Here is a 143,611-nt window from a genome sequence, read left to right as displayed (position 1 = left end):
TTGGGGAAGTTCTCCTGGATGATATCCTGAAGAGTGTTTTCCAACTTGGTTCCATTTTCCCCCTCACTTTCAGGCACCCCAATCAGACATAGATTTGGTCTTTTTACATAATCCCATACTTCTTGCAGGCTTTGTTCATTTCTTTTTCTTCTTTTTTCTTTTGGTTTCTCTTCTCGCTTCATTTCATTCATTTGATCCTCAATCGCTGATACTCTTTCTTCCAGTTGATCGAGTCGGTTACTGAAGCTTGTGCATTTGTCACGTATTTCTCATATCATGGTTTTCATCTCTTTCATTTCGTTTATTACCTTCTCTGCAATAATTACTCTAGCCATCAATTCTTCCACTTTTTTTTCAAGATTTTTAGTTTCTTTTCACTGGGTACGTAATTCCTCCTTTAGCTCTGAGAAGTTTGATGGACTGAAGCCTTCTTCTCTCATCTCGTCAAAGTCCTTCTCCATCAAGCTTTGATCCGTTGCTGGCGATGAGCTGCACTCCTTTGCAGGGGGAGATGCGCTTTTATTTTTTGAATTTCCAGCTTTTCTGCCCTGCTTTTTGCCCATCTTTGTGGTTTTATCTGCCGCTGGTCTTTGATGATGATGGTGATGTACTGATGGGGTTTTGGTGTAGGTGTCCTTCCTGTTTGATAGTTTTCCTTCTAACAGTCAGGACCCTCAGCTGTAGGTCTGTTGGTGATTGCTTGAGGTCCACTCCAGACCCTGTTTGCCTGAGTGTCAGCAGCAGAGGCTGCAGAAGATAGAATATTGCTGCACAGCGAGTGTACCTGTCTGATTCTTGCTTTGGAGGCTTCCTCTCAGGGGTGTACTCCACCCTGTGAGGTGTGGGGTGTCTGACTGCCCCTAGTGGGGGATGTCTCCCAGTTAGGCTACTCAGGGGTCAGGGACCCACTTGAGCAGGCAGTCTGTCCCTTCTCAGATCTCAACCTCCGTGTTGGGAGATCCACTGCTCTCTTCAAAGCTGTCAGACAGAGTTGTTTGCGTCTGCAGAAGTTTCTGCTGCTTTTGGCTTTTGTTGTTGTTTACTGTGCCCTGTCCCCAGAGGTGGAGTCTACAGAGACAGGCAGGTTTCCTTGAGCTGCTGTGAGCTCCACCCAGTTCGAGCTTCCCAGTGGCTTTGTTTACCTACTTAAGCCTCAGCAATGGTGTGCGCCCCTCCCCCAGCCTCGCTTCTGCCTTGCCGGTAGATCGCAGACTGCTGTGCTAGCAATGAGGGAGGCTCCGTGGGCGTTGGACCCTCCCGGCCAGGTGTGGGATATAATCTCCTGGTGTGCCTGTTTGCTTAAAGCGCAGTATTGGGGTGGGAGTTACCCGATTTTCCAGGTGTGTGTCTCAGTTCCCCTGGCTAGGAAAAGGGATTCTCTTTCCCCTTGCGCTTCCCAGGTGAGGCAATGCCTCGCCCTGCTTCAGCTCTCCCTGGTCACGCTGCAGCAGCTGACCAGCACCCATTGTCCGGCACTCCCTTGTGAGATTAACCCAGTACCTCAGTTGAAAATGCAGAAATCACCGGTCTTCTGTGTCACTCGCGCTGGGAGTTGGAGACTGGAGCTGTTCCTATTTATCCATCTTGCTCTGCCTCCAACACTCTACTTCAGTTTTTAATAAATATGGAATTGAACCTTTATATTTCCTTTGCATTTTCAGTTCACCTTCCAGAATACTCAATTTTACTTCTTTTTTCCTTAGAAAATAATTATTATATTCTATGGGAATCTTTCCTTCTCTTTTCTTTTGTATTCAGTATACATAAACCATAATCACTGTGCCTGAGAGTATTAAACTTCTTATGTCACTCTATTTATAAATGTCAACATTTTAGGACCCTCTCAAACAAGATATATTTCTTCTAGAACTAACAGTTTTAGACCTGTAGAAAAGGGAAGAATATAATTTGTAAATATTTATAGATGAGTGTGTGAATTACTTCTTCCAAGATAAATTAAAAATCCATTTATTTGGTAAATGACCTCTAAGATATAGTTCCTTATTATCATAATTTAGACTGTAGCATGTCTATTCAATGCATTCACTTCTCAGAGGGCTTTGAATAATAGCATACTCCAATTCAGAGTTTGAGGAACTAGGCATATAGAGATGAATACAACCATATTCCATGTGTTTATAACCAGTTTCTAAACTCCTGGCTAGTTTTCTGCTTGTAATTTCAATATATATACAAATTAGAAATAAAATGCAATCTTATACTCTTGTCCAGACTTCCCATGAAGATATCTACAAGGTCAGACCTTTTCCCATGGTCCACCTGTAAGTCATTTCAATAGCAGGGATGCTCATTTGCCCACATGAACTTTCTGAATATTGAACAATTCACAGCTTTATGTGGCTATGGAACAGAATAGCTGGACCTGACTGTCCCTGAATAATGCTGTTGTATTATAGAAAAAGTAAAATTTAAAGACCATGTATATTTTGTTTTCAGTAACAGTATGGGCATATTTATTGACCAGCATGTTATTATCAAATCCCAAGGAATGTTTTGTTTTGTTAGAATATCTAAACCAATGTGACTCTATGATGTTGGTAAATATTTTTATTTTTTTTTGCTCAGTAACAAACATAACTTAAAAGTGCGATTTTATAAAGTACTTTGCTTTAAAATTATTTGTATTAACATTATTATTTGTGTATTATTTTCTAAATTTTGGAAAACGTTTGTAATATATGGAAAATAATATTGTCTTTTCCTAATGTGTCCTATGAGGGATTGAGGGTTGCTGGTTTGGAAATATGCTCCTTAGAGGAGAGAGAGAGGGAGAGGGAGAGAGAAAAGGCAGGAAAATAATCCACGGCTAAATTATCCTAGAAACAAACACACATCAGAAGTAGAGCTGGAAGACAGCATAATCAAACTTCTCAGAAATCCGGAAAATATTTAAAAGTTTACTCTTTTAAAACTGATTTCTGCCTTTGTTACAAAAGAAGCAGTATTGGAAACATATGCCTATGCCCAGTGAATATGACTCTTCATACATATCATATTGTAATAAATTCCCAAAACAACATTCAGAGTCAGAGTGAAATTATTGTTTTTATTTCTCAGGGAATCATTTGAGTCTAACAGATGAAATGCATTGTCTAATATTCAATGATAGTGAAGAATAATAGATTTTAATTTGAAATATATTAGTAGTTTGCTATGTAACTCAGAAATATGAAGTCTGAATCTTCTATTTTTAAAAATAGAAAGTAGTATATTTAATAAAATATGCTTATACTGTATTGTAAAATAATTCAGTCATGATATAATTGTAGTTCACAGAAAATCATAATTGTAGGATTTGTCATATATGACTGTGAAAATAATTTGTGTAATCTAGGAAATAAGACATTTCAGAAAATGGGTTACCTTGCCTCCTGAAAAATGTGTACAACTAAAATCTGAGAATAAGTAAAATTTAAGAAGGAGACTATACCAATACTTTACTAATTATATTCTTTGAGACAATAGTTTCACTGAAGATGTTATAGAAAATAAATTTTATAAACAAGTTTGGAAATCACTATGTAAACTAATTTTTGTAGATTTCAGTATTTCAGGATTTCACGGTACATTTTGTATAGCAATTAAATTTTTAATCTTCATAAAGAGATTTCTACATAAAATTTCTTATATTTTTTGCGGGATCATCTCCTGAGATAAATATTTTGACTAACCATTGTTTATCATTTTTGTAGCTATATTAGATTAGACAATTGTTCTTGTGTTTTAGGATCAAAAGTTGAAAAACCATCACATTTTATTACAGCACAAGAAAACAAAAAATGATCTTTTTGTCTTAAATATTTTAACAAATTAATTCTATATATGTAACTCAGCATTGTATATTTTATTGCAAATAAGAATGACATAATATAAGCAATAATTAGAAATTACTTTTATTGTAAAACCTGATCATAGCAGATACACCCCAAAAGATAACCATTTTAATTCTCAATTATTTTCAATATTAATGACTAATCTAATTATTAATAATGTTTTAACATGGCAGTTCATTCATTACTGTTGAAATTTTATTATAAATATCTCTGTTCTATATTTCTAATAAGCATTTGCTATTTGTTAAGTACAAAATCAACTTTCTCAAACATTGCTAATATATGAATAGTCTCAATAGTAATATAAACATTAGCAAATTAATATTAATAAATTAATATTAACAATATTAATAAAAAACAAATATCCTAATCCAAAAAAAAAAAAATGAAGCCTCCTTCTGGACATTTCAGTTTTTTTCCTTTTCCTTCATTATAATTTCTTTACATTTTTATCTTCTTCTGATACAGATGAATATTACAGTACAAATGCTGTATTTATAATGAAATACATTAACTGTGCAGAATGTAAAAGAAGGTGTTAACAATTAGGACTAGCTATAAAATAGATCTAAATTGAAGTTAATTTATTTATGCATTTTTTCAGGTCTCTTACTATTAATGAAATTAAGTCATTTTTTGAATTTCTCTTGGCTTACCATGAACTTAATAAAGATGAGCAGAATGGTATTGTATGGAAACTGCTCGTGTGGGGTTTGAAAATGCTGCTGCTCAGAGACAGTGGTGATACAGTTTGGACTTGATTGGATCTTTTGGCTTTCAGTCCACTTTCTTCTCCACCTCATCATTTCATTATTGAAGTTGGATAAAATACTTGACTTTTCTATTTACTGTGCCTCTCTAATTTTTTTTTCCCTCATTTCAACTTGTGATTGTTTACTACCTTTGACTTCAGATGATGACTCTGTTTCTTTATATCATCTAGAACAATCTCAAAAGGTCCTTCTATTCTCCCAAGTCCTAAATATTGAACTTTCCAAGTTCTATTCTTAGGTCATTTTTTAAAATGTTATATTCTATTCAGAGGTTGTTTCATTAACAAGTATAATTTTAACCAGTACCCTGGGTAAAAAGTTGGCTTTTAAGCCAGGAATAGCTGGGTTTGAATATTTAACTTCACTTCTAGCTACGTGACTGGGCAAGATGCTCGATTACCTTCCACCTAGTCCTCTCCTTCCTTGCATATCAATGAATAAATAAAGGAAAGTTTGCTAATTGTAGTAATTGCCTGCTAAATTATCTGTCCAGCAACTTCTCTTCTATACTATGAAATTTCCCCCATTTCCCCACTTCATCATCTCAATATCTCAGTTGAAAGTATCAACACCTTCCCTGTTACAAAAGTCACATAAGAAAATTACATGAGTATTTGTCTAGCCAGCTCTTCTCCAGACAGAATGAAGACTCCACTGCTGATCCTTCTGATATGCGGCTTCTGGCAATTGATCATTGCTCTGCAATTCTTTACATTACTGAAATTCTCATTTCTGCAAAGCAAAATGTAACGCAACTTTGTCAAAACAGTTTCTAAAAATTCAAAACATACAGATATTAATGTCTGGGCTAGCAGACTATGCATAATTATCTCATGCATAATTACAATTTTTTTTGATAGTTTATAGTGCTAAAATGTAAATGCAAAATTTTAAAATATTTAGTAAAGAGAAATATTCCTATAGTAATTCAGAGAAGTGAATATGTGTAGCCACAGTTAGTGCTGCCTTTTCTGACTATCTAAGCTGCCCAACAGTCTTGAAAGCTCAGAAAAATGATTTTTACCAAGTCAGCAAGAGCAGCTTTATCTTTCTGAAGCAATCTGAAAAGTAAGAGTTATAGCGTTCTTTAAATAATTCAGAGAACTTGAAATTCAAGTCAGAAGTGCAAATATAAAAATCTGAAATGAAATGTCATAAAGCTTTTCATTTGCATTCTTGGTTTGGACAATTCATGAATGACTAGGTTGGTCTATGGCATTGTAATTTACAACTTTGCAGTGGCACAGAATTTAATTATACACATGATGGAAGTCACATGGAGGAGAGACATTTATTTGGGATATGATCCCAGCTTGCAACACAGCATCAAGAGTTCAGTGCAGTTTCCATCAACTTCATTTGTGTCTGCTCCTTTAATAAGAGCTCACCTAAATTTTTCATTTATAGTTTGTATGTATAGAATTTGGAACTTGGAAACTCAGGAAGAGGCTTATAAATTTTCAGTTTCTATAAAGATAAGAATTAAATAAACCTCTCTCCAAAAATAAACAAATATTCTAACCAGATCACTACAACACAATAGTTTCAAATGAAGCTGTAATGTGGTAACTCCTATAAACAGAAGACTATATATTTTTGTATAATAATATTAGTTATAAAACATATAAGAAGAACAAAAATAAGGATATAAAAGCTTTTGGAATATTTTTCTCTGGCCTTAGTACTGAAAATTAAATACTCTATCAAAAATGGTTTTTGGTGTGTCTCAGTATATATAAATATTGAGATCCCCAGAATGATGTTCATCAAATATAAATAACAGTTATTTCTGGGTGATGTAATGTTGGGTGACTTAAAATATTTTCCTTTGTATAATTATTTTCTTTGATTTGAAAATGGCAATGCACTGTATTTAAATTATAGATGATTAAATATGAATTTGGTTCTAATGCCTTTAAAATATTCTACTAGACTTCTAACAGTGATTAATTTTTATGAAGTTTTTAAAATTTTTTTATTATACTTTCAGTTCTAGGGTACGTGTGCACAATGTGCACGTTTGTTACATAGGTATACCTGTGCGATGTTGGTGTGCTGCACCCATTAACTTGTCATTTACATTAGGTATATCTCCTAATGCTATCCCTCCCCCCTCCCCCATCTCCACTATAGGCCCCAGTGTGTGATGTTCCTCTTCCCAGGTCCAAGTGATCTCATTGTTCAATTCCCACCTATGAGTGAGAACATGCGGTGTTTGGTTTTCTATTCTTGTGACAGTTTGATGAGAATGATGGTTTCCAGCTGCATCCGTGTCCCTACAAAAGACACAAACTCATCCTTTTTTGTGGCTGCATAGTATTCCATGGTGTATATGTGCCAAATTTTCTTAATCCAGTCTGTCACTGATGGACATTTAGGTTGATTCCAAGTCTTTGCTCTTGTGAATAGTGCCACAATAAACATACGTATGCATGTGTCTTTATAGCAGCATGATTTATAATCCTTTGGGTATATACCCAGTAATGGGATGGCTGGGTCAAATGGTATTTCTAGTTCTAGATCCTTGAGGAATTACCACACTGTCTTCCACAATGTTTGAACTAGTTTACAGAACCACCAACAGTGTAAAAGTGTTCCTATTTCTCCACATCCTCTCCAGCACCTGTTGTTTCCTGATTTTTTAATGATTGCCATTCTAACTGGTGTGAGATGGTGCCTCATTGTGATTTTCATTTGCATTTTTCTGATGGCCAGTGATGATGAGCATTTTTTCATGTGTCTGTTGGCTGTATGAATGTCTTCTTTAGAGAAGTGTCTGTTTATGTCCTTTGCCCACTTTTTGATATGGTTGTTTCTTTTTTTCTTGTAAAATTGTTTGAGTGCTTCATAGGTTCTGGATATCAGCCCTTTGTGAGATGAGTAGATTGCAAAAATTTTCTCCCATTCTGTAGGTTGCCTGTTCACTCTGATGGTAGTTTCTTTTGCTGTGCAGAAGCTCTTTAGTTTAGTTAGATCCCATTTGTCAATTTTGACTTTTGTTGCTGTTGCTTTTGGTGTTTTAGACATGAAGTCCTTGCCCATGCCTATGTCCTGAATGGTATTACCTAGGTTTTCTTCTAGGGTTTTTATGGCGTTAGGTCTAACATTTAAGTCTCTAATCCATCTTGAATTAATTTTCATATAAGGAGTAAGGAAAGGATCCAGTTTCAGCTTTCTACATATGGCTAGCCAATTTTCCCAGTACCATTTATAAAATAGGGAATCCTTTCCCCATTTCTTGTTTCTCTCAGGTTTGTGAAAGATCAGATGGTTGTAGATGTGTGATATTATTTTTGAGGGCTCTGTTCTGTTCCATTGGTCTATATCTCTGTTTTGGTACCAGTCTCAAGCTGTTTTGGTTACTGTAGCCTTGTAGTATAGTTGAAAGTCAGGTAGCGTGATGCCTCCAGCTTTGTTCTTTTGGCTTAGGATTGTCTTGGCAATGTGGGGTCTTTTTTGGTCCCATATGAAATGTAAAGCAGTTTTTTTCCAATTCTGTGAAGAAAGTCATTGGTAGCTTAATTTGCATGGCATTAAATCTATAAATTACCTTGGGCAGTATGGCTATTTTCACAATATTGATTCTTCCTATCCATGAGCATGGTATGTTCTTCCATTTGTTTGTGTCCTCTTTTATTTCCCTGAGCGCTGGTTTGTAGTTCTCCTTGAAGAGGTCCTTTACTTCCCTTGTAAGTTGGATTCCTAGGTATTTTATTCTCTTTGAAGCTATTGTGAATGGGAGTTCATTCATGATTTGGCTGTCTGTTTGTCTGTTACTGGTGTATAAGAATGCTTGTGATTTTTGCACATTGATTTTTGTATCCTGAGACTTTGCTGAAGTTGCTTATCAGCTTAAGGAGATTTTGGGCTGAGACGATGGGGTTTTCTAAATATACAATCATGTCATCTGCAAACAGGGACAATTTGACTTCTTCTTTTCCTAACTGAATACCCTTTATTTATATCTCTTGCCTGATTGCCCTAACCAGAACTTCCAACACTATGTTGAATAGGAGTGGTGAGAGAGGGCATCCCTGTCTTGTGCCCGTTTTCAAAGGGAATGCTTCCAGTTTTTGCCCATTCAGTATGATATTGGCTGTGGGTTTGTCATAAATAACTCTTATTATTTTGAGATACGTTGCATCAATGCCGAATTTATGAAAGTTTTTAGCACGGACTGTTGAATTTTGTCAAAGGCTTGTTCTGCATCTATTCAGATAATCATGCGGTTTTTGTCTTTGGTTCTGTTTATATGCTGGATTACGTTTACTGATTTGCATATGTTGAACCAGCCTTGCATCCCAGGGATGAAGCCCACTTGATCATGGTGGATAAGCTTTTTGATGTGCTGCTGGATTTGGTTTGCCAGTATTTTATTGAGAATTTTTGCATTGATGTTTATCAGGGATATTGGTCTAAAATTCTCTTCTTTTTTTGTGTCTCTGCCAGGCTTTGGTATCAGGATGATGTTGGCCTCATAAAATGAGTTAGAGAGTATTCCCTCTTTTTCTATTGATTGGAATAGTTTCAGAAGGAATGGTACCAGTTCCTCCTTGTACCTCTGGTAGGATTTGGTTGTGAATCCATCTGGTCCTGGACTTTTTTTGGTTGGTAGGCTATTAATTATTGCCTCAATTTCAGAGCCTGCCTCAATTTCAGAGCCTGCTATTGGTCTATTCAGGGATTCAAGTTCTTCCTAGTTTAGTCTTGGGAGAGTGTAAGAGTCCAGGAAATTATCTATTTCTTCTAGGTTTTCTAATTTTTTTTGTGTAGAGGTGTGTATAGTATTCTCTGATGGTAGTTTGTATTTCTGTGGGGTCGGTGGTGATATCCTCTTTATCATTTTTTTATCATACTCTAACCACAATAGAAATCCCAGGTTTCAAGTCAATTACATTTAATAATATTTTTTGACTGGGATTGGGGTAGGAAGAAAATATCCTTTGTGAATTATTTTTTTTTTCTATTTCTACAACATCCCCTGTTAAGATATATCTAAATTTATAATGTAATCACAGCCTTGCTTCACACCATATATTTTATATCCAGTTTTCATCTGTTGGTAGACAAATTAGTTTATATAATCAGAAACTACTTATTAAGTTTAAATTTATCATTATTGTTATTATTTCTATCTTTATTTTCTTTTTTCTTTTTTATATTTTTGTTCTTCAGAGGCAGGATGCTACTCTGTGGCCCAGGCTAGAGGGCAGTGACACGATCATATTTCACTGCAGCCTTTAACTCCCCTTGAATAACTTCGGCTGCAGGCACATGCCCCCATGCCTGGCTAACGTGTTGTTTTTTGTTTTTTGTTTTGTTTTGTTTTGTTTTCCAGAGACAATGTCTTTCTGTGCTGCCTAGGTTAGTCTCAAACTCTCCTGGGCTCAAGTGATCCTCCTGCTTCAGCCTCCTACAGTGCTAGGATTACAGGTAGGAATCACTGTGCCTGGCCTTATTATTTGTGATAGCAATTCCTAATAATACCAGTGACTTCAATTTTTTAATAATTTATGCACCAGCTTTGTATTACCTCACAGGTGAGTGTGTCTACATTTTATGACTGTAATGGTTATAGGATTCAGTAATTTGGCAAATGTATTCAAATAATAAATGATGTAATAATCAGGATTTAAGACCAGATCTACTTGACTCTTGCATGTGTTACTATTTTCATAGTATCATCTGAAATTAAAATAAAATAGTTAAGCTATGTTAATCTTTTTCTATGTATTAGACTTTATTTCAGTGAATAATTTCCTTTAATCCACACAAATATACATGGTAGATAGTTTTATTGTCAAGTTTTTAGAGATGAAAATCATTACATGTGGTGCCCAAAGTCAAACAACTAGTATTTCCAATAAGACTTGTTGATATCCAAATACCCACTCCTTCAAGGCTCTCATGAGAAGACCATTAGGATGGAAAACACTTCCCTGATTTTCTTTTTTTTTTTTTTTTTGAGACGGAGTCTTGCTCTGTCGCCCAGGCTGGAGTGCTGTGGCCGGATCTCAGCTCACTGCAAGCTCCGCCTCCCAGGTTCACGCCATTCTCCCGCCTCAGCCTCCCGAGTAGCTGGAACTACAGGCGCCAGCCACTTCGCCCGGCTAGTTTTTTTGTATTTTTTAGTGGAGACGGGGTTTCACCGTGTTAGCCAGGATGGTCTCGATCTCCTGACCTTGTGATCCACCCGTCTCGGCCTCCCAAAGTGCTGGGATTACAGGCTTGAGCCACCGCGCCCGGCCACACTTCCCTGATTTTCTTACCAAAGAGCTTACATTAGAAGAGATTATGTTTTATACAGACCTGGAATAGAAGTCACCATTCTGTAGAGAAAACTATGGGCAGGCATATGGATGTCTTCAGACATTAGACATAGAGTTTTGCTTGCAGTAATAGGATCTTTTTTCTGTAACAATTACAGACTTAATTCTAGATATATATTTTTAGTTCTTCTCCTCTAAAATATTACATAAAATTTAAAAGTTCTGTGTGTCAAAATAACAATAACAATCACCGTAACAAAAGTTCTGAGTGTAATTTCAGGTTATACTTTAAAAATCACGGTATTCATTTTCTATTGATGCTGTAATAACATGTCACAAACGTAGTACCATAAAATGCCACAAATGTTACAGTTCTGAACATCGGAAGTCAGAAATGTCACACCAGTAAAATCCAGGCGTTGGGAGAGCTGCATTCTTTCTGGAATGTCCATGGGAAAAATATTTTTTTAATTTTTCCAGCTTCTAGAAGCTCCACATATTTTTTGACTTTTCCATTCAAAGCCGAAAATGGACACTTGCATTAATTTGACACAGACCTCCTTCTGCTTTCTACTTCCGCTTATGAGAAACTCTGTGATTAGGACTTAGGACTTCATAGGTAATTCAAAATAATCTACTCTCCTCAAAGTCATTTGATTAGAAAATTTAATTTCATCTGTAACCTTAATTTTCCTTTGCTATGTGACTTAATATATTCATAGGTTCTAGGGAATAGGGCATTAACATCTTTAGAGGGCCATTATTCTGCCCAATACAATTGAATATTATAGTAGACCAAAGATTAATTAAGGTTTCAGATTAGCAACATTTAACTTGATGACTATGACTACTGTGGTCTTGTGTTTGAGCAAATATACCCAATTTGTTCAGAGAAATAATGTATTTGCTGTAGTAATTGTTGCGGTAGTAGTCATTGTGATGACAACTGTGTCAGTGTTTGGTATTTATTGGGATTTAGCTTTTATTATGAATGTAGAATTAAGTATTCAGTTTCCAAAGTTTCACTTTTATAACATTGTTTCTAACAAGGAAAATTTTGTCTTTTTAAGGAAAAGTCTATTTTAAAAGTTAACAATATTTGGAGATAAAACACATCTGAATCCCATTTTTAAGCAATTTACACCTATTAGAATGTGTTGAACTGAAAAAGCAAGCATCCAAATTTTTAGTGCATCAAATGAAAATGTTTCCTGTATCTTGATATTTCAATGCTGAAAATGCTGCTCTGGTCAACTAAATTTTACCACTTAGATGATTAATTAAATGCAGAAATCCACCAGTGGCAAGGTATCTAATACTGATTTCTGTTTTATCTATAAGGTACATCGTTGAAACTAAATAGAAACTAGGAAATGGAATGCCTCGAGAATGTCTATAAAATTAATAACCATTCTACTAAAGAAAGTATTTTCTCTTCTGCCCCTCCCAATCCATGCAAGCACATGTCTCGGCCTGAAACCAGAGTACCTGTAGCCTAGCACGTGAGATTCTAATCTCTGCTCTGCCACTTTCTCATTGTCTGAATTTAACAGTTTCCTTATCTTTAAAATAGAGGTAAAAGTATTAACTTTGTGTCATCAGGTGAATTAAATTACATGAATTAATCATCACAAATATGTATTGAGGGCTTACTTATTGATAGGTATTCTTCTATGTGTGAAGGATATGGCAGTAAGCAAATAAAACAGATTCATTGTCTCAAAAAGCTTGAATTCTTAGGGTGGGAGACAGGTAACATACCAATGTGTAATTAAAGTGTATAGTGTATCTTATGGTAATAAGTGCTAAGGAGGAACCATGGAAGGGGGATAGGGAGTGCAAAGGTGTGGTCAATGATTACCTCATTGAGAAGGAGACATGTGGCAAAGACCTGAAGGAAATGAGGGAGCTAAATACGCTGTTACCTGGAGAACAAGATGTGTTAAAGGGGAGTGAATGTGCAAACGTCTGAAGTGGAAAGAAGCATGTCATTTCTAAGAACACAAAGTAGACAAGTCTAACTGAAGCAGGGAGAGATAAAGGGAGAGTGGCAAAGGTAAATGTGGAGAAATGGGTTTGCACCAGGGCACAAAGGCCCTGGGGCTCATATTAAATGATTCCTTTTGCCCTAAAAGGAAAGGGAAGCCATCGATAGGTAAGCATGGTGGTGATATCATTTTATTTGTGTTTCTATTATAAAGCACTTCAATATATTTAAAGAGGACAGATGGAGAAGAAGCAAAAATTGAGGAAATTGAGGAAGACCGAATAATTTGTGGTCTTCTATTGTGATGCTCCAGATGAACCATAACAATAGCTTGTACAGTCATGATGGCAGAGAGATGAAGAACAGGAGATGAAGTCAAGAGAATTTAGGACCTAGAGTCAACAAGATGTGGTGACACATTAGATCTAGACAAACTACTGTCAAAGTTAACTCCCAAAACTTTGTCATGAACTACTGGGTGAGTGGTAGTGTTACATTCCAGACTAAAAACGAATGTGTGAGGAGCTAGTATGGCAATTGAAATTGAATTGGAAAGGTGGGCAAGATCATGAGATCAGTTTTTTTAATGTTTACATTTAAGGCACTTGTGAGATGTCCAAATAATTCCTGTGAAAATGGAGATGAATGCATGAGTGTGAAGACACAATAGGGATATGGCTTGTAGCTTAAACTTGTTGAAATTTAAGGTAACAGCACCCAGAGAAGCAGTGTCATTGGGATTAACCAGGCTCCATCCTGGCTGAAGAAACATTTGAAAAGTTGAAGATCTGGGCATTTACTGACTGCAGAGTTAGAATGTTTTGTCTCAGGTTAGGAGGAGGAGAAATAAAGATCTGTGAAAGGGAAAAGAATCAGGGAGCTTTTGGAAAATGTGGAATGCCTCTAAGTTCGAGTTATACATTTCTGCTCTCAACTATTCTGCATTGATTTCTGATATAATCTTACTTCCAAATTCTTAGGATTTGGCTTATTCTAACCTCTGAATATTGCTAATAAGTTTCATATCTTAACTAAATACATGACATAAACTTTAAGGGTAAACGTTACTAAATCTTAGCCTTCTAAATCATTATTTTCCAACAATTATCATATATTGTGGTTGTGACATTTTTGCATATTTTATTATACTTATGTGTTTCAAGTGTAAATTTCACCTAAGTGAGCTACCCTTTTCCCCGAACTTAATAATAAGAAATATAATAACATTTGATGATAAGTACAAACTCTGCAGTGATAATTCAATTAACTACCGTAATATATGTTTTATCTTATGGTTAATCTATTTTACTGTCTCATTTTTAAAGTAAAACGATGCTAGCAATTGGTCATTACATACTGTTAATCTTTGTATCAAAATAAAACCAATATTCCTATCTATAATAAACAGAATGTTACATAAAAGAATCTTACGATCTATTTTAATACTAAAGTGAGATGACAGATCATGAATAAAATATCATGTCATGGGGTCAAAATCTTATCCAGAAAGAGGGCAGAAACATAACTGAGAAATAAAATTTGGAAAGCTCTAGGTGGTTAAGGGAATAATTATAAGATCAAAGGACTAATAATATCAAGTCCTACATGATATATCAAGTTAAAGAAAACATATATACAGCTATCTGGAGAATTTTTATTATTATTGAAATACCTAAGAATGTGACAAAGAGATACGAGAACAAACAAGTAACAAAAGAAAAAAAAATCATTAAAAAATACATTTTGGACAATTTCTCCAAACTTTAATTGGTCCTGAAATATAAAGTACTATTTGATTTTAAAAAATAAGAAAAATAAATAAATTTTGCAAGAAAACAAAAGTTAAGAAAAAAAAATTAACAAGCAACTGCAAACTATAGTACTTGTTAATGGTGAGATACTACACATAATCTTAAGAGAGACTATGAGAGGTTTCGTTTATTGATTACTTTGCCACTTCCTTCAGTCTCTGGGATCTCAGTGGTATCTAGAAAAATAAAACATACTATGGGCTAATAAAGGAGTTTATTTCCCTTATGGTTATATTGAGAGGTGACAACGTGCTAGCAGCCCTCACTCTCGGGGCCTCCTTAGCCTCAGAGTCCACTCCGACGGTGCTTGAGGAGCCCTTTGGCCCACCACTGCACTGTGGAGCCCCCCTCTGGACTGGCCGAGGCCAGAGCCGGCTCCCTCTACTTGTGGAGAGGTGTGGAGGAACAGGCATGGGTGGGAACCGGGGCTGCCCACAGCGTTCACGGGTCAGCGTGAGTTCAGGGCAGCTGCAGGCCCTGCACTTGGAGTGGCCGGCCAGCGCCCCTGGCCCCAGACAGTGAGGGGTTTAAACCCAGGCCAGCAGCTGCAGAGGGTGTGCCTGGTCCCCCAGCACTGCTAGCCCGCCCACACTGCGCTCAAATTCTCACCAAGCCTCACCACCTCCTCGCGGGAGCCCACCATGCCGGAACCTCTCCGTGGTGGGCTACCACGTAGCCCAAAACTCCCCGAGGGGTGCTGCCCCATGCTCCACAGAACCCAGTCCCATCCACCTCCCAAGGGCTGAGGAGTGCAGGCACATGAGGCAGGACTGGCAGACAGCTCCTCCCTCAGCCCTGGTGCAGGATCCACTAGGCAAGGCCCATTGGGCTCCCGAGTTGGGTGGGGACTTGGAGAACTTTTGTGTCTAGCTAAAAGATTGTAAATACACCAATCAGCTCTCTGTGTCTAGCTCAAGGTTTGTAAACACACCAGTCAGCACTTTGTGTCAGCTCAAGGTTTGTAAATGCACCAATCAATGCTCTGTGTGTAGCTAATCTAGTGGGGAGAACTTTTATGTCTAGCTCAGGGATTGTAAATGCACCAGTCAGCACCCTGTCAAAAAGGACTAATCAGTTCTCTATAAAATGGACCAATCGGCTCTCTGTAAAATGGACCAATCAGCTCTCTGTAAAATGGACCAATCAGCAGGATGTGGGTGGGCCCAGATAAGGGAATAAAAGCAGGCTGCCGCAGCCAGCCAGCTAGCAGCAACCCACTTGGGTCTCGTTCCGGAGTGTGGAAGCTTCGTTCTTTTGCTCTTTGTAATAAATTTGTTGCTGCTGAGTCTTTGGGTGCACACCACGTTTGTGAGCTGTAACACTCACTGCAAAGGTCTGCAGTTTCTTGAGGCCAGTAAAACCACAAACCGCCTGGGAGGAATGAACAACTCCAGACATAGTGCCTTAAGGGCTGTAACACTCACCACGAAGGTCTGCAGCTTCACTCCTGAAGTCAGCGAGACCATGAACGCACCAGAAGGAAAAAATTCTGAACACGTCTGAACATCAGAAGGAACAAACTCCAGACACACCATCTTTAAGAACTGTAATATTCACCGTGGGGGTTTGCGGCTTCATTCTTGAAGGCAGTGAGACCAAGAACCCACCAATTTTGGACACAATATGACTTACATTAAATTTGAGACTTATATTTAAAATCGTAATTACCCACAGAAAGAAGTACCTCAGTCTGCTCTGTCACCTTTCAGAATGCTCAAAAGATGATGCTCAACATTCCCCACCTTGTTGAACCAAAATATCTCCCAGAGACAGTTCTTCTCTCACCCCTTTGATGTAAGTAAAACACATCAGGTAGACTAAGACACATTTTTTTTCTGAAAGAGCGTTACTGATACTAGTTTGCCCCTCTCTTATTTTCAATTTCTCCTCACCTACTATGACATTTTCAAATCTGTGCAAAAAGGAAAAAAAAAAAAGCAATTTTCTCGTTATATTTATTTATTCTACTTTTTATAAGATATTTCCCAGACAACCACTGTTTCTATTTATGTCAAATGCAAATTTGCCCTTGGGATGACCTAATAATCAGAAAAAAAGACAACAGATTTAATTTCATGGTATGAATGGGGAAAATCAGAGAAAACAGAAATGTGCACAATTTTTACATAGCTCAGGTTTAATTTCCACAAACCTGCCCCTTTATTTTTATCTTTTCATGTTGTTCTAAAGTATTTAACCTCAAATTATATGGACAGATGATTGATAGATACATAGAGTATATATTAATTTTCCAAGAAGTATCTTGCTTAATATATATAAGATAATTTTTCTAACTATGAGCCCCAGTGAAATTAATACAGTGGAGGAAAGGAAGGCCTTTAGTGCCAACAATGTGACAAAAGACAGAAAGGTGAAGCAAAAGGGAAAGAATATAAAACACAGGTCTTTCATCAATTTTCCCCTCTTTGTATGTGCCATTCCTCCATGGAGAGAGTCTGTTCCTTCAACTCCAGCTCTGTGAAATGGTTAGTTTGTAACTTTTTCTAGTTGAATCACTTCGTGACTCTTGTAGCTCTGAGTTTCTACAGAGGAAGTCCAAGCAACTCAAAATGTAGAGGGAAAACATGAGGATAAAATCTAAGACAACAGATGTAAGTAAAGACGTAATCTATTTCCAGCCAATCCAGTCTTCAAGTTGCTCCAGTGCCGACCTACATCTGACTGTCACCATACGACATACCCCCATGCAAGCTAGTGGAACCATGAAAAATAAATTGTTTTAAACCACAAAGTCTGAGAATGAGTTTTTGTTTTGTTTTGCTTTTTTTTTTTTTTTTTTTTTCTCTCTCTCTCCACAGCAACAGATGAGCAAAACAACAAATGGGACTGAAACCAAGAAATGTAGAGAGAAGATGAAACACACAAGTCACGGGTAAGCAGTGGCAAAGGTTAGAAAGGAGAAAAACCACTGGTAGTGTCTGTATAAAAATGGTAATAATAGAAAAGGAGGAGAAATGGCAGATTTAAAGCTACCAATTCTCTAATGAGCCTCCTCTTTTTTTTTCTTATATTCTCTTACTTCCTTGTGTATCTTAATTTACTTTACATACAATAAACCCACTGCCTGAGTTCAGTCTCTTGCAATCTGATCTAACAACCTAAGATGAAAAAAAGTCTATGCCCATCAAAGTTGGCTGCCAAAGCTGCTACAGTATAGAGTCTATAAATATCTACTGGAAATGCCCATATTCAAGTGTCAAGGAGACTTGAAAACAACCCTACGTCATCTCTATGTGCCCATCTCTCACTTCTTTGCAATTCATAGAGGCCCACATCTCACAGTAATCCTGAGATTGATCAGAGTTCAATGAGAGAAATGAATGAAAACGTCTTCGGTGTTTCCCTAGTTGGCTAAATTCACCAAATGTGGTGCCAGTTTGCCAGGTTACCTTTAGAAAGGCTCATAGCAAAATTATTCTTCAAGTGTGAATGAGGTATTAAAATTTTCTATTTACTCATATTAACCCTATAGTATAATTATAGAAACCTAGATTTGGGGTCTACTTTATTGTGTTATATAAGTTAATATCGGAAATTTACTGTTCAGGTGTTTGCAGTATTCTTCAACTTTCTGAATAGTCATGATGCAGTGAAAAATGTACAAAACATGTAATGAATAAAGCTTTGCAGTGGGAGGTAGTATGTTTGAAATTTATTTCTGCATGAAGTTTTGCCAAACAATAAAACAATTTTCACTGCCAAAACCAGATAAGAATTCTCAAGTAAATATGAGATTATAGTTGTATTTTAGTATTTTATAGTCCTAATGCCATTTTTATAAGAAAAAAATATTAGATACTTGAAGTATAACAAAAACATTTATTTGCATTTTAGAAATATTTTTTCTTTTATTTTCATCTGAACAGATTGATACATTTGTCATAAGTCTAAGTAAGGTGTTTTCAAAATGTAATGTGATCACAGCTTTTTATTATGCTTTTTGTGAGAAAGACATCATTGTAAGAACATTGAAGATGGAAAAAAGGAGTAAAACTTCTGTCAAAAGAAACTTAGAATCTACTGACAGATAAAATACATAAACATTTGAATAATTTTATTGAAATTAAATATACAAATATTAAATTAATTTATTGATTATGCTTTATATGGATAATTATCAAATGACAATAGTGATAATAATTGCAAAAAAATTGAATTATATTTAAGAGGTTTTAAAAGATACATAAATTGGCCAGAAAATGTGATGAAAACAGCATTCTGAAAATAAAGCCCAGGAGACAGCAGATTTAGATATATAGAGATACTTTTCAGTAAATGACTACCATGTGCCTAGTGGAGTGGAAGTTCCATGCGTGCTGTCAATAGCTCATTAAATAGGCCCCATCCTAACCCCTATTATGTAGACGAGGTAACTGAAGTTTAGAGAGCTTAAGTGAGATGGTACAGTGCTTTGGTGATATTGTTATGCCCAGACCGTTTGTTCCCCAAAGAAGACCACCAGAGTCCAGTGTCAAAGCCAAGCGGCAAGGATCTTTACTACAAGTTCGAACTTGGTCTGTCCATTCCACAGTATACAAGAGGGCCCTGAACAATGCGAGCGTTTGCTTTTTATAGCCCGAAAGTTGCAGGGGAACAAAGAAATTCTTTTGGCTCCTGCGCTTTCAGTTACCTTGAACGGCTGTCCCCTTATCGGAGACTTTCCAGGTGGTGTTTGTACTGGGCTCAGGGAGTTTGAGAGATATATGGTGGTATGTGGTGGGATGGGAGGATGGGATGTGTTTGTACTAGGCTCAGGGAGTGTTGAGCCTGGGGCTGAGGAATGTGCCCAGCTCCTTTCAATATGTGCGGTCAAGTCAGTTTTTTTTTAATGTATTAGATATATGGCCTTGGGCAACTTATTTAGCCTTCTGTTCCTTACATTCCTCATTTATAAAATGAGTAAGATGATACTGCATACCTATTAAATGTTAATGAAGACAAATTAAGATGATATTTAAAAATTATCATACCACACAGTCGTCATTTACCAGTTGGTGAAATATGGATTCAGAAACAGAAATTCTGATTTCACAGCCACTGTCCTTAACTCACTCTCACAGTTTCAAGTTGCAGAGAGCCTCACATGATGGCTCTTTCATGATGGGCTAATGGTTTTAAACTTTAACTGTGTCACAAAGAAATGAAGAACTTTTCAAGTATAGTGAGAAGTAAATGAGAAATCATGACGGTGAAGTCTGGGGACAGTTTATCTGGAGGCAGTGTTTAGGGTGGATTACAGGATGAAGGTTTGAAGTCAGGGAGTCTAATTACAAATTGTTTTCAATGATACAAACGAGGTAATGAGGGTCTTCATTATGTGATAGTTGTTGTAGAGAAAAGGAGGGACAAAATTAATAAATGCCATTGTGCAAAAAATGGATGAGGTTGGATGGACGGGGTTGAAGAAATTATAAACAAATAAAAAATAATGTCAAAATTTTCAAGGGCCAGGCATGGTGGTGCATGCCTGTAATTGCAGCACTTTGGGAGGCTGAGGTGACAGGATCACTTTAGTCCAGGAGTTCAAGACCAGCTTGGACAACATAGGGAGATCCTATCTCTGCAGAAAAATTTTAAAATAGCTGGGTGTACTGATGCTTGTCTGTACTCCTAGCTACTCAGGAGGATGAGTGGAGAGGATTGCTTGAGACCTGTAAGTCAAGGCTGCAGTGAGCTACAACTCTGTCACTGCACTCCAGCTTGAGTGACAGAGTTAGATCCTGTCTCTAAAATAATAACAATTAATAATAATAATAATAATACACGAATAAATACAAATTTCAAGCATCTGTCTATAGAATTTTGAATATGCAATGAAAGAAAGGAGGGGGAACTGTCTTGGGGGAAAGGTGAGATTAAATGTGCTCAGTGACCTGCAAACATTCTCTGATCTTAATTTTATGTCTTATAGATGTTACATGTTCAATTTCTGATTGAGTGAGTTTCAGAAAACTAAAGCACATGCCAGTCTGACCATTTGTGTAACTTAAAGAGGGTTGTGGTGGAAAAGAACATATAAATAAGTTTGCTTGAATATGTATGAAATATCCACAGTGGTATATATAAGAAGATGATACATTGCTTGTGGGATAAATGAATACTTAGTGCCAGGTGTTTCAGAGAATAATTTCACTACTATTTTTTTTTTTTTTTTTTTTTTTTTACTTTTTGAGCCATGTGACTATATTGCCATATAATACATTTTAATAATTAAAAAGTATACCTTACCTCATAGGCAGATTAAAACATGAGTTTGAAATTGAGAGTAAAAAAAGTATGGGGGTTGCTTATGTGATAGTTGTTCTCATTAGGAGGATACTTGAAACCAAAAGAATTAATAATATAATCAAGAGAGAACATGAAGCAAGAGACCAGCAGAAAACTATTAGCTGAATCTTGGAAAATGTCAAATTAATTTGGAACAAAATGACTTATAGAAAGAACATCTATCAGGATTTGATTGTATATTGTCATATGGTTTCAGAGACAAGGATATTTACATCTATTCTACGGTTATTGCTGTTAAGATAATCTTTGTCCTAGATATAAAATTTACGGTTATGGAGTGTGTTATGCTTATGTATTAACATTCTTTTTCACATAATAAGACAAGGACTTCTTCAAGAAAAAATATACAGGAACTAAATGTAAACCACCAAACATGTTTCTATTTAACTCATCTTATAAAACCCTCAAGTTTAATAACTTTTTATTAAAATATATATATAAAATATACATGTAAAAATGCATGCAAAACTACATGTAGAGCTAAGCAAAATTTTGCAAAAAGAATCCGTCTTTCTTGCTCGCTTGCTTTCTTGATTTTTGTCACTATTTATTTATTTCTTTCAACTTTTATTTTAAGTTCTGGATACAATGAACCCATCTTTAAAACTAATAATGTAATCAAGAAAAATAATGTTGCCAACACTCAGAAAGCACCTCTATGTCTCTCCAGTTACTACCTCCATGAAGGCTGTCAATCATGGCTTCTACCACAATTGGTTGGTCTTGCCTGGTTTTTTATCTCTTTATATACTTGGCATCATATTGTATGTTTGCTTTTGTATATGACTTCTTTTATGGTAAAATTTACACTTTAGGTGTGCAGTTCTGCAAGTTTTGAGAAACTCATAGAGCTGTGTAACTGTCACCAAATTAAAGATATAGAACTGTTCCATTATCTGAAAATGTTTTTCTGTGGCCTTTTATAGTAAATCACTTACCACACTCCATTCCCCTGATAACCCTGGTCTAGCTTCTGCCTCTATCATTTTGCTATTATATAATGTTTTCAGAAAGGAAATCATGAAGTTTTGGCTTTTGAATTTGGCTTCTTACACTTAGTGTAAGCCATTTGAATTTCATCCAGAATTTTACACATATCAGTAGTTCATTTCATTTATGGGTGTATAGTAGTTTATATTTTAAAATTCTAAATAGTTACTTTATTAGAGCATCTTTTATTATTATTATTGTTATTATTATTATACTTTAAGTTCTGAGATACATGTGCAGAAATTGCAGGTTTGTTACATAGGTATAAATATGCCATGGTGGTTTGCTGCACCCATCATCAACTCATCATCTACATTAGGTATTTCTCCTAATGCTATCACTCGCCTTCCTCCCAGCTCCCCGATGGGCCCCGGTATGTGATGTTCCCATCCCTGTGCCCATGTGTTCTCATTGTTCAACTCCCACTTATGAGTGAGAACGCATGGTGTTTGGTTTTCTGTTCCTGTGTTAGCTTGCTGAGAATGATGGTTTCCAGCTTCATCCATGTCCCTGAAAAACACATGAGCTCATTCTTTTTCATTGACAAATGGGATATAATTAAACTAAAGAGCTTCTGCACGGCAAAAGAATCTATCATCAGAGTGAACAGGCAACTTACGGAATGGGAGAAAAATTTTGCATTCTATCCATCTGACAAAGGGCTAATATCCAGAATCTACAAGGAGCTTAAACAAATTCACAAGAAAACAAACAAACAAAACAACCCCATCAAAAACTGGGCGAATGATATGAGCAGTCACTTTTCAAAAGAAGACTTTTATGGAGCCAACAAACATATGAAAAAAAAGCTCATCATCACTGATCATTAGAGAAATGTAAATTGAAACCACAATGAGATACCATCTCATGCCAGTTAGAATGACAATCATTATAACGTCAGGAAACAACAGATGCTGGAGAGGATGTGGAGAAATAGAAACGCTTGTACACTATTGGTGGGAGTGTACGTTAGTTCAACCTGTTGCGGAAGACAGTGGGGCGATTCCTCAAGGATCTAGAACCAGAAATACCATTTGACCCAGCAATCCCATTACTGGGTATACACCCAAAGGATTATAAATCATTCTACTATAAAGACACATGCACAGACATATTTATTGCGATACTATTCACAATGGCAAAGACTTGGAACGAATCCAAATGTCCATCAATGTTAGACTGGATAAAGAAAATGTGGCACATAATGGCTTATTTATGCATCACCTAGTTGAGAGACATTTGGGTGGTTTTTAGGTTTTGGCAATTAGGAATAAAGCTGCTATAAGATTTTACAAATATTTTTTTTCCTGTGAACACAGACTTTAAGTTAGATAAATACATGGAAATGAAATAGCTAGCCAAGATAGCAAGTGAACACTTAAATTTTAAGATTCGCAAACTCCTATCCAAGGTGGCTGTACCATTATTTCCTTCCCCTAAACAATTTTTTTTTTTTTTTTGTGAGATAGTTTTGCTGTTGTCAGCCAGGTTGGAGTGCGATGGCGCGATCTTGGCTCACTGCAACCTCCACCTCCTGGGTTCAAGCGATTCTCCAGCCTCAGCCTCCTGAGTAGCTGTTATTACAGGCACCTGACACCATTCCCGGCTAATTTTTGTATTTTTAGTAGAGACTGGGTTCTAAACACATTTTTAAAAAATTATTTACTTTGTAATTTTAATGGGTATGCAATATATGGATATATATGCTGTTCTTGAGATATTTTGATACAGGTACACAATGTGAAATAACCACAGCAGGATAAATGGTGTATTCATCACCTGAAGCATTTATCCTTTGTGTTATAAACAATCAAATTATACTCTATTAGTTATTTTGAAATGTATAATAAATTATTATTGACTTGGTCATCCTGTTGTGCTATCAAATAGCAGATATTATCTATTTTTTCTAAATATTTATTTGTACTCATTAACTATCCCCACTTCCCCTCCACCACCCATCTACCACCCTTCCCGGCCTTGGTAACCATTGTTCCTCTCTTGACTTCCATAAATTCAATTGTTTTAATTTTCAGCTCCCCAAATAAGTTAAAATATGTGAAGTTTGTCCTTCTGTGCCTGGTATATTTCACTTAATATAATGTTATTCAATTCCATCTATGCTGTTTTGAAATGACAAAATCTCATTCTTTTTTATGGCTAAGTAATACTCCATTATGTATATGTACCACATATTCTGTGTTTATTCATCTTTTGATGGACATTTGGCTTGCTTCCAAATCTTGGCTATTGTGAATAGTGCTGCAATAAACATGGGAATGCAGATATATCTTTGATTTGCTTTCTTTTGGGTACATACCTAGCAGTAGGGTTGTCAAATTGTACGATAATTCTATTTTTAGTTTTTTGAAGAAACTCCATATTGTTCTCCATACTGACTATACTAATTTACATTTACATGAATAGTGTAAGAGGGTGCCCATTTTTCACATCCTCATCTACATTTGTTGTTGTCTGTCTTACTGGGATGAGATGATATCTCATTATAGTTTGGATTTGCATTGCTTTGATGATCAGTGATTTTGAGTACATTTTCATATGCCTGTTTGCCATTTGTATGCTTTCTGAGAAATGTCTATTCAGGTCTTTTGCTCATTTTCATCAGATTATTAGATTTTTTTCCTATTGTTTGAGATTCTTATATAACCTTGCTATTAATCCCTTGTCAAATGGATAGTTTGCAAATATATTGTCCCATTCAATGAATTATCTCTTTATTGACTGTTTGCTGTGCAGAATTTTTCTAACTTGATGTGATCCCATTTGTCTATTTTTTGCTTTGATTGCCTGTGCTTGTGGGATATTGCTCAAGAAATCTATGTCCAAAGTCCTAGGGAATTTCCCCAATATTTTCTTTTCATAGTTTTATTATTTCAGGTCTTAGATTTATGTCTGTAATTCAGTTTGATTCAATTTTTCATGAATGAGATTATGTCTTTTTCAGGAACATGTATGGAGCTAGAGGCTATTATACTTAGCAAACTAATGCGGGAACAGAAAACCAAACACCGCATGTTCTCACTTCTAAGTGGGAGCTAAATGATGAGAACTCATGAATACCAAGAAGGGAATGACAGACTCTGAGGCCATCTTGAGGGTGGAAGGTGTAAGGAGGGAGGAGATGAGAGAATGAGAAAAAATAACTACTGAGTACTAAGTCTAATATCTGGATAATGAAATAATCTATGCAACAAACCCCCATGACATGAGGTTACCTAAATAACAAACCTGCACATGTACCACCGAACATAAAATAAAAGTTAAAAAAAAATACTTTGAGCTAAATGAGAATAAAGGCAAAATATAAAATTACGCTTGTGGAAGTCTGTTAAAATTATGATTAGAAGGAAATGCCTAATATTATTAAGATGGCAGTACTCCCCCTACTGAGCTAAAAATCAAAACATACTCTATCAAATCCCACCTACTATTTTTATAGAATTTTACAAGTTGATTCTCAAATTCTTAAAAAAATCAAGAGACACAGAATAGGCAAAACTATTTTGGAAAAGAAAATTATTAGTGGACTTGTACTTGCTGATTTCAAAAGTTAACCATGATGCCAGAGTAATCAAAATAATGTGGTACTGGGATAAAGGTGGACATACTGATCCATCGAATAGAATTGAGAGTTTTTAAATAAATCCATTAACTTATGGTCAATTTATATTTAAAATTGTGTTTATAATTCACACATAATAATTGTACATGTTTATGGGGTACAGAGAGATATTTCAATACATATATACATTGTATAGTGATCCAGTCAGGGTAGTTAGTATATTCATCACCTCAAACTTTTATTTCTTTGTGGCTGTAACTTTCTTTTTTTTTTTTTTTGAGACAGAGTCTGGCGCTGTCGCTCAGGCTGGAGTGCAGTGGCCGGATCTCAGCTCACTGCAAGCTCCGCCTCCCGGGTTTGCGCCATTCTCCTGCCTCAGCCTCCGGAGTAGCTGGGGCTACAGGCGCCCGCCACCTCGCCCGGCTATTTTTTTGTATTTTTTAGTAGAGACGGGGTTTCACTGTGTTAGCCAGGATGGTCTCGATCTCCTGACCTTGTGATCCGCCCGTCTCGGCCTCCCAAAGTGCTGGAATTAAAGGCTTGAGCCACCGCGCCCGGCCGTGGCTGTAACTTTCAAGATCTTCTTTTCTAGCAACCTTGAAACATGCAGTTGATTATCACTGGCTATATTCACTCTACTACCTGATAGCACACTAGAAATTATTCTTCCTATCTAATGTAACCTTGTACCTGTTGACCTATCTCCCTTCATACCCCCTTCATTTCTCCCATTCCTAGCCTCTGATAACCACTATTGTACTCTTCATTTTTATGAGATAAGCTTTTTTTTTTTTTTTTTTTTTTTTTGTATTCTCTTAATAAGTAAGATTATCAAGTACTTGTCTTTCCCTGTCTGATTTATTTTATTTAACATTATGGCCTCCAGGTTCATTCATGTTTTCACAAATGACAGGGTTTCATTCTTTTTCATAGCTGAATCATATTCCATTGCATATATATACCATCTTTTCTTAGCCACTCCTCCATTATGATCATATTGGTTGATTCATTCTCTTGATTATTGTGAATAGGGATGCCATAAACAAAGGGGTACAGATATCTTTTCAACACACTGATTTCAATGCTTTTGGATACCCAGTAGTGAAATTTTCCAAATCATTTTATAGTTCTATTTTTTAAGGACCTTCCATACTGTTTTCCATAATTGCTATACTAATTTATATTCCCACCAACAACGTAAAATGTCCCTTTATTCTGTTTCCTTGCCAGGATTTTTTTTTTTTTTTTTTTTTGTCTTTTTTATAAGAGACATTCTAACTCAGGTGAAATGATACTCTTTGTGGTTTTCATTTGCATTTTCCTGATGATTAGTGATGTTGGACATTTTGTGATATATCTGCTGGCCATTTGTATGTATTCTTCTAAGAAATGTGTATTTAGGCCTTTTGCTCATTTGTAAATTGGATTATTTGTTGTTTTTGGTATTGAGTTGTTCGAATTCTTTGTATATTTTGGACATGCACCTCTTGTTGGATGCACAGTTTGCAAATATTTTCCCTCATTCTGGGGAATATCTTTTCACTTTACTATTGCTTTCTCTGCTATAAAGATAACTTTTAATTTGATATAATTATGTTTGCCTCTTTTTGCTCCTGTTGGCTGTGCTTTGAAGGTTCTATCCAAAATTTCTCACTCAGATCAATGTCATGAAGTGTTTTTCCTATGTTTCCTTCAAGTATTTTCATAGTTCAACTCTTTAAGTCTTTAATTGAGTTCATTTTTATATATGCTGAGAGATGTGGATCTGTTTGTTTGTTTTTTTTTTTTTCTTCTGCCTGTGGCTATCCAGTGTTCCCATCACTGTTTACTGAAGAAAGTATCTTTTCCTCAATGTGTGTTCTTGGCACCTTTGCCAAAAATCAGTTGACTCTAAATGCACAAATTTATTTCTGGACTTTATTCTGGTCCATTGGTCTATGTGTATTTTTTTTTTTTTTTTTTTTTTTTTTTTTTTTTTTTTTTTTTTTTTTAGTTAGTACCATGCTGTTTTGGTTACTACAGCATTGTAGTTTATTTTGAAGTCAGGTAGTATAATGCTTCCAGCTTTATTCTTTCTGCTCAAGATTGCTTTGGTTATTCTGGGTCTTTTGTGGTTCACTACAACTTTTAGGAATGCTTTATCTATTTCTGTGATGACAGTTATTGGTATTTTGATAGGGATTGCATCAAATCTGTAGATCACTTTGGGTAGTACAAATATTTTAACGTATTTTCATATTCAATTTATAAGCATGGGTTATCTTTCCACTTATTTGTGCTTCCTCAATTTTTTCATCAATGTTTTCTGGTGTTCCTTATACATATTTTTTCCCCGCTTGAGTAAACTTATTCCCAGATATTTTTTTGTTGGTGGTGGTGATGTGATTTTTATGTGTGTGTGTGACTATTGTAAATGGGATAGTTTTCTTTTTTCAGATAGTTCACTATTGGCATATAGATATTCTACTAAATTTTGTATGTTGATTTTGTATCCTGCACCTTACCTGAATTCATTTATTAATTTTAATAGTTTTTGGTGCAGTATTTATGTGTGTGTGTGTGTATATATATATATATGTACACACACATATGATCTTGTCATCAGCAAACGGAGACAATTAGACTTCCTCCTTTCCAATTTGAATGCCCTTTATTTATTTCTCTTCTATATAAAGCAAACTAAGCTAAGGAAATTTGAATCTCTAGACTGACGTTTGTGTACTCCAAAATCCATACATTGAAAGCCTAATATCCAGTGTGATGGTATTTGGAAATGGGACTTTTGGGAGTCACTTACATCATGAAAGTGGAGTTCTTATGGTGAGGTTAGTGCTCTTATAAAAAGAGACGCGAGAGAGTTTGCTTCCTCTCTGTTTGCCATATGAGGTTACAAAAAGATAATTGTCTGTAAGCCATAAAGACTGCCACCATCAGCAATGGATCTGCTAATATCTTGATCTCAGGCATCCCAGCTTCCAGAACTGTAAGAAATAAACGTTTGTTGTTTAAGCCACCCAGTCTACGATAAATTGTTATAGTAGTGCAAGTTAAGACAATTTCCATTAGGAAAATAAAGACAAAATACACATTTTATACACTTACATATGTTTATTCTCTTTTTCTAATGAAATATACATACTAAGAAATAATTAAATCTTGTGTAATTGTTGTTACATATCTTAAATCTGCTAAACGTTGAGAAAAATATAGTATATAATTTATAATTACATAAAAATTTATTTAATTTAAAAATCATGTTTAAATTATATCTTAGCTATTTACATACATGTTTAGTAACTAGTTTACAATTGTAGCTGATGCTTAAAGAGGATAAATAGGGCTATTAGAATTTTGTTAAATATGCCTTAACATTGAATCCAAGTCACATTACTATAATAAAATTAGCATTATCATTAATGAAATAGCTTTTCGATATTATGAAAGCCATATTTTGTACAGTACAAGAACCAAGTGAAGAGGGAAAGTTGTAAGCGCTGTGAAACTTAAATCCTGGTGTTTTTTCCCATTGACAACTAAAATTGCTGGTGATCTTCATGACCAGTTGATTTCTATTGGTTCTTCTAGAGTAACATTGTTCTGGGTCAGATCAATATTTAATATCTAAAAAAGTAAAATGATAATTACTTGTTTAATCAGAACCACATTTTTCTTATTTTAATGAATGATATTTCAAAAACAAGTTTTCTAATAAATAGTATATACCTTTATTTTCTTTTATATCTTGAGAAAGTTTTACTCTAGGAAAGTTTGCAACCATTTCAGCAACAATTTCACCCAATCTACCCATTTTACCTAAGGTTAAAATAAATCTCAGAAAGGTGGAGTTGCTGTCAAAAGATACTGAAAAACCCGTAACTCTTGGTCAATTTTATTGATTTCTATGACTTTACTCTTTTCACATAATTTCTAAATATGGAGTTATTTATAACTGCACTACATGAATCTCAATGCATCCCTTTTTCAAGTATTATCCAGACATTTTCAGTCAAAGTTTAGATTTAAAAGTGTTATTTTACCTCAATCAAAAAATATTTTATGATGCTTAATTTATTGCCAATGATTCAATTTTGCATGTGTTACTTTATTTCACTGGATATAATCTGAAGTAGACTGTAGAGAGATTATTATATCTCTATCATGGAGATTATTAAGTTGCTGTAGTAAAATGATCTTCTGTCATAGTTTTATGATATGATGATTTCAGAAGACTTTACCATTGCTGCTTTTTGTCCAATGAACTGACAAGATTTTCTGTGCTTTAGCTCAGCAAGTTTGGATTCAGTCATCAAATATGCAAGAGGAGGGGAGGTGAATCCTTTACTGCCTACCACATACCAGGCCTTTTCATAAGGACTTTATAAAATTTAATCTTCCTTAAAACACAGCATATCTGGATTAATTTACCACACTTGATAAATGAATTTAAAAAGTAATAGTTAAAGAATTGAGTATTCGTTAGACAGGTTTAAAACAGATCTAAACTATTTTTTTAACTTAAATGTAGAAAGCAAAAATACACCACATAGCTTTTAATACTTTTTACAAAAATCAGTTGGACATAATTGTTGCTACAAAAATGTTTTAAAAATTATATTGCTAGAGCAATTAAATAATCTCTGTCATAAATTAAAGGGCAAGCAGGGTAGAGAAAGAAATTGATCATCCTCTCTTCCTTTCCTATGTATCTATGAAGGCTTGGAAAACAGTAATTGCTCACAAATATTGAGTTTATTTAAACACACTTAGAAGGAACTGCTCAGAGTTGTTGGTTAAAGTAAACGTATATTTCGTCATCACTGAGGTAATGAAACTCAAATATTTGTTCTCAATGCTTAAAATTCTTTGTGAATGTTTTTAAAGAGAGTAGAAAAAGTGATTTTTAATGGTTTGTTTTTACGCTACATATTTGATCAAAACGACCTTGAAATAACACCCCAAAATATTAAATTATCTTATTTGGCATTGTTTATTTACTTTATTTTTACCATAAAAGTTGTGAGCTTAATTTTCATCATTGTAATCTGTAAATAAAAAGCAAGACATTATTTAAGCCAAACCATCTTTTATTTATCTGATTGAACATTGGACCGTCCAAAAAAGTGATTTCTAATTGTGATTGATAACTATTGAGTAGTTATTTTGGGGAATTAATTTTACTTCTTTGGGGACCTAATTTCTTTGTCAGCCACATAAGACTACTGGACTAAAATCAGGTATTCTGGAATTTTATAAAGAAATCAAATTTTAAAAATAAAAATATGAGTGTAAGGCACTAAGATATTAACTTTTATTTTACTGGGGAAGGACACATTAAATATATCAAAGTTGGGAAATTATATTTTGTATTTCCCATCCTTGATATAGTTTTAAGCAAAACAGCGAGTTGTACTGCAAAAGCAGTAAGAAAAACATAGTTCCATATTAAAGGAAAACCCCACTTGTCAACAAAACAGCAATAGCAGTAGGATGGGTGTTAAGTTTCAAAAAGATGGAACAGACTTTCAGGTGCTGTTTAACTCTGGCATTCTCTGACACCTACAAGGATCTAAGACTGCGTCCAAGACGGACTTTTTTTTTTTTCTTTTTTAGGTTCAAGTTAGTCAAACAACTGACTATTTTAGAAGTTAAGTTCATTTAAAGTGACTGATTAATGGCTCTTTGTTTTTACCCAAGTTTAAACAGAAAGGGTGGGTACACACACATTTACACAATTTTAGTAGTGCATAAGTGCATAAGTAGGCCTAAACTTAAAATGAACACTTAAAACAGTTAGCTGTTTTCTAGAATATGTGTTTGAAATTCACCTTTGCAAGCCATAGATTCACAGAATTTAGAACTGGAAGGAGCTTAAGAGATTGATCATTTACTTGATTTTTTTTTTTTTTAATTCAGTTAGATACAACAAAAGGCCTAAAGTTTTTTGTTCAAGGTAAAGAGCTAAATACTGGCAGCAATGATGCTTTAACACAAGAATCCTGACTCCTTGTGTAGTATCTGTATCATATGTATCACATTCCTGTATTAATGGGTGCTGACAGTTTCATTAAGTTTGCAAGAATTTTCAAATACATTTTCAAGACATATTCAATGCTTAAATGCAGATCAGATATCTTATTTTTAAAATGTATTTTTTGAGGCACTTTATTATATAGGGATAACAGTTATTTTAAGTTTTAATTTAATTTTGCTTTGATTGTATCATAATAATAATAAAATAGATGTCATTAGATTGATTTGTATGACAGTTTATTAAGGATAATAATAAGGAAATAAACATGGAGGCCCAATGAAAAGGAATATATGAAGAATGTTGTAATTGACTCATAATTATGTTTCTTATGGATGAGAGATATAAGAAGTCCACGTAGATGCTTTAAATACGTACGTTTTTGAAAAATATCTTTTTATGTTACTTACCAGCTTGGTATTGTCTTCCTTAAAAGGAAGCGAATTTTGATTTCCATTATACCTTAGAGTAACCACATTGACAGGAGTGGTACTTTTCCCCCATACATCAATGAACCCAAGCCTCGTTTCACTTTTATTTATGTAACCTCTTTTCAATGTAGTGCTTGTTAAGGTGGTCTGTAAGATAAAGAAAAAGGAATAACATAAACACTTCATTTGCAAAAGCAATTCAATCTAAAAAGAAATACACAAAAGTATATTTCATAGTATAATAAATTGTTTATCTGTGTATGTGATATAAGGTATTTTATATAATAAACATGAAAAAACTTCAAATATTCTTCCTTTTTTCCTGTGTATCCATTTATTGAGACAGGGTCTCCCTCTGCCACCTAGGCTCAGAAAGTTTGGATTCAGTCATCAAATATGCAAGAGAAGGGGAGGTGAATTCTTTACTGCCAGGCTGAAGTGCAATGGTGCAGTCATGACTGACTGCGATCTCGAACTCCTAAATTCCAGTGACCCTCTAGCCTCAGCCTCCTATGTAGCTGGGACTACAGTTGCATGCCACCATACCTGGCTAATGTTTTTATAGAGATGGAGTCCCACTGTGTTGCCCAGACAGATCTTGAATCCCTGACCTCACGCAATTCTCCCATGTCAGCCTCCCTATGAACTAGGATTACAGGCATGAGCCACCCCACCCAGCTGTGAACTTCAAATATTCTTTAACAGAATTGCATATAAATAATCTTACATACCTTGTTTAAATTAAATTGTACAGATAAATATAGGTCTCTTTCATAGGTGTCTGTAGAGAGAGAGAGAGAGAGAGAAAAAAAAAGTGATATATTGTTATTTCCAAAGAAGAACCATAGTAAATACCTGTATACTTTGCTTCTCTTTCCCAGTATAAAAAGCAGCAAATAGTATCAAGGTGTATCTATTTTTTCTCTAAGCCTATTTAAGTAATTCAGATACAATTCAAGAAGCCCTGGAAATGAAGGATGAGTCACCAGGTAAGGTCCTAAGAAGACAAGCTAGGTGGTATATGTGTGTGTAGGGGTAATGATAAAGCAGTAACAAGTTGAAAATCACTTTCACATACAACACTGGGAAGGTGGCAAGAAGTGCACAAGTAGTCCAAGAATAAACAGAATTCAGTGATGATATCAATGGACACTTACTTGCCACCTTAGTGACTGACAAAATAATATAAAGGAAAAAAAGACATGGTAGCAACACATTCTAGTGTCATTTGAAAAAACAAATTCAATTGTTAAGAGATTGTTACAGGTCAACTAAAATTAAACTGACAAAATATAGGTTTATAGCAACATCTTTAAGGTATAATCATTATTTTTTAGTTTTTATTTTTTGAGACAAAGTCTGGCTTTATCGTCCCAGCTGAAGTGCAGTGACACAATCATGGCTCACTACAGCCTGGACCTCCTGGGCTCAAGCAATACTCCCACCTCAGCCTCCTGAGTGTCTGGTACTACAGGCATTCACTACCATGCCTGGCTTTTTAATTTTTTTTATCTTTGTAGAGACAGGTTCTCCCTATGTTGCCCAGGTTTGTTTTGAACTCCTAGACTCAAATGATCCTTCTGCCTTAGCCTCCCAAAGAACTGAGATTATAGTCATGAGCCACCATCACCAGTTTGAAGTATAATCTTGCTGTATTTAAAACCCATTTTAATGATAATCCTAGAGCTAAAACTTGTTAAATGCTATTTATCAAATTCTAAATACTTTATCACATTTACTCTGAAAGGTATGTTATTATTATTCCCGCTGTATAGAAGAATAAAGTGGCTTTCAAAGCAGTTAAATAAATTGCCAAAGGTAAAAACAAAAAAAATCAAAACAAAACAAAAAAAAAACAAAAAACAAAACCATGAAAGCTAATTACTGTCAAGGTCTGGAATCAAGCCCAGTTTTCCTTGGCTTCTAAGATTGTATTCCTATGTAAAAACACAAATAAGCATACATAAGATAGAAAGAGCAAAGTAGAGTCAAATAAATAAAACAATATTGGGGTAACATTGAAAGAGCAATATATTTTAATTCTCTTTTCTCCTTATACATATCAGGGCTGTATTCATTAACCCACTAAAATTAATTTGCTATTGATTTTACCTATACTAAAATGGATATTCTGCCTAAAACTTTTTTATATATGCTAATGTATGTATGGCTAATTTAATACGTATTACAAGACATATTAGTGTCAATATTCCTTAACCATTTTAGTTCTTATTTTCAATATAAAATTACAGCTTAAGTTTTCATGAACAAACTTTTAAGTATAGAATTCTGAGTTAAAAAAGCAAAGGTGACAGCTATTAGGAAGATATGGGTAGCTTTGTTGTTTTTAATAAGAGGAAGAAGCATCTCACATATGATCTTAATCAGGGACACACACATGGCTATTTCATTAAGATAAGTAGAAAAATTAACATTTTACTAAGCTCTAACTTTATTAATCAAGAATGGTCAAAATTTACTTAATGTTAAGTTTCAGAAGTTCATTTTGATTTACCTTTAATTATTTCACGATAATTTGTTACCACATTATAATATATCACAAAATTTGAACATATTTGTTTAAAAGAAAGAAATCATTTCAGATAGGATGCCCATCAATTAGATTGTTGTGTTTGCTGCGAGAGAAAACCTCTTTGGAGATTCTGATCTAACAAATTCAGAGAATAAGCATTTGGTATATATGATTATTGCTGTTAACTCAAGAAATTTCAAGGAACTATTTAAAAATATCTATACTTAATTAAACCAAGTATACTGATATTGTGAAACGTAACAAAATAAGTAGACCCAATTGACAAAAAGCTATTTTTCATACTTGCATGAGGAGATCATAGAGAAATATTTAAATTATGCTCAGGGACTTTCCAGTGATTACAAAAAGTCTGCCATGAAACTTGAATAGGGTAAAGTCCACACCAAATGTTTTCATCTATGCCTTAGTTTGATAGGAAGAGCTGGAGAAAATTCTAAGAGAAGTTTTGTCTACCTAACGGATAAAATGAATTGACTTAATTTGTTAATTATGAGATTCAAAGATCCCAAGTTGCAGACCTAAACTTTACACCCTTGGGAAATTGAAGGCAAATTTCCTGTTGGACACAAAGGGAAAGGCCAAAAACTTCATAGACCCTCAGTTGTTGCAGTAATGAAGGTCAGAGCTCTAAAAGCAAAGGACTAACTCATGTTGGTATCTTCACTTTCTAAGTCACAAAATGTTATAAAGAGGGATTTATTTTTCCCAAGAATCTTGCTCTCTAGCATACAATTCTTCTATCAACTTTATTATACTTATTTACTAATGGATTATTTCTTATGGTTGCAGAATATTAACTATGATTCATCTTAAAAGATAAAAAATGCATGTCTTTGCTATTAATGAGAAAACTATTATCTTTGGATAAGTTATTCAAATTGTAATATTAAATTGTAGAGAACTATCAACTTCACACAGATGTCAGTTTTTATGATTAAAGTTTGTGTCAAGAAAATGTTCAGAACGCTCATCTAGTAGTACTAACACTATTAAATGGCAGTCAGTAAACCTATCCTCTATCAGTGTTTACATACAGCATAAAAATCTCCTATGGGAGATTTCTGAGTTTCTCCTAAAATTAATGAAACTTGAATGAGTCCTATAATCTGCATTCTTAGCAAGCTGTCCCAGGTGTTTCTGATAACAACAGCTAACGGATTTCACATGGCTAGGAGTTTAGAAGTTTAGTATGGTCTGGAGGAACAGTTATGAATGGAATAAGCCTAGATCTAACGTAAAATATATCTCCTCATGTAAAAAAATGCTAAATACTAATAACAAAAACAAACAAGCAAAAACAGTAGACATAAAAACACAGAAATCAAATTTACTTGAAATTGGTTTCTGGACTACCTCCTTGTTGTAGAGGCACCGCTTGTGCATTTTGGGGGCTCAGAAAGTGATTTCTTAAAATAAAGGTCCCAGAAGCAACATTGGAAGCAAAGTTTCTCCCTGACCTTCTCCTGCCTTCCTGTCTCTTGCCCCTTATTCTCTAGTCATAGAAACTAGAATTCCTTTTCCCAAAGGCGAGTCATAGAAACTAGAACCCTTTTCCCCCAAAGCTAGCTATGAAACCTAGAAATGTTACTCTCTTTCCCTGCTTTTCTGTAACAGCTGGCCATGAGGAAATTAACAACCTCCTTCCAGAGGGGTCTCACCCCATACCTGAGAGGAAGAAATGCTAAAATTAATAATCCAACAAGAATGTGGACAGGCCTTGCTAGATTTCCTCACTCAATCTGTTTCCATTAGCTTATACTCTTTTTGTCCAATCACATTTCTACATGGCAGTTCCTGTTTCACTGAAACTCAGAATACAGTCTGAGAGCGTTCTCTGTGTCTTTGTGCCTTTATTCTGAAGGTTCCTGTTTCACATAAAACTATGATTACATATGCTTGTTATGCTTTTCTCTTGTTAACTAGTGTTTTGTTATTATAGAGGTGTTGGCTCTGACCTTTATGGTAAATGAGGAAAAGTATCACTCCTTTTTGTCCCTACAGCATCAATATTTTGCACATATAATAATGTGGTTATTCAGCTAAGTTAACTTTATATATATGCCAAGTGTCTATTATGTGAATAGCACTGTGCTAGCTTCTGGAAGTACAAAGATAATAGATACGTAATTCCTGACCACACAAATTTCTTACCTAGGCACTTACCATAGGGATTGACTAATTTAGGATAAGAAAAGTCTTTAAATGTTTGTGACATGTGACACTGTTTATCTATTTAACTTGATTCAGTGAATTTAGTAAAATCTTTTAGCCTTGAATAATATTAATAGCTTTGTACTCAGCTTCCAAAGAGAAATAATAGAAAACGTAAAAGTAATGTGATAAAATATGTCATCAATTAAATTTATCTACTAAATAGAGCACTCACCTATACTCTCTCCATCATCCCAAAACAGAGAACCCTGTGCCATCTGATTATCATCTGCAGCAACAATGAGCTTCATGTATTTTTGTCGACTATAAGAAAGAAATATATAATTTTACCCATGTTTGTAGGATAGCATATGTCTAGGTATGATATCATATGCACATAAGGATCTACAGGAACACAAGCATTAAGGAGTGTGCAAATGACTTAGACCGAGAAAATTAAAGCATTCCCATTTTTCTAAATTAGTTAACAGAAATTATATAAAACAATAAATTTTTTCGTATTTAGCTGGGTGCAGTGGTTCACATCTGTGATCCCAGCACTTTGGGAGACCGAGGCAGGCGGATCATGAGGTCAGGAGTTCGAGACCATCCTACCCAACATGGTGAAACCCCATCTCTACTGAAGTACAAAAAATTAGCCAGGCGTGGTGGCGGGTGCCTGTAGCCCCAGTTACTTGGGAGGCTGAGGCAGGGAAACTGCTTGAACCCAGGAGGTGGAGGTTCCAGTAAGCCAAGATTGCACTACTGCACTCCAGCCTGGTGACATGGCGTGACTCCATTTAAAAAAAAAATTATTCGTATTTAATAGGAAATATCATGCATGCCTTTTGATCTCAAGAGTTAACATAATGTAACAAATCAAAAGTGGCCTCATTGAAAGTAATTAAAACCACGTTAAGTTTATTAATATATTTCCTCATGCCTCTCTTGGGTAATCCTGTCATTAAGCATTAAACATGAAACAATTTTAATAGCATTTTTAAATCTTTTATGACTTAAGCCTTCCTCAGATTTCTGTACATAAATAACTGAGTTATCACTGGTTAAAATTAATAAGAATGTATAAAGTAGTCTCCAAGTTCTAAGTTACATCCTTGTAATAGACAATACCTTTCAAGCATGTTTCTACATAGGGCTATTTGTGAACTAAATACTTGCTTCCATGTTAAATCTCCAGCAATCTTTGAGAAGCAACTTGATTTAGCAGCCTCATATTGTTTGAAATAATTTATCAGATCAAATGTTTTAGCTGTCTGCCTTTTCCAATCACAAATGCTAAAGAATATATGGCCATGGAAGTCTCCTAAAATTTCCAGAATCTCTAGAGTTCAAATCTCCACAGTAATTTGATATTTTTCGTGAAATATATTAACATATCTTAGCATGAATATGTATATGAATTTCAGTTCACAGTCACTAGGGTTTAAAAATAATTTAGAAACATCAAAAATATGGCTTAACCTGCAATTTCCCGACATATACTAAAACTTGTGATTAGAAAGAGTTTTACAACTTTTTATACTGTACAATGATCTGTCTTCTCTCTCATAAAAAAAAATAAGGTTTATTCAAGGCACAAGTTATGAATGGTCTCCTCCATGAAGCCCTCACTTTTCAGGTACAATGATGTATCTCCTGTTTAACTGATATCAGGATAGAATATTAGTAGAAACGGACCGAGGTAAGTCGAGGAGATTAGAATATTCTGTTCATGCCAACTGGGGCTGTCAGCATATAGATGACCAAGAGATGATACAGCACAGAAAGAGAAGAAAAACAGAGACAGCGTCCTCTAGAACTTGAATGTTGAAGCAAGGAATTTTGCAAGGGAAATAAAGATTGATTGGAATAAGAAGTTTACACCTACGTCAGTCTGAGAACACAGAGCAGATCCATTGTCCCTGGTAAATTGGACCTATTGCTGAATGATAGAAAGAGAAATCCAGGTAGAGGTGCTCAGAGAAGGGCCTGGCCAGACAATCACTTATAAAAATGGTGCTAGATAGAAAATCTGGGATAGGCTTCATATTTATATAGGACAAGGTCATTAAGAAACAGGTCTGGAGTTCCAGACCAGCCTCGCCAACATGATGAAACTCTGTCTCTACTAAAAACAAAAAAATTAGCCAGGCATGGTGGGAGGCACCTGTAATCCCAAATACTCAGGAGGCTGTGGCAGGAGAATCACTGGAACCCGGGAGTTGGAGGTTGTAGTGAGCTGAGACAGTGCACTCCAACCTGAGCAACAGAGCAAGAGTCAGTCAAAAAAAAAAAAAGAGAGAGAGAAAGAAAAAAGAAAGAAAGAAAAAGAGAAAGAAAGAAGAAAGAAAGAGAGAGAAAGAAAGAAAGAGAAAGAAAGAGAGAAAGAAAGAAAGAGAGAAAGAAAGAGAGAAAGAAGGAAAGAGAGAAAGAAGGAAAGAGAGAAAGAAGGAAAGAAAGAGGAAGGAAGGAAGGAAAGAAGGAATGAAGGGAAAGAAAGAAGGAAGGAAGGAAGGAAAGAAAGAAAGAAAGAAAGAAAGAAAAAGAAAGAAAGAAAGAAAGGAAGGAAGGAAGGAAGGAAGGAAGGAAGGAAGGAAGGAAGAAAGGCAGAGGAGAGGAGAGGACAAGAAAAGAAAAGAAAAAGGAAAAGAGAAAAGAAAAGAAAAAAAAAAGGAAAGAAAAGAGAAAAAAGCAGGTCTGGTTCCTCTTGGATGGCAGGACACTTAGTAGTTTGATGGAGTAGTGATACTGCCCGTGAATGTCTACATTTTCATGGACTATAATGAGTCAGGAAATATATCACAAGACAGACAAAGAGAGGCAAAGAAAGGGAAACAGAAAATTAATGGAAAGGAAAGGGACACCTCCAAGCGATACTGACTTAAAGTTTATAAAAAGGTTCATCAAATGGAATATTATTCAGTGCTAAAAAGAAATGAGATACAACCCAGGTATCTCATGGAGGAACCTTAAATGCATATAGCTAAGTGAAAAAAGTCAAATTGAATGGTTACATACTGTATGATTCCAACTATATGACATTCTGGAAAATACTATTTTATAGAGATAGTAAAATACCAGTGGTTCCCATGGGTTGAAACAGCGATGAATAGGTGGCAAATAAAGGATGTTTAGGGGAGTAAAACAATTCTAAATGACACCAGTGGTGGATGCAGGTCGTCATACATTTGTTTAAACCCAGAGAATCTACAACATCAACAGTGAACCCTAATGTAAATTATAGTCTTTGGTGATAAGTGTTAGTGTAGGTTCAACGACTGTAACAAATGTGCTACTCTTACGGGGGGTGTTGAAAATGAGACAGGCTATGCATGTGAGACAGCAGAGGGTAAATGGGAAATCTCTGGACCTTCTCAATTTTGCTCTATAAAATTGCTCTAAAAAATAAGTCTTTAAAAAAAGTTCATCAATATTTCATGTTTTCATAAAATGATCTTCATAATACTAGATCTTCCACATGTCAGAAGCAGAAAAGTAGGGTAAAACCTTGTTGAGGCAATCATTCAAAATATAAGACATTAATTTGTCATTACTTCTGCATATTATAGATAGATCATAAAGGTTTAGTTTATATTTTAATCTGGGAAGCTTTCTTACTTTACGAGGAAATATCCTGTTGGAAGACAGTTTTCCATGGGTCTCTTGCATTTTTGTATGTCATATGCAGAGGCACTGACAGCCTGTCTTCTGAGCTGTCTTTTCAGGGATGTTTTAAAAGTGAATAGCATTGAATGGCAGGGTTTAAAAAAAATTCTTAATATTTCTTCTTACTGTCCAATATAAAAAAGATAATCTTTTTTTCAAAACAAATAATGGACAGATTTGTTTGTAGTCTTATTAAAGACACTGTTTTCCTAAACTTGGGATTTCTTGTTTGTGACATAGACCTCCTACATGTGCAACGCCTGCCTGGGCCTCTCCATGTCATCCCCATGGGACTTGGTGGATAAGAAAACCTGATGCTAAGATAAAGTTCCTGTTTCTTGCTATGTCATAAACCACAAACACCTTTGTCTCTGACCTGGCAATCATAGTACCGAGGCAATGTAGAAGCTTGGCAATGGGGTAAAATTTCAAACCTTTTCTATTTCTTAACAATGCTAGCATGTTGTATCTCATAATTTAACCTGAGCTTTGTAAACAGTTCACTTACCTGTAAAATGTGTTTTGAGCTGGCTCTTGACATGGTAGGATGTGACCACCACGGACATGTAGGTTTATTGTTTCAAAAGGAGCATTAAATGTATGAAATTGTCCTCTGACAACAATATCTTTGCCCTGGAAATGAAAGGGATGGAAAGAAGAACAGGTGGAGCAGGAAGTGGAATCATCAGCAACATTGGTACTTGAGGATATACATTTAAAAAAATCAAATGATACACTTTTGAATTTAAAAATTAACATTTATTCAGAAAATCTTAATTTGTTTCACTGTCGTAACCATTTTACTCTCTCTCTCTCTCTCTCTATATATATATGTATCTCATAACATGATGTTGTATACCTTAAATATACACAGTGGAATTTATTTTTTAAAAGTATATCTTTAGAATCTAGTTAAATATAAGTCTTTATGATAGCTTTGAAAGTCATTTATAGTGTTGTTTTTGTGGAGCTCACATGCCTAAAGTGTGTGGATTTTTGAAAGGTCACAAAAGCTCTCCTTGACTTATGTACATTATTCTTGGAAGGACTGCACTAACTTTAATGATCATTTTACATATCCAATAAAAGGCAATTATCTTTTTGTGTGTAATGTGTAATTACCATGTTTATTTGCTAAAATAAATCAATGACTACACAACAAAGTGCAGCAGAATAAATTAACTCTCTTTCACTGTGGGTTAATCCAGTTCAGTTATAATTTACCAGAAATGTTACTTTCCACTCTTTTTAAGTGGAAAGTAAATCCAACACACCATTAATGAAAAGGCTGGGACCAAACAATTACCCATTTCTGTTTAGTCAATTCCCCAGAATACCTTAAATACTTACTGTATGGTAGTCAAACCACCGAGCATTGGGGACGTAGGCATTTACAATTTGAACATACTGGAATGTAAATAAATAGCCATTAATTGTATATAAACCAAATAAAATTTTGTAAACAAAAATATGTGGTAGGACTTACAGGTTCCAGTACTGGGGTAACCATAAACGCTGGACCCCATAAGAACTGCTTGAATATATCCCAGGTTGGTTTTTCATCAAAGAACCTTGACAAAATTATCACAAATAATTAAATTAAAACAAATAACTTTCTCCTGAATACCATAAAATCATTATTCAAATCATATTTTGTATTATAGACTTTTCTGGATTAAAATAAAAACAAAATGACAAAAAAATTTAAAAATGTATCAGTTGGATTGTAATAGTACAATGTGCAGCAGCATAATACTTTATGAGTAAATCTAGACTATGACTAAATTTCCTGAGAAAATAGAGAATTGTGATGGACATGTAACATCAACTAAATGAGAAATTACTTTGGAAGAGAACTAATAGAGGTACAAATATTAACTTTGTCTAGTATATGATCAACAAGTTAAAAAGCATATTAAAAACACTCGAAGAAAATTGTGAGACATATTATAATAATTTTAATTCATTAATTTTAAAAATAGTTTGCTTATCCTACTTAATAAACTCTCTGAATAGTAGATTTACATGTTCCTAAAGGCTCTGTAACATGTTAATGGATTTCTGAATTTGAGATATAAATGGCTAGGAAAAACAAAAGTGGTTTTTTTTTTTTTTTTTTTTTTTTAATGTTTTAAGAGCCACTGTTAAATGTTAACATTTCTTCTCCAATTGAAATGAAAAAGAAAAGTTATTTCTTAAAATTTGTTTGTTCTTTTGCTGTGGTTTTGTTTTGCCTTATTAAAAGCTGAGATTAATGCTGAATTGGAAAGCTGGGCTTACTCCTCCATAAATTCATGAAAGTAGGAACTCAGGTATTCTCAACAGGACAACAGTCTGTATAGTTAATAATAATATTTCTGTCTAGTGACTCAACCCAGAGCTGATACGCCGATTATCCTGGGAGGTAAATAGGAATAGCAAAAAGGGTAAAGTCTGTAAATAAAAAGGAGATCAATAAAATGTTATCAGAAATAAAGAAGGGATTATGGTAGATGACAAATTAATAAAGCAACCAGAACATAATTTGAATCCAGAAAGAATCTTTTGTTGTTGTTTTAGGAAAACTGGATCACTTATCCTGTCATCAAAAGAGAAGGCATACCAATTAACTTATTTGGTAAATTTACTTTGGGTATTTTTTTTTAAATTTAGGTAAATATTTGCCTTTTTAAAATGCGCTTATCAATAGTGAAATCTAACAAATCAGCTCATTCAATTATGTTAGTAATATAGGGTGCTCAAAAAGTTAAATATACTGTGATTATTCAGGTTTTTTTGTTTTTATATTTGATTGCATGTTTTGCTTTTTGTGATATCTACAATAAGAATTTGCTGTATTCAACTTAAAGTGGGTAAAAATTTTTGCAAATATGTTCCATGAAATATAATTTTTAAGGTTTGGTCATATATAAGTTTGAGCTTTAAGAGGTTAATCCAAAACAAATTTATAAGGCTAATATTGACACTGTTCTTGTATATCTTATTGGGATACATCAAGGAAAAGGTGAGATGGTCTCCAGTCAGACATCTGTATATAGTAGATTACATAACTGCAGTAAACCTTGATTAATTAAATCATGTGGGGCATTACTTATCTCCCTACAAATGTTGAGAATACTCAATGTAAACACATATACAAAGCATGTAGAACAATACCTAGTATACAGTAATTATTCTGAAATAGAATTATTAATTTTTAATAACTAATGAATGTGGTTCATTCTTCAATGGTTTATGCTAGACTATTAATGGACATATTTGTGTAAATGCTTTATTAATCAAAAATGCATGCTAATGTAACAATGGAAAAGTTAACAATCTAAAATGTTTTATATTGCACTATAAGAGATCATTGGACAAATTAAATGAAAAGTATCTCTCTGTGATAAGAGAAAACAAACTTTGTACTTACTCATGCAAAAGGGGTCGAATAACAGTGCCACCATGAGCATGAATTTCATGCATTTGTGTGTAGAAATAGGGCAATAAGGTGTATCTAATATTTAGAATATTCTTTGACATTTCAGCAAAAGTTTCATTCCAGGAAGCGGGATCTTGTCTCTGAAACAAAGCAAAATAACATAGTTATAAACTTTTGTCTTTGTTTAAATCATAATATTCATATTTGAAGAACTAAAAAGAAATGATATTAATTTATTGTCATGTGCTATGTACTTTCTCCCCAAAATATTATGCAATAATATTTCTGTCACATGATAAAGAGAATAGGTACACAATATTTTAATAAGATAAATTCAAATTAAGTCCATGGCTTGATTTAGTTTAAGTGAACATATCCAGAGAAAAGTTCACATTTTAATAGATGACAAATATATTGTCAATTAGGTGATAGTCAGTGTTAGAGTGATAAGTATAGGAGAGAAATGGAATGATACGTTATCCAAAGTGAATTGAAATAAACACAGACAAGCAGAGCAAATGATGGTGACCACGTACATTGTGGGTCCTCAGGAGAAATGAACAGATTGTGGTACTAAACTGATAGAAGAGAAGGCATAAATTTGAATGAAAGGAAAGAACATGCCTGAGTATTCTCTGGAATGCACACTCCAGCTCAAAAGATGAAAATTTTTAGTCTAAGATTTAGAGTGGAAGGTTGAAAGTCTACAAAAAAATTCTTGCACATATTAGTTTAAAAATAATAGACAAGAAAAGTTATTACTATTTTATATTTTGATTTGCACCAGGGGAATAAACAAGGCTACCACAAAGCTCGAGGTAACATTTAAATGTTTTTCATTGACATCAGCATGACTGGGGCCCTTTATAGTTGTGTCATATCGATGATGATTCCAATTTTTCTGTATTTTCAGGAGCAAGAAAGTTTGAATGAAAATTTACTGTCATAGCTGTTATATGCAGTATTAGAATACAGAAAACCTTGAAAGTAAAAATGATCCAAGAACAATTAAACTATATGTGATCTTATTACTGATATTTCCAAAGTAAAAGAAGAAGAAAAATGGCAAAAATCATTATCTGTTGCTTATTGACCTCATTGATATAATTTTAGTTTTAACATGTTGATACACAAGCATCTAATTATAAATCATACAATTCGAGTAATACATTTCAACAGTTCATTTGTACCAACTCATAGTTAAACTTAAGTAGAGGTTTCTGTCCTCTAGATTTTTATTTAGAAATACTTCCTCAGTCATTTCCTCCTTCTGCATTTGAATTTTCCTCAAACACTCCAACCACATTACAATCTTTGGGTATTTTACTTTGTTCCTTCCATGTGGAATTCTCCATATATTTATATTGGTTATTGTTCCCCACACCCATCTCTGCTCTAGTATTTCTTCATTTAATATGTTTCTGAGCACTTTTCCTAAAGCAGAATCTCTGTAAAACTCCATCACTTTAGCTTAATATATTTTTCCCTTATAGACATTTATTTGTATCTGACCTATTACATATATAATGGTCTATTATTTATATCCCTTTTTAGAATATATAAATCATTGGAGCAAGGACTTGGTAAATATGAAATGGTATACTCTCAATAAAGCATCTCTGTCCAAGCTTTCATTGATTCATGCTCTACTTTCCCAGTATTACAGCTTTCTAAATTGCATTATTGACAGCAGATTTTCCTGTTGAGATATTACTGTGTCATCAAGTTATGTCTCTATTGTCCAACTTTCAAATTCTTTCAAAATGTGGTTCCATTCTGCCTACAATCCTTGTATTTCAGCATTTTCTAAAATAAATCCTACTGTATTTCTACCCACCTTTCCAGTAGGGGGGCCATATGGATTTCATAGCACATCATGAGCTCTGCCATTTATTTACTATAGGCAGAACACATCTTTTAAAGCCCAGCTCTGTCTTTAACCTTTCCATCATGTGCATTTTGCTAATTTATCATTTCTCTGCATTTCTTCACTGAAAATCAGCATCATGAAATTTAGTGCTTATTTAGATATTGGCTCTAACTGTTCATAATTTTCCATAATTTTTAGAGGAGGGTGAGGATTGTTACTCACACTCCAACTTCATATAGGCCCTGGTGTCTGTTGCTCTCCAGTTACTCAAAAAAAGTTCCTCCAGAGAATTTCCTCACTACTCCAAAATTATATATAACATCAATAAATATGCCAGCTAAATAGGCCATGTACACTAAAGTATAATGAAGAGTAGCCCAAGTAAGAAAATATTGAAAGTAAATGTAGTAATTACATACCCTAGTATTTGCAATGTTGTGATTCCTTGAGTATGGATAAAATGCTCCAAGTTGCATCCAGCGGGTACAGAGATGATAATCTGAGTTGTTGAAGAAACCACAGATGTCTGCTCCAGTCTAAAATACATTGCTATATTTAGTTAAATTTGAATAGTTTATGAATATTTATAATTTATGAAGATAAAAGGAATAAAACTACTTACATATGATATTCCAAAGAGACTAAATTCCATCATACCTACAAAAGTTAGAAAATATATCTTAGAAAGTTATTATTTCATGTATTTTAATATTGGTTTTTATTTCTACTTATGAAGATGTTCTCTTTTTAATATCAACATCCAAATGTGAAACATTTTTCAGATTATGAATGTAATTATCTCATAATGCTTCTCATAATGCTAATACATTTTGACTTTGTAGCATTAGTGATATTTACAAAAATGAGATACTATAAGCTTCCTTGACACTTGCCAGGCGACATATTCAGAGAACAAATACATTATAAACACATTATACTGTGAGAAGGAAGTGGTGTCCACAGTTTCATTTTTGAAAATAAAGATGCTATTTCTGCAGCCATTTAACTATAGGTCTTATTGAACTATAGGTTAAATTTATTTCAGACTATCATTTGAAACAAATTGAATCATCCTTATTAAACAAAATCCTCTAAGGAGTAATCAATTCTGTAAAATAGAATGAATGTGATTTCTGAGTTCTTATTTTAAAGGAATATTTCTAAGAATTAATTGCTTTCCTTGAATTTATTTATCAACAGTGAACAAATTTTAAGACTAAACATAGAGCACAAAAGTATCTATTTCCCTATTAAAATGATAATGTCTTATTTAGCACTTATTCGATAATTGTCACAAATTTCTTTTCAAATTTGCTTCGAAATGTTTCATTTTTTAGCATCTATCAGTGATTTGTATTCCCTAGAATCTAGAATCCTTTAAATTTTAGTTTCAGAAGTACATTTGCAAGTGTATTATTTAGTAACTTGCTTGTCACAGGGGTTTTGTGTACCGATTATTTTGTCACCCAGATACTAAGCATAGTACTTGACAGATTGTTACTCAATCCTCACCCTCCTCTCACACTCCAACTTCATATAGGCCCTGGTGTCTGTTGTTCCCTTCTTTGTGTCCATATGTACACAGTGTTTAGTTCCCAGTTATAAGTGAGAACATGTGGTATTTTGTTTTCTGTTCCTGTGTTAGTTTGCTTAAGATAATGGCCTCCAGCTCCATCCAGGTCCCTGCAAAGGCCATGATCTCGTTTTTTATGGCTGTATAGTATTCCATGGTGTATAGGTACCACATTTTCTTTATTCAGTCTACCATTCATGGGCATTTAGGCTGATTCTATGTCTTTGGTGAATAGTGAATTGGTGAATTGCATGTCTTTGATGAAGAATGTCTTTTGTGAATAGTATTGTAATGAACCTTCCTGTGCATGTCTTTGTGATAGGATAATTTCTATTCCTCTGGGTATATAACCACTAATGGGATTTTTGGGTTGAATGGTCATTCTGTTTTTAGCTCTTTGAGGAATCGTCACACCGCTTTTCACAATGGTTTAATTAATTCACAATACCACCAACAGTATATGTGTCAGCTTTTCTCAACAACCTTGACAGCATCTGTTATTTTTTGACTTTTCAGTAATAGCCATGAAATCTAGAATTTCTAGTCATTTTTCTTTATTGACTGTAGATGTTATCTTTGCCAGCTCCTGCCCTTTTCGGCAAGGAATCTGAGGCCAAAAACAATGACAGTATTTCCTCAAAATAAACTAGTTGGAGATCATTAGTTTCTGCACAGCACCCTCATTCAGCTCAGCTTCCTGGCCCACTGTCTTTTTCTGATGCTCTATGCCATAAAGTATGATGTGAAGAACAAAATTCTGAGGACTTACAAATTTTATGACCTAGCATCAGCAAAGGTGAATATCTAATAGAAAATACAAAATAATAATAAAGATGGTGACTTTCACTTACCAATGATTGATTTGTCCATGTTGTCCCATCGTGCATAGTTGTCTCCAAGCCAATGTCCTCCCCATCGTCCACCAGTAGGATATGTGGAACGAGAAATTACAATCCCTCTTTTTCCCGTTGTCCTCTGCAATGCACTAATATAGTGGAGAAGTATTTTTGAGTTTTTACACGAGATATTTTCTCCAAATATATCTACTTATGACTACTTTGTAAAAAAAATAGTGATTCGTGGTGCTTATATTGTCTCTTATTACAACTGGCTGTTGACAAGTTTGTCTTCTCTCATTAAACTATAAAATCCTCAGAAGCATAAAGGACATCTTTTTCCCTTCCAACATTTACCAGAGTGACATGCAGGTATTAAGAGGCCTTTACATATTCCTTCAATGAATACAAGTTAAATCAACTATTAATTGAATGAAATCAACAAATTCATCACATCAAGGTTTTATTTTACTTTAATGTATTTTTAATAAAGGCCTATGCTCTAATTATTCGTTGCTCCAATCCTTCTCAACTGTAACATATCAACACTTAATGTACATATTACTGTGCAGAGAATGCCTACTATCATACTCTTTGCTTTAAAGGGTTAATTTGATGAGAACAAAGTATTCTTGGGTCTTAAAACTAAAACTAATTGATCTATTTCAAGTGTAGAATCTATTGGAAGTAAGATCTTCTCAACAGAATGGGTTGTGTAAATGAAATCATATGATTTATTTCCCTTCTCAGTCTTTGGATAATTAATTTCATGACATGCATGTTAAAATATGTTCTAGTTTTAGAAAAAAAGCAATAATTATTTTATATCATCTGCATCTATTTTCCTCTATCTCCCTTTTTTTCCCTCTGTCTTTCTCTCTGACTGAACACTGAGATTACATTATAAGAGTATTAATAACATTTTACTCTAATATTAGTTGGAAATAAAAATTTTATTTTTATATTACTCAAATAATTTGAACATGAATTAGAGCTACAGAACTATCTTAGAAGAAGATACCTCAAAGACATAATCAGGCAGACTTTACTGGGCACTAACACATTATCAACAGCATTGAATCACTTCCTTGTTACTGCTGGATCCCAGTGTTTGTATATATATAAAGCCCCTTCCATGATACCGTGAGATTCCTAAAATCAAGCACGATACTTTAGTCTTCCTTGCATCCCTTATATCTAATACAATTCTTGGCATGTAAGCTCAAGAAATTTTGGAATTAACAAATGTCTCAAGTCAAAAGTACAGGAAACTAAACATGTATTAAACAGACATAATATATTAAACCATCGTTTGCTAATAAAGGCAATATTATGTTAGTCAACTTAAAACTTTCTACTTCTAAATTGTCACTCTTTTAGAAGACCAAAAAAAGAAAATGATCTTCACTGCTTTATTTTTTCATAACAAATATAAAAGTGCCATTTAGGAATATTAATCTTTTAAATATACACTACATGCATTTTTTGAAATTTAATAAGAAATAAATATATAATATGAAGAGTAATAATTGGTGATAATTCTATAAATTTATATGAAAATGTATTTTTGGAGTTTAGTTTGCAAACAAAATTTTGTTTAATATAAAAATTATTTACAAGGACAGGTTTGTCACAAATTCTTAATATGTTCATATGCAAGAAAATTACGTTTCTGAAGAATTTCTTTTTTTTGTCTATTATATACCTTACACTTGCAAAAATTATTTACTGATGCTTTAAATTAACAGCTGAATATATGCTTTCTCAGGTTTCTGATTGATAAGGATACTACATAAAGTAGTTTCACACAATGGGTACAAAGTTATAGTTAGATAGGAAGAATAAATTTAGCAAAGTGACCATAATATATTGTATATTTCAGAATAGCTAAAAGAATTTTAAATTTTCTCACTACAAATAAATGATAAATATCTGAGAAGATAAATAAGCTAATTAGCCTTATTTGATCATTTCACACTGTATAATGTATGAAAACATCACAATGTGCTCCATATTTACTATTGTTAATTGTAAATTAAAACTACAAAATATATGAAGTATTTTCTTAATAATTTTCTCTTAAGGGTATTCTAACCTCTTATATAAGAGGAATCTCCTCTGTAAACCCTCACACAGAATATTTATTTGGCACCACTAAAGATACAAATTTCAAACACGGTAAATATATTATAATTATTTCCAACATTGTTTCAATTTTACAAATTGCTCAGTCACAATTAACTTAGTTTAAGTTATTCTTGAGAAACACCTTTAAGCCAGAGAGCTTGTTCTTTGTTACCACTTGACATTGGAGAGTTCAGCTTATAGGAAAGAGATATTTTTGTTGTGTGTTTATTATTGCCTACATGAGCATTTTCTTGAAATATATTTTAAAAATTAGAATATATCTTTGATTATTATAAAACAGTTTTTTATAGAAGTAAAACAATTTAGAAACTCTACATGTATATTACAAAAATGAAATATGTGAAGAGAATATTAAATTTAAAAATTTTAAACATATTTTTAAGCTTCCAACAATAAATGAATATCTTTATTTTAGTCATAGTTTCTAAAAGAAAATGTTAAATTAATTAACTTGACTATTATCTTTAATTACTGATGAAATCAATTTATAAACATTTTCCAAACATTTCTATCTCATGACTGGATGGTGTTAAATTATTTTAGAATATAGACTGGTGTATAGTAGAGAAACGAAATTATTACAGAATTGTTATCCTCAATTTTATGAAAACAACTCTTTGAAAAATCAAGGATATTTTATTGAATTATTTTTGAAGGCAATATATTTAGTATTATGTATTTAGTATTTATTAGAAATATATATTTTCCCAATTCACATTTCAAATAGTCACCATTAGATCAGAAAATGTAATATCTGTTTTAATTTTGAAATTGGATAACAAGTATTTTGTAGGTTAAAATATTTTCATCGTGTTTTAGTGTATAATAAATTAATGAAATTTGAAATTTCCTTTAGTAAGAAGACAATGTGAAAGACTATATAATGGAAAGAGTTTTATCGATTCATATCTCAAATTTTACATTTTGATATACAAACTGTATCAATGTTCCATTCATCTATATCATTCAGAATCTAATGTCTAGAAGACATGCATTTACTATCCGGTCTGGAGATGTACAGCTGATTAATAGAAAGTTACAGCTATAACTAAAGTAACTTCTATGTTAGTGAAGAGGTGAGTTATACTGTGTTTGTTTTTCATAGACTAGTTTTTATTTAAAAAAAATACAAGAGACCACCTCCTATAGTTTACAATTCCCCCACTTCAAAAAGACACTCTTATTTTTTCCAGAAAGTTACATTAAATATAGCAAAGCAATGTAATTTTCCAAGTTGCAAATTATCCCCGTTTATAGGAATATCTGCAAAAATAATTTATAACTATTGACTTTTTCCATTCCATTCTATGATTATAAAACTCTTGGGCACTTATTTAAAAATTATATATTTAAACACAACCTAAGCATTCAGAGAGAGTCAAAGACATTTAATTTTCCAAGTCCCCTCTAATGAATAGTGTGTACTAATCCCTAACATCTTTAAAGCTATTGGTAAAAATGAAAACATACGTGTAGTTACATAATCCTTGAATATTTGTCTGAAATTTAAACCCATAATTTAAAGTAGATTTTTAAATGTATTTCTTTCTACATTTGAAGAATAGGCTTTATTTCAGTACAACATTGAATTTTAAATTACAAGAGACAAGAGCAACTGAAGACTCAAAACTTTTGGTGTGGGATTTCTATATGAAGTTTTTTCTATTTGCCATTGGTGTCCATGATTCTTTCTGTAAAACTATTTGCAGTTTCTCAAGCTGATTAAATCCCATTTCTGAATCCATGCAATCTCTTCTTTTGTTGGGTTTCTTGTTTGTTTCATGTTAAGTGAAAGAGCACAGTATGTCAAGAAATAACTAAATGTCAAATATGTGGCAGTTTGTAAGACAGAAAATATGTCACTAAAAACCAAAATGCTGTGGTCTGTATAACTTGAGAAAAAAAAAGTGTGTTTATAATTTGTTCAGTTTTCCTCAATGATAAACAGAAAGACTTTACTCTTCATAATGTGTTTACATGTAACATGTACCTTATTTATAGTATTCTTTTACATTTGTCAAGGTCTTTATACATGTGATTAATAATTAGTCTCTAAAATTTTCTGAGTTCAACACTTTTTTGTAACTGAAAAAATTAAAATATTAAGAAAGTATCTGAAACATGAAAAATTAAAGACTGTATAAATTAGGCTACTTAATACTTAATCCAATTAATCTGCTCAATTTAAGTAATGTGGTTGAAACTTGCACTGAAAAATTTTATGAACAAGAGCAAAATTAGCACTAATAAGTATATGTCTATTGATTTCATTTTCAAGGATATTCTATGGAAGATTGTGCTGACTTCCTCCTCATAATTTTACTTAAAAGTGGAAAGGGACCTTACATATGTTTTAAATATCTCTGCATATGGACAATTTGGAAATTTACCTGTATCTACCTTGAACTTATCAAAACAACTTTGATACCTGTGATTATAACAGGATAATGATGAATTTATTTAAATTTACTAAGCATCCACAATGTGTCAGGAACCATGTTTGACTCTGAAATGTGCTTCAGAAGTATACTTATTTCCTGTCTTCTGTGGAGAGGAATTATTTTTTTCAATTTTTGTTAAGCTACGTAGTTTCAACTCAAAGCACATAATTTTTGCCAATGAGATCATCAATTTTAAATATTTTGTTCTTTTTAATGTCTACAGTTTTAGTTAAAGTAAATTTCGCTGTCAATAATTATGCCCCAATATTGTGTTCCAGAAGGACTAATCAAAAGTAATATTTGCCCCAATAAAAAGGCATTGTTAAATGCCAGTTTGTTCACTCTTAAAATAACTTAGTGTTTTATTTTTGGATTTGGTGAACAAGTGAATTTTTGGTAATACATTCATCTATTCTGAGTTGATTAAGAGTTAATTGCTAGAAATAAGATAAGTAGGTTTTACTAAGTGAGAAATGTTATCCATACTCTTTACTTCAAAATGCTTTTTATTCTTTTATCAACTTCAGTTATTTGTTAGAACAGAAGTTTTCAACCCTGCGTGCTCATTAGAACTGCCTGGAAAAATTTTAAATATTCAGATGCTTAGGTTATAAAAGAGAACAATTAAATAATAATTTATTTTAAAATCACAAGCCTTCTGGTAATTGCAAGTGAAAAAAATACAACAGATATGCAAAATATAAAAAAACAAGAAATCAAATAACACTAGAGAAAAAGGAAATAGGAAGAAATGAAAGAGGAATGAGAAGACCATTAAACAACCAGAAAACAAATAACAAATGATGGGAGTTATGTCCTCACTTATCAGTAATGAAATTGAATATAAATGGACTAAACGCTCCAATCAAAAGACACAGAGTGACTGAACAGATTAAAAATAAAGACTTAATGAAACAGTCAACAAAGTGAAAAGATAAACCACAGAATGGGAGAAAATATTTGCAAAATACTCATTTGACAAGGGATTAATGACCAGAATATATAAGGAGCTCAAACAACTCTATAGGAAAAACTATTAATATTCTGATTTAAAAATGGGCAAAATATTTGAATAGGCATTTCTCTAAAGAAGATATACAAATGGAAAACAGGCATATGAAAAGGTGCTCAACATCATTGATCATCAGAGAAATGCAAATCACAACTACAATGAGATATCATCTCACCCTAGTTAAAACGGCTTTTATCCAAAAGACAGCCAGTAACAAATGCTGTGGAAGCTGTGGAGAAAAGGAAAAGCTCTTTCACTGTTGGTGAGAATGTAAATTCATACGACCATTGTGAAGAGCAGTTTGAAGTTTCCCAAAGAACTAAAAATACAGCTACTATATAATCCAGCAGTCCTGCTGCTGAATATGCATCCAAAAGAAAGATATATCAAAATGATATCTGCCGTCCTATGTTTATTACAGCACTGTTCACAATAGTCAAGTTCGGAAGCAACTTTAGTGTCCATCAACAGACGATTAGATAAAGTAAATACGGTACATATATACAATGGAGTAATGCAGCTATAAAAAAGAATAAAATTGTGTCACTGGCAATGACATGTATGAAACTGGAAGTCATTAAATGTTAAATGAATTAAGTCAGACACAGAGAGACAAACTTCACCTGTTCTCACTTACTGTGGGTGCAAAAATTTTAAAAACACACAACACTGAACTCATGTATATAGACAGTAGAAGGATGGTTACCAGAAGCTACGAAGGGTTGTGTGGGGGTGAGGGGAAAGCAAGTGTTATGGTTTGGCTTTGTGATTCCACCAAATCTCATCAGGGATTGCAATCCCCACCTGCCAAGGGAGCAACCTGGTGGGAGGTGATTGCATCATGGGGGTGGTTTCCCCTATGCTGTTCTTGTAATAGTGAGTGAGTTCTCATGGGAGCTGATGCTTTTAAAGTATGGCAGTTCTCCTGTCACTATCTCTGTCTCCTAAAGTCATGTAAGATGCACCTTGCTTCCCCTTCACATTCTGCCATGATTGTACGTTTCCTGAAGACTCTCCAGCCACGCAGAACTGTGAGTCAATTCAACCTCTTTAAATTGCCCAGTTTTTAAATAAACATCTTTAAATTACCCAGTCTCAGGTAGTATCTTTATGGAAGAGGGATAATAGACTAATACAGCAGGGATGGTTAATGGGTACTATATATACATATATGTATATATAGTTAGAAAGAATGAATAATATATAGTATTTGATAGCACAACAGGATGATAGTCAATAATAGTTTAATTGTATACTTAAAAAAAAAAACTAAAAGTTTAATGGGATTGTTTGTAACACAAAGGATAAATGCTTGAGGGGATAAAAACTTCTGTTTTCCATGACGTGATTATTGTGTGTTGCATGTTTGTATCAAAGTATATCACTTACCCAATATATATGCACACCTACTATGTGCACGTGACACTTTAAAAAAAAATCTAAAACTTAAGAAGAAAATCTCCAAGTGATTATAATATGTAGTTAAAAGCCAGGGATCTACAACTGTGGTGTCTAATATGGTAGCCACTAATTATTATTTCATATGTAATTATTTTATATTACTTAATTAAAATTAAATAAATTTTAAATTCTATTCCTGAGTCATACTAGACATATTGTTCAATGGCCATGTATGGCTGGTGAGTACCACATTGGCACCCAGGATTATAGAAGATTTCTATGTATTTATTTATTTTTTCAGCCAGGTTCTTGTTTTGTTGCCCAGGCTGGAATGCAGTGGTAGGAGCACAGCTCACTGCAGCCTCAACTTCCTAGGCCCAAGTGATCCTCCTGTCTCAGCCCACCAAAGTGTTGGGATTACAAGCATAAGCTACTGTGCCTGGCCAGAAAATTTCAATTGTTGCAAAACTTGTGTTGGAAAGTGCTGATAAAGAATTGATTTTCAGTGAATGGTCTGTATTCCATCATCATTGGCCTTACATAAATGTTTGTTTAAAATGCAGATAATTAGTATGATCATTAATATTTCAGAAGTTCAAGATCATTAAAAATGCTTTTATTTACCAATAATAAATTTATTTATTTTGTGTTTTTATTTTTATTTTGAAACAGAGTCTTACTCTGTTGCCATGCTGGAGTGCAATGGCACAATCTCGGCTCACTGCAACCTATGCTGCCCAGGTTCAAGCGATTCTTGTGCCTCAGCCTCCCGAGTAACTGGGACCACAGCTCTGCACCACCACTCCTGGCTAATTTTTCGTATTTTTAGCAGAGATGGAGTTTCACCATGTTGGCCAGGCTGGTCTTGAACTCCTGGTCTCAAGTGATCTGCCCGCCTCGGCCTCCCAAAGTGCTGGGATTACAAGTGTGAGACACTGTGCCTGGCCTGATAATGAATTCAAATAACAAATTTAGGCAAACGTTTGGTGCTTTATGTGTTAATGACATCAAATTATATGTTATTAACTCATTTACTAACATTATTAGTATTATTTATTGAGCACCTACAATTTGCCAGGCACTATAATGGGTACATAATGAGGAACAAAAGACAAATGGTCTAGGATTTATTTTGGGATAGTATAAAAATTAGAATAATAACAATAAAGATATTTAGATAAATTAGATAGAAAGAAACACAATTTTTCTAAATTCTATGAAGGAAGAAGTTACAGAGAACAATTGGAAAGTAAAGGGATACAAGAGAAGATTGTTGGGATGGTTAAAATGATAGCATTAAATATAAGATCCAAAGAATAGAAGAGTCCGAGGGGATAATTCAGAACATTGCTTACTCATAAGTAGGTTTCATTTGTGACCATCCATAGAGATTGTGAACATCGTAATGCAAAACTGATGTTCCATCACTAAGAATCTGCTCAGTTTCCATGCACATTGTTCTGAAATGTAATCCATCGGTTCTTTTTGTGAGTTCTGGAAAGAATCAGTGAAAAAATATTAATGTGTTATACAGTTCCCTACAATGAAACGTGTAACTCATAATTATGTATTCTTTGGCAAAGATATTAATCAGTGTTTTATAATAGCTATTTATATTTTAACCATGTGTATACTTTGTATGAGTTAATTATAAACTTAAATGGTCTGAAATTGTAACTGAATTACATGAATTAATAAAAACCTGGAAAATAAGTACACTCCTCAATGTCTACTCTTTCTAGTGCATTTAGATGGAAAACCTGATTAGAGTCTTATTAAAAATTCACTTGGTATCATAAAGCCCAGAATTTAAGGGCTAGGCAAATGTTATACCACTGCCTTTCGATTCACTTTTTCTGAGTTTAAGATTTTTTTCCAGAGTTTTGCCATCACTTTATATGCTAATAGTTTGCGACGTTTTCTGCCTGCATAAGAGAATGATGATGAATATGAAACATCACATTAATCTTCATTTCCTTCTATGTCAAAGGTAAACAGAGAAGTGTTAGTATTCTTTCCCTTATCCTTAGTAAAGAAACACTTAAAAAAATCCTTTCAAAATAATTTCATTTGTTTATCTTAAAGAGTATTTAACATTTTTGAATTTGGGAAAATTATTAAGCCAGCCAAAATAACAAATTCAAACAAATTTAGAATTGTGCTTGAGTAGATAACATATATTTGTAGATTTTTTTTTCTCAAAATAGTGTTAAACAATATTGGTAATGGGTTAAGGTGTGGTCCAGTGTGTGGGTGGGTAGTGAAAATTGGGTGTGTAAATCCTAATCCCTACATTCTCTATATATCTAACATATATATATGTTTATATTATATACCTATTAAATAATAACAATATGATAATATCAAAGGCATACCAACAATATTGTACCTGGGAAATAAGGTGGATAATTTAGTTTGTCATTTCTGCATTGATTAATAGTTGTTCCATTTACAAAACTTGATGGCTCATTCATATCCTTAAAAAAAAGACGACAGAGAAAGGTAAACAAAAAATAAATTTACAACATATATTCTGAAAAGAGCTAGTTCAAAAAGTAAGTAGGTTGGCATATTTGAACAATGTTACATATACTCACTATCCTAAACAAACAAAATTATAAAACATCTCAATTATATTAGTTTATCTCATTCGCTTTTTTCAGTTTCCTTTTGAAAAATAAAATGTTCTATTTTCTCTGTATTATTCATTATACCTATAAAAAGGTTTATTTTCATATTTTTAAGACCTAGCTTTATAATAGTATGTACCTTATCATCTCCTTCCCCTCCACTCCTGCCCTGAGCCTGATACCAATTGCTTTTACTGCTAAAACTACAAGATATATTAATAGTTTACAAATGCAGATAATTTCAAGAAGTATCACCATTGAGCACATATCTCAGAATCTCAGTAGTCATATATAAAAGAATCATGATCTAAATAAATAAGTAAGCTACCATTTAAAATGGATTGCCTCCACCTGAAAACAGATAATTTTCTCTGGATCCAGATGTCATTCTCAGGAATATACTTAAGAGAATCCCTTTTAGTATACCAATTGATACATGTAATAAACATAGATGTTCCATGAATTTTTTAACAAAATATATGCTTTATAAGATCTTATAGCCACAAAATTTCCACATGGTGACAGCTGTATAAAGCTTTCTTCAATTTCAAAAATAAGTAAATTAACGCTTTACCCTGGAAAAATCAACAAATTAAAAAATTTCACCTCCAGAAACAGAAATATATTACATCACATTTTCTGTATTAAGCACTTACTTGTAGCAAAGTAAGTTATTTTTTGCTATCTCAAAAATACATTAATAAAAATTTTACTACTAACATTTTAAGGTTACATCAAAAAAGAAACTTTAAAAGACAATGTTACCAAATTTAAGAAATTTTTATTTCTTATACAAAGGACTAATGGTTATTTAAGCCTGAGACTTATTCCTATATTAGGTAAAAGTAAAATAAATGTTTACAAGTATTTATTAATATATATAATAAGAGGATATTTTGCTTTTTGAATTTTGCAAATTGAAAAAGTCCAGGAAATAGCATCCATACACATAAATTTAATTTTTAAAACTGTAGCAGTCCTTTGCATAAGAAAATTCTATGGGGGAAAAAAGTGGACTAGTTTTCAAATAAAATATTTTATTGACATTATTTGAGCCAAGTATGAAATTTGCATAATCATTGTACAACAAATAACTTAAAACGTAGATTGTTCAAAGTTTACTTACAATCCACAAACCATCAAACTTCATCTTTTCATTGTAAAAGTCCACAATTTCTCTGGCCCACCACTCTGCTGTGGAAGTCCTGAAGAAATCTGGAAAAGCTACATGAGCTCTGGAAGCCTGTAAAACCAAAATTTAGACTCACATTTGGAAAGTCTTAAGAGAGATTATATACATATAAATCTAAATGTATCTGGCAGATTCACAAGTCATGTATGACTGATAATGAAGGCAACTGACATCAACCTTAATTACATAAATGTATGTGGTTTCTTCCTCATCACTTTAATAAAGAGGGACGTCAGTGGAGAGAATAGAGCCGTCTTGGGATCCTATGTGAATTATAAAGGAACAGTTCAGAACCCACAAAAGCATCTTTTTAGTGCTTCCTAGAGTAATGGGGAAGCTTTTTTTTCACTATTACTGTAGAGCCCATACTTCAGGTTTACCTTTATGGAGCACAATGAAAGAGCAAAGGGCCATAGTAAAGCCTGTTTTTATACAGCTTCCTCACTTCCCAGAACCATCTCACCACCCTAATCAACTGCTTCTTTTTCATCTTTCACTTCTAATCCTTTTCATCCCAGCAGAGAAGAGGTGTTTTATTCCAGTCTCTACTAAGAATATTCCCTACTTGCCAGTTGAAACATGTAAGTTCCAGTGTCAGAGTAACCGTGCCTTAGCAAAAGATTGACCTGCAGCTAAGTTAATTGGATATGTCTCAAAAACATGACATGACAACCTGGATGCTTTTTTGGCACATGTTAAGATTCTGTTGTAATTGCCTTAACAGTCTTCTCCATGAACAGGATATCGGAGGACATAAAGGAAATGCACAGAGTGGGGAATATAGAGATTTACAAAATATGTATGATGGATTTTTTTTTTTTTTTTTTTTAAGATAGAGTTTTGCTCTTGTTGCCCAGGCTAGAGTGCAATGGCATGACCTCAGCTCACTGCAACCTCTGTCTCCCACGCTCAAGCGATTATCCTGCCTCAGCCTCCAGAGTAGCTGGGATTACAGATGCCACCGACCACACCTGTCTAATTTTTTGTATTTTTAGTAAAGACGGGGTTTCACCATGTTGGTCAGGCTGGTCTCAAACTCCTGACCTCAGGTGATCCACACGCCTCGGCCTCCTAAAGTGCTGGGATTACAAGCATGAGCCACTGTGCCTGGCCTCTGATGAATATTTTTAAGAGTAGAAAGGGACTTACTTTTATCATCTTACCCATTAATTACATTTTACTCATAAGGGCAGAAGGCTTGGTGGGATTATATTGAATATTTTCTATGCAAGAATCTCCCTTATGATAATTAACAACAAATGGTAGCGCCAGATCTTGTTTATTAATTTTCACTTTTCTGCTCTTTACATAATTCATTTTTTTTTTTTTTTTAGTTTAACTTATTCTATTAGGTGGCTGCTTCTATCCCTTAAATAAAAGCATTGATTATATCCAGAAAATCAGTCAGGTACATGTAATCCAACACTCTTGATACCTTTTGTGGAAGAGAATCCGAAAAGATTCTGCATAAGCCATTCTACATAAATTGACACTGTCCTCTAATACCTATATAAAAATTGATGCTTTTCTCTCTAGTGGTACACAATATTACTCAAGAATAGTGGGCAGAACTCAAGTTGAAATAACACTTTTTCCTCAATGACAAAGTTTAGTAGGTTCAATTATTTGACTCTGTTTTAGAAGTAGTTTGGGGTAAGTTTTAAGCTCCCAAATTTTTTACACTTACCTAAACTTGTATAATTTAATGATTATAAATTCATCCGGCTAAAAGAAGGATCACCAACTCTTAGTTTTGTTGACATTTTTCTATTCATTTTGTATTTTTCTTTTAATTTTTACTCCTCTAATCCTTATTCTCTTCCCTCTGCTAACTTTAAGTTTATTCTTTTTCTACTTCATTGAGAGGTAATGCTAGGTTATTTATTAGAGGTTTTTATTATTTTTAATGTGGGTGTTTCTTGTCATACACTTCCCTCTTAGTACTGCTTTTGCTGCATCCCAGAAATATTTTTGCTATGTTGTATTTTTATTTTTGTTTGTCTGAAGAAATTTTCTAATTCTCTTTTGATCTTTTCTTTGTTCCACTGGATGTTCAAAAGTGTGTTGTTTAATTTCCACGTATTTGCGAATTAACTTATTTCCTCTCTTTTTCTGATTTCTAGTTTAATTTCATTGTGACTGGAAAAGATAAATGGTATGTTTTCTATCTTCTTACAATTTTTAAGGCTTATGACTTAACCTGTGATTGCTCTTAGAAAATGTTCTATGGGCACTTGAGAAGAATGTATATATGGCTGCTTTTGAGTGGAAAGTTCTATGTATGTCTGTTAAGTCCATTTTGCCTACAATGTTGTTAAAGACTGCTGTTTCATTGTTGATTTGCTCTCTGGTTGTTCTATTTATTATTGAAAGTGTGGTAACAAAGTCTTCAAACATTATTACATTGCTATTTCTCATTTCAGTTCTGTTAATGTTTGCTTTAAATATTTAAGTGTTTTAATGTTGGGTGCATGTATTTATAATCATTGTATTTTCCTAATGAATTGACCCTTTTGTCATTCTATAATGACCTCTTTTGTCTTTTGTGACAGTCATTGACTTAAAATTTATTTTCTCTGATATAACTATAGCCACTCCTGTTCCCTTTTAGTTATCATTTGCATTTAATATCTTAGTTATTCCTTTTGCTTTCAAGAATGAATGTTTAGGATATTATACTGAGTAAAATAAACCAGTAACAGAAAGACAAATGTTGTATGACTCAACTTACATGAAGTATCTAAAACAGTTAAACTCATAAAACATAGGGTAGAATGATAGTTGCCCAGGACTGTAAGTGGAGGGAAATAAGGGCTTGCTAAGAAACAGGCATAAAATCTCAATTATGCAAGGTAAATAAATCCTAGAGATCTGCAGCACAAAATTGCCCCCATATTTTACAATGATTTATTATATGCATAAACATTTATTAAGATGGTAGGTCTCATGTTAAGTGTTATTACTGTAATAACTTTTTTTTTTTTCTTTTTCTTTTTTTTTTTTTTTTCTTTTTCTTTTTTTTTTTTTTGGTTGCCCAGGCTGGAGTATAGTGGCGTGATCTAGGCTCACTGCAAGCTCCACCTCCCAGGTTAACACCATTTTCCTGCCTCAGTCTCCCAAGTAGCTGAGACTACAGGCTCCTGCCACCACAACTGGTTAATTTTTTTTTTTTTTTTTTTTTTTTGTATTTTTAGTAGAGATGGGGTTTCACCATGTTAGCCAGGATGGTCTCAAACTCCTGATCTCATGATCCACCTGCCTTGGCCTCCCAAAGTGCTGGGATTATAGGCATGAGTCACCGTGCCAGGGCATAATTTTTAAAATAAAAGAAGGAATGCTTGGATTAAATAAAGCAAAATATAAAATTGCTTAATAGGCTGACTTATACTTTGTTATTGAGGAAAATTAGGTAAAATTTGATCTAAATATGGTCTGATATAGATAACTTAAAATGGTCATCTATTTTTAAAGAAAAGAATTCAAATTGAGTTAATGATTAAAATAATGAAGTCTAAATTTTGAATTTCTTTTCATTATATAGTTACTCAAAGTAAAACTTACATTAACAGCTTCATCTTCAGTTAGAGTTTTATCTATTGTTATATTGGGCAAATCTGGCCAAACCTACAAGAGACAAGACATGGAAAAGCAGATCAAAACGTAGTCAGCATGATATGATTCCTATGTAAATGAAGTGTAATGGAGTATTAGAGGCATATTATTAACCCAAAGTCTTCAGATCTGTAATCCCTTCAAATATCATTATTATTGGCATACATATCATTTGCAAACTATTCCCATTTTCCATGTTAGTCTACCCTTTAATATGGCAAATACAAAATAGAAATGTCAACCTTTATGGTAGTTAGTGATTTTGAAAATAATACATATAACCAAAATGTTCTGGTCAAAAAAGAATATGAAAAATATATGCTAAATTTAATTTAATATAGTATATTTGAACTACATCTAGAATTACTCCAGGGTTAAAAACTAAAAGCAGGTTTTTTTTTGTTTGAAAGGAAGAAAAGAACTGATTGAATAATGTCATGCTGAGTCAAACATCCCATTGACTTTCAGAATTAGTACTAAATCCTCCTCTCCCTTCATCACTATTCTCAGCCTGACCTCATTGCCTACCAACATTTTTTCTTCCTTCTCCTCCAATCAGAAACACACAAAACAGAGCTCAAATTCAGTTTGCCAAAAGCTCTGGAAATTTGAATCTATATTGTAGAAGTTAGAAAGTCCTATATAAATATATAAATAATCCATCAAAAAGAAATTATTTACAAGAGATTAGCTACTGACAGAGAATAGTGCTCTAAAGGAAGGGGAGAAAGGGTAGAAATCTGACAAAATGTGTAGAAATACAGAATGAGGAGAAAGTAGGGAGTTTAAAAAAAACCTTCTGGACTAATATGCCTCTCAAGTAGCTGGGGCTACAGGCATGCACCACTATGCCTAGCTAATTTTTAATTATTTTGTAGAGACAAGGTCTCCCTGTGTTGCCCAGGCTGACCTCGAACTCCTGGGCTCAAGAGATCCTCCTACCTCAGCCACTCAAACTGCAAGCATTACATGCATGTGCCACTGTGCCCAGCCCTGTCTATACTCTTCACTCAGCTTTCTCTAATGTTAACATGTAATATAACAATAGTGAACTTATCAAAACCAGGAAATTAATGTTGATACAGTACAACAAACATTTACCGAACATGTTTGCATTTCACAGATTTAATCACTAATGTCTTAATATCAATCCAAGATTCAAAAAGCCTCTCACATTTCATTGAACTGTGTCTCGCATCATAGATTTTTTGAGGATTTTATCATTGTTGTTCATTCTAGTTATTACTATGAGATTTTTTCTTGATTGCTTTATATAAAAGTCAAATCAAAATATTTTTGTAATATATTAATATATCAGGTCTGAATATAATTGCTTATGTAAAATACAGTGAATTATACTTCATGATCTAAGTTTTAACTATAAGTATAGCTGTCAAAACATGTTGTTGCTACTATTAACAATATGTTTTTAAGAGAAGTGAACATTTAAATATCTTGTAGTACAGAATAATGAGTAGCCATCTTACTAATGGTAGTTTTATAATAAATTACAAGTGGTACCAATAAATATAATAAAATGCATCTTAAAAATTAAACAAATCATATTTGGATATGTGATTTATATGAATTCTTTCTTTGTGTCTAATAATTTGGAATGAACCAAAGACTACACATTATTTTATTAGTTATTAAATCATTACATTTCTGTATAGCTCTCATGAATGTTTTTAACTTTTACTAATTAAATGGAAACTTTCATTGAAATATAATTTTTGTATTTATTCCATTTCAAGATATCGATTTAGTACCTTTGCCCAACAAATATCACTGGTGTTTGGCCATTTGACAAAGACATCATTCTGCTGTCCTCTTTCAAATGCAGGGTAAGTCCTTGTTTCATTTCCTGAAATTGCTGGATCCTAAAATTAAAATGAAATATAAACAAAGTACACATGAAAAAAAGCATAACTACTTGGACAGTGGTTATGAAGCATAAGTTTTCATTACTACATTATCATAATAATGTGCTCTCACATGAAATGACAAATGATATAAACATCAATGTTCTAGCTAGATTGCCCTCCAAATTTCTTAGAAGGAAATTCTAAGGACTGTCAGAAATGCATTAGCTATCATTTCAAGCAAGATTAGTAGAGGTTTTTGTTTTTATTTCTATGGTGAGCTATCTGGCTACCTAGCTTACTTCCTATGTTAGTGATAAAAAATTATCCTCACTGAATCACCAATCTGAAGGCAAATTTTTAAATACAAAAAACATCAGAAGCAATACCAGAGAATGACTTATTAATTATATAAAAATAGAAACTCTACCATTACATTTTGATAACTCCCATAAATAGAGACCTATTTGTAGCTTGGATGATAACTAGAAAACAGCTTGCCTTTAACTCAGTTTTGGATTTAAACCTCTAGGGATATACCGAAATAAAAAGGTAGCTGATCACAACCCATGCAAATAAAATGAAGTGCTAAAGGAAAAGAGTTTTAGATTTGGGAGTATTATCCAAAGTTATATACTTTCTATTTTTGAAACACCTTCCTCCTCCTCATTTTAGGAGAATTAATAGAAACAAGAAATAAGACCCAGATAAACTCCAAGTACTGACCAGGATAATAATGTATCTCATTCCTTCTCCTCTTATTTTGTCAACAAACTGAGGAAGGTCCTGGAATGCTTCACCAATTGTAAAGTCTAGCTGCCTTTCCATGTAATCAATGTCTGTGTACTGAACATCCTGAAATACACAAAAAATCATCACAGTATGGCAAAAAATACAAAATGGTAAATGTATCATATTTTATTATACCTATAAAAGTAACAGCAAAATGAAAGTTTGAGTTCCTCCTCACTAGATCTTAAAAAGAATTAAGTGGTTTACTGTTCAAGGAATAAAAGTAGCATGTAAAGATATGAGGTATTCTAAGAACAACTTTCTATAAATGTTCTGTTTTGTTGACAGTTCATTTAGTAATTTTGATTTAGAGGTAAAAACTGTTCTAAATTGATATACATTATGTAATTTTCAAAGGAAACAGACACTGGGCAATAGTATTTATGATGCTATGAAATTAGGTTACATGACAAATAGGAATTTTGTACAGTATATACAGAAAGAAGTGTTGCTGTTTCTGGGAACTATACAGCAAATGTTGGATAATTTCAAATAATTCTAATATTGCCAAAAGGAGTATTACCAATTACATCAATTACTATGATCTGATTCTTGTAATATCCATCAAAGTCATTTTTAGGATAATAGCCCTGCTTATATAAACAAGAATTGCTGTAAGATAGGTAATTGCAAGTATGTTTAAACCAACAAATATTTGCATTATATCATGGAATATTCAATTTAAGCCTAAATACAAAATTTGTTAATTATTTTATATTATTGGACATTATCTCAATTTCTTCTTCGAGGTACCATAGAAAGTATGGTCAATAATGTATACCTCCTTTTAAATAATAAATTTCCACTTGCATGTTTCTATATGGTCAACATACATAATTAATTTCCCATGCTAGTTATTCAGGAACCCTATATTGGACCCTACTATAAATACCAATGTCTTATAATGAGGTTTTTCTGATTGTTCTTAGAATAAACTCTTATATATCAAGTCTTCTATATTTTAATGTTTAGGTATTACCAGCAGCAACCCAAGGTTCCTTAATTTTGCTAAACAATGACGAAATTTAGAGATTGATCATTTGTGGATACTTTGGAATATTTAGCTTCCTGAATATTGAGTGAATCTGTATTATATATTACAACTATTATCTATTCCAGGGCAAAAAAAAAATTATTTCCACATCCAACTTGTTCTCCGGTTGATGATACAGATTCTTATCTTGTTGACAATACACATTTCTGTGAACTCTTAACATGAAGAGAACATAGTGACTGCCTGTGCAACCCAGAGTTTGTGAGAGGAAAGCAAGTGCACAGTGACTTGTTTAGCACAACACAGCATGATATAATTAGGGAGGGAAAGGGAAAAGGAATGGTATTTCTTCCTCTGTTTTATCTGTCTGACAAAGACACTGTATATAAATCTCATACCCAATACATAAGGTGCTAGTAAAAAAACGAAGCATGTCTAATTAGTTTAAAGTATAATGCTTAAATTAATTTTAAAGTATACATGTTTAATTATTTCATTCTACTTTTACATATTACATATTTAACATTGTTTTAAAATTAATATACGTACATAGGAGATGTTCGCAGCCACCATAGCGTCATATAATTCCCGAATCTCTGAAGTATTTGCATATCCATAACGACATAATTGGAATCCCAAAGCCCAATAAGGTGGCATGACTGGATGGCCAATTACCTTTAAAAAAAAAATTCACGTGTGAACTAAGAGAATTACTTGATGCTATAAACATTTTTAATTTTGTTTAAAGAAATATGCAACCATACTTCATGGTATTGCTTTGTTGAAACTTCTGGAGTTGGGCCCAAAAACATATAAAAATCCAAGATTCCTCCAACTGTGCGGTAAGTTAGAGCAGGAGTTGGCTGGAATGTAACATCTGGAAATTCAAAATAAGATTCCATTTTTATCTACATCTATTAGTTTATAAAAACGTCACATAAAATAAGAGATATTCAACAAATGATGTTTTTACCCATTGCATTGCTGTTGAGTAAGAGAACACTGTGAGCATTGCCCTCCTCTTCCAGAGCCATGTAATAGGGATGAAATCCATAGGAATTAAGTTTGTACTGAAATATAAAAATTAAGCACAATATATTTTAAGTAACAATAGCATGTGAATTTAATCAATGTTATTTTACAATTTATTATATAATCAAGCTGTGGTATTTAAATTCCTCTTTTCCCGAACCTTAAACCATGCTTCAGTTAAAATAAATGTGTCTCCCTAGAAAATAATTGTTTAAATTTTTCCTGCTTTAGAGTAGTTTACAAATATTTTTATATAATATTTGTATATTAATAGAAATTAATTTCTATTAATTTCTAATAGAATAAATAACTTCTAATAAACATAAGTTATATGTAGAAATCTAATAACTTCTAATAAACATAAGTTATATGTTTAACTTATCTCTAAACTGGTATTTTTTCCATAGTAAAATGCCCTAGAAATGATAAAAGTGATGAATACAATTAAACTGTCCAGAAAATATCTTGTTTATATATTTTATATTTATAGAACATTTACATTTTTATATTTATAAAATATTTAATTCATTGTTTGATACTGTAATCATAGCCAGATATTATTAGATTATATACTTTTGATTCTTAATATATAAAATTACCATTGAAAGTGATTTTGTAGTAATTTATTTTCAGTAATATACAAAATTACTAGTGAAAGTAATTTTAGATATCAATAATCAAAAGTATATTAATCTAATAATATCTGTACAAATGCTGAAGGGATTTTAAGAAATCAGTTTTGGTAAAATGTATTCTTTCAAGTTAGTGTTAATAGAAAACAGCCTTCAATAACCTAACTTTGGAGTATTATGTTATAAATGCAAGCTCTTTGAGCACCTAACAATAAAAAATGCTTACAATAGGATGCAAACTTATAGTATGCTACTGAGTATATCCTTTTAAGTACACATCACATGTGAAAAATACAAATAGAAAAATTTTTGTTGAAATATATTTTTATGATATGTTTGGAATATTATAGATAATATTATTTGTTGTACAGTACATTAAATATTCATAAAATGTGTTGTATTAACAAGACAAATCTTTGGAAAAAGTGTCATGAGTACATAAAAACACATTGTAAAGATGTAATTTGCAGTTTGGCCACAACTGTGGTTTATAAAGGGAAAAAAGATCAAATCAGTATCTGAGAAGTAAAAAACAATCAAGGAAACCGTTAGGCAGATATTTTCTATACTGGAGTAAAGGTAAACTTGACTGGGAATACAGAATCAGCATATCCTTTCTATGCATTTGAAACAGTTAAGGTATTGAGTCAAAGCCTGGCTTCTCACAGTAGTCAAGCAAATTGTTATCCATCCACTCCTCTGCTTCCACCTGTAATTTCTGGTGACTTTTTGGGTTTCTTTCTCAGAAAATTGCTATAGCTGCTCTGGAGATTGCTAACTAATGCCTTAGTCATTACTTCAATCCTAAAGCACAGGCCTATAAAGAAGTGGCTTGGATGCTACTCATGGTCTTAGTTGCCTCATGGAGTGGTCACATGTTGGTACCTACACCAGGGGGTTGGTCTCTTGTGAACATTCCCCAAGTATGCCAGTTCAGATCTCGCTTAAATGCTGTATGTTCCACTTCCCCAAAACCATATATGTATTCTGATGGCAGGCGAGTCGATATTTGAATGAACTGATCATTAAAAGCAAATCCAGGCAGCGAAGAATCCCAACTGAAAACAAAAGAAAATAAAGCTATGTCTGTCAAAATATATGCAAAATAGTATCACAAATGATAATGGTAATTCTTTCTTAAATTATCAAAAAATCAATATTTTTTCTATATTCCTAATTATACCCAGGTACCAAATGGAAATAGATAACTATTCTAATACATTTTTTCTTTTAGCTAAATTAAGGAATATGTAAAATATGTTTCGTACACTTATAGGGGAATCATAAATAATATGATTGTACATGTGCTTCTTTAGACAAGTATTCCTTTTAAAAATAAAATTAATATGAAATCATCAATGACTCAGTAATGTGTGACCTAGAAATTAAAAGTTCTCAATTTTCTTGCTCCCTTGAGTTAATCACAATACACTTTTTTCTACATGTAGAATAAAAATAAATCAATATTATAATGAATTTTAAGTTTAATGGATATTTAAATGTTGAACTCTTGCCAATTACTACTCCCAATTGTGTTCTTCTTCCTTTATTTTATGTTCATAAAAATAGCTGTGTATGAAGTAATGTGTTTCAAGAAACATATTATTCAACTCATTTGCAAGAACATAAAGGAGGATGGAAAGTAACATTGGCAAGGAGAGGAAACGTAAGTATTACAAGTAATCTGGGCATATTTTAACTTTTTATATTTATTATTTTGGAAAACTGAGAATAATGCTTGCCAAATGACAATGAATAATGCCCTTGCACCAAGATATTTTTATAAAATGACTTAACTTCACATGTTTTTGAACAAAAATATTGTCATAACAACAAAATTATTAAAATGATCCAGATATAGTTTTAGTCATTATTTATTTGTACATATCCTGACAATACCAGAAAACATCCTGATAACATCATCTAAGGAATGGCATGGCAAACTTAAATTACATAAAAGTATATTTCAATATATTATAGTTTCTAGATATTTTGAATAAAGACCATAATTTTAAAATTAAATTTATTCATTGTAACATAAAAATATATCTAGACTTATGTGTTGTAACTTATTTTCACTAATACATGGCAGATAAATTATTAATTCTATCAGATTCAAGCACCAATAAACTATTTCAACAGTTTTAATAAATATTTACTTCATTTGTTTCCAAATACTTATTTTTGCCAACACTCATCATGCTTTTTAAAAGAGGTTTTGGTTTTGGTTCCCAACTTGATTAGAAGAATGAGTCTGATACTAATAGTGAAATTGAACACCTCTAAAGTGTAGATAAAATTGTGGGTCAATCCTTTAAAATAGTCCCATGGACTATGTTTGGCTAGAAATATTAAAATGGGCAAAGTTATTTAACACAACTTAAATTTTTTTTGTGTGATGCTACTCTAGGACAGTGAAGGTTGTTAATCATTTTACTTTTCTGATCCTAAGCTGAAATTAAAATATCCTTTATATCAAATCATTCAATCACTTACATAACTCTTCCACTGCTTCTGCGTCGAATCTGGATGCCAAAAGGATTTTCCTTGATTTCAACATCATAAAGTCTGTTTTCATAAGTACTTATTGGGGCGTCTGGAATGTTTAACGGTACTGGAACTTCATATCTCTTATTTTGGGGATCGTAAATCTATTGCAGATAAGTAGTAAAAAGTTTACTCTGATTGCTGACATAGCATGTACATGTCATGAAATAACTTAAATAATGGCTCAACTAAGAATATTTAGATTTTTTCTCCATATAATTTCTAACTCTACATTCATGGTCCATATAACCATATCAATATAGAATTTCATATACACATTTATAATGGGACCAAACTGAGTACTGCATTTTTGAACCTTTAAAAATTGTTTTGTGATTTGTTTTCTATACAATAAGATCAAAACAGAAATTTTAGAGCTAAATATTCTATAGTATGGGTATACCAACATTATTTCATGGTTAAAAACAGAAGTTGTTTCAATATTTTTTGTCATACCTATGATTATACAATAAACCCTAATGCTAATTTATGTTTATTTGTGTTTTTATTTCTTCAGCACATTTCTTAAATACCTCTAGGGACTGAGTATACTTACCGTTTTAGGGTCTTTGATAACTATTGACAAACTGCTTTCCAGAATTTGTTTACTGATTAATATTCTCACCAAAATGTGTACTCTAGTGCTAATTTATGTTAAATTAAAAGCATTTATTTTTCATTGTTATTTATTTCATTTCTTATGAGATTTCATCTTTTTCTACATTATTAGCATTTATGTTCCACTGTACTTTAAATTGCATTTTGTTCCTAGAATTTTTAATGAGTGTAATTATCTTGATATTTTAGTTTCTTCTGTTAAATGTCTTCTTATGAGAGGTTTTGATATTTTTTCTTGATTACATGAGTTGAAATTGCTTTCCTTAAGTCACATATTTATCAGATATTTACCCATTTTTTGTCTTCTAATTGTGTATAGTGGTTTTCCATGTGAAAACATGTTTTATTTGTATGTAAGAAAATGTGTAGATTTTTACCTATGTCATTTATGCCTTTTTATCTGTGGCTTGAAAGGCCTTTGCTAGCCAGATACAAAATAAATATGCAGTTAAATTTGTTTTAGGCTATGTTTAGTTGTCACATGCAACTCATTCTAAATTTTATTTTAGTATATGATAAAAAAACAGACACTTTTCTATATAAATTATTAAATAACCTACTTCTTCATTATTAATTTGCAAACCTTTCTTCACACACACGTATCTTCTATGCTTTTGTGTCATCACACACACACAATCTTCTATGCTTTTGTGCCATCTCACACACACACACACACACACACAATCTTCTATGCTTTTGCGCCATCACACACACACACAATCTTCAATGCTTTTGTGCCATCTCGTTTCAATAAACAATCAGGCAATTCTATCTCCAGTTCCACACTGTTTTAATTATATGAATTTTTATTCTTTACCCCTTGCTGAATTTTAACCATTGCACGGTGTTTGTTTTTTCAGACAAACTTACAAGTTATTTTATGAAGTCTCAAAAGATATTTCACTAAGATTTATATGAAAATACTTTAAAAGCAGCGATTGAGTTCGTGAATTAACATTTAAAAGATAATTGACTCATTTATAATTTTAAAATACTTAATATGAACATTTTTAATAGTTTTTCTCCTTATAGTCCATTTAGTCCTATAATTTTTGATGATTTATTATTTGATTTTTTCATTTGAGTTTGCTAATGAGATTTGTTACCATTTCTGCTTCTAAATACTGAGCAACAATGTACGAGAAAATATCTTTGGAAATACATTTTACATCTAGTTATTGTGTTGATATTTAAAATTTCTAATACTATCTTAATGGAATCCCTTGGGATTCTTAAGTTACAAAAATATGCTATCTCTAAAAGTTGAATGAAATTATTGCTTTGGTATGTCTTATTACATTGGCCAGAAAATTAAGGCCACAACTTAAAAATAGTAAAAAGAGTAGGCATCCAATTTTGTTTATTTTAATGACACTATCAGCATAGTTTGATAATAAATGACTTATGTATATTGCAAGAATTTAAATGTAGTTTTTAAATCATCATTGTATTAATCCCAAAGTTAGCAAGAATGATCAGTTTCATTTCTTGGGCACCTAGCTATGAGTTGTGTAGGAAAAAATATTTTTATAGAATCAAAATATTATCAAAACTGTTAATAACCTTTAATACTACATTAAATATCAAATCGCAGAATTATCCAAAATCTCCAAAATTACCCAAAATCAAAACTAGCTTTGAAGTAGTTTATATCAAGCATACCTTAAACTGCAACATATCATTTTTGTGATATTTCACCTCCACACGAAGAGTTGAGATGGGGTCAGAAGGTAACTTTATTCTAGCATTTGCAGTATTTACTTGGAGGTCAGCTGTTACACCCATTGATGAATAGTTAGTTGACGTGACTGAATAAGAGTTATCTTGTCTGGGAAAGTAACACTCAGGTGCTTTGGATAGAGAAGAATCCTAAAAACACAATGCATGCTCATTGCCAGAAATTATAAGCCTTGTAATATTCGACTCTTTAAAATTATATTGATGTTTAGTCACACATTGTATGGTTTACAAGTTTCATTAATAAAAAAATGAAATAACAGTCATAACACAAAATATATTATATGTAATTTGGGATCCCATGTACTAAAATTTTATACAAAATATTTGCATTTACGCTCTACAGAAAGAACGGTAGAGCAGAAGGATCAAATGTCATACTTTTTTAACTCAAAAAATAGCATTAAATTGTGTTGTCTGCAAAAGCAAGTATATTACTAATACATTTTGATTCCATGTTTGTTCTTACTCTTCATATTGATTATTGATTATTGTGTATAAAAATGGCATTATGACATGCCTCTAAAGGGCAAGTGGTAGAGTCCTTTTACTTATAATGAAACTCTCAATCCTTCTTTTTTTAACTTACTGCTATACCGGTCAATTACATCCTGACCTGGATTTGAAATAGGAACCCTGGCCAAGAATCATAGTTGATTGGTTTACATAGAAGTGAGAGACAAAACCTAAGAAAAAGAATTATAAACTGTGGCATTGATGGCTAGTTTCCTTACCACAATCCATTCTCCCTATCTTCCTTGATTATTATTATATTTTGCAGAGAAATATATTTATCTACATTTCCAATTTCCTTTTAAAGAAATTGTATAAGTCCTCCTAAAAGCTCTTTAAAAGAAAGGGGCCTAAGCTGACTAAATTGAGATACTCTGTTTGACTCACTTTCTTGAGGGCGTACTGCCTGGCTTCTATCTAAAGTGAACAATTTCATCTGTGTACCCTATCCCAGGCCTCCTTACCTATAAAAATATTTCTCCCTCAAATCTCCACCCTCTCTTGCATCAAAAATATTGCATTCATTATGTTATTTTTAACAGCATAAACTGATTTTATTCATCTCATTTTTTTGAAGTAAATGTCACTTCAGTAGTTTCTCTGACTACTGTTCTATTTTTTCTGCTTTATTTACAGCAAAACATAGAAGTGTTCATCATACTCACTATCTCTAATGTGTCCCATGATTTTCTCTTGAACTCACTCTAACCAGGCTTTTACCCCTAGTACTACATCTAATGTTTGCATGCCAAAGTTACCAAAGACTTCCATGTTGCCAAATCCACATGTCAGTTTCCAGTCCTTATCTTACTAACAAACAACTGGCATAGTTGATCATTTCTTCCATTCTAAATGCTTTGTTCAATTGGCTTCCAGGACCCAGCAGGTTATTTCCAACCCTATACTTGAGCTGTTCTTTCTAAGACTCCTTTGTCATTTCCTCCTTGGCTGAAGTTTGTAATCGCCCAGGGTTTAGTCTTTGAATACTTCTCATCTATTCAAGCTTATTTTGTTGATGATATCATCCTACCACATGGACTTAAACAAAGAAATGAAAGTCTCAGCAGTAGAATCATACAGGCAGAGGAAAGAACTTCAAAGCTTGAAGATGAGGTTTTTGAATTAACTCAGTCCAATAAAGACAAAGAAAAAAAGAATAAGACAATATGAACACAGCCTCCAAGAAGTATGGGATTATGTTAAATGACCAAACCTAAGAATAGTTATTGTTACTGAGGAAGAAGGGAAATCTAAAAATTTGGAAAACATATTTGAAGGAAGAATCAAGGAAAACTTCTCTGGCCTTGCTAGAGACCTAGACATCCAAATAAAAGAGAGCTCAAAGAATACCTGGGATATTCACTGTGAAAATATCATTGCCTAGACACATTGTTGTCAGGTTATGTAAAGTTAAGATGAAGGAAAAGGAAAAAATCTTAAGAGCTATGAGGCAAAAGCACCAGGTAACCTACAAAAGAAAACAGCATGTTTCAGGCCGGGCGCGGTGGCTCAAGCCTGTAATCCCAGCACTTTGGGAGGCCGAGACGGGCGGATCACGAGGTCAGGAGATCGAGACCATCCTGGCTAACACGGTGAAACCCCGTCTCTACTAAAAAATACAAAAAACTAGCCGGGCGAGGTGGCGGACGCCTGTAGTCCCAGCTACTCCGGAGGCTGAGGCAGGAGAATGGCGTGAACCCGGGAGGCGGAGCTTGCAGTGAGCTGAGATCCGGCCACTGCACTCCAGCCTGGGCGGCAGAGCGACACTCTGTCTCAAAAAAAAAAAAAAAAAAAAGAAAACAGCATGTTTCTCAGCAGAAACCCTACAAGCTAGAAGGGATTGGGGCTCTATCTTCAGCCTCCTTAAACAAAACAATTATCAGCCAAGACTTTTGTATCCAGGGACACTTAGGTTCACAAATGAAGGAAAGATATAACCTTTTTTCAGACAGACAAATGCTGAGAGAATTGACTACTACCAGAATCAGTACTACGGTAAATGCTAAAGGGAGCTCTAAATCTTGAAACAAATCCTAAAAATACATCAAAACAGAATCTCTTTAAAGCATAAATCTCACAGGACCTATAAAACATAATTTAAAAACACAAGGTATACAGGCAAAAAATAGCACAATGAATGGAATGGTACTTCACATCTCAATACTGACATTGAAAGTAAATGGTCTAAATGCTCCACTTTAAGGACACAGAATAACAGAATGGATAACTATTCACCAACCATCTGCTGCCTCCAAGAGACTCACCTAACACATAAGGACTCACATAAACTCAAGATAAAGGGATGGGAACAAAAACATTCCATGTAAATGAACACCAAAAGCCAGCAGAAGTATCTATTTTTTTATATCAGACAAAACAAACTTTAAAGCAACAGCAGTTAAAAAGGCTAAGATGGACATTATACAATGATAAAAAGCCTTATCCAACAGGAAAATATCACAGTCCTAAATATATATGCACCTAACACTGGAGCTCCCAAATTTATAAAACAATTGCCAGTAGACCTAAGAATTGAGGGAATCAGCAACACAGTAATAGTGGAAGACTTCAATACTCCACTGATACTACTAGAAAGATCATCAAGATGGAAAGTCAACAAAGTAGCAATGGATTTAAACCATACCCTGGAAAAAATGGACTTAACAGATATTTACAGAACATTCTACCCAACAACCACAGAAGATGCATTCTATTCATCAGCACATGGAACTTTCTCCAAGATAGACCATATGATAGGCCACAAAATGAGCCTCAATAAATTTAAGAAAATTGAAATTATATCAAGCACTCTCTCAGATCACAGTAAAATAATACTGGAAACAACTCTGAAAGGAACCTTCAAAACCATGAAAATACATGGAAATTAAATAATCTGCTCCTGAATGATCATTGGGTTAAAAATAAAATCAAGATGAAAATTTAAAAAGTCTTTTAATTGAATGACGATAGTGACACAGCCTATCAAAAGCTCTTGGATACAGCAAAGACAGTACTAATAAGAAAGTTCATAGCCCTAAATGCCTACACCAAAAAGTCTAAAAGAGCACACATAGACAATCTAAGGTCACACCTCAAGGAACTAGAGAAACAAGAACAAACCAAACCAAAACTCAGAAGAAGAAAGGAAATAACCAAGATCAGAACATTACTAAGTGAAATTGAAACAAACAAAAAAATACAAAAGACAACTGAAACAAAAGTCTAGTTCTTTGAAAAGATAAATAAAATTGACCAATCATTAGCAAGATTGATCAAGAAAAAGAGAGAGAAAGTCCAAATCCCAGCACTTTGGGAGGCCGAGACGGGCGGATCACGAGGTCAGGAGATCGAGACCATCCTGGCTAAAATGGTGAAACCCCGTCTCTACTAAAAAATACAAAAAACTAGCCGGGCGCGGTGGCAGGCGCCTGTAGTCCCAGCTACTCGGAGGCTGAGGCGGGAGAATGGCCTGAATCCAGGAGGCGGAGCTTGCAGTGAGCTGAGATCCGGCCACTGTACTCCAGCCTGGGCAACAGAGCAAGACTCCGCCTCAAAAAAAAAAAAAAAAAAGAAATGGGAGATACTACAACTGACATCACAGAAATACAAAAGATCATTCAAGGCTACTATGAACACCTTTACACACAAATTAGATAACCTAGAAGAGATGGATACATTCCTGGAAAGACACAACCTTAAATCAGGAAGAATTAGATAACCTGAGCAGACCAATAACAAGAAGTGAGACTAAAATGATAGTAAACAATTACCAACAAAAAAAATGTCCAGGATCACATGTAGTCATAGCAGAATTTTACCAGTTATTCAAAGAATAATTGATACCAATCCTATTGACATTATTCCACAAGACAGAAAAAGGGGGAACCTCCCCTAAATTGTTCTATAAAGTCAGTATCACCCTAATACCAAAACCAGAAAAAGACATAACCAAAAAAGTAAACTACAGACCAATATCCCTGAGGAACATAGATGCAAGAATCCTTAACAAAATGCTAGCTAACCAAATTCAACAACATATCACAAAGATAGCCCAACATGATCAAGTGGGTTTCATACTAGGGATACAGGGATGGTTTAACATATGCAAGTCAATGAATGTGATACACCACATAAACAGAATTAAAAATAAAAATCACAGGATCCTATTACAGCATTCCATTTTGGATTAAAACTCTCAGTAAAATCAGCAAACAAGGGTCATGCCTCAATGTAATAAAAACCATGTGACAAACCCACAGCCAACATAATACTGAATGGGGAAAAATTGAAAGCATTCTCTCTAAGAACTGGAACAAGACAGAGATGGCCATTCTCACTTATTTTCAGCATAGTACTGGAAGTCCTAGCAAGAGCAATCAGACAAGAGAAAGAAAGAAAGGGCATCTAAATCAGTAAAGGGAAGTCAAACTGTCGCTATTTGCTGATGATATGATCATTTACCTAGAAAACCGTAAAGCCTCCTCCAAAAAGCTCCTAGAACTGATAAAATAGTTCAGCAAAATTTTCGGATACAAAATTAGTGTGCAGAAATCGATAGCTCTTCTATAAACTAAAAAGAACCAAGCTGAGAATCAAATCAAGAACTCAACCCGTTTTACAATAGCTCCATAAATAAAATAAAATAAAATAAAATAAAATAAAATAAAATAAAATAAAATACTTAGGAGTATACCTAACCAAGGAAGTGAAAGACCACTACAAGGAAAACTACAAACACTGCTGAAAGAAATCATATATGACACAAACAAATGGAAACACATCCCATGCTCATTGATGGTTAGAAAGAATATTGTGAAAATGACCATACTGCTGAAACAATATGCAGTTTTAATACAATTCCCATCAAAACACCATCATTATTCTTCACTGAACTAGAAAAAACAATCCTAAAATTCATATGGAATCAAAAAAGACCATGCATAGTCAAAGTGAGAATAAGCAAAAAGAACAAATCTGGAGGCATCATATTGCCTAATTTCAAACTATATTATAAAGCCATAGTCACCAAAATAGCATGGTACTATATAAAAATAATCACACAGACCAATGGAACAGAATAGAGAACCCAGAAATAAACCCTGATATCTACAGCCACCTGATCTTTGACAAAGCAGACAAAAACATAAAGTGGGGAAAGGACATCCTATTCAACAAATGGTGCCATAATAATTGGCAAGCCACATGCAGGAGAATAAAACTAGATTTTCAACTCTCACCTTATACAAAAATCCACTCAAGGCAGATTAAGGACTTAAATCTAAGACCAGAAACTACACAAATTCTAGAAGATAGCACTGTAGACATTGGCTTAGGCAAGGATTTGATGACCAAGAAACAAAAGCAAATGCAATGAAAACAAATATAAACAGCTGGGACTTAATTAAACTAAAGAACTTTTGCAGTGCAAAAGGAACAGTCAGCAGAGTAAACAGACAACCCACAGAGTGGGAGAAAATCTTCACCATCTACACATCTGACAAAGAACGAATATCCAGAATCTACAACAAGTTAAAACAATTTCCCAGGAAAAACAAACAAGCAATCCCTTCAAAAAGTGAGCTAAGGGCATGAATAGACAATTCTCAAAAGAAAATATGAACAAATGGCCAACAAACATATGAACAAATGATCGGCATCACTAATGATCAGGTAAATGCAAATCAAAACAACAATGTGATACCACGTTCCTACTGAAAGAATGGCCATAATCAAAAAATCAAAAAATAATAGATGTTGGCATGGATTCAGTGAAAAGGGGACACTTCTACACTGATGGTGGGAATGTAAACTAGTACAACCACTATGGAAAAGAGTGTGGAGATTCCTTAAAGAATTAAAAGCAATACCACCATTTGTTCCAGCAATCCCACTACTGAGTATCCACCCAGAGGAAAAGAAGTAATTATACAAAAAAGATACTTGCAAGTGCATGTTTATAGCAGCACAATTTGCAATTGCAAAAATGTGGAACCAAACCAAATGTTCATCAATCAATGAGCAGATAAAAAAACTGTGATATGTGTGTGTGTGTGTATATATATATTTATATATAGTTATATATAGTTATATATATATATATAACATTAGCATTATATATAACATTATATAGATTTAACATTATATATATATCACATTAAAAGTATGTAATGGGAAAGATAAAATTTCACATGTTCATGTTTAGAAGCTATTTATGCTTTAGTAAGATGAATTGTTCCCACCTGTCCTTCATTTTTGTTTTGATAAAGTTAGCATACTTTGAATGTAAAGGGGAATGGATGTGAATCTGGCTGAAGAGAGGCAACTTAAAGAGAAGGTTCAGAGAAATGAACTTCACCATTTGATTTCTGTTGATTTTAAAATCGTTTCTCCTCTTCACTTTTTCTCTTCTTATATTCTTCCCTATTCTTCACTAGTGATACAGATTATGCTGTTTTAACAATTAATGCAGAGAAATCGGGATAATTTCTCTGGAGGCAGAGATTCTATGCATCTCTTTATATAAATGTAAATGTCTCTGGAAAATTGCTGACAGCTATGTCTTGACTCATCCCAGCGATATAACAAACGCATTTAATTATTTAGTTATATTAAATAAATGTAGCTGTTGACAAAACTCAATGATGTAATGAAAAGTTCAGAATTTGAAAAACAGGCATAGCAAGAGGGAATGTTTTACAATGTCCTTCCTGTGACATTGGTAAAAACACCTGCCACCCTCAGCCATCATTATTTTGTTAAAATGAAAGTCAAAATAACTGGCCAGAGATTACCATCCTTAGTGGAAGAGAACTAGCCCTCTACTCAACATTATATATCTTAATAACTTGAGACAATGATTTTGAAATAGTATCCACTACTGGCATATCTTATCCAAATGAGCAAATCCGCTACAGTCAACATCAAGTAAAGTGTAACAGACAGTATTATTTTATCAAGTAAAGTTACACTATCCGAAGTGCCTGGAAAGCAATTTACGCATCAATTCAGCCTGGCATTTACTACGATATGTCTTTGGATAATTAATTAAAATAAAAGTGAACTGCCTGTCAGAGACGCTAACTTCACATTCCACATGATTATCTAATTGAATTTAGTTTATATGCTGAAGATTTAAAATTATAACATGTAAAATTTTCATTGAAATGTTTATGTGAAAACCATATCATGAGTAATAATTAAAATTATTATTACCGTTTTCCATACACAGCCACGTTGTATGCACTTTTCTTCAGTTGCCAAATCTGCATCTGGATAACAATTAAATGTTTCATTTTCTGAGAAAATTTGATTCCATTGAACACGAAAGTTTCCTCCAAGGTTAAGGTTGAGATCTGCAATTAGGAGAACCTTTGAAGACAAACAAACAAAACACACAAACAAACAAAACTTTTAAACACTGTATCTGATCATCGGATGATTTAAAAAAAAAATTTACATTTTATGAAATGTGGCAATTACAGCAATTCTTCAAATTAAATCATTAGTAGTTTTGATAAAATACTTTAAAAATAGAATTATATATATGCAATATATATGTGTGTATTTATGTATATCTACATATATGTACATATGTATGTGCACACACATACAATTATGTCTATAATTGGGATTTCAAAATCATGTTTGATTATTTCTTATATACTTTGGGAATAATGTGAGCAAATTTATCCCACACCCAGATTTTCATCTGCATAACTTACTTTTTGATATCTACCAAACATAGTTGCAAAACTTTACTTTGAGTAATGAAAGTTCATATAAAGATCAATCTATGCACAGCAGAATTATAAAGGTATACTACTAGTGTTTATGTATATATATTTATAAACATAAAAGTAGACATACAAATAGCCACAGACAGACCTTTATATTGTATACCTAACCAATATAATTATTTTTTATTATTCCCTCTTTTAATCTCTATTACAGTCATAAAGTTCACAATAAGCTTGTATTGCTTAATTTATATCAATTTGTTCTTATAGTGCTATGAAATATAAATCATAATATACCTACTAAATAAAAAATAATTAATCAGTACATATTTTCTGAAAATAAATAATTGAAAAGCCCTGGGCCAGAGGTCTTATGAGTTAGACAAAAATATTATAAGACAATGTTCTATATCTTAAACAATTCAGAAATTATTTATGGCAATATTACTAATAATTTGGTATTATATAAATGGAGAAAAGGTAAATGACAAAAATAATTGCTTTCATGTTTTTAAATATTACAGTCTCTTTTTTAATACATCAATCTACTACCCAAAGCAACATTATAATTGAAATATTACATTTTGCAAATGAGAAAACTAAAATAATGAGAGATTTATTTAATGTGTTTAGAAGCAGAGATAGCAGAGCTGGAATCTGTGCATCCAATAACACTGCATCCAATTTTGTTATTCTTTTTCCCTCTATACTACAACTATCAAAAGAAACAAAAATCACAACACAAGGAAGGCTTTCTACAGGAGAAGAAAAGTGTAAACGCAAAATTGAAGTCAGAAGAGTACAAGATATATTTTGAGGACAATGACACCTCACTAAAAAAGAAACAGGAGAAAGACTAAAGAAATGAACTGAACCAATATATTAAAGAGTCTAAAGCAGCTAAAACATTTGGAATTTCTTTTGTGTGCAATAGGTAGGTTAGAGTTCAGATTAGAAGAATTTTATGGAAAATATTAGCAAGGCCCATATAACTAGTACGCATGAGAAAATAAAATAGGGAGAGAGAAATTGCAAGGAGTTCCCTTCATGTTGATATCTAAATACAAATTGGATTGACGTAAATTGGAATATTATTCAGAAAAAGTGAAGAAAAAATGAAGGGAGGAAGGAAGCAATGAAGAGAAGGAAGGAAGACACACTGAGAGGAGAAATATAAGTGCCCGAATGGTTATATAATGTTAAATGTGAGATTATATGATAGCTAAAATATTTTAAAAGATTGTAATTACCTGGTTAGAAGCATCATAAGTGAAATTGGAATGAGCGCTCATTGGTTGATTATTTTCTGCCACTGTAACTTCTGTAACAATGTCTGTCAACCCAAGGATTTTTACAGTCTGAAATGCTAAGGTAGTTCCTTCCTGATATGATGAATGTGTGCACACAATATCTAATGTGTTCTGGGAAAAATAGTATATGATATTATATATTAGGTCATCAGATACAAACCTGAAATAACAATACCGATACGACACAGCAAAGAAAGGTCATCATCTACACCTCTATTCCTTCCAGCTCTCCTCATCCAAGTAGCACATAGAAATATACTCATTAATAACTATTTTAATTTATATATATATGCCAGAAAATTTTACTTTCAGAGACAACCTTAATTACTCATATGCAACACATATAGACTCATTCTTATTCTAGTCCTAACATTGATGAAGAATAATTTAACTTTGCCAAAAGAGAATGTATGAAAAAACCAACATCTATGAAAAAAATCATTTCTATTAACTATTCAAAATTTAATAAACCAAAATCCACACCAATTATTACTGTGACTAATTCATTAAAATATTTTCAAATATGTTGAAATTGTTTTCCTAGGACATGTTGCCTAAAACCAAACATAACATGTTAAGAACTCTAAAGGTTTCTTTGCGTCAATTACATGATCACAAACTTTATAAAATTTTAAGATAATTTGTTTATAATTTAACAATTTAAATATAACAATTTAAATGAAAAACTTATTTTATTACATTCCATTAAAATCTGTAGGCAAATGTGAACACATTTTCCAAAATATTCACCATAAAAGAATAACCTAGGCGTGAACAAATTATACATTTAGCTATAAGTACAAAGAGAATACTTACATTAGAAACTGAAAATGTATATAATATGTAGCTGCCATTTTGTATGGTATCTGAAATGAAATATATCATGATCAGTACAAAATGTAATGTTAAATTCTCTGCTCTGGTTTTACACTTATATAACACTTAAGAAATTTGAACAATTTAGATTCTGTTTATTAATGAAGCATCGCAAACATTTTCTCTGTAAATGTTTTAATTTCCTCTAACTAATATAATAATGGTATTTTATTTTCACAGCGAGTAGAGGTAATGAATGCATATTTGCCTTGTTTACTTTTTCAAAGACTACCAAGATATTTCTGGAAATTAAGAGAAAGCCAAACTTACAGTAAATAATATATAATTAAAAATGTATTGTTTTGAATGATATTCTCTCCCCTGTAAACCTCATAACAGTAAATTTTTCTTAGGAAGACATGGCATACTATAATATATTTTGCATCTTTATGTTTATTTTTTTCTATTATTTTTGTATTCAAAGAAAAAATAAATCTGGAGACACGTTGAAGACTGAAATAAACCTTAATCTATAATTGAAATAAACTTTAATGAGGAAGATGGATGAATACAATGATTCTGTACCATATATAATAAAACTTTTATTCAACATATCTCTTTAAAAGAAAAACTGAAGATAAGGACTGAAGTAGTTTGTCATAAACAGTGTTAAAATATAAAGGGAATCCTAGGATTCATATAATATACTTTCCACAACATTAATTTGCTTAAAATTTTAGTCTTAGGAAATAAAATTATATTCAGAACCTGAACTGAAGATCACTTTACTGTCTCCATGTTTGCTTACAAATCCATTAATCAGAATTCTGGTTTTCTTTCACTTTTTAAATGCACATAGCTACATAGGTATCATATTAGATAACTGACTGAATTATATTATTCATATTCTTAGCTACTTACCTATATGAAAGTAAGCTATTCATATGCATCTTTATCAGTAGACAATATGTATTTGGAATATTTATATAATTTGAGTAATAGGAATACTCTTATAATTGTACCACACATGCTATCAATGGAGATATCATCTCAATGACATTGTTTGATTGATAACTACAAATAATGTAAGTTCAGCTGAAATCCACTTTTATAAAACTTCCATGCAGGAAGTTTTTTGGCTTACTACATAAACCAGAGAATAGGTTTGGAATCTAATCTCACGGAAGGGCTCACCCTAGTGTGTTTACACCCCAGGGTATTTTAAGAAAGAGCAAGAAGGTTGGTGTGCTGAAATTGAGAAATAGAAAGCAATACAGGATAATAGATGTGTGGGTGCGCGTTTGGGGTGTGCGTGTGCACATATGCAAATGTTAAAGCACAAACCATAAGCTCTCTAGGTCTCCATAAAACACTGTCTCCTAATTGAGTAAAATGGAGGATCATTAGAGGGTTTTGAGAAGAGATGCAATTACTGGAATCACCTTTTTAAATGATTATCTGCTGGATTGTAATAAAATTTAAAAAGGGATTGAAAACAGCTACAGGGCAATTAGGAAGCTATTGTCCTAAATTAACATGAAAGATGGTGGTGATAGTGGTGGAACTGATGAGAAGATTCAGATCAAAGTAGAACCAATGAAATCCTTAGGTTGTGAGAGAGAATAGCCCATTCCAAGGTGTTGGCATCTGGAGCAATGAAGTTACCATCAGCTGACAAAGGGAACACCATAGGTGGAACAGATATATGGTGGTAAGATCCAAGTTCTATCTTGGAAGATTATGTTTTAGATTTTTATTAGACAAACAAATAGAGAAGTACATAGAAGACTGATTTGGAGATATAAATTTGGAAGTCAGGTAAATGGTATAAAAGACTACATTTATCAAGGAAAGGACTACTGGTAAAGAATAATAATAATTGAAAGACAGAGGACATTTATGATTAGTAGCTGTTAATGATATAAGTAATTCACAGCTTGCATTGAGAAAATCACCCAGAGAACAGATCTTTCCTTCGAATAAATTTGATTGCTAATGCATTGATATAAGGCCATAAATAAATGTAATTTGTTTAAATGAATGTTAACTGAGGGTGAATATAAGTCTTAGGAGAGAATTACAGAATCCTGTGGTAATTTTTAAATACATACATTTTCAAAAATACATAAATATTCACATGTTTCATATACATTTAAAGGCATTTAGCATAGTCTTTTTTTTCTTGTTGTCCTTCTTATATTTATCTGTAACTCTTTAAAATTTGTACAAGGATATTCCTTAATACACCTAAGAAGTAGTTAATTAAAATAGAAGATAAATTATAATCTTTTGTACTCATATATAAAACACATACCTAACAGCCCTCTATTGGAAGAAATGAGATTTTTCTAAAAGGTTTCTAAATATTTATAAGGAAAATTGTAAGTGAACAGTTAAATACAAATAGGCAAACTTACTATGGCATAATTAGAAATACCATAGCATAAAATTACTTTTAAATATTTCCTTTGGTATACTGAATTCTCAAGGTTGGAGCTCAAGAAATACAATGAAAGATAATAAGGAAAATAAATTGTAAACAATTGATACAATGACATTCTTACCTCAAATAATTTGACATTAAATAACGAAATCTTTAAATATTGGTTTTATTTTCTGTTTACAGTGACAAAATTTTAGTTATAATCACTATCTTACTTCAAAACAGTTGAAAATATAATGCAATTTGTATACCTGAGAATTTATTGACTATTTTAATCTAAAAGATAAAGATAGATTAAAAAGTCTTGTCAAAGACTTACAACAAACAAAAGCACAAAACTAGATATTTTAGTTAAATATAGATAAAGCAAATAACAATGGTAAAATGTTTAAAGTAACCTAAAAACCTGCAACAGATAAAAATTTAGGAATTAAAAATAAAAATTGTGATATTTTAAAAATGAAAAAACCTATATCAATAAGGCCAAAACTTCCAGTTATCAGAATGAACATTTAAAGCATATCGCTTTCAGACTTACCTTTAGTTTCTCCATCATCCCAGAAAAAGTCTCCTTTGGCTGAATTGTTTTCATCTAATGCAACTATAAGTCCTAGAGGATTCTTACGGCTATTAAGAAAAATTAGATGCATATATGATTCAAAATAAATGCGTAATAATACAATATCCTATAAATAAGTCCACTTCAACCTGTCTGTTTTATGGGTCCTGAATTCAGTAAGAAAATTGACATCAATAAATTTGTATTTATATGTATTAATAATTTACTGATATCAATGTTCTTATGTGATTACAGAAGTACTTTATACATGTAGAAAATGAGTCAAAAGAATAAATGTAGTAAATGCAATAATGGATTTTTTGAAGGCTGAGATACTTGCAAAATTGAAACAATGTAATATTTTCATTCAAATAAGAAAAATTAAATGTGTCATATTAAGGCTCAACTCAACCTGTATAACCCTAAATCTCAATGTCTACTTCTTATGAGCAAAAAAATAAAAAAAAATGATTAAAATTTAAAAAATGTTTAGTGGAATCTGTAAGAATATTATAAATGAAATTATTACAACAAGAGAAATGAGATGTAGTCAAGAAATATGTTTGTTTTTAAGTTACATTTTACCATAAAATATTATCTCCAAGGCTATACAGTCCAGGCATGTCCTGGACTGTATAGGATGTATTCCTTCCAGTATGCATTTACCAAGTTATATGTTGCTGTTGGTCATTACAGCTCTCATGTATAACAATTTTTTGAGAACATACTCGTGAATCAGTTACATTCTAGAATGCCAAAACAGTTAAATTACTAATTACTAATGCGTATCGCTAACATACTACATAAAAGAAAATAATAAATAACATAATTTCAGATATTCTTAATGTTATGAAGAAAATACAGTAGGGTAAGGAATAAAGAGTAACTTCCTGTTGGGTTGTGGCAGAATAGGGAAAAGTATGTGAATTCAATACGGCACTTTCTGTGCTCTTTGTACTCAGAATGAATGATGCGAAATGGAGCACCAGCATTTTCAAGTTTCTTTTACTTTTAGAAAATATTTCTGAGATTTACACTTAGTGAGCAATTTAGTTTCTCTCTTGCTCTTTACCTAACATGAAATATCCCATTCATTTATGAACTTAAAGCATTTTAGCAGAAAAAAATACATTGGGATTTATTTATGTATGGAAATTCAAATATGTAAAAATTAACAAATACTTTACTCAATTATATAACAAACATTCACATTTTGTATATTTATTAAGAATCAAATATTATCTTTAATTATGCTAATGTGAGTAAATTTTTGATACAGAAAGTTAACTTCTAAGTAAATTAGAAATTTTGAAAATCAAGATATTTATAATAATATAAATAATTTCATTCTTTTTATAACTACAATGGTTATAGTTCAGTATTACCTCTGTGTGTCAGATATCTGCAGGTGAAGAAGCTAAATATTATCTCTGATTCTTAACACAAATATGAAATATTAGAATTTGAATTTTATTTTAGATTTCAGTTAATGATTTTTCATTTTACCTTGCTGTTGTTGTTACATCTGGTTCTTGAATGGGGATGATATAACCTCCTCTAAGATGTAATCCTATTTTGTCTGCTGGAAGATACATATCAACACGTTGTTTCCTCCATGGCCTTTTTGCACCCTAATAATTGGAAGATTACAAATATTCTTAATATTATTGAAGACTTTAAACTCTATTTCACAAGAATTAAAAGGTATGCATAGAAACAATTTTTATTATGAGCAATTTATGTCATCCAAATAAATACAATATATTGTTTTCTAACTTTAGGAGAGTTTTTTTTTTCCCCCAGTTTGCTGAACAAAGCAGAGGAAAAGTAAGTTCACTTTCTCAAAAATAAAAAAAAAAAAATCAACATAAAGAGACTCATTTTCTTTCTACAATAATTAACAGTACTTTAATTAGCTTTTTAATTCTTTGTTATGGTTTAAAGTTAACTATGTCTTTAGGAAGGATTTTCTTAAAATCATTATTCCTGTAAAAATAAGGGTATACTTAGCCAATGTAAGTGATTTACAAAATAATATCATTTAAAATAAATAGTGCTCAAAAAGTCTTGTTTAGTTGAAAAAAATGGATGGTGTATATGAGTGCTGTTATTTTGCCTTTTCAAGGTTGAAATAAAAGCCTTTTTCAAATATTTGAATATACCATATAAAAACAAATATGTAAGATTAGCTCAGTACTCAAGTCTTCTGGCAATAAGATAAATACGTAAAATAAAAAAAAGCATTAAAATAAGTTGCCACTCCTTCCTAAATTACTGCTAACTTTTATTTCCAAAATTTAAAAATAAATAATATCTATTTATGCTAAATAATATAACTTCATATTAGAGTCTAGCTCATGTGCAAAAAAGGGTATACTTATAAAAATTTTGACATATTTCTAAAGTTTGAAATTATTATTTTTTATAGTTAATAACAGAAATTCTAAAAATATGTATGCTATATAGTTAAGTTTCTATGGAATTAAGTTTCTATGTAGAAATGTTTAAAAATATACTTGTGAGTCCATTAGTATGTTAAGATTACTTACAGATTCGTAATCATACCAAACAGCATCAGGGATGTAGGCACTCACGGTATCTGCTCCCTAAAATAAAGAAAGATAATATGTATTTTTTTAATTTCAATTTTTAACAGAGAGGATCTTGTCAAATATTAAGTTGGGTTTTCATAGTCAAGGGAAAAAAACTTTATGTTGTTACACTCCGATATTTCCTATAGATAATAATCAAAATGCTATTTTATTAGCTTTAGATAATATATTGTAAAACTTATAAAAGCAAAGAGGTAAATAAATAATTTAGATAGCAATTAAAATAATGTATGCATATATGTGTACTGTTATAAACCACATGGTCATTGTGAATGTGAATATGTTTATTTCTGTTTACGTCCATGGACACATACACCTTTTAAAAATAGGTAATAATTACCAACTCACTCCAGTGTTTCTCCAACATTTTCATCTGATCAGCAAGTTTTCCAGTTCCTCTTTATTTACAATTGAGCACAATTTCAACGTATATGTCTACTTAAATGAGAGCCCTTTGTTATTATGATTTGATTTTGATTCTATAATATAGTTTTTTTTTCAGGAGAACAATAACTTCATATAATTTTCTTGTCCCCAGTTAGATATTACATATTTGGTAAGCATAGATCTACTTAATATTTTTATAACTTTTTGAAATTTGTTTCACATCATAGAATTCCAACTTGATATTTATCAGCTTGAAACAGTCCACTGAGTATCATCTATTATTCAGATGTTTTGTAATGTAGGGTCGATTTAGTTGTACAAACTTCAGTTTAAACAATAAGGTTATTAAACCTGTAGAGCCTACCTGTTTTAGAACAGGAGTAATAAGTAGTGCGGGGCCCCACAAAAACTCAGTGTCCTCAATCCAGCTGTTCATATCTTCATAAAACCTAAGAACAATGACAATGTTTAAAGTATAATAATGAAAAAATAAATTTAGCCAAATTCCTGATTCAGTTTATCTTTTCAGTTTTTTTCCTGGGAATTGTTATTATCTTGAATTGTGCTTGTTTCAGATGACATTTTGAATCCATAGTTCTTACATCCTTTATTATTCATCTGACATTCAAGAAGGAAGGGAGGAAGGGAAGAAGGAAGAAGCGGGGAGTAGAAGAGGGAGAAAGGAAAAGGAAGAAATGAAGGAAAGAAGGAGGGGAGGGAGGATAGGAGGGAGGGGCGGGAACAAAGGGAAGGAAAGTAGAAAGCAGGGAGGGAAGGGAAGAAGGAAGGAAGAAAAGAGAAGGAGAAAATAAATTTATCTCGTACTCAGAAAAATCTATCATAGATGACAAGGTTACCTCTTATTTATACAAAAACTCTTCTGTTTAATTATTTTCTCCTATAAGATAGATTCATAAAGTATAGGAAATCTTTCATATTCTACTTTCTTCACTTAGAGCTTTTTCATGGTAAACTCTAGTTTTTACCTGAATTTAAAAGGATCTTTAAGTCATTCATCACAGAAAGGCCCCACTCCGGTCAAAGATATATGCAAAGATAAACACAATTTCCCTTTTTAGTAAGTACTATACTGTACTCTTGATCTATGTTTAGTTTATTGTTTCAATATTTAGTTGATATATTTTTAATAATATTATGCTTAATCTTTCTTACTGATGTAATATCCTAACATGTTTTATATCTTTTCCTTGTAAGTTCTATTTAATTTTCTCATTTCTACCTAAATATTATCCAATTAATTATATTTACTAGTATCATTATATAGCTCTTCAAATCATCTATACAAATGTAAAAACAAGCATCAGAAATTTAATTTATATCTTGATTTATCTCTATTAATCTTTTCTGTATAAGTTTGAAAATACTTTAAAAAATATTATTATAATTATTGTACGTAGTACTCACTCATGGAGAACTGGTCTTGCTACTGTTTCTCCAAACACATGGGCTTTATAAAACAGAGTGTAGAGGAAGGGTAATAAGGTGTAGCGAATAGTTAAATAGTGCCTTGATGATTTAACCAAAAGCGAATTCTGCCCAAAAAATGCAGGATCCTGATGCTGTGAGATAGAAAGAGAAATTAAAATAAGAAAGCTAAAATATGAGTGAAAATTAAAGTAGAAGCATTTTAATCTGCTTTTTAAAGCAAACTACATAAATTTCAGCTTGTTTATGAGAAATTAAAATTATTCCAATTTCATCATCAAAGTGTTTGAATGAATATGTCTAGGTTTTGTTATATGTTTTAATTAAACTTAATTTTGAAGTGGACAATTCAACATATTTGAAGTATTGCCACAGAAAAAATAAATATTTTTTAACAAAAGAGAATTTTTATCTTGTAATTGTGGTAGAATGAATTATTGGCATCAATGTTTCATGCTTCCTTGTACCCACAGCCTTTCTCATGGAATGTTGTAATCCCTACCAGTGAAGGTAGAGTGTACCTACCCACGCTTTGACTTGGCGCTCAGTCATGCAATCCACTCTGGCCGATAGGATGTTATTATATGTGATACATTAAAGCAGAGGCTTGAAATAGACTTGCCTAAGGACTTACTGTCTTGTGCCATTGCTATTAGAATTATCACAGGTAGGTTGCTGGCTCAGGAACACAGGGAACAGAGCTACCTGGACAGCCTGTAGACTTACAATTTGAAGTGCAGTTTCTCTACTGAGCTCAGGCTAGGTAAGTGACTCCTTCAGCCAAGTAACACTGATATGGACAAGCCGGTTTAGGTCTCCTGCTTTTGGTAATGATATTAACTGAAGACCTCAACTACTGTCTCCCTGAATCCACTATTAAGTTTGCACTGAAAACCATGTTTCTCAATGCTGCTCCCAGCCTTGAATGAGCATAGTAAGAACACGATGCAGACTCATTCCTGGGAGATGCAAGAAAGGTCAGTGGTCAGCTTTCCCTTAAGGAAAGGGACTCACCTGACTGAAACTTGGTTAGAACTAGACTGCAATTCGGAATTCTCCCTCCCAAACCACCTTCCCTTCACCTTCATCAAGTTCAGACCTGCACCGTGGTCTGCAGGCTCTCCCCACTTTCTCATGCTCACTCTCTTTGTCATTCACATGATTTCACCAATAAATTTCAAAATTTATTTCTGTCTTATCATCAGCATTTTGGAGAACACAAATGAACATGGAGTGTCATGCAATTTCTATGAACATGGAGTGTCATGCAATTTCTATCAAAATCTCCCACGGATGCACATTTCCTGAAAATATCATTTAGGTGTATTAAGAAGAAACTAATCTCCAATTTGTACCTTTTAATTCTTTTTGATCATGCCTCTCTCCAGGCTGAGCTCAGTAGTTGTGCCTCTTCTCAAACACAATATAAGCCCTGTATGCAACCAGTGTGTAAACATTGAATGGTTTCTTAACCAATATGTACTTAATTGACGTAATGGTTTAACTGAATTTTATTATTCTCTCTGAAAAACATGCTTATCATGATGAGCCAACAGTATCCTGAGTTCCCAGGGCTGGTAGACTAGCTTTGTACTGTCTTGCACTTCTGCTCCTACCAGTCCAAAACTGTGTTCTAAAAGTGTTAGTTTTGTTTTTGTCCCTATGTATTCATTCCAGTTCTATTTATTATTGAAAGACACTGGACTGTAATTGTTTTGTGGGTATCTTTAAATTCTTGTTTCATATGAATTAAACAAAAACTCGAAATCCATTACAGTATATTATAACTTTTCTTCGTATAAAAGTTACCTGGAACTTACATTGTTAGAATCCAAGAATTCATACTCTAAAAGCTTTGGCTCTAATTTAAAATACTGGTAATCTAATACATTTGTACAGTGTATGCGTTAGTCTCAACTAAGATATTTGTGCTGTGACTACATTTCATTTCATGATTTCCTTATTTGACCATTTTTTTTTTAAATGTAAGAATATACAAAATATGTATAGGACTTGAGAAAGGGACTTCTAACAATCCTTTATAAATTATGCTGTAATCTTTCAGACCATATACTGTATAGATTTAATTTAAGGAGATTAATAAAAACTATGGTTGTGTTTTATTTCACAATATGGAGAACAAGAGGCACTTACTTCATATCCATCAGCATTATGGTTTCTGGAAAATGGATAAAATGCCCCAAGTTGCATCCATCTTCTGCAAAGCTCTTCCGTGGTTTCAGCCACAAATCCACAGATATCTGCTCCAACCTAAATAACAAATATATTTACTATTTATAATATTAAGATTCTCAAATTTGGCTAGAGCATCACACTGTATGCCTCAACTGATTAATGTGCAGTATTTACAATTTGTTTTACTCCTTTTATATGCACTTCCTTAAACTAATTTATGTTCCATTTTTGCTCCATCCTTGTCTCTAGTTGCATTATTTTACAAGTTTCCTTCATTGTCCCTTTATGCATTTTCTTTGCCTTTTGTATTTACATTTTACTCATTTTTTATTTTGATATTCTCATTAATTCATTGTAAAAGATGAAATTATTGTATTAAAATATGTTGCTTCTTAATCCCAAACTAACCTTCTTCGATCTGATTTTTCCTATTTATAGTATAATATGTAACTGTAGGAATAAAATAATAACAAACTGTGACCATGTGTTCATGTTGAGCTTTGAAATTAATTATTCCAAATAAAACTGAGCTTTGCACAATGTGTACCCATATAAAACCGCATTATCCTTATTCAAGGACTCTCCAGAAAATATTATCCTGAATTTAGTGTTTGCCATTTACAAATATTTCTTTATTTTTTCCGTGTAAGTATATATGTATCTATAAACACTATATAGCATTGTTTTGCATGCTTTCTTAACTGTATAAATGACATGTTGTATGCATTGTAATGAAATTTCCTTTTTGTGTGAGATTCAGGTGTATTAATGTTGCTCTAGTTCTCCAATGTATGGGAACTCATGAGTATAAAAATTCTTCTCTCAAGCCTGTAATCCCAGCACTTTGGGAGGCCGAGATGGGCGGATCACGAGGTCAGGAGATCGAGACCATCCTGGCTAACACGGTGAAACCCCGTCTCTACTAAGAAATACAAAAAATAGCCGGGCGAGGTGGCAGCGCCTGTAGTCCCAGCTACTCGGGAGGCTGAGGCCGGAGAATGGCGTGAACCCGGGAGGCGGAGCTTGCAGTGAGCTGAGATCCGGCCACTGCACTCCAGCCTGGGCGACAGCGCGAGACTCCGTCTCAAAAAAAAAAAAAAAAATATAGAAAAAATTCTTCTGTGAAATTTATATATAGGCTGAACATTCCTAATCCAGAAATTCAAAATCTGAAATGCTTCAAAAAAAAAAAAAAAAAAAAACATTTTGAGTGCCAACATAATGCCAGAAGTGGAAAGTTCCATACCTGACCTCAAATGACAGGTTGCAGTCAAAACTGTTTCCTCAACAAAATCATATAAAATTACCTTCACACTATGTGTGTAAGGTGTATACGAAACATAAATTTGCTCCTTTAAGACATTTTGTTGCATATATGTAAACACTAAATTATCTGAAAATACCTGAAATCTGACAACTTTCTGGTCCCACATATTTTGGATAGGGGGTACTCACCCTGTATAGATATCCTTGTGAATATGTAAAAAATGTGTTCTTACTCTATGGTGTACATACACAGGATTATTTTTCTTTTTTATTTATAATGTGCATTGTATAATCAGAACTGTTTGTAACCATTTGCAAGCACTATAATAGCACATGAAGGTTCCCCTTATTCATTTTCTTGCCAATTCTTGATATTTTTCAGACAAATTTTTATCATCTTTCTTTGTATCTCACCATGGTTTTTACTTGCATTTCTCTGATTACAGGGAAGTTGAGAACTGTTTCATATTTTTATTGGGTCCTGATAGATTCCTCTTTCTGTAGAATTGCCTGTTTATATCTTTTACTTCTTTTCTATTGTTCTTAATTTTTATAGATTTAAGGTAGGCACTTCAAACTGAATATCATTTATCAACTATGTAAATTGAAAATAACATTTCCTGGTGAGTTGCTTTAATTTTTAACTTTTCAAATGGTCTTTTGAGGAACAGAAGTTTTCATTTTGCTGTAGTCAAATTTATACGTGTTTCCCATAAGATTTGTTCTCCTTGTGTTCTGCTTAAGTAATTATTTCTCTAACCTGATGTCATAAATTTATCTTTCTATATTTTCTTCTGAAATGGATAAAGTTTATTTTACACACATAGGTCCCTAAATCTATCTGGAACTGTTTATTGTGCACGATGTGAGAAATTGACACATTTTATATTGTTTCTTTCTTTTTTTTTTTTTATTATACTTTAAGTTCTAGGGTACATGTGCATAACGTGCAGGTTTCTTACATTTGTATACTTGTGCCATGTTGGTGTGCTGCACCCATCAACTTGTCAGCACCCATCAACTCGTCATTTACATCAGGTATAACTCCCAATGCAATCTCTCCCGCCTCCCACCTCCCCATGATAGGCCCCGGTGTGTGATGTTCCCCTTCCCGAGTCCAAGTGATCTCATTGTTCAGTTCCCACTTATGAGTGAGAACATGCGGTGTTTGGTTTTCTGTTCTTGTGATAGTTTGCTAAGAATGATGGTTTCCAGCTGCATCCATGTCCCTACAAGGACACAAACTCATCCTTTTTGTGGCTGCATAGTATTCCATTTCTTAATCCAGTCTGTCACTGATGGACATTTGGGTTGATTCCAAGTCTTTGCTATTGTGAATAGTGCCGCAATAAACATACGTGTGCATGTGTCTTTATAGCAGCATGATTTATAATCCTTTGGGTATATACCCAGTAATGGGATGGCTGGGTCATATGGTACATCTAGTTCTAGATCCTTGAGGAATCGCCATACTGTTTTCCATAATGGTTGAACTAGTTTACAATCCCACCAACAGTGTAAAAGTATTCCTATTTCTCCACATCCTCTCCAGCACCTGTTGTTTCCTGACTTTTTAATGATTGCCATTCTAACTGGTGTGAGATGGTATCTCATTGTGGTTTTGATTTGCATTTCTCTGATGGCCAGTGATGATGAGCATTTCTTCATGTGTCTGTTGGCTGTATGAATGTCTTCTTTTGAAAAGACCAAATCTACGTCTGATTGGGGTGTATATTGTTTCTTAAATACTGAGTCAATAGTCCATGTAAATAGTTGATACTTTCCTTCAGTGCTGTCATTTAACAAATTATATATGCATGGGCCTGTGTCTTATATTGCCGTGTTAATCTATTTGCATATTCACAGTCCAGTATCGTTGTGTTAATAATTGTAGCTTTATCTGGTTAGAACTAATCCTCATTCTTTTTCTCTACTTCTTTAAAATGTATTGTTTTCCATATGAAGTTCAGAGTCACCTTTTATGTTTCCCAAAATCCCTTTTATTGTTTAAACTGGAATTCCACAAAACTTTGATAACATTTTGTAGAGAATGCCTATTCCTAATATATTGAGTCTTCTTCTTCTTCTTCTTATTATTATTATTATTATTATTTTGAGACGGAGTCTTGCTCTGTCGCCCAGGCTGGGGTGCAGTGGCCGGATCTCAGCTCACTGCAAGCTCCACCTCCCGGGTTTACGCCATTCTCCTGCCTCAGCCTCCCGAGTAGCTGGGACTACAGGCGCCCGCCACCTCGCCTGGCTAGTTTTTTGTATTTTTTAGTAGAGATGGGGTTTCACCGTGTTAACCAGGATGATCTCGATCTCCTGACCTCGTGATCCACCCGTCTCGGCCTCCGAAAGTGCTGGGATTACAGGCTTGAGCCACCGCGCCCGGCCAAGTCTTCTTATTATTGAACAGGGTATATATTTAATTTACTTAGCTATCACTTACATTTTCTCAAAAAGTCCTACATTTAGTTTTAATATTGACTGCTGGTTATGGTTTATTAATTGGTTGTTATAATAAATGACACCTTATACTAAAATACATTTGAATATTGCCTGTTTTTCTTTCCTTTTTAACAAATATGCTATAAATTAGTCTATTTTATTAAAAGTTTTGAAGAACTGCCTTTGTATTTTAAAATTTTTCCTCTAGAGATTTTGCTTACATTGCATTAATTTTTTCTCTCAGCTTAATTACTTACATCTTTCTTTAGGTTTATTGTTTTTCTTTTTCCACTTTTTAAATTCATGCACTTCACTAATTGTTAAGCGTTTCTTTCTTTTTAAGTATTTAAATCAGTAGGTTTTTCTTTAAATACTAACAGCTGAAATTTCCCAAGATTTAATAAGTAAAATTGTTAAAAGTTAATTTTCTAAGGTTTTTTTGTTTGTTTGTTTAATTCTATTCAGTTTTTTCTTTGACTCATGAATGAATTTGATAATACGTTTTTCAATTTTTTTTTCAGACAGGGTCTCAAAAATGTGAGTCCCAATCTTGGCTCTGTGCAACCTCCACCTCCCAGGTTCAAACGGTTCTCCTGCCTCAGTTTCCTGAGTAGCTAGGACTACAGGTGCCTGCCATCATGCCCAGCTTTTTGTATTTTGGGTAGAGACAGGGTTTCACCATGTTTGCCAGGCTGGTCTCAAACTCCTGACCTCAAGTAATCCACCTACCTCGGCTTCCCAAAGTGCTGGATTATAGAAGTGAGCCACCTTGTCCAGCCTATTTTTCAATTTTCAAACACAAGATTGTGTGTGGAGGGGGTGTTACTTTTATTGATTGGGTTTTTGGTGTTTGTTTTATTTGTGCATGTGAACAAAAACAAATCACTACAGTTTTATAATACTTTCTACCTTATTTTTGTTATGTAGTGTCTCTCTTTAGTCTTGAATATCAACATTGGATACTACTTTTTTTTTTGTTTGATAGAGTTAGACTTCTCAGATATTTTATGTTCGCAATTCCTAGTACACATTTTCTCCACTTTTGAAATTTTAAACATTTTTTTCTGTTCTTATGTTTTATATTCTAAACAAAAGATTATCTTTTAAAATCTAAACTGGTAATCTAGTATTTTAAATACGCTTAGACTTCTGACATTTATTTTTATAACCAAAATATTTGAACTTTTCTTCACCACCTTATTTTTTTCTTTATATTTTTTATATAAGCTTTTCTATGCTGCATTTATATTTATATTTGTTTTCCTCAATTATTCTGATTTCACTGAATTTTATTAGTACTACATTCTCATTTTAATGGTATGAAAATTATAGATGCCATCTGTATTCTTATTTTCTTCATAAACTCAATAAAAATAAAAAGCTGAATTATTTCTGTAACATACCTTTTGATCATTTTACTAAAATTCATTAAGATTACATTAAAAATTAACATAATTGTTGCTTTTATGAGGAATACTGTATGCAACTGTCTTACCAAAGGTATTCCAAACAAACTGAACTCCAGCATTCCAGTTATAGACCATTCCATTTGTTCCCATGAAGCGGTATTGTCTCCTAACCAATGTGCAGCATGTCTTCCAGATCCAGCAAATGTTGAGCGGGTAAGAATGAAGCCTCTCTTATTAGGGAAAACTTTTTGTACAGCTCTAAAAATAAAACCAAATTAATTAATAAAAATTATTTTAAAAAATAATGTTGGCATTTAGATTATAAAATTTCATAATTCCAAGCCATGTGATATAGTTTGGCTGTGTCCCCACCCAAATCTCATCTTGAATTGTAACTTCCACAGTTCCCACATGTTGTGGGAGAAACCTGATGGGAGGTGATTGCATTATGGGGGCAGGTCTTTCCTGCACTGTTCTTGTGATAGTTAATGAGTCCCATGAGATCTGATGGTTTTAAAGAAATGGGAACTTCCCTGCACAAACTCTCTCTTTGCCTGCTGCCATCCACATAAGATGTTACTTGCTCCTCCTTGTCTTCCGCCATGATTGTGAGGCCCCCCGACCATGTGGAACTGTAAGTCCAGTAAATCTTTTGTAAATTGCCCAGTCTCAGGTATGCCTTATCAGTGGCATGAAAATGGACTAATGCATTATGTCATAATATTTATAATAATTATGTCAAAATTACATATCAATTTTGTATGTCACTACTAATATTTACTTATTTAAATATATTCTGGTAAAATATAGTGAAAGGGAACTTTCAGAAATCACTAAATTTTGAATGACTCCAATCATCCTTTACCAAATTAAATAAACATGTGCATTTGGTATCCACTCAGCATTTGTTTTTGAAATATATGATTTAAACCAATTGAATTCCCTTATAAATAGAAAATATTATACCTGAACTTGAACCCAATACACTTTTTGTAGTGTGGTGACTCCAATTATATATTCATTTCTACATCTTCAGATATTAGCAGACAAGGTAGGGATAAAAAGTATTTAAGAGGGTTTTGTTTGTTTGTTTGTTTCTAGAAGTTAACCACTGTCCACAACTACAAGCATCACTCATGTTACACAACTATTATTTATAATGTTTTCATAATTGGAAGCAATTAGGAAATGGGTAACTATATTCTCAAGTGCTTTTCCATGTTATAATCTTTATTATATTGAAACATAGCCTATTTTTTCTTTCCTAGGATATATTAAGTTAAACACTGCTACATGTAATACTCTATTGAGTTTACAAAGTAAATTAACACCATGAAGACAGTGTTTAAGAGTTTGAGTATCAGTATGATTTAGGACCAGAAAAATATAAATTTGAATAAACACTCAATCATAACTGTTTAATTATGAGAAAATCGTAAGTATATTGAAAACAGTATTGGGTTTATTGACTATAATATCACAGGACCATAAACGATGCTTGAAAATTAGCAGATAATGAACATATTATTGTTTTCTTCTTTTGTTTAATATCATATTTTATAAAAAATGTACTAGAATATTACTTAGAAGGATATTAATTAGAAAACTATGTTTTAATTAAAATCATTCTTTTTGAAAAATAGTTAAAGACCTGTTCCTGGGGCAATATTTTCCCAGGTCAGTTGTGAGATTCAAGCTTAAAACACAGTTATATTCAGAAATGGTAAAAATTTGAAGGATAAAAGGATAATTTAAATCTAGGAGTTAAAATAAAGGGTCTCAGTTAAATATATATATATATATATATATATATATATATATTATACATACAAATAGTCAATTTTTTTTTTTTTTTTTTTTTTGAGACTGAGTCTAGCTCTGTTGCCCAGGCTGCAGTGTAGTGGCACGATTTCGGCTCGCTGCAACCTCCGCCTCCCGGGTTCAAACTATTCTTCTGCCTCAGTCTCCCAAGTAACTGGGATTACAGGAGCCTGCCACCTCTCCCAGGTAGATTTGTATTTTTAATAGAGATGGGGTTTCACCATGTTGGCCAGACTGTTCTCAAACTTCTGACTTCAGGTGCTCTGCCTGCCTCGGCCTCCCAATGTGCTAGGGTTACAGGCGTGAGCCCCCGCACCCAGCCTACCACGTCATTCTTAATAAATGAGTCCCAAATTCACGAATATTAGTAAGAGAACTGATATTATGAATGCCGTAACTTTTCAGCAGGCATAAAATGTTATCTTTCTTTTTCTTAACTTTACTATTTCCTATTAATACATTGATAAATTATCAAAAACTTTTAAAAAAATAAATATGAAAGAAGTATTTGAATGCAATTTCACTTACTGCTCTGTAGCTATAGCCATGCTGTATCCATAGAGGCTATGAACATCATACTGTTTCCCCCAGTTCTGCACAGCATCCATGCAAATTGTTTTGGAATACATGAGTTTGTCAAGAATATCTTTGAGAAAATACATAAGAAACATTTCTTATATTTTTCCATTATAAACATTATAATATATATTTTCCATCATAAATGTTATATCCCATTTCATTTGTGCTATGAAATTCCATATTTGGTCGAAAATGATGAAGAAGGACAATTCAGTTAAACCTAAACTACGTTCCAATTAGGTCATCATCTTTCACTCTTGCTAAACTTGGATTAACTATTAGATTTATATTTACATTGGTAAATACTCTGTTTTCTAACTTCAATAACAAAATAGCCTTTAACAATATAGAAATATACCTACACCCAACTATATTGTACATCATATATTTATGGACCCATTTTAAAGCCTTATAATAGATTAGTCTATTTTAATACAATCTTAGGCAGAGAATATTTGGCTGAAGAAAAAATAAACAAGTTGATTTTATGGTTTTAAAACTATACCAAAAATTGTAATTTAGAAATATATGCTAGAAATTACCAGCAAAACAGAAAATTATTCTAAATTAAAACAGTAATTAGATAACCAAATAAATTTTACCAGGAGTAAAAGGTGGATAATTCAATTTGTTGGCATTGCATCCTTTTGTTGAACCTTGAATAAAGCTGGAAACTTCATTCATGTCCTGAATGGATACAAAATGAAGAACTGCAGATTTTACATAATTATAAATCCTATTAGCAGAAATTCTCTAGTTCTTTGAAAATGTTTTATATAAGATAACCATAATGCTCATTAATTCCTAGAAGATAAATATAAGCTAACAACCTAAAAATAAACAGAATGCCTGTATCAGATAAGTATCTTAGATGGGATAGAGAGATTTTAAACAATCAAAATGTAGTTCATGTATCTAGTTTTGATTTTATATATATATATATGATATTACTTATAAGTATTAAGTCATTTCCAAATAGCTGTTAGTCTTCTCATTATGAGTCCATTATTATACACATTCTTTGCATATCCATTGATTCAATGTATTTTGTTTCATTTAACCTTTATCTAGTTTCTATGATGCGCTAAGCACATTGCTAGAGGCAAAATTTGCCTACCAACAGCTCCTATACACTCATAAAAGAATGAAAGTTTTAAAAAGGCAAATAGACTTTAGTGTTTTAATTAAAATAGTTATGGCCTCACAGAATCTCTGAAACACTCAGGGAAACCTAGGTCAGCACAATCACACTCTGAGAACCAAGACCTAAACAGCTCTTGAAGAAATAGTGGTGGGATATTATGTTCATGGATTTTCTAGCCATTTTAACACAGGCCCCAATCTTGTCCCACTACCTACTAGCTGTGTGACCATAAACCAGTTAAGTCTTTGCACTAAAAAAAATAAATTTTATAAAATCATATATTACCAAACATATACTCAAGAAATACGTGTTTTGTCTTTCTTCTCTGCAAACTGTGTCGAGGACTTCTATAAGCCTTGTTTTTCACATCTCTATAATAAATTGTCTCCTTTCATATAAAGGCATCACATTCAGTCACATCCTTGTCTCTCTGGTAATTTTACTTCACTCAGAAAAAGTAGATTTTCTTAATTACATTTCCTTTTCCCCATCTACATCATGCCTATATTTTAAGACTCACTGCTTTTCACCTTTTTGAATCCTTCCCCTCTTATTTCAGCTTTCAATCCTCCCTTTAACCTTAACACTCCTATATTAACTTTGCAATCGTTAAACCTATCTTTTATACTGCTTTCTGAGACTCCCCAAATAGATAATATTTATCAACAGATTAGAAAAGATCTGAGACTGATGGTGTCACTTAAAGACACTAATAAAATAATTTTAAAAATGTAATGGTGAATCATTTGTATTATAGTTAGACATTTCTTTCATAAAATTATAACTACAACTAGAGTGATTTAGTTTGCAAAAGCTTCCCTAAATATTGAGTTCTTCTGACCGAAGCCCACTCAATATGATTATTCAATTCTGTTATTCTCAAAATATTCTCATAAAAGTGTCTAGACTGTGGATATAAAAAGAAGCTAAGGAAATTTGATACATGGAATTGAAATGATAAATTAATGGTGCTCAAGGGAAAAAACAATAGATTTGTTATCATGACAGATTTAAATGGTATATATTTCCACTTCCCAAATGTTTTCAGAGTAAGCAGAAATGAGAGAAATTAATATAGTTATTCCGAAGTACAAAATACTTAAAGCTACATTGAGTTATTTTTTTGAAATTGTCTGGAATGTTATATTCAATTTTGTTTCCTATGTCCAGCAGAAATTAATAATGGTATATACAGCAAATAAATGTAGGTAAACTACATTTTTCTTCATGATTCCATCAATAAAATTCAAGTTTTAAAAAACTGCTGCTGAAATGTATAATTTGGGAATAGTGAGCTGCATTATTTTAAATTTTAAGAGTCTTTTTCTAAACAATTTTAACATCCGGGTATATCATATAGTTGAGGAATTACAAGGGCAAAACACTCAACTATGATATTAATATCATTTCTATTTGAGCTACATATGTGTAAATTTGCCGTAAATTTCACAAAATCTTTCATCACTGAAAGTAAACATTATTATGTAATTTAAGGATGAACAAATTTTTTTAGAAAAAAAATTAATTGGTTTTACTGAAAATAATTGACAAAAATATTTAAAAGTTTTATTTTACGACCATTTTTACATGATTGAATCAGAATGTGATTATTTTGCCAACTCACAATAAAAGGGAAAATAGTTTTTTGAACCAATAATATACATTTTTAGCCTGCTGAGTCAAAAAAAATAACATTTTTCATAATTTTAACCATATTTTACATAAAACATGCCATTTAATATTTTAGTAACCTTCCTTAAATATGTCTAAAGTATGTTTATATAGCAAGACTGTATTAAATTAAACTTACTACACATATTTAAAAGAATTTATCTATTGTAGTGTATTTTTAAGTGGCATTTTGAAAATTATAAAAGCACTTTAATTCTCTAACATATCCAAATGATTTAAGTGAAAATATAGTTATTTAATATTAGATACCAGTGCATTAAATTAACATTTTTAATATTACAACAAGTAGATTTGGAACATTGTAGTCATGAGGCAAAAGCCTCAGTAGACTGATAGTAATAAGCACATCTAAAGTTATGTAGGTGTCATTCAAATCATGTTAAGTCTATTAAAAACTATTTTTTGAGGCTGAGGCGTTACCTACCAGCCTGGCCAACATGGTAAAACCTTGTCTCTACTAAAAATACAAAAATTAGCCGGGCGTGGTGAAGTGCACCTGTAATCCCAGCTCCTCGGGAGGCTGAGGCAGGGAGAATCTTTTGAACCTAGGGGATGGATGTTGTAGTGAGCCAAGATAGTGCCACTGTACTACAGCCTGGGTGACAGAGCAAGACTGAGTCTCAAAAAAAAAAAAAAAGAAAAAAAAAATTGTCAACTTTGTTTCTGAGAATGTACCTCAAGCTTCTTTAAAATTGCTTGAAAATTGTGATAGTATTCTGATGGCATTTTATACTCACATTTAAACTAAATCTAGATAAATATAGCCCTGTTTTTTTAAAAAAAAATTGTAAAAGAATTTCATTTTCATAAGAATTACATGAAATGTAGAAAGAATATAACCAAATACACTTCTAGCTATTTGGATATATAAAATTATTTGGACACATCTTCTTAATAAAATTTATGTTTCCAAATACTATGCATTAAATTATTCAGTTTTTTCATTGAATAATTTTTCTTATTAGATTTTTAAGAGTAGAACCAAAATAACAACATGATATCAAAACATGCATATGTATTCAAAAAATGGAAATGATATTTTAATTTTTAAAATATTGACTGACACTTTTGTTTTGAAATCATAGCTTTGGCCTTAAGTATACTAAGTACAGTAGGCTTTTGTTTCTCAACTATTAGGGAATTATCTCTCATAAAAAAGAGAATTCAAATTTATTATATTTTATACACAAAAACAATATTTCAATGACAATGAAGCTCACATCATTTCCCAAAGTGATTTTAATATTTAAACTTAAAATTCACAAATATTAGCATGGAACTAAACTACAAATCTAGTAAATTATAAAACTATTTTTATACTTGACATAAATCTAAAACTTTATCAGTTGAATAACAACTTGTTTTAGCTGGATCAGAAACAATAATCCAAAGAAAGTGAAATAATTAGATAAACTGCTTAGCAGTGTGATATGGCAAGTATTTAACTAATAGCTAGAAGTAAAATATCCACTGTTTATCCATGATATGTATTAGTTCACTGAAGTTCATTGATCTTTGAACTTGCACTGCTTTTTATGTTGTGTTTTTTTGTTTGTGTGTTTAAGGCTTAGTTACAATGCTTCTGTATCAGTGTTGGAAATACTCTGCCTTTCTCAGATAACCTTCTCTCCCACACTTTGGAGGTCAATCAGGAATTTCAGTTTTCAATGAATGCAAGAAATGCAATATTCTGTCTTTCTATAACACAATCAGGCTCTGTCTCACTATTCCTACAGTATTATTTATACTTGTAACTTTGCTGTAATCAAAGTGGCTCCTAACTAGGAAAAAAATAAAAGACTTAAGAAACTTTCAGTATCAGTTAAATAATACAAGAACTAGAACTTAAAATAAAGCTCAAGATAACAGTATTTTTTTTTATTTCTACCAATTGCTGGTTATTAGTGGTGTGATATCAGTGATTTTATGTTAAATAACTGAAGCCTTTTCATCTTCTATTTGTTACTGTCATCATAGGAGTTCTGAAAATTATGCTAACCCTTTACCCAAATCCATATTGTCAGCAGAAAACATAATTTTTCCATCTTTGTAGTCCCAACAACATGTCTGACAGACATATGGTGCAAAATAAATACTTGCTAACTAAATGATTGATTGATTTAATAAATAAGGGAATAATTAGAATAACGACTGAATCAATAATGAGCACCTAAGGAAAATAGAGATGATGTGAACCTAAAACACCAAAGAAAATATAGCCATCACTAGTGTGTCCATTATGTATTTTTTCAAAATTATACTCAGTTGTAATTTAGTTTCCATGCCTAGCAGCAGGCCTTCAATAACTACAGATATACAGCTTCATTAAAGAAACTCTTAAACACTTGTATTTTTTTTTTTCTTTTTTGAGACAGAGTTTTACTCTTGTTGCCCAGGGTGGAATGCAGTGGCACCATCTCGGATCACTGCAACCTCCACCTCCCGAGTTCAAGCGATCCTTCTGCCTCAGTCTCCAGTGTAGCTGGGATTACAAGCATGTGCCCCCAAGCCCGGTTAATTTTTGTATTTTTAGTAAAGACGGGGTTTCACCATGTTGGTCAGGTTGGTCTCGAACTCCTGACCTCAAATGCCCACTTCAGCCTCCCAAAGTGCTGGGATTACATGCATGAGCCACCATGCATGACTGTATTTTTCTTTAATAAGTTTATGAGCAAACTAGGATTCTCTTTGTTGCTTTTTTTAAATACAGTAATACTTAACCTATTGCCAATTTTTATTTGTTCTGTTCCATAGCTTACTAAAGAGAAGTCTCTAAAGGACAGGGGCTTATTCAGATCATATTGCTGCTGTTGCTTGACTGTTAAAAACTTTAATAAATTTTTTGCTAATTGATAAGCAACAGGTTTATCACCAAATCTTATTAACTAATTTTTGGGTAAATTATTACACATAAAGGAAAAAAACCTTGGATACAGAAGTAAAATGTATTCTATAAAGTGTATTGCTAAAAAAGAAAAACCTTAATTGGCATTTTTTTCTTACTTATGCACATGATGGGTATACCTATATATTCTAGGAAAAAACATTATAGTAGCTTTAAATTTCATGTTGAATACATCAGAAAAAATATATTTTGCTGACTTAGTAATTTTTACAGATAAATAATTCTACAGTTATTGACCAAAATTGTTGGTTTAAAATAGCTACTTACAATCCAAAGTCCATCATATTGCACTTCTTGATGGAAAATACTGCATTCATTTGCCCACCAATCAATGCAGTTTGGATTAGTGAAATCAGGGTATACTGTTAATCCTGGCCATACCTAGAAGAATAGATCATTCACATATATACATAAAAAAAGAGAACAATAAATCAATGGAATTTCAAAGTAAAGAATTTGAGAATAGTAAAAAATTAAAGTTATTCTACTTCTTTCGGTATATATGACTCATACATTATCTAAATTTACAAGAATATCATGACTATTTAAAACGCATTTAAAGAAGAGCAGTAAAAAGAAAGTGAAATATGAAGCATTTAGGAAGAAAAAATTATCAGAACATGGCATAAGGCTGCTATTTTAACTGTAAATTTGTTTTTGAGCATCCTTGTAGGATAGCTTAATAAATACACAATAAATATTCTATATAATATATTTTATATCCCATAAAATAAAGCACATTAGCTTATTTCCAAAGGCATATGCCTCCAAGAATTTTTTTAAGTGTCTTTATGTTTATTTTTTATGAATAAACATGAATATGATACATACTGGGCACTATTTCAAGTACTCTCGTAATTACTAATACATAATCTTCATTAGAATTTTTGAAAGCAGGTACTATTTTTATCACCACTTACAGATGAGGTAGGTACTATAATTAAAGTCATTTTGCAGATTACAGAAGTAATGCAGAGAAGTTAAGTAAGTTGTTCAAAGTCAAACCACTAATAACAGGTATAGCAGCAATTTAAGCCCAAACACTCTTACATCTGAGTCCATGCTGTTAAACACTGTGTGTATTATGCTGTCTTTTTCTGATTTATGCTTCTTGAAATTATTTTATATTATTTTACTTATTACTTACAATAATAACATTAGGCAAGCAGAATTTAATTTCAAATAAATTGAGATAAATTATATTGTTTTGTATCCAAATATTTCAAATTGGCTGTCTGATCTGTCCATAAGGAACAAAGCTGGTATTAACATGTATTCTGTGAAATATCAATTAAGGGTAAGAAACTGCGTGAGTTTTCTTTTTTTGCAGAAGGAGTTCATAATTATTTAAAAGACTTTCACCAGAAACTTTAAGTTGGATGAATGTGATAAGAATGAAGCTTACAGCAGAGAGACAGAAAAAGATGGCTGAAAAGAAGCCTCCAATGACCGTTCCCCTGCAGAAGCACCAAATTGAACAACTACTCCCACACACGACAAAGCACCTTCTTAAGAACCAAATTCACATGAGTGATCACAGTACCTGATTTTAGCATCATATCAAGGGAAGACTCATTGAAGAGGGTAGGAAAGAGAGTCTTGGAATGCATGCACCACCCCTCTCACATTCCCCAACAGTGTCCATGGTGCATGGAGGGAGAATCTGTGCACATTGGGAAGGGACAGCAAAGTGATTGTGCTCTTTTGCATTGGAACTCAGTGTTGGCCTGCCACAGCGGAAAGTACGAAGGGGCAGAAATCAGCTGACACCCATAGATGGCGCATTTAGAACAGCCCTAGCCATAGACTATGAGTCTGCAAGAGTCATGGCATTATTGGGCTTTAGGTGTCTCCTAAAGCAGATACAGCTGCAGTTAACAAAGACTTAGATCACAAAACCCAAGTCCCTTAGAATACCTGGAAAGCCTATCAATAAGGATGGGCAAAAACAAGCCTACACTCTGAAGACTACAATAAATACCTAACTCTTCAATGCCCAGACAATGACAAACATCCACAAGCATAAAGACCATCCAGGAAAACATGAACTCACAAAATGAACTAAATAAGGTACCAGAGACCAATCCTGGAGAGACAGAGATATGTCAACTTTCAGACAGAAAATTTAAAATGCTGTTTTGGGGAAATTCAGCGAAATCCAGGATAACATGGAGGAGTTCAGGGTTCTATCAGATAAATTTGATGAAAAGATTGAAAAGATTAAAATAATTTAAAAGAATCAAGCAGAAACTCGAGCTGAAAATTGCAATGGACATACTGAAGAATGCATCAGTCTTTTAGTAGTAGAATTGATCAAGCAGAAGAAAGAATAAGTGAGCTCGAAGACAAGCTATTTGAAAATACACAGTCAGAGGAGACAAAAGAGCAAAAGAATAAAGAAAAATGAAACATGGCTACAAGATGTAGAAAATATTCTCAAGAGTGCAAATCTGAGTTATTGGCCTTAAAGAGGAAGTAGAGAGAGAGAGAGGTAGAAAGTATATTAAAAGCGAAAATGATAGGAAAATCCCAAACTTACAGAAAGATACAGAACACCAAGAAGATTTAACCCAAAAGAGACTACCTCGAGACATTTGATAATTAAATTCCCAACGGTCAAGGATAAAGAAAGAATGCAAAAAGCAGCAGGATAAAGGAGACAAATAACCTACAAAGGAGCTCCAATATATCTGGCAGCAGACTTTTCGGTGTAACTTTACAGGCCAGGAGAGAGAGTTGCATGACATATTTAAAATGCTGTAGGAAAAAAATATATATATATTTAGCAAAGTATATATATTTTTAAAATATCCAGTGAAAATATCCTTCAAACATGGAAAAGAAATGTAGCCTTTCTCAAGCAAAAGCTGAGGGATTTCATCAACACAAGACAAATCCTATAAGATATGCTCAAGAGAATTCTTTTAGTCTGAAAGAAAAGAATGTTAAGGCCGGGCATAGTGGCTCATGCCTGTAATCCTAGCATTTTGGGAGGCCAAGGCGGGCGGATCACGAGGTCAGGAGATCCAGACCATCCTGGCTAACACAGTGAAACCCCATCTCTGCTAAAAATTAAAAAAAAAAAAAAAAAAAAAATTAGCCGGATGTGGTGGCGGGCACCTGTAGTCCCAGCTACTCTGGAGGCTGAGCCAGGAGAATGGAAACAAACAAACAAACAAACAAACAAACAAAAACAGATGTTAAGGATTAAAAAAAGAAATTATGATACAAAACTGTCTGGGAATAGTAAGTACACAGAAAACACAGAATATTAAAACAATACATTTGTGGTATGTAAACTACTTGTATTTTGAATAAAAAGATTAAAAGTCATATTTATAAAAAATAACTACAACCTTTCAAGACAGACTGTATAATAAAATATAAATGGAAACTGAAAGTTTAAAAAGGAGGAGGATGAAGTTAAAGTGTAGAGATTTTATTAGTTTTCTCTCTGCTTGTAAGTTTGTTTATGCAATCAGTGTTAAGTTGTCATCAGCTTAAAATAGTGAGTTGTAAGATACTATTTGCAAGCATCCTGGTAACTTCAAATCAAAATAACTACAACATATACACAGAAAATAGAAAGTAAGAAATTAAAACACACCACCTAATAAAATTGCCTTCACTAAAAGGAAGACAGAAGAAAGGAAAGAAGATAGAGACAACCATAAAACATGTAAAAATAGCAGGAGTAAGCCTTTACTTATCAATGATAACGATGAATGTTAATGAACTAAATCTCCAATAAAAAGATATAGAACAGCTGAATGGATTAGAAAACAAGATCTAATGATCTATTGCTCACAATAAACACACTTCACCTATAAAGATGCACAGACTGAAAATAAAGAAATGAAAAGAGATATTCCATGCAAATGAAACCATAAAAGAGCATGAATAGCTATACTGATATCAGACAAAATAGATTTTCAGACAAAAAATTAAGAGAAAAAGAGCATAATTATATAATAACAGGATCAATTCAGCAATGAATGTATATATATCACACATATAGCACACATATATATGTGCATATATATATATGCATCAAACACTGGAGCACCCAGATGTATAAAACAAATAACTAAATAGATCAATAGAACTCAATGTAATAGGGCTGGAGACTTTGACACCCCGTTTTCAACATTGTACAGATCATCCAGACAGACAGAAAACTAACAAAGAAACATTGTCTTTAATCTTTATTATAAATTAAATGGACCTGATAGATTTTTACAGAATATTGTATCCAATGGCTACAGACATTCTTCTCTTAAGCACAGGAATTATTCTCAAGGGTAGACCATATGTCAGGTCAAAAACAAGACTTAAAATATTTTAATTGAAATCATATCAAGTATTTTCTTCCACCACAATGGAATAAAATTAGAAATAAATAACAAGAATAACTTTGGAAGCTACATAAAGACATGAAAATTAAACAATATGCTCCTGAATAAACATTGGGTCAATGAATAAATTTAGGAAAAAATTTTACAAATGTCTTAAAACAGCTGATAATGGAAACACAACGTACTAAATATATGGGATAAAATGAAAGCAATGCTAAGGGGAAAAATTATAGCAGTAAGTACCTACATTAAAAAAGTTGAAAAACTTTAAATAAACAACCTAATCATGCGTCTTAAAGAACTAGAAAATCAAGAGCAAACCTAACCCAAAATTAGTAGAAGAAAAGAAAAAATAATGATCGGAGAAGTAATACATGAAACTGAAAAAAAAAAAAAAAGTATAAAAGAGGAACAAAATGAAAAGTTGTTTTTTTGAAAATATAAACAAAATCAAATAACCTTTAGCTAGACTAACAAAAAAAGCAAGGCCCAAATAAATAAAATCAGTGATTGAAAAGGACACATTACAACAGATAACACAGAAATGCAAGTAATTTTTAGAGGCTACTATGAGAAGCTATATGTCAATAAATTGGAAAACCTAGAAGAAATGCATAAATTCCTAAACACATACAATCTACTAAGATCAAGCCATGGAGAAATTTATCTGGTATATCTTTACATTTTACATGACTTCTTATAAGAACTGTTTTATAAATTCTTTGATTATTTTCTTTGTCTAATGTTTTCCTCCACAATTAAAATACAAAATTCAGACTTGAAAGCAGATATACACACACACACACACACACACACACGCACGTCCACAGAAACTTCATCGTTTCAGAGAAGAAAATTTGAGTGACACAATTTTAATAAATATATTTTACCTCTCCAATAATTGGTGTACTTCCATCTGACTCATTTATCCACACATGTTGTGCGTTTCCCCTCTCATAGGATGCATATGTTGTTCCATCGGCACGTCGACCTATGGAAATTGCAGGATCCTAATAATAGAAAGAAGAAACTATGCAAAAATCTGTTAACTTACAGATGTGTAGACACTAAAAATGTATTAATGTATAATTGATTATTACCAAGATGATGACATATTTCTGCCCATAGTTATGCAAATCTTGCACAAATTGAGGGAGTCCGTTAAATGCAACTTGATCATAAGTAAAGTCTTTCTTGTCTTCCATGTAGTCAATATCAGTGACCTGTGTATCCTGAAAGTTAGAAGATTGTATTTCAATACATAGTACTGAAAGAGCTCTCAGTCAGGTCAATCTTTAACTCCAATGAATGTGTATTATAAACATAATCTTTAAAAAATAAATGAACATCCATCGTTTGCATTTCACTAAAGAAGCAATTGTATTGTTTGTAAAACTGGTTTTTCTAATTATTAAGTACAAAAGCATTAAGTGATTATTCATATTTTTCAGTGATAATGACTAGATATGCATTGTTTTTATATACGTAGATTTCAATGCACAAAAATCAAAAACTTACACATTTCAGCATTTTTGAAAATATATAGATTCTAAAATTAAGTTTTATTTTTAAAACTAAAAATGGTTTTGTTTACAGTGGAATATGTATTCTGTTCTAGTATAACTAACAATCGGTTCTTCAAAAGCATATATTTGTACTTTCAGGAAGCAAGGGCATTACATATGAGATAAAATATACTTTACAGTTAAAAGGTAGCCTTGTAATTATATTATATAATGTATATAGTAGATATTCGTGACAATTTCCTATAGGTATTATTATGTGACAATATTTAACTCAAGTTATATATTCCCACGAACCCGTCATTCTACTTACAAATGGTATGCCAGCTTCTCGGTTTCTCCTTACCACTTCTTTCACTACATCTAGTGATTTATAATTCCAGCGACTTAGTTGGAATCCAAGACTCCAATATGCTGGCATTGCTGGTAGTCCAACAAGCTTAAAGTAAATGAGAATATAATTAGTTTGAGTAGAAAAAAATATAGTTAGCATTAATAACCAAGGTTAATGTGCCTTTTATTGTCTTATATCTCTAATATTCATTTAAGTTTATATAATTTAAACAAACAATTAGTGTTACCTGGATTCTAAACAATTTCCTATTCTATTTGAATGTGTTATGAAATTTTTAACAAGTTTATGTCTTATACTTCATGTTTTAGTTTGTGCTTAAACATTAGAAAGTGCAGCATACCAAAAAGGAGCATTTGCCGAGATATGTTTCATGTATTGCAGAAAGTTAAATAAGAGAATACAATAAAAACAACAAATAAATGATGATAAAAGGGGAAATTTTCCACCACCATCCTATTTTCTATTACAAGTCACCATATAAGAAAAACAGAAAAAATGTTTGAAAGTACAGAATTTCTGTTTCCCTACATTTTGGCACTTATCTATCTCCTGGTTTGCAAAAGTGTTAATAAAATATATGTTCTGCAGTCCTCCCACCCAGTTATTGCATAGACTCTTTCTTATTCACATGCAGTGCCTCAGCTTCATTTCTTCCTCCTGGGGGCAAATGGATTGCCATCTCTTCCTATTTCTGTAGTGGCCCAAGCAAGTTCAGTGCAAGAGAATATCAGTGTCACACTACAACGGATGATATAATTTTGCACATGGAAATTTGGATGTAACTGGTGTTATTTTTTTCCACTAAAAACTGAGTATTAGGTTATATGTGATGCATAATCATACTTGACATAAAAATTTTTCTTTGGTTTAGGCATATATATATGTATATATATATATATGTATAGGATCCATGATTTCTAGGTAACAATCAAGAAATTACTCATGTTGGGTTATTGTTTTCTATTCAAATGAAATACTAAACCTATTTCAAACTTGGTATCAGATAAACCTTATATCGAATAAAGCTTTCAAGAATTAGTATTTTTTATACCATACTCCTAAACACCATATGTCCCATAAAATTAAGGATTTAGATATGTTATTGAAATTTCTTCTTATATATGTGTGAAGAATCAACATATATGCTGACATAAATTTCTTATCATATATATGTGAAGAATCAGCATATATGTAACAATACTTTTTTTGAAATAGTTTGACATTCTGCCGACTTTACTCAACATGTGGGAGATAGCTATGCCAACTGATGTTTGACAGTTGAAATGTCAAAGAGTAGTGTTTCTCCCTCTTGTTCATGTGATAACCACACACGAAGTCTATAGGTAGACCAGCCTAGAACTGTAATTATGATTTTATATTAGAGAGACTGTAAATGTTGTGTGTTTCTTTTCTAAATTTTACATTTATAAACATAAATTTGGGAATGATTACACATTGTAAATGATTAAACAGCAAAAAACCCTAGCTACTCTCATTTCAGATTTTTGGATCCTAATTTTAAAAGTTTTTTATAGTAATCATCCTTTGAGATCATTTTTGCAAATGGGAATTTTATGTTAAAAGGTATATCAAGAAAATAAGATTTTTAAAATAGGCATAATCTTTAAATCTTATACCAATGAAAATAATTTTCTTTTCCATTATAACACCAGGAATCATATATATCAACAGTTAGAAGAGAGAAATTACGTGCAAGTTTTAGAATCATCTTCAGTATAGGTCCTGGATTCCCCAGCTCTCTAAAGCCCATATTGAGCTCTGGTATACAAGATGTTACTTAATATATAAATAAGAGTTGCTTAGACAGTAACTTGAGATGTACAGTTTCAGACTAGGTTTCAAACTCAACCCTCTGAAGGCCCCACGATAGGAGTCAATTTTCCTGGAGTTTACCTACTATGAATTTATTATTATTTCATTTGAATAGAAAACAATAACCCAACATGAGTAATTTCTTGATTGTTACCTAGAAATCATGGATCCTATACATATATATATATATATATATATATATATATGCCTAAACCAAAGAAAAATTTTTATGTTAAGTATGATTATGCATCACATATAACATAGTACTCAGTTTTTAGTGGAAAAAAATAACACCAGTTATATCCAAATTTCCATGTGCAAAATTATATCATCCGTTGTAGTGTGACACTGATATTCTCTTGCACTGAACTTGCTTGGGCCACTACAGAAATAGGAATTTCTAAATTCATCGGTTTTCCCACAACTCAGTTACCTCTAGGATTTTGACCAAAAGGATATATGACCTCTACATTTATTGCCTATTCTCAGTGTTAAATAAGATCGTTCCTTTTGCTTTACTCCATCATATAAAGTCATGAATAAGTAAATATTTAATATTCAAAATCTCAATGAAATCCAATTCTTGAACTCAGCTGCCTAGAAGTAAGAAATTTTGAATTCAGAAACATAGAAACTTGAGTACATATAGAGTTCATTGGGAAAAGCAAAAACCACCCAGCTGCATCTTAAATATGTTAAGATTTTCAAAAACATTTAGCTAAGAGGCCCCTAATATGTAAAATAAAGTCATCTAAATATGTGGTCATATTAGATGAAATAAAAGTATGCAGAAAAAATTTTATAAAATAGACCTGAAACACACCTGTTGATACTGTTGAACTACTTGTTCCGGTGTATCTCCTAGAAAGATGTAAAAATCCAGAATGCCACCAGTAACTCTATATGTTACTATTGGAGTAGGCTGGATAAAAATCTCTACAAAATAAAATTGGGAAACTTATATGTAAATTGTGAAAGGGCTTATAGTAATGAATTTCAAATTCCATTTAAATTAATTTGTATTAACTACATTATTTTACAATATTTTGAAATAATTAAGAAATAATGAAATATTGAATGCAGAAATAACATAGGGAAAAAGTGAAACGCCAACATGTCTGAGGCTTATAATAAAATGTCCCAGCTATTTTCTTTCACAGATGGTGGCAAAAGCTCCCCCTGGATATTGCGTTGCAAAGGGTTAGTTGCAAAGGATTAATTCTCTGACACCAAAAGATGTTTCTCTAAAACTGCGTTTTTAATTAGTCATTTAAATTGAAGATTCTCTGAAAGGTCATATTATCACATATTAACTTCTAAAGGACAAAGTGTCAAAAGTTTTAATTTAACTTTTCTAAATATAAGACACAGTAACTGACTGGATAACCATGTAATAAACTGATCTTGCTGAAATGTGATTAATTTCTTCAATTTTTTGTTATCATCAATTCACCTATTAAAGAGATATTATACTCATAATATTAAAAACTAAAATACTACATTATATGAATCATGATGAACTAAAAAATTTACTCTTCTATTTCCATGGACATCTTTTTTATTTTCATTTGTAGTGGTATGTTTACTTATCTAGACAAATGAGATTGAGGGAATGAAAATACCCATTGACATGGATGTGTTTCGGTACTCCTCTGAAAGGAAAATAAAGTGCCTGAATGCCACAACATAGCATACTCTCCCCATAATAGATGGGCATGCAAAAATTGATTTTCTCTTTAATTTCAAAATCTACTTATAACAATTTCATACGTTAATATTAACTATAATAGAGTTTGCTCTGACATACAATATGCATGATTGAAATAAAGAGAGCATTTAAAACATTTCAAGTGAAATCTATAAATATATTATCAAATAAATTATTCTTACCCATTGCATTGCTATTCATTAAGAAAACACCAAATGACTTTCCAGATGTATCTTCAATACACATAAAGAATGTTTGATGGCCATATAAATTATTATTATTCTATAAGGCAAGAATGTGAAAATAAAATTTTCAAATATATTTAAAACAAAAAGATTATATATTTTATATGCTCTTCATGAATTAATTTGTTACTATAATTTATTTCCCATGTTTCTATACTAATTGTCTTCACTATACATACCAATGAAACATTATAGGTAAAACAAAACTTCAAACTTTTTAACATTATTAATATAGTAATGTATAAAATATATAACATATACTATTAATATACTACTTAACTGTCCTGTTTTATTATAATTACATTAGTTTTAATAGCGTATGCCCAGGTGGGAGGATCACGAGGTCAGGAGATCAAGACCATCCCGGCTAACTGGTGAAATGTTGCCTCTACTAAAAATACGAAAAATTAGCTAGGCGCGGTGACATGCACCTGTAATCCCAGCTACTTGGGAGGCTCAAGCGGAAGAATCGCTTGAACCCAAGAGGCAGAGGTTGCAGTGAGTCCAGATCATGCCACTGCGTTCCAGCCTAGGTGACAGAGCTAGACTCCATCTCAAAAATAAATAAAATAAAAAATTAAAATAATAACTTAGTCATGATAAGGTAATGGCATGTTTATCAATTAGGCCTCATGTACGCCCAAGGTACTGCAGGAGCTTCCAAAATGATATGTACCCTCATAAAAATTTAGTAGTCTGTTTCTTGAGAGCTGATGAGGAGCTTACATAATAGAGACAAACTGGAAATACACTGATATGGTGAAAGGAAAAAGACTTCCTGACTAAGTGGATATGGACTTTTAAAGGAAAGAATGTATGGAAATCAGCTCTGACATTCTCTCTCTGGTGTTAATTAATTAATCTCACTCTGCTGTAAACAGAAATTAGTAAAATTCATTAGAAATTCTGTACCAAATGAACTCTTTAAAACAACTACTCACTGGTTTATTTTTGATATAGAAACAGCATTGCCAATTAAAAAGAAATAACTGACAAACATTTGACCAAAGTCAATCATGAATCAAAAATATTTTTTAAAGGTATGATGTTTGCTCTCAAAAATCTCACATTTTTGAGCAAAAAACATAGAAACAAACATATACAGGAGTAACACACTAATATGATTATTATACTAAGTCAAGTATAAAGATAAAGACTAAGTTCTTATTGGAGAGTTTGGGAGAAGTTCTTACAAGATCAAATTTTGGTTGAGAGCTGAATGATATAATATGAGTGATGAAGAACATCAGGTTTCTGTACTTATCAGAAAAAAAACAAACTGTGCAAAGATGTGAAGTTATGGAAAATGATCATATATTATAGAACAATAAGAAGGACAGAGATGCACGAGATAGTATCTGGTAGCTAGGCAGACATTATATTGTATGAAGACATGTAAAACAGAATTATTCTAGTGCAATGGCTAGCCATTGATGGATATAAGTACAAGGGTGATTTGAAAAGGAATAATAAAATATGATCATGAAAGTAAAAATAAACCATTTATAAACTGCAAATCCCGTGAAAAGCTTCACAAAATCTGTTAGTCACTGAGTCCATTTAAAACCTATCAATTGTCACTCTCAAGCTAAACAATACAACAGCAAGCTTTTGTATTGGTATCAGTGACATTCAAATAGTTTAGTTGATCAGTTAAAATAAACGATGTTTTCAAATATGCTAAGATTATCATCTGCTGCACTATAATGATTATATTTATAACAAGAAAAATAGTTTCTTACATCACCGGGAAGTTGATCTCGAGTAAAAATTGGCCATGTTTTCCAGGATAAATCATGACGAAATCTCTTATGAACCTGTTCCCCAATACCATAAATGTAATCACTTGGAAGACGGGTTGAGATCTGTAAGTACTGGTCAGAGTACACTAAGGGACCAATGCTGGTGTCAAACCTGCACCGTAAAAGAAATAAAGAAATAATCATATAAAAGAAATAAAGAAATAATCACCATAAAAGAAATAAAGAAATAATCATATATTAATCATATATAAATAAAGAAATAAAGAAATAAATATATATATATAGTTCTACCAGATACAGGTTTATGTTAACATTATCCAGAATATTTCATTTTAAACACACCTGTGGTTAGCTTTGGTCACTTCTTAGAAACACACAAATTACCCCATAAAAAAAATTTGTTCACTGCATCGACACAATTTTTGCCAATATCTTTCACATCCATTTCTTCCTTTACTTTTCATCACAAGTTTAAAGCATAAGTACCATTATCAATCACATTTCACAGATGACACAAACTGGGATAATTAGTTGATGTTTTTAGGGACCACAAACTGGTTGGCAGGAGAGCCAAGTTTCAAACCCAGTTTTGCTTGCTCTGGGTACTAGATTTTAAAATACAGTATTTTACTGGCTTCCACCCTTAAAAATTAAGTTTGAAAGCATTTTTCCCCTAAAAAAGTTTTATGTTTTATGCAGATGAAATAGGTACTACAAGAAATGCTAAATGACGTGTAAGATTTGTATGCTTTTATTTTTATTGACAATTAGTTATTGTATATACAGTCAGCCCTCCATATCTGTGAGTTCTGAATTCATGGATTCAACCAACCAGGGATGGAAATTATTTGAGGGGGGGGGTAAAAAAAGAATGGTGTATCTATACTAAATACATACAGACATATTTTTATTATCATTCTTCACTAAACAATTTAGTATAACAATTATTTACATATAATATACATTGCATTCATTATCATAAGTAATTTAGAAATGATTTAAGTATACAAGAGGATGTGCGTAGGTTATATACAAATACTACACAATTTTATATAAGGAATTTGAGCATTCATGGATTTTGGTATACACAGTGGGGGAGCGGGGGTTGTCCTGAAAGCAGTCTCCATGGATACTGAGGGAGGTCTGTATTAATGGGATACAATGTGATGTTTTGATACACATGATTTGATGATAAAACTAATTAACGTATCCATCACCCTACATACTTTTTACTGCAAACATTTAGAATTTATAGTAGTCTCTTAGTACTTTCGCAACATACATTAAATTATTATTTTATAATTAGCTATAGTCACCATGTTGATTGGTCTCAAAAACATGTTGTTTCTGTCTAATCATTTGATCAACATTTTCCCATTCTCCTCCACTCCCAGCCTCTGGAAACCATAATTCTACTTTCCGCTTCTATGATTTCAACATGTTTTAGATTTCACTTATAAGGAAGATCATATAGTATTTGTCTTTCTGTGTCTGGCTTATTTCACATGGTATTTAATATTTTTATGATTTAACACAAAGTCATTAACAAAAGTACTAAAATACATTTAGTAAGAGTAATTGCTGAGATTTAATCTTGACAATTGCTTTATTAGCAATTCTTGGGGATACAAGGGCATTTATCTTGAAACCATTCATAGGAAATTACTAAATCTCTTGCACCTACACACCTCATACAATCATAATGAAGGTGTTCAGTCTATATTGGATTCTACATATATATAAACTATTTTAATATTAATATGATAACTAACTCCTCTTTCATCTTTGAATAGTAACTGTCTGATTCTACAAATTGGCAACAAACTATGATAAATATGGGGGAAAGACACAAGAGCTACTCTATGTATGTACAAATATATGCAAGACTAGAGTTGCATTAGTGAAGCTCTCCACCTTCATCTTTGTTCAACCTTTATTTGTAGATTCTGATTTATGCTCCAGCATCTTTCATCCACAAGAAACCAAACTCTTTTATCACTGTAATCTTTATAAACCTATCCACTTACCCTCTTTTGGGAGGAAATTTATTTCTACCAAAAATGTCTTGAAATTAAGACTTTCCAATTCTATAATAACAGAATAAACTCATATAATTGTAAAATAATATACTTACAAAATTTTAGCATTGCTTTTCCTAATAACTTGGATGCTGAATGGGTTTTCGGTAACATTCACATCATACAGTGTATCAGAAACTGTGGGTCCAGTAAACTCTTTTACGTACTGATGAGGGACTTCATATCTTCTATTATTTGGATCAGTAATCTGGAAAGATTTAAGCAAGTTAACATTACTTGATTCTAGACTTTTATTTAATATTCCATTTCTGAACGATTAAATGCAAGTTCTGAACAAAAAATAACGTGGTGATTAGTTTCATAGAAGAGTATTAATCTATTCAGAATCTAAATTTTAACATTTTTGAGTGGCTATGCACAAAGTGTATAAATATTAAAGAAATACATAGATTTAGCTGGTTATGAAGTATTGTGTATAAAATTAAGTACAGATTTTTACTGACTGATATAAAAATGACAGTATTACCAAATATTGATTACTGAATGCTAGTAATCAGTCACTGTATACTAGTAAATCAAGACACTAAATACTAGACCTTTGTGAAGTCAATCATTCTCAATGCTTTTCAATGTTTGGGTCCTTATGTAACTATATAAAGATAAGAAACTTATCTTATCCATAAAGATAAGAAATTTTGTTTAAAAATTTTTAGAGAAACTAAAAAGAAGTACTGAAATAAAATTGAATCACTGAGAAACATAAAAATTTGGTTTCCGTGAAATTATTGCTAAAAAGGTGATGTACAAATAATTTGGTGCTGTTTTTACTTCCAAATCCAAAATATTTATACTAGTAAACTACATTCTTAAAAAAAAAAGAAGAATCGTACTTTTTAAAATCATGAATAAAATTTATAATCAATGAAAGAAAGTATTATGTTGCATGTATACAACACTAACACTTTTCTCAAATTAAATTTTAGATTAATCTTCTATCATAGCCTGTAGTTTAAATAATAATAAATTTTAAATGTTTCTTGAGAATGCTTATTTTCTTCAAGGCACTGAGCTAAATATTTTGCATAAATGATATTATTTAAATCCTTCAAAAATAAGTACAGAGCCCACTATTATTATTTGTATGTTATATTTGAGTAAACAATTTGAGAAAAGTGCAGTTTAATTAATCCTTCGCCTTGGAATAAACATTTCTCAAGAGAGAAAATATATTTGTAGGATGAAAGGTGTGTTCATCAAATGTCTCACTGCAAGCGCCACCTCCCGGATTCTTGCCATTCTCCTGCCTCAGCCTTCCGAGTAGCTGGGACTACAGGCACCCACCACCACGCCCGGCTAATCTTTTGTATTTTTAGTAGAGACAGGGTTTCATCGCGTTAGCCAGGATGGGCTCGTTCTCCTGACCTCGTGATCCGCCCGCCTCGGCTTCCCAAAGGGCTGGGATTACAGGCATGAGCCACCGCACCCGGCCCATCAAATGTCTTTTAGTATTAAATCTTCTTTGGAAACCTTAAAAACCGAACCTTGAACCGGAAACGATTGGGTGTCTGATTTTGAGTTGTGAAGAGAACACTGTTGATGTCATTTCCAAATAGTGTAGGTGAAGGTATCCTGTTTAATTTGGCTTCAAGTCCTTAAAGAATAAAAAAAGCTGCCATGAGTGACTTGATTTATAATGTTAACAATTATTAAATATATTAATGTTACTGTATTTACCACAAATGAGTACTTTTTAAATTTGTTACAATCATGCAAAAATAAGAAATTTGAACATTCTCAGGAACATATTTCTTATTTGATTCTATTTAAGGTATTTTTCCAAAGAAAAAATTAAGGCACATTTTTGCTTCACTTAAAATATATCATATTGAATCAACACGGTAAAGGACTTCTTACCAATACTTGTTGTTGTCCTTTCTTGAACATTATAACCATGATTATCAACGAAGAAGCACCAAGGAATAAGAGAGTCATTCCATGGCCTCCAGCAGCAGCCTCTCTGTGCACAAATTCCCTGATAAAATATTTTAAAAGGAATTATATCATTAGTACTATTATCAGATGTCCCAGTCTCTATTTTTCCAATGAATGAATGTTTTTAAATAATCTAATTTTTGCAAATGTATAATATGGTAAAATAGCATTTGCTCTTTTGTTTCTTTTACCTGGAAGAAATACATTTAATAAATTGAATTAATTACACCCTGTCAGAAATTTATGACCCGAGATGTGATTATTAAAATCACGTATCTATACAAATTTTTGTAAGCTCACGTATTTTAAAGGAACCTGATCTCCAAACGATTATAATTTATTCTGTTGTCATGGTATTCATATGGAAGAACTGAAATATTTATTTTGTACTAATTACCTATCAAGCTGAAATTTAAACTAGAAGGATGAAAATATGGCCCTGAATTTAAAGCCACTTAAAATCTGTAAGGGATTTAATTCTACCTACTTACTAGTTCAATATTTAATTAAACTATCTTAACTAGTTTATGTGCCGGTATCACAAGTAGTTGCTGCAATTGCATTCAATTAATAAAGCAAAATACTGAATTCTCAGTAATTTTATTATCCATATGAAATACTATGTGAAGTGAAAGAAAAATTATAAATGTTTATATATAAATAGTTTAGCTAAATATTGACGCTATGCATGAACAGCAGTATCATTACAAGTCTTCTTACTATGTAAATTTAATAGTGTGACACACTTTTATAATTCGAAAAATTGTAGGATTTTCCCCTTTGCTTACTTTCCATGAAAATAAGTTCTTAAAAACCTCCTTTTTAATCAGCTGAAAGTGTGCACTAACCTTTCTGCTATTTCATCCTCAAATTAAAATGGTATCAGATACAGACACACACACACATATATAATATATATAGTATATGTACTATATATTTATATATTTTATATAATATTTAAATAGCTAAGTATATGGAATATATGTATATTTATTATATATAAAATATAGATTTTATATATTCATTTATATATTAAAGTATATATTATATATAAAATATATATTTAAATAAAAATACACATATTTTATGTTTATGTATAATAAAAATACATATATTATTATATACATATATAATTACATATAATATATTTATATATATAAAATCTCTCTAAACACCTTATATACATATATGTGTGTGTTTGGGTATATATTTATATATTTATACCCAAACACACATACACACATATATATTGTAAATTGGGGTACAATTGGATCTAATTACTTATCAGAGCCTAAAGTGTGTGCAACTTTTGATCAGGCAATTTTATCTCCGGTTATCTAACCTGAAGAAATACTCCTAGCAATACAAAGAGACAATTGTACAAAAAAATATTATTTACAGCAGTCTCTACGAAAGATTTGTATATAAAAGTCTAAATACATTTACATAAATACATATATAAACACATAAAGGTGTTAAGTTTAAAAAATAAAATGAAAGAAATAAGCACACTATAATCACAATTTAAATAATTTAAAAATATAGAGTAAAATAGGCTTACATTCATTTCCTGAAAATATACCATATTATTTTCCTATGTCTTTCATATAAACCTTGGAAAAGGTGGCTTAAAGCAACAAAAATTTACTCTCTTACCGTACTGGAGGCTGCAAGTCCTAACTCAAGGTGTCAGCGCAGCCATGCTGCCTCCAAAGGCTTCACAAAATAATTCTCCCTTGTCTCTCTCTAGCTCCTAGTAACTCCTGGCAATCCTTGGCGTTCCTTGGTTTATAGGTGTATTTTTCCAATTTCTGCTTCCATTTCACATGGCTTTCTTCCCTGTCTGTTTCTGTGTGTGGTTCCTTCCTCTTATAAGGATATTAGTCATTCAGCCCAGGGCCCAACTGAATTCACCATGACTATATCTTAACTAATTGCTTCTGGAAAACTGTATTTCCAGATAAGGTCATATCCAGCGACTCCAAGTAGATATGAATTTTTGAAAAACATTATTTAACCTACTACATATACACACCAATATATTAATTAAAAACATATATCCCTGTTGTTGCTTTAAAAATATTGGTAATTTTAGTTTATCTTGTGAAGATATTGATACTTGTTATTTATGTTTAGTTGTTCTTCCTATTTTTCAGGTCTCATTATTTTTAGTTTCTGATCTAATTATTTTCCTTTTGGCTTCATTTGACACAGTTAAACTCTAGCAAATAAAAGTATAATAAATTTATCATATTGTAACATATTTCATCATATATGATATACAATTATGTGATTATATATATTAAATGTAATAATTTTATATGTAGTAACATATGTGTATACAATACATAGATATGTATATTCATTGTATTATGACCCCAAAATTCATATGTTGAAGCTCTAACCCCCAATGTGAAGGTATTTGGAGATAGGTCCTTTCAGGGATTAATTAAGTTGAAATAAAAATATAAGGGTGGAGCCCCAATTCATTAGGACTGGTGTCCTTTTAAGAGAAGGAAAAGACAACAGAGATCTCTCTCTCTGCACGAAGAGGAAATACTCATTGTGAGGACAAAATGAGAAGGCAGCTGTCTACAAGCGAGAAAGAGAGGCCTCACTATAAACCAGCCTTGATGATGACACCTTGATCTTGGACGTCTAGCCTCCAAGATTGTGAGAAAATAATTGCTATTGTTTAAGCTAACCATTCTGTGGAATTTTGTTATGGCAGCCTGAGCTAATGCACTTTGCATGGAATTATGGCTGTTTCCTAGGTAATCATTTGATTATTCTATATTTTCTCATCATTGTGCACTAAGTAAACATGCCCTTTCTAAGATTACAACAAACATGCCATTTCTAGTATACAATAATTTATACAGTAAGTTTAATATAACCAATTTTCAAATATTTAACAATCATGATCTATCCTCATGTATATGAAAATTCAAGATAAATCTTTTTTTTAATTAAGGAAATTTTTTGAAAATCATTACTTTAACCAACTTCAATCTCTATCACTACATTTGGAACAAATAATATTTAGTCAGACGGAATGCTTCTCATATTTAAAAGAGTCAGTGTATCTATTTAAGATGAAAATTATTTAGTTGATCACTTAAGATGGTAGAAAATTAACATTTGAAGTATATTAAAGAATATTTAAGGTATTTAATGAAAAGTATTATTAAAGATATATAACTATAAATAACAGCAACAGCAACAACAACAACAAAAAAAACCCTGAGTGACAAAGATTGAATAAAAGTTGTATTTGAAAATTGCAAAAAAAGGCAAATATCTAGGCCCATTTTCTAATTTCAGGTAGATTTCATTTTTCATTCCTTTATTATTTACTTTTTAAATCCATTTTGTATAATAGAAAAATACAACCTTGAAAATTCATCCACTTAGAGAAAATTATGACATGCTCGTTAAAGAACAGTGACTACTGAGTTCGTGAAACGTGAGCTCACATTGAACTTTGCATACTACTATTCTAATTCCAGTTTTGCCTGTAAACTAGCAAAGTGACATTGGAGTATTAATTTAGCCTTGAAAAAGACTCTAAGCTTCCATATAAGTCCAGAACTTTATGAATAAGGTACCACTTAAATGATAATCTCTTTAAAATCATTTTGTTAAGTTGCACTTTCCCAGTTAAAAATGTCAAGAAAATACTCAAATTCATTTGAGATATACTAAGTTAAACTTTTAAAACTATAAGTTGTCATTTTATAAATAACAAGCATAAATATATTGGCTGAAGTTTAACTTGTTTACTTCACAAATATAATTTATTACACACTGAAAACATTCTTCAACAATCTAGCAATCTAACAGTTTAGACTAATAGTTGGCAACAAAAGTTGACAGTAAAGACTAATAGTAGGCAACAAAACTATAAACCATTCACTTTCAAATGTTGTTTCCCTATAAGACCTTCAAAACCCATATTGTTCCTCACAGAATTATATGTTCAACTTCAATCATTTCTTTCCTTTTTTCTTTCCTTCTTTCTCTCTTTCTTTCTCTCTCTTTCTCTCTTTCTTTTCAGATGGAGTCTCGCTCTGTCACCCAGGCTGGAGTGCAGTGGCTCAATCTCGGCCCACTGCAAGCTCCACCTAAAAAGGTTAAGTAAAGAGAATATCTGGCCACTTTCCTCAGTGTATCACAGTAAATACTATGTTATTTAGCTATTCTATCAGTGGGTAAGCTATAGGGCCTACTATTCATAGTATTACTCTAAGGAAAATCTCATCTCTTTCAAATTTGTTTGTGGCAAATTAATTAGAAAATTATATGCTTACTATGATGTAGGGAAGATAGAATAGGAACAAAATAAATTTTATAGTTTATTCAGTTAATTTGTGTGTGGTAAGGTGGAGTGGAGAAGGTGAAATTTATAATTGCATATCATATTTGCAAATGCAAATATTTGCAAAATGTCAGTACATAGAGTCAGCCCTCTGCATCTGTGGATACAGCAAACTGTGGATCAAAAATATTTCAAGGAACAAAAAATACCAACATGGTAATAAAAATAATGTAAACAAAAAACTGCGGTATAACAATTATTTGCATAGCATTTACATGGTATTAGATTTATAAATACTCTACAGATGATTTAAAGTATACAGGAGAATGTGCATAAGTTAGATGCAAATACTGCCATTTTATATAAGATATTTGAACATCTGCAGATTTCGATATCCTCAGAAGTCCTGAAACCAATTCCCCGAGGATACACACGTATATGTGCATATACACCCACACACATAGACCTTTATTCCCACACAGATTTCCCACACAAATCTGTGTGGGAATAAAGGAAGATTGAACGTGGGTTACATGAATCCAATTGGTTACCGCTAATTTTCTCCATTTTCTCTTCTTCACTTCTAATTGCTAAATTAAAAACAAATAATAATTTTCATAAAATGAGTATCATTTTATGTTCCACAGATACTTCTTAATGCTATTATTACAAATACTCTATTGGAACATACATATCATCTCTTAAATGTTCTATATTATCAAAGGTATACTTTCTTCAATAAGTAGATTTGAGATGAAAGAATTTCATGAAGATTTATAAAATTAATGATAATTTGTTAAATATGGATGAATATTAACTTGCTAGTTTAAACTGAGCAGAGATAAAGGAAAGCAAACTCAGTAACTTCTATTATCTATCATTTTTAATAGAGAGCTATGATAAAAAGATAAATGCAGCCTAATTTATGTCTACCTCTTTATTAAATAAGATTGATCTTATATTGAACAATTATCTTAATATAATAATTTATATATTCATTAAAAATAGTAAAGACTTTTGTTGCAGACCTCTGTTGGGAATTGTTCTGGAATGCAGTTTATTCTCACATTGACAGGATCATTTAACACATTTGGACATTTTCCTGAATCAGAAGGATTTGTAATCGTAGGAGTAATAGTTGGAGTTGAAGTAGAATCACTAATTTCTGGGGGAGGAAAAAACTCAATAAAATAAAACATGACATTAAATTAATTTTCTCAGATTTTTCAAGTAACAAGTACTTTTTGAAATAATACATGAATTCATATAAAATGAAAATTTTCAAATAAATTTTGCATTTAAAAAAGACCCACAAATTCAAGCACTAGTCATCAAAAGGAAAAGATCCAATCATACTTTTAAAATTGACAGTGTAGAATCCTATTGACTTTTTCTTCAGAAATACAAAATATATTTACAAAACAACTTGGTGTAGATTCAAAAGGTAACAAAATATACCTTCATACTGTATTTACAACTTGTATTTTATAGCTTAAGAAACAAGATGGAGCAATATGATTTACGAAAAGCATAAAGAGAAGGTGAGAAGAAATTAGAGAAGAGGAAAATAGGTGAAAGTACTCACTTTCAAGGGAATAAATTGATAGGTAGAGTAGAGAAAGCTGGAATAGCAAAGAATGGTAGATACCAACTCCATATAAATAACATTCCAGCAATGAGATATCATTAAAATCTATTGCTTCATAATAGAGTAAGCTCTCAGTTTCTGGAAGTAGGCAAAACAAAAGACTACCAGGAATAAGAAATGCTAACTATAGTCTAGAAAATAATGTGTAACATCTTTTACAAGGCTGGTTTGCTCAAGAGAGAATAATGAAGAGATTCAGCATTCCGTATATATCAACTCTAAATTAGAATTAAAATATTCAGAAAAAGATAATTAAACTATCCAAGTCTTTTTTCAACTTTCCTCTACCTGCCTTTTTCATACAACCTCTCTCTCCTTAAAATAAAATCTAGCCAGAACAAAGAATATATGCTCAAATCCTCATTTCCTTTGCAAGTGTGCGAAGGCTGGAGCAAAAACCCAGGTTTTCCCACTAATGAGATGATGCTCACGCCAGTAAGCTATTATTCCACCTTACATTAACGATTTGATCCCATTGCCTCTTTGCTCTTTGTCAAGTAGCTAGGGAAGGCAATTAATGTCAAAGAACATGGATTCCTTAATTACAATAGCTCGTCATTGAAATAACTTGAATATAATGAATAGAAAAAGTTGGAGTAGTTGTGTAACTGACCCTGGATTTTTTTATGAGTGTTTCATCTTACACAGATTATTTTTTAAAACCTATAACTATTGTGGAGTAACTTCCTCCTAACTTCACGATAATGTAGACATGCTTTTAATGCACTACTTACCTTCAACAGCAGGTGTCTTAGTTGCTAAAACAACAATTAGGGCAATAGCTATTATAGTAACTATGACAAAGAGGACAATCAGAGAGATTTCTAATCCACTAAATTTCTTTCTTGCCATCTAAAAAGAGAAAATAATATATATTTAAAATGTAAAATATATAACTATAATAAACCACCAATAATTCTCATGAAATTACATGCATTCTTTTTTTTAGTAAGTACAATGCAGAGTGGCAGACAGCACTTACATAACATCCTAAATTAAGCACCCACTTAATAATATATTAAGCATGTACTTAATAACTTGTAACTTATCCTCATATAAAATGTAAGCAATACATGCAATTTAAACTAAAAGGAATGAATTACTGATGTGCATTACAGTAGTAGTATGCTGAGATGAAAATATAGATGGAAAAAGTATATTCAAGTAGGTGTGCATTGCCTTCTCATTTAGAGCATTTTGCAAGGCAAAGGCTTCCATTTGCACTGTTTCTCAATTCTCACAACAATTTTATGAAGGAAATAGTTATTCATATTTTACGAATTAGGAACTTTAAGCTTAAGAGAGAATAAGTTATATTTCAAAGTTAAAAACTTCAGTTTTTTTCTTGAACTCTCATCTCTCTAATTCCAACACTACTTTCCACAATGATACTGTCAAAAAGAACATAAATACATATATTTGATAGAACAGTATATATTTGCGAGTTGCTAGTCTGTTTAAAAATCTTTTGAATTATCACTAAGTTCCTCCATCAAACAGCAGCAAATTCGATATACAAAACTCTCATATCAAAAATATGTATTTATTATTAGGTGGCATTATACTTTTGAGGTAGCATATAGAAGATACCCAAATGTAGACTGGAAAGAACACACCTACAATAATTATCTGAAAGTATATTTGTTTAATTTAATGTTGACCACATATATCTTATTTTTCTTAGTTCTCAGGTTTCCATGGATTACCTGTATTCCATGATTTTAATATAAATCTTAATTCAAAGACATATACCAAAGTAGAACTTAGAATTTCTATAGTAAATGCTTTAATAAATTACTGGGTTTAAAACCATTTTTTTTTTTTTTTTGGTCTCACAATGGTCCCTGTTCTGTAACTGTGTCAACTCAAGTACCCAGTTTTCCCAACCTAAACATCTTTTTTTTCCGTCTTCCATAGGTTTTACAACATTCAATCATTCAGTAAGTCCATTTGACTTTATCTTCAAAGAATTTTTAGAATTATGCCTTCATTTTATTCCCAGTACCACAGCATAATTTTTAGATAGCACATTGCCTTCATACCTGCAGTTCAGTTTCAATCCCTGCCCATCCACTCTTCTAGGTGAATTCTAAATTTTTCTCAATTCAAATGTCATGGTGAGTTCCTTACTACTCTGAGGCACAGTTAATCTAGCCTTTCTTCATTTACCATAGCATAGGAAATGTTCATTGCAATTATTTATGTATATGTCAATTTCCTCAATTAGATTGTTACATTCTTGTTAGCAAAAATTATAAAAGTAGTCAGAGACTAATATTAAGTAAGCAAAAACTTAATTTTTTACTATAGCTTATAAATGAATATATGCAGATTAGCATTCATTCTTAGTATATAATTTTCTGTTACAGATATGTAAGCTTATTACTGCATCAGTAATCTTCAAAGACAATGAATGTAAACTAAACAGAGCAACAGGTAACATATAAAGCTGTTTGAAAAATGAAGCCCAGTTGCTTGATATTACATTGAGAATTGACAAAGTTAAATTTAGTGTTCAACTTTAAGTAAGTGTAAATCTCATTTGAAGTGATAACCTACTTTGCTACCAAGAAGTCAGTAATGAGAATTGTGTTTTCTTTTTTGACAAGGGAAATCTTAAGAAATGCATTTTTGTCATGAGTCAAACTCTCATTTGTCTAGAAAAATCAAAACAAAATTTAAAACAATTGCTTAAAATTACTGTGATAAAAATACGATCCCTGTAATTTTGGATTACAGTAATTTTAAACAATTCTTCTTGGAAATTATATATTGATACCCTTTCTCTGCATATTTATTATGAAGATGAACAATACTTTATTGTATAACAACTTGAAGAATGATCTTTAAAAAGTCAACTAGGAAACATTCAATGTTTTATAAATGTAGCATTCTGCTCTATATAGATTTTCTTAGAATATATGTAAGCATACTTTATTATTCATCTATTTTTCAAAATCTCAATCAATACTTATTTTCTTTCATATAGAGTCATTAAAAAAAAGTTGCTATGATTCCACCTAAGTTTTACAAAAGTTATAGTGAAGAGTTGGGCCAAAAAAAAAAAAAAAAATCCTGTGTTTAAAACAAATTAGAAATGTGTTTTCCTGTTTAATACAAGGTACTGCATGTTTTAAATGGCAACTTAAAATATATGATGTTGCTATTTTAACCTAGTGCAGACAGATGGGGATACTGCTAACACAAATTAAGAAAAAATATAATTAGTTGAAAACATAAAAATAACAAAAAAAATGAGCTATAGACTTACCTTATTTCATAGCCTGTTCTGTTTGCTGTGTTGTACCAGACTTGGATAAGGCTGCCAAAATAATGATCAAGGCAAGTTGCTTAGGTATATATTGAACTACTCATAAAGTTTTATTGCACCCTCACCAGCCTATCAGTGTTTAATAATCTTCTGCTCAACATGCAATTGTTAAAAGCCTTAACCCTGAAAGTAGTTTACGTAAGTCTTTCTCTCTGGGAATGTAAGTTAATTAGTAATTGTACTGTCAGATAGTCTTTGATTTCTCAAAGCTGTGAACTATTAGTATCTTAAGAACATAAAAGTAGCTTTCTTTTTTTTCTCTTTTCAAAATTATATTTCTTTTATATTTAGACGTTGTTATAATAACTATTTTGTCTCATTGTGTGCAATTTAGATCTTCACTGGAAAGTAGAAACATATTTGAAAGACAGAATCTGTAAAAAATTTGCAGGATATAACAATTAGAAGGTAATATTTTGTAAAAAGTAATTATTAAATAAAAATTATTCCCTGTGTCTTGTCTTCGATCTTAAGGTTGAAAAAGTGACCAAATCCTTAAGTATAAGACATAAAGTAGAGGTGTACAGATAAGTAATTTAGATATAAAATCAACATATTTGTCTATTTATTTACCATACATAGCACTCATTGAATTATAAAAAAATCATATTGTAAACCCCTCTCATTTCATATAGTAAAATTTATAAAATTAATTACGCTACTGGTTTAAGCTAGTATAATGTTTAAAAGCAATGGATTTGATATAAGCGATTTGGACATAAATGCTGACTGTACTATGTTTACCTGAGAAATTGTGGGAAAAATACTAACTATAAAATCACTAAGATAATTATATGAGCTAATATTGCTTATTATTATTGACCTCAATTTGACTCTGAAATTATTAGAGTCTCAGCTTTGCATACCATCTGGACACTACATTTTCAACAAAATATATATTAAAATAATGTGTTTGCATAAAGTAGAGCAATTAGGTTTTGAAATACACTAAATATGAGTCTAAAAAGAAAATTTTAAAAGATTATGCATGGATTGCTGTAAGACTCAGTAGCTATATAAAGGAGAAATTTCAGTATATAAAATCAGTTATGTAGCAATAAGTTTAAAATCAGTCTAGAATGATCTAAGTAGGAAAAATATAACAAAACTTTTGAGGGATTTACTCTCTGTTCATACGCCACATTATTTTATATGTATAAAATCTCACTAAATCAACCCAAAGCTCCTAGAACCAATAGGCAAGCAAAGCAAGGTCACAGGATATAAGGTCAACATACAAAGTTGAATCATAATCCTAAATAACAGCAAGGAACAACTGGAAAATGAAACTAAAACATAGATATAGACAGAGATGTAAGTTGATAGGTAACGAGATTGTCAATTAGAGTAGCATCAAAAACTGTTGATGAAAAAGTTAAAGATTTTAAAAATTGAGAGGTATGCCATATTCATAGATTGCAAAACTCAGTATTAAGCTGCCAATTTGCCACTATTAGATCTACATATAAAATATAATCTAAATCAAAACTCCAAGAAGTAAATATAGACAAGCTGATTGTAAATTTTGTATATCAATTTGTATAACAGCTTTATTGATAATTTCCCCTAACTGGAAACAACCAAAATGTCTGTAAACTCTGGCATATCCATACAATAGCAAATTACTCATCAATGAAAAGTTATAAACTACTGATTTATGCAACAACATTGATAAATCTTATATTTCAGATCAGTTGTTTTCCCTTTCATTTTAGTTATCTGATAGATTCAAGAGAAATGGTTAACAACTTGTCTTTTTATTTCTTCTTTTAAAAGTGAGAGCAAAGATTCTTCCCAGCTTACCGCATCTTTGAATTGAAAGGGTAAACCTCTGTCAAGTTTCAATTAGTCCACCTTTACATGTTCCTTTACATATAGAAATATTTTAAGTAACATTTTTTGTTTTCTCCAGTTAAAAATTTTGTGTGATTTTGAATTTGCATATCTTCCATTTCATATCCTTATCTCCCTCTCGTGTGAGACAAACTGGCCTTTGCTTTAAGTAATTACTTCTGCCACCCTAGCTCTGGTTCCAACAGTGAACCTCAATCAATACAATAAGGTGTTCAAAAAATGCTTAGAAGGTAAATTCAGACAAAAATCACAAAATAAACACATTCAATTATAAGCATAAGGAAGTTACATATAGTAATAAGAAAGGCATTTTAACTTAAAGCATATTATTTTATTTAAAAACAAATATAAATTCTTAAAATTTCAATTATTAGCATAAAATTGTACAGAAACTTAAAAATTTTACAAGCAAAATTATCCCCAAAATGATCCCCAAATTGAGTTAGATAGTCAGTAGGCAGGATAAGTTGAGAACACCAAAATGAATCATAACTGGTGATTGACACCTAGTGTAATTAGGACAGATTGTTCAACTACTGTCTTTATGGAGTATTATGTACTTTGTCTTTGAAATGTACATGTCAGAATTTCAAACGTATGGTAGTTAAATCATGGACATCAAATATGCACTTTAGGTTAAAAGTTATATGATTTAATATACTAGTTTCATATGTTACTTGCCACCAGGATGCAACAAAAAGACAAAATCGAATTTTCACAGTAATAATTCAGAGATACTTAAAAATATTAAATAATAAAAAATGTTCTGCTTCTTTTAGAGGCCTGTGAAAAAACTAAAAAGGAAACAGCCACATGGTAAGAGAAGAAGGAATGGAAGAAGCCTCTAGGAGTTAATTTGTTTGAGTTCTTCCCCCTAGAAGACAGAAAAGAATGAGATAGAACACAAATATAAAAAGGCAAGCCAAGGTTCCTGCCTAGGTCATAAAAAATATTGGATACAAAGGACTTTAGAAGAAGAAGGAGAAGACAGTCGGGGCAAGACACCAGCACCATTAGAAAGACCAAAAGATGGAGAGTTATGTGAAGAGCTTTCAGAAAATAGGACATATACAAGTGCTGGTATTCCAGTCTTACGCACAGATGCATAGATAAATAAATAATAGCACACATTTGCTAATAAATAGCACAGATGACTTTTTACATGTATCTCTAGATGTAACAATTCTTACAAGCTTCATGCCCAAATTTCCAGATATCTTCAGCAGTCTAAAGTGGAACTCTTTACCATTTCCATCAAGACCATTCTTTATTTATCTCTATTTCAATTGATATCTCTATTTCTCCCTAAGCAACGTGAGTGCAAGACTCTTAATTCCTTTCTGTTAAGCATTATACGTTGACACTTAATTCTGCAAGTGCTTTTCCTCAATGTCTAATATGTAATTCTATTTACTTCACTGCTATTGGTATAATAATTACATTATTGTAATTGTTTCCTAACTGGTTTCCCAAACTCCAGTTATTCAAACAACTTTTCTCTTTTCTCTAAAGTAAATCCACCCACCTCTCACCATAAAATAATTCAATTCATTATATTCCCAGTGCAGTAGTCCAATGATACTCAATGGCTAGAGGTAGTGAACTAAATTTCTTAACCTTATATTTAAAACCCTATGCCTTTCCTATTTACCATTTCATCTCCCCTGCTTTTCCCTTCATAACAATGTGTGTCACGCTTGTAGTATAGTGCAGTCTTAGTTTGTCTCATATTAAAGCTATCCATGATTGCTTCAATTAGTCATATGAGACTGGAAATGCAGAGAGAGTAAGGACAATGCTTTCCCTGCCTTCACTTAAATCAAAACGCTTTTCAGGATGTTTTATATGGAGTAGAATATAGCAGTGACTGCCACTTGTATACCCATATCAATTCTCCCTTACCAAACTCGCCAGTCAAAGTCTATAAGGAACACAAATGTGGTCAAACAAGGAAGAGCAGGGTGTCTTAGTAACAGGAAGTGGAAGGGGCTTATTATAGGATTTAGACTTGTGCTGTGTGACTATAGAGGCTAAAGAAAGGAAGGCTAGCTTTGAATTGAATAATGTCCAGAAGTAAGAGCAATTCAGGAATACAGTTGCCAGGCATCATAATCTTTGTTCAGGACGTTGGAGGAAAAAAAGTCATGCTGGGGATATCATTGGTAATAAAACAGCAACACACTCAAAAGTCAATTTTTGCAGCTACAATATGGCCTTGTTAAAAACATGGTTTATTGTAATCTGACCATTACCAGAGCTAATTTTTCATTTTCTCTCTTTTCTTTCTTTTAGTGATAGAACCGCCTACATTTAATAGGGTATGTGACTGTCCAGACTATGCCATTAAACTGTTCATGCTGCTAATTTTGTGTATGTAGCTAAATTCCTGTCAATGGGATGTAAGCTGATTTCATGCGTGTGACTTCCACAGTACATTTTTTTTTTTTTCAAGAAACACCTTTCTCTCCCTCATCCTTTACTTCATTCTATGAACCAAACACATATGCATTTCTGTAAGTCAGCTTTGACCACGTATTTCCTAGGAGGTAGTGGAGTAAAAAGTTAGAAGTCTCATAAGATTCCATGACATCCTTGTGGAACATAGCTACCTGTCTACCCTAGATCGTTCACCTTCTTCTGAATAGTAAATGAAAAATAAATAATCTATCTTCTTTTAGCCAGTGAACATTTGAATCTTTTCATTAGAGTAGCTTGTTTCATACTCATCTAATAACATAGAACAAGATATTGGCCATTGAATTATGAATTCTAACAATAAAATATTAAGTGCATCTACTATGGATCTAGAGGTTCTTAGTTGTATGATATGCATTATCTATTACCTTCTTTGACCTTCCATTATGTAACTTGCCAAGTATTTTTATGAATCAGGAAACTATTTGCATAGATACACTGCATAAACATGAAAGACTAAGAAGAAATAATAAAACCCAAAAACCTTAAAAGGACTATAATATCATTATAGATAATTGTAAAATGAAACAGAAAATGAAAAGGAGTTTCACTCATGCTTTGCTGTTTGATGACAAAAGTTTTATTTGTGTTGTCAAATCTTCATTTTTGAAATGGGAACTGTGGACTTGGATGGTGTTATGGTCCAAAAGTTTATGTCCCCTCCAAATTCATATGCTGAAATTCCTACCTTAAAGATTATGTTATTAGGAGTTGGGGCTTTTGGGAGGTGATTAGGTCACTGAGATGCAGCTCTTGTGAATGAAAATAGTGTTTTTCTATAAAAAAGCCCCCAAAAGAGCTTACGCCCCTTCCACCTTGTGAAGGCACAACATGAACGCACCATCTATAAACCCAGGATACGGGTCCTTTCCAGACGTCAAATCTGGCAGCATGTTGATCTTGGATCTCTCAACCCTCATAATTGTGAGAATTAAATTTCTATTGTCTGCAAACCATCAAGTTTATGGTATTTTGTTACAGAAACCCAGATAGACTAAGATAGATGGAGAAGAGCTGGTTCATTTCAAATGTAAATTCTTGGAGAACTCCTTCAAGTTATATTTAAAAAACGTTCTTTAATCTTCACTGAAAAAAATTGACAAAACAAATTGCTACCTAGTAAATTTCAGTCATTTGATATGTAAAATTTTTTTTCTGTGTAATATTATCCATGCTATGAAATACACAAAAATTAAACTAATAAAAATGAATGTCTGAGGACAATATTTATAATTATCACTATAAATATTATAAATATAATTGAAAACACATTTCCTTCCTGAAGGATTCCAGTCCTAAAATATTCAGCTTGTTAATAATTTTCTTCATCCTACTTCCATATTTTATTCTAGGAAATTTATTACAGAAAATATCACTTTTGGGATATAAAATATTTGTTCACATATTAGAAAATTCTAAAAAGACTAGGGACAATAAGAAATTTAAACTGGACATTATTTCTCTGTAATGGTTATTAACTTATACATTCCTGAAATAGAAGTTTCACAAATAACAGTAAACAAAAATAAAAATAAAATGAGGCAACTATGAAATTAATCTGCTCTCCTAAGAGCACTGTGAGGCTTACCTACTTTTAATTAAATATTTGACAGAAACTCATGGCCATATTTCTTTGACAAATGAATTGAGAATTCTAAAACCAGCTTAGAAACTTGTTTTTTTTTTCAAATTTCTCTAAAGTTATTGCTATACTATTAAAGTTAATTGGTAAAACTTCATAGACCAGGGTGTTCACCAGATTCAAACTAATTTTTAATTCTAATTCTGTGAAGGTTTTAACAAAGATAGTAAGTTATCGATGAAACAGGGATTAAACACTTACTTTCTCTTTTCTTCACACATAAAATCTAAATGGAATAATATTTTTACTTAAATAGCAGTTACTAAAAGTACATTTGAAATCAATTCAAGTATAAATGTTTCAAAAGTAACGAAGCAGTCTCTATGAGTAAGCATCTCCAAGACGTGGACCTTTTTAATTCTTCAATCAAGATTACAGCAATCATCTTCCAAAACCCCTTTTTGTATTCATCCATATAAGCAATTATTTCTAGAAACATAAGTTTTTGGGCACAAAATGTGGTCTCAATTGCTCATTTAACTCAAATGTTTTCTAAGCCAATGGCAACCAACAGAATGAAGAAACACTGTCCAGCTCTAAAATTCATATTTACCACATTTTGAGATTTTTATGACCATTCTAACCTATCGGTATGTTACATAATGCAGTATCTGCATTAGGGAGAATAAACGAATGAATAATATTCCCTTTCTACAATCACTACCTCATAAAGAATATGTGCCCTTCTACTGGGTGCAAAAGTCTCAATTTATTAAACTCTTGATGAAAAAAATGGAAAAGTGTTCTATTAAAATGAGAGAATAAGCCATCGTGAAGACATTGTATGTTGTTAATAAACTTATTTGATGTTTTCAGAATATACAAGACAAGTGTTACAATACTAGTATTGTAATTATTTTCCCCAGAATATGCGAAGATCTATAGCTACAATATGATGTCAGACTAATAGTTGGGGTTCATTTTAGGTTTGCACTGTAGTACTCAAATTATATTAAAAGAAATCCTGGCTGGACTTGGTGATTCACCCCTATAATCCCAGCACGTTAGGAGACAGCGGTGGGTGGATTACTTGGGGTCAGAAGTTCGAGACAAGCCTAGTCAACATGGTGAAACCATGTCTCTACTAAAAGTACAAAAATTGGCAGGGAATGGTGGTGCACACCTGTAATCCCAGCTACTTGGGACGCTGAGGCAGAAAAATTGCTTGAACCCAGGAAGCAGAGGTTGCAGTGAGCTGAGATCGCGCCACTGCACTCCAGCCTGGGGCAACAAAATGAGACTCCGTCTCAAAAAAAAAAAAAAAAAAAAGAAATCCTAATTGAGAAAAAAATCCATGTTACATGTCACTTGTAATGTAATACATGAACCTAATGAATTGTTTCACTCTTACCCAAAAAAAGATCCTAGAAACATCTAATACTGTGCTTCGGATAGGAACTATATTGCTGGCACAAGACTGAAAACTCACCACATCAAGATATGCTTTAATGGAAATAATATATCAGCATCTTTCACAAATACAGAATTGTTAGGACTTTCTACTTTTTCGATAGGTTAATTTGGCAACAGGATTTTTCAAAAAGTAGTTTATTTATGCTTCAAAATGTCTAGATTCTGCCTGCTGCACAAAATTTAGAAAGTTGGAAAGGACATAAGGCTACCACATTTATAAGAAAACAGTTGAATACTCTTCAAAGATACAACTTTTCTTGAACCCATTTGACAGTTGGAGTTGCTGTAAAACTATTAACTCATTATCTGAATAAATCCAGAAGAGTTACAGGACATCAGCTCTTGTGTACTTGAGGCAGATGGGCATCAATGCCATGCAAGCCAGTAAGGAGAATGCCACTGAAATCTGTAATGAATTGCTAAAGGCTGAGTGTGGGCAATCATGAAAGTGTGGGAACTCTGGGACCCAAAGGCACAGGGGAATTTGCACCCACTCACGAGTTCTCGTGCATAGAACTGCAGACTGGGTGGAGAGTTTTGAGAAGCCCTCCCTTATGAGACAGTTTTGGTGGAAAAGAATGAAAAGTACAATATCCCACCTGCTCCCCCACAGAGCAAAGGCCTTAGGATGCTGGGAAAAGATAACAAATCTGGTGTCCTTGGGACACAGATGGAGACCTGAAGCTAGGGGAATGAAATAGAAATAAACAAACAGACAAAGAAAAAAAAATTCTCTTGGAGAATGGGTAGAAATATATTTTGGACCTGGACCACTAGGAGGGTCTCCCTGCCCCTGGGTTGGGACAAAATCACTGAGAAGACCATGCCCTTGAGACCCAGGGACACAGCACCTGGTATAATGGAGTCCAAACTGGAAGTGAGAACAACACCCTTATCAAACCAGGTAAAGAGCATTGAGAAACAGAGAACAGTAGTCTACTGTGAAGGGAATGGTCAAGAGCATGGAAAGAGATCTTCTCTGAGGCACAGAGGAAAATATATGACCTAAAGCCAAGAGTCAGCAGATATCGAGAAAAACACACTCTGCAAGCCAACCATCCTTACGGCCACCCTTGTTTCAAACTTAAGGTGATTCTATAGATATTTGAGCCTGCAGTTCATTAGGGTACTCATAGAAACAACAATATCCAAACCCTGTTTAGCTCCTAACTAGATTGACACAACATTCCACAATAAAGGCCTAGCAAAGGCAAAAACGTAACCACTTCCTGGCATGAGTATTATACTATTTACCTCAGGCCCCACTATCCTACAAAAGATATCTTAATGTAATTTCACTATCAGATTTATATTAATTATCCAACCATGCTAAATAATGTGTGCCCATAAAAGCATGGATAGTATAGTATCCTCCTTTGTTTGCCTTATACAGTAAACATATTAGTGATGGCATATTAGCTGATTAAAATGTACTGAGGCAGATTTTTGGTGATACAATGTGATATATACATTCTATGAAGTTTTAATGCCGGAAGGCATACTACAGGAGAAATGCTAACCCATGCTTATTTATGTATATATGTAGGAATTAAAATTCTTCATGCAAACTATTTGTATTTAAGACAATAAAAATGCATATGTATATAAAATTAAAATAAAAAATAAAGGGCCGGGTGTGATGGCTCACACCTGTAATCCCAGTACTTTGGGAGGCTGAGGCGGGCGGATCACTTGAGGTCAGGAGTTCGAGACACCATGGTGAACGTGGCAAAACCCTGTCTCTACTAAAAATACAAAAATTAGTGGGTGTAGTGGCACGTGTCTGTAATCCCAGCTACTCAGGAGGCTGAGGCAAGAGAATTGCTTGAACCCAGGAGTTGGAGATTGCAGTGAGCTGAGACCGCACTGCTGCACTCCAGCCTGGACAACAAGAACGAAAGTCCATCTCAAAAAATGAGTAAATGATAAATAAATTTTATAAAATAAAAAATAACAAAATATGGATCAAATTGCTGGTAGCATTAAAATTCAGAATTAAGAACCTGAATTGAATATCAACCTTTTAAATGTTTTTTTAAACTTTTTAACATGGTCTATAATAATTTCTGACTAAATTATTTAGAAAAATATATTAAGAGAATGGATAAATATTCCTACACTTAAATACTAAGAAAGAAACTTCAACTATTATTGGGATTCAGTTTGTACAGATATTTACTATAAAATCAATATTTCTTTGAGAATCAAAGTAAAAACATTATCAAAGTAAAAACAACATTTTTGACCATCACCCTAGAAGTGAGACCTTTGACCCATATTTAAAAGAACTTTTTCAGACCAGGCATGGTGGCTCATGCCTGTAATCCCAGCACATTGGGAGGCCGAGACGGGTGGATTATGAGGTCAGGAGATCGAGACCATCCTGGCTAACATGGTGAAACCCCGTCTCTACTAAAAATACAAAAAATTAGCCGGGCGTGGTGGCACACACCTGTAGTCCCAGCTACTCAGGAGGCTGAGGCAGGAGAATCGCTTGAACCCAGAAGGCAGATGTTGCAGTGAGCTGAGATCACGCCACTGCACTCCAGCCTGGGTGACAGAGTGAGACTCTGTCTCAAAGCAAATAAACAAACAAACTTTTCCACCTCCCAAATTTGCTATCTTGGTTTTACCTTTTTATGGTGTTTTCTTTTATTAAATTGGTATATTCATCTTCTTTGAAGAATATTGTTATGGTTGTCTTTAGTTTTCATACTGGCAAATTTAAATCAGAAGATACAAAAGAAAAACAGAGATGCCTTTCTAGAATTCAGAAGAAAACAATAAAGATATAAAACTAATGAGGAAGTAAATATTAAATAGAAACTGTAAGACTAAACTATTGATTTATAAGTAAAAACGAAGATTATGTTGGGAGAGAGGGTTAAGGAGTCACTGCTTGGGAGGAGACACAAATGCCTCACTGAGATGACGTTTATGTCATGATCAAAATGACAGTAGAGAGTCATCTTGCACAACTCTGGAAACAGTGTCAAAGAGAAGCCACCCCTGGCACAGACACTCAAAACTGAAAGTGAGTCTGGCAGAAGAAGGGAGAAAGGGGGGCAGTGTGGCTGTAGAGATTCTGAGGGTGGGGAGCAGGACTTGAAAGGAAGGATCCTGGGCCCTAGGAGATGAGGTTAGTGATCTGCTCTTCTTTGACAACATCACCCCAAAGCTTAGCATCTTTAAACAACAACTACTTAATATTTCACAATTTGTGTGAACCGGAATCTGGGCACCAGCTTAGCTGGGTGTCTCTGGCTCAGGCTCTCTGAGAAGGCTGGGACTGTGGTCTCAAATGAACCTGCACTGGGGGAGCTTCAGTTCATGTGAGTATTGGCAGGATTCAGTGTGGACTGAATTTCTCGCTACCTGAGTTCCTCCCTGTCTGTTGGCCTAGGCACTCCCTCGGTTCTCTGGCATGTAAGCCTCTGCACAGGGCACTTAATAACATTGGAGCTCACAACCTCAGTTTGAAAAGTACAACAGAGAGTCACAGAGAGAAACAAGAGAGAAAGAGAGAGAGACAGAGACAAAGACAGAGACTAAGGAAGGAAACACAGGACAGACCAAGAATGTACAAAATCACTGCTGTTTTTGTAACAAAATCTTGGGAGTTGCAATAGACAATGTTTTTCTCCCCAAAATGCACATGTTGAAATTCTAACCCTCAATGTAATGGTATTAGGAGATGGGAGTTAATTAGGACCTGAGGGTGGAACTTTTATGATTAGGATTACTGACTTCATTAAAAAAAAACAAAAACAAAAACGGAGCACTCCCCTGATCTCTGCCAGGTGAGCATACAACCTGAAGTCTGCAGTCTGCAACTCAGAAGAGTCCTCACCAGAGCCTGACCGTGCTGCCACCCTGATCTCTAACTTCCAGGCTCTAGAATTGTGAGAAATAAAATTGTGCTGTTTATTTTATTTATTTATTTTTTTTTAGATGGAGTCTCGCTCTGTTGCCCAGGCTGGAGTGCAGTGGCCGGGTCTCAGCTCACTGCAAGCTCCGCTTCCCGGGTTTACGCCATTCTCCTATGCTGTTTATTAAAATATGCGTATATATTGCTTTACATGTAAAAATTTGAAACTTTAAATGAAAGGAACTTTTCAATCATTGATGTACACCTATAATAAGGACACAAAGAAAAATGTGCATATAGGTATACATAATTATATATGTGACATACTTGATGTAATGTTATTGTATAATACAGAATATATGTAATAAATATAATAATCATATATTTAATATATAATCTGTTATATAATTTCAAATACCTAATATATAACTATATAATATACTCATGTATGTAGTTAAATAAATACGTTTATGCATTTAAAACACATTTACGTACCTGACTATATATGGATTATATATACTATAAGTGTGATTATACAGGCCAGGCGCGGTGGCTCACACCTGTAATCCCAGCACTTTGGGAGGCCAAGGCTAGTAGATCACAAGGTCAGGAGATCGAGACCATCCTCGCTAACATGGTGAAACCCTGTCTCTACTAAAAATACAAAAAACTAGCCAGACATGGTGGCGGGTGCCTGTAGTCCCAGCTACTCGGGAGGCTGAGGCAGGAGAATGGCGTGAACCCAGGAGGTGGAGCTTGCAGTGGGTGGAGATCACGCCACTGCACTCCAGCCTAGGTGACAGAGTGAGACTCCACCTCAGAAAAAAAAAAAAAACTGTGATTCTACAGCTTATATAAAAAAATATAATGTGATTGTATAATGTGTACATCATTATATATAACTTTGTATATTTATAATATATTTAATTTGCAAAGACCATGTGAAATTTTAATTTCATGTAACTTAGTTTTGATTTTCTTAATTTTTAAAGTTTAATTTTTGTTGCTGTTATTGGTTCATTGCCTCAGTGTCATATCTACAAAGTCTTTGCCTAACCCATGGTGACTTAATTTTTAAATACTGTGCAAAATCTGGCAAGATTTATTTTTTGCATATGGTTGTACAGTTTTTCCAGTGCCATTCATTAGAAACCAATTTATTCTTTCTTCATTGAATAATTTTCATACCTATATTGAACATATATTGT

General features: G+C 32.6%; 1 protein-coding gene across 1 annotated transcript; it reads right to left on the bottom strand.

Moving 5' to 3' along the window:
• Nucleotides 1-28,669: 28,669 nt before the first annotated feature.
• Nucleotides 28,670-131,154, bottom strand: SI (sucrase-isomaltase). Its single transcript, XM_025376269.1, has 48 exons — nucleotides 131,092-131,154; nucleotides 128,555-128,672; nucleotides 127,201-127,337; nucleotides 121,777-121,894; nucleotides 121,404-121,513; nucleotides 119,958-120,109; nucleotides 117,803-117,974; nucleotides 115,998-116,097; nucleotides 114,931-115,043; nucleotides 112,233-112,358; nucleotides 111,497-111,628; nucleotides 111,287-111,406; nucleotides 106,309-106,422; nucleotides 100,903-100,987; nucleotides 100,250-100,367; nucleotides 97,987-98,158; nucleotides 92,733-92,849; nucleotides 90,558-90,712; nucleotides 89,497-89,581; nucleotides 88,683-88,739; nucleotides 87,640-87,764; nucleotides 86,113-86,201; nucleotides 83,132-83,181; nucleotides 82,256-82,426; nucleotides 80,482-80,637; nucleotides 72,682-72,888; nucleotides 70,351-70,505; nucleotides 68,744-68,912; nucleotides 67,164-67,260; nucleotides 66,955-67,067; nucleotides 66,740-66,865; nucleotides 65,131-65,259; nucleotides 64,312-64,422; nucleotides 62,492-62,554; nucleotides 58,865-58,981; nucleotides 57,498-57,585; nucleotides 56,464-56,602; nucleotides 48,122-48,255; nucleotides 46,320-46,354; nucleotides 46,117-46,233; nucleotides 43,819-43,967; nucleotides 41,893-41,977; nucleotides 41,757-41,813; nucleotides 40,915-41,039; nucleotides 36,976-37,064; nucleotides 32,767-32,816; nucleotides 32,015-32,182; nucleotides 28,670-29,197 (listed from the first exon to the last, which is right to left on the bottom strand). Exons 2-48 carry the CDS (start codon nucleotides 128,670-128,672, stop codon nucleotides 29,129-29,131), a joined length of 5,484 nt encoding a protein of 1,827 aa, XP_025232054.1. The 5' UTR covers nucleotides 131,092-131,154; the 3' UTR covers nucleotides 28,670-29,128.
• Nucleotides 131,155-143,611: the final 12,457 nt, after the last annotated feature.

The sequence above is a fragment of the Theropithecus gelada genome, chromosome 2, assembly GCF_003255815.1.
Source record: "Theropithecus gelada isolate Dixy chromosome 2, Tgel_1.0, whole genome shotgun sequence".
NCBI lineage: Eukaryota > Metazoa > Chordata > Mammalia > Primates > Cercopithecidae > Theropithecus > Theropithecus gelada.
This window is presented reverse-complemented; position numbering and strand designations above follow the sequence as displayed.

Bases quoted from the DNA above. Each gene is read 5' to 3' on its own strand.
- SI (XM_025376269.1), bottom strand. From the start codon at position 128,672: ATGGCAAGAAAGAAATTTAGTGGATTAGAAATCTCTCTGATTGTCCTC. The intron at 100,988-106,308 runs GTAAGTAGCTAT...GTATCCATTCAG, and splicing joins AATATGATGGACTTTGGATT to GACATGAATGAAGTTTCCAG. The intron at 46,355-48,121 runs GTAAGTGAAAGT...TAACTTTTGTAG, and splicing joins CATGGACAAATCAATCATTG to GTATGATGGAATTTAGTCTC.